This window comes from Arachis ipaensis, chromosome B1 (assembly GCF_059453495.1).
Source record: "Arachis ipaensis isolate K30076 ecotype BB chromosome B1, ASM5945349v1, whole genome shotgun sequence".
Lineage (NCBI taxonomy): Eukaryota > Viridiplantae > Streptophyta > Magnoliopsida > Fabales > Fabaceae > Arachis > Arachis ipaensis.
This window is the reverse complement of record NC_142436.1, coordinates 18387088-18495356: the sequence shown is the minus strand read 5'-3', so window position 1 is coordinate 18495356 and position 108269 is coordinate 18387088. Positions and strand designations below refer to the sequence as shown.

The 108269-nt window shown below is 37.1% G+C and overlaps 3 protein-coding genes and 1 pseudogene across 14 annotated transcripts; 1 reads left to right on the top strand and 3 right to left on the bottom strand.

Moving 5' to 3' along the window:
• Positions 1-23451: 23451 nt before the first annotated feature.
• LOC107647503 (protein FAR1-RELATED SEQUENCE 5-like) lies at positions 23452-27538 on the bottom strand (annotated as a pseudogene).
• An 18128-nt stretch (positions 27539-45666) lies between these two features.
• On the top strand, positions 45667-46724 carry LOC107626685 (putative calcium-binding protein CML32). The gene has a single exon (XM_088501184.1). It carries the CDS (start codon positions 45759-45761, stop codon positions 46299-46301), a length of 543 nt encoding a protein of 180 aa, XP_088357310.1. The 5' UTR covers positions 45667-45758; the 3' UTR covers positions 46302-46724.
• A 4088-nt stretch (positions 46725-50812) lies between these two features.
• Positions 50813-54134, bottom strand: LOC107647496 (B3 domain-containing protein Os01g0234100-like). Its single transcript, XM_021118385.2, has 7 exons — positions 53825-54134; positions 53231-53290; positions 52452-52483; positions 52209-52368; positions 51926-52132; positions 51752-51842; positions 50813-51669 (listed from the first exon to the last, which is right to left on the bottom strand). The coding sequence occupies exons 1-7, from the start codon at positions 53933-53935 to the stop codon at positions 50933-50935; spliced, it is 1398 nt and encodes a 465-aa protein (XP_020974044.1). The 5' UTR covers positions 53936-54134; the 3' UTR covers positions 50813-50932.
• A 9021-nt stretch (positions 54135-63155) lies between these two features.
• RBL (Noc2p family) lies at positions 63156-83784 on the bottom strand. Of its 12 annotated transcripts, none has more exons than XM_088501175.1 (16): positions 83323-83784; positions 82109-82156; positions 81250-81511; positions 80061-80192; positions 78141-78204; positions 76226-76334; positions 75946-76003; positions 75762-75856; positions 75253-75321; positions 72670-73197; positions 70987-71289; positions 70508-70834; positions 70166-70372; positions 69898-69987; positions 69724-69816; positions 63156-63784 (listed from the first exon to the last, which is right to left on the bottom strand). In XM_088501175.1, exons 4-16 carry the CDS (start codon positions 80167-80169, stop codon positions 63335-63337), a joined length of 2502 nt encoding a protein of 833 aa, XP_088357301.1. In that variant the 5' UTR covers positions 80170-80192; positions 81250-81511; positions 82109-82156; positions 83323-83784; the 3' UTR covers positions 63156-63334. The 12 variants fall into 12 exon arrangements, with proteins under 12 accessions (XP_088357301.1, XP_088357302.1, XP_088357307.1 ...); XM_088501180.1 differs by lacking the exon at positions 63156-63784 and adding an exon at positions 67659-67685; XM_016329544.3 differs by lacking the exon at positions 63156-63784 and adding an exon at positions 69056-69296.
• Between the last annotated feature and the right edge of the window lie 24485 nt (positions 83785-108269).

Genomic DNA, 108269 nt, shown 5'->3' with positions numbered 1-108269 from the left:
TTTCCTTTAGACTGCGAAGTGATTTTCCGCAAGTTTTCGACTCTTTTAATGAACAGAGTATTTGGAAGTATTTTTAATTATGCTCTTGAGTTCTGTGAGCTTTGTCTTGGGTCTGAGATATTCTTTTCTATAAACCTCATACTTCTTCGACTCAGCTGGAGTTTGTTTCAAACTGATGCGCTGGTTTTCTTCTTATTGATTCAATTGAATTTCTTTGATCTAAGGGTTATTTTTGGAGCCGTTAATCGATTTATTTCTAGCAAACTTCTTTGCTTGAGCACCCTTGTTTATCTGGAATTGGATACATTCTCTCAAATCTATGAGTACTATCTTTGACATTTGACTCTCCTTTCTAGAATCTTGTATCCTTCTGAGTAGACTCGAGAATTGTTTTGATATCACATGCGAACTTGTAGACATAGTAACGCGATGCGTTGGTTCTTTAAGACGTGATATCTATATATGGAAGTCGAAGCGGTAGGTGTACAACGTTATGAGATGTGGATGTTTTGTTCCTTGCGAACGGGCTTGCGATTGTCAGGCTTGTGATCGGTTATGAGGTTGTAAAGTGCTTGGTGGAGTTGGAAGGTTGAAGCTTGGAGGTTGACATGAGATTAGCGTGCGGATGTTAAGCACGTCGTTTTAACCCCAGCCTGTTTTATAGCCTTCGATGCCTTTCTTTTCTACCACATGTTGAACTATGTCACCTTTTACATTGAGCCTGTCTTGTAACGTTTGCTTTGCAATCACACTCCTACCTTCACATCCTTATGCTTATGACAATCAAAGTATTTGAAAATCGTATATATGATTATATTCTGAGATATTTTTGCTTCTTCCTTAAATGTGTTCAAGGGTGAACTGTTATGGAATTTCTTTCATTTTGTATCAATTTTCGAGGGCGAAAATTTTTATAAGGTGGGTAGAATGTAAGACCCAGAATCTTTGAAAAGTATTATCATGATCAAGTCTCAAATCATATAGTTATTTATAGCCTTAATTTCAGAAATTATTTTATTAAAGATAATTAAGGCAAGTTTTGATTTATTGGATTTGAGATAAGTTATGATTATTATCCAATTTTACAATTATTGGATTATTTTCTATATTTGAATCATATAGTTGATAGTTATGAAATAATAAGGATTTTATATAATTTGGATTAAATAATTAATATTTTAAATATTAATACTGCTACTTTGTAAAATAAAGGGTTTAATTATATTATTTCTAATTGTTTTGATTTGGGCATTTTATGGAAAATAATTTGTAAAATTGGTGAGCAAATAGTATTTTCTATATGCAATTAGTGTTGGATTTAATGCGGATTTCAATTACTATATTATCCACAATTTTATTAGAAATTACTAAAATGCCCCTAGCCCTAATTTTCTCAAAAACCCTAACCCACTGTCCGGTTTCCCTAAACCCAGCAGCAGTGACACACTTTCCCCTTCCTCCAATTCAATGCGCAGCAGCAGCAGCTGCTGTCATCAAATGAAACGGAAAGAAAGAAAAGGGTTAGGAGGAAGACGGGAAGGAGAGGGAAGAGGGGAGGTATGGCGCCGGCGAGGAGCTACTGCCGCCGTGCCACCAACGCTGTCGCGAATAAGAGGCGTCGAAGAGAGGGAGCTTCACCCGCACCGTCTTCCAACCGTCGTCCGGTCCGTCATCTTCGGCGTCTCACTGCCGTCGCTGGGGAAACCGCACGCCTTCGAGGTTCCTGCCGCCGCCTTGGAGTCTGTCGTTAGCGTCGCGGCCAGAGGGGAGATCTGAGAGAGAATGAAGAGGAGGCCGTGCTCCCGCCACCGTACGCCGCGTCGTGCCTGCGCCGTCGTTCACGCTCGTCGGCGCGAGCTTGTTGCTGTCGAGGAGGAGTTGGTGTCGCAGGTGAGAGGGAGAGACGCAGCGCGTGAGGAACAGAACGCGATGGAGGAGAGGAATCTTGTCACCGTCAGTCTATGGCTGCCACTGGGGATGGGTTGCTGAGAAACCACGCCGCCATCGCCGGAAGAACACTGCCGGTAAGGTCTTGTTAATGGATTCTGTTTCTTTTGAATTCCGAGAATACCATAGTAATGGCTTGTTGCTGCAGCGGTCATCTGAGTTGCGTGGAGGGAAAAAGAGCCACTGGGTGTCGCCGCACCTGGCCTCTGCCGCCTCTGTCACCGAAAACAGCCACCGAGTTCTCTGTTTGGGTAAGAATTTCTGAGTTGAAAGGCTTTTTGTCGCTGCTCTGTAAACTTATGCTGAGGCATCGCGGTGTTGTCCATCATAGGGTTGTGTATCGATGCTTGCGTGTCATGCTCGGAGTTCACGGCTGCTTTGTTTCGCTAGTTCAGTAAGTATTTATGTTTTAGAAAACCTCGCGTTAGTATTCTGTTGTGTTCGGTTAATGAATATGAGTTTTGATAACGTGGGGTCGAGTCCTGATTATTGTATGTTGCGATTAGTGTTGCTATGGTTATTGCGAACGTGACTGGGAGCTAAGGTTTTGGTTGCCGTCAGTCTGGGTTGAGGCGGAAAGGACCCTGTGAGGCATTTGGGTTATGGATTTGCGTTTTGAGGTAGGGGCGCTTTCCAAAAACTATAGTTTATTATTGGAATTATTACATATGGGTACTGATGTGAGATATTGTGTATTTGGTGATTGTATCTGCCTTATGTATTATTTGATTGACTCGAATGACTATGGATGTTGGTTTGGCCGAATTGTTGTGTGGCTTGTGAAATGTAATGTTTGAAGTTGATTCTTTAAAGATTTGAAATGAGTTTAATCCGTTGGGGATTGGTTTGAATTGAGTCAATTATTTTGATGATGTGGAAGATAGAATACTCTTGAAATTCAGCCTGGGTTGCTTTAATTGATTTGGTTTTGATAAATGATTTATTGCTGAACCGATTCTTTAAAGCTTTAGAAATGAGTTAAATCGGTTGATGTTGAGTTGATTTTTGAAATGGTTTTTCTTGAGATAAGCCACTGAGGCGACTGTTGGATTTAGCTTGCTTTTGAATTGATTTCTGTTTTTGAGCTGCTGAAAAGGAATGAGAAACGGTTTAGTTGGGACCCGAACCGGGTGGCTAAAGTCCAAGTTTTAGGGGAGGTGCTGCCAAAATTTCTATAGAATCCGAGTCCTTATTTGAAATGTTAATTGGGGAATTTTGAGTTTAATGCCTTTCCTATCTATTTTGAGGATTGTGACATTATGGCTTCTTTATTACCTTTACTTAGAACAATCAAGAAAGCAATGAAGTTATGCTTTGAAAGAATTATTGAAAAGAGAATCATGATTTATCCTTATTTTCCAAGAAGAACAGTATGTCTTTGGGTACAAGTCATTTGAAAGAGAATTTTGCTTTGAGGCTGTTTTAAAAGGTAAAACGGGTTTATGTTTTTCTCTATTAAACACAAAGATTGTCCCTTGGGAGAGTTTTCGTGATTTTAAAAGGAATTGGATTTCGATTGATGAGCCTCATTATTTTGACGTTTTAAATAAGATTCAAAGTATCTTTTGAACTCTAGTTTAACACAACAAAAATGATTCTCTTATCAGTTTGAAACGCTTCAGATTTAGTTATGGAATTGAAGCCGGTTTTGTTTAAGTAAAGGAAATGGTTTTGAAAGAAGTAAAGATTACGTGACTCGGTTTGGCTTAGATCCTATTTTCTTACTCAAATCAGAAAGCCAATGTTTTAATGATTTTAAATGAATTTGGTGAAATGAGATATGTTATTCTCCCCTAAAGACTTGGGACTCTGCCGAGAAACTTTTGTTATAAAATCCCATTGTTGGATGGGTGATTTTGAATATCTCAAAGAGGCTTTTAACTTGCCATGATTATGGAAGTTTTGGAAAGAGGATGCCGAGAGTGGCATTGTTTTGAAAGGAGAATTTACCTTGAGTAAAAGTGGCTTATGAGCCTGAGATGATTTGAGAAATGAGATCTTTAAAGCCAAGGCTGAAAAGAGTTGAAACTTGATTTCAAAGTGAAATGAGTCGAGAAAATGATTTATGGCTTAAATGCCGATTTCATGAATTTGATGATTTTGAATGTGGAAGTGTTGTTTTATTGAGAGCCGGAATGGCTGTGTATGTTTATACATATTGATTGGTTCTGGATTGAACCGTGAGCCGGAATGGCTGTGTATGATATGAATATTGGCTGGTTCTAGAATGAACCGTGAGCCGGATGGCTGAGATGGATGTTGATCCATGGATGAGATTGATTGCATGTTTATGCTGAATCATTGATAAATGTGAATGTTGCACTTCCACTATCTGAGATACGAGTTTCCCTGGGTAGTAGCAGTGGCTAGCCACCACGTGCTCCAGGTTGAGACTTGATACTCTGTTGACCCTATGTCGTAAGTGTGGCCGGGCACTGTGAAAGGCCCGGATGAGCTCGCCCCCATAAATATTCACCAGTGCGGGTGATGGATATGGATCATGATTATGATCAAGTTTATGATGAGTATAACTCGAGTTGGGGATGCACGACAGAGGGACAGTCCAATGGTTAGCTACCAGGACTTGTCGGGTTGGCTCTATAACCGACAGATGATATCATCAGCCACTAGGGACAGGCATGCATCATATGCATTTATGTGACATTGTTTGGGTGTGCATATTATACTTGGTTTGCCTATGTGATTAATTGCTAATTGTTCTACTTGTAATAACTGTTCGTTTGTGTTTGCATCTTCCTATTTGTGTTTGCTACTGGGACTCTGTTGGACTGTGGTGATTGGTTGATGGTTGGATTGTTTGGGCCTAGGGCCGTGGTTGGAATGAGATGAACCGATGGTTGATTTTGGTTTTGTGTTTCTGGTTTGGAATAAAATATGAAAGGCTATTTTGGTTCAGCATAGATAAACCGTTTTGAAAGGCTTTTGAGTTTTTGAGAATTGAACTGTTCCTCTTTCAGAAAAGATTTCCGATTTCCTCTTTTATTGTAAACCGTTGTTTTTGAAAAGAGGCATAAGACGGTTATTAATCACTGGTACAGTTTATCTTCATGTATCCTATTACAGTAATTCCCAAAAACCCTCTACTGAGAACCCTTTCGAGGATGATGTTCTCACCCCCCTACATTTTTCCCCTTTCAGGATATGGGCGCAGAAGTTATGAAGAGCTTATTTAATTGTTGTTGTGATGCTCTATATTGTTTTAGTTATGGTTTATTGTACCCTCGCCTTTATCTTGATATAATTTGTAAGAGGGATAGGAATTGTATTGGATTATGTTTGTAATATTATTTATATATATGTATGTATATATATGGATGTACTCTTTATGAGTTTTTGTAAGTTGTATGGTATTTATGGATGTACGTTATCGAACGAAAATATTTTTGGGAGCGGTATCACGGTTTAAAGTTTTAAACAGGCTCATATTTTAGTATTAAATAGTATAAGTGTCGTCGTAATGTCCGAGCTACCATAGTTACGCAGCCGGAAGCGTGAGCTTTGGTAGTTAGGGTGTTACAAATTATGTGTTTTCATAGTAAATCGATTTGAATTACTTGGATGCTATCTATGCTACTAAATCAAATGAAGGAGATTCAATTTACAATGAGATGGATTGCTACTACGTGAGTATAAATCGAACCTTATTGCTTCGATTTAGCATGGACCATATAAATCAAAATTTATAATTTCGATTTAGTAGGGGATGACATAATTCGAATTCTTTGAATTTAAATTACTTTCGAATCACCATGTCATGTAATTCATATCCTATAGTGGTGATTTACTACTTATTACCCTAATTCAAATTCAGTAAGTTAGATTTAGGGTAAATGGCAGTACTAAACCAGCTTGTATGATATTTTAGATGATTACGCCAAACGAAAAAATGAAACATGGATCAACCAAAAGCATGTGTTTATATAATTCGAATCAACCCCATTCGAACTAAAAAGTTTAGTAATTCGAATCAAACCTCTTCGAATTAGTGAGGGAGTTTGCAGTCTTAGTAGTTCGAATAAGACTGATTCAAATCATGCATGGGGAAGTTCGAATCAACCTGATTCGAATTATGCATAGCTAGTTCGAATCTAGTTGATTCGAATTAGTGCTTGAGGAATTCGAATTAAAGGTTATTAATTAAGTTAATTACATAATTATAAAGTTATGAAGAATTTCTTAAGTAATAATGAATTATAAGATCACTATTGTCACCTATTACAAAATTCCAGAAACAATATGGGGGATAGTAAATCAATTCTATATAGATTATACATTAATTCTGTCAAAAAAAATAAATAATCAATACATTGGATATTATTATTTATGTAGTACTATAATACATATATTATCGATTATTAAGTTTATAATTAATTTTTAATCTAATTTTTTTAACTAAAATTTAACTGATCATATTTATTAAATGCTGAATATTTTGCATCTAATTCATTTTATTGAAATTGAAAAAGAATGAATTGTTAATCAATTTTAAAATTAAATTTAAATTTGAGTAAGAAAATAAAAAAATATTTTAAATTTTATTTCACTAACCAGAATTAATTTGACGATAATAAATTACTTTGTACATCATATATTTTGCAAGATAGTGTGGTCATTTGTTATTTTTTAATGGTAAATATTGTCAAATAAAATGATATGAGAAATTAGAAGAAAATATATTTACAAGTTTAGGTTTTAAGAATATATTTTTCAATAGAATAAATTATATATCGAATAACAAAAGTTGTTATTGATTTCTCTTCACACTAACTAATACTGAACGATGGTGTTTTGGTACACCATATTACCAAGATAAAAGTTTATTAAAAAATAGATTAAAAATTGATGTATAAAAGAATAATATTATAATATAATGTCATGTCCTCTTTAGTAATTATCTGTCTAACAGCGAGTTTAACTAATGTTAGAAGAAACAATATTTACTTTATCAAAATAAATATTGGTATGGAGTTGCCAAACACAAAGCATGTTATCATATAGTGACTTCTACTCGAGATCAACATGAAAGAATCACTTTTATTCGCACTCCAGTTTGACAAACAACAATCCAAACACAGACTATGCTTCTGGGCTTACTCTGAGTGTCTATACATGCTAATTAGGATATCTGACTGATAAACGTGGACTGAATGCTCATGGGCATGTATTTGGAACTTTCAAACACTAGACTCGCGATATTGAGTCTGATCAATTTGATATCACTTGTTTGGTGTGAAAAGGAACAATGTCTGAAGGAACGACAACCGTCCGGATCCGAATTCAGAAGGGCAAACTAGTACCCAACCGGATGACTTAAGGTGCCCAAGATGCAACAAGTGCCATCCAAACAGACCATGCAGTTTACGATTATGCGTGTTAGAAGTGCAAAAAGTCAGGGCATGCATCTAGAATTTGTCCACACAAGATTGGCCGGGATGCACCCGAATCGGATTTTCAGACCCGAGGTAATTATGAAGCTGCAGTTGAATTTCTAACTTCGTCGCATACCATGAATGTGTAATATTCGTTCGTGCCGCATGACAAGTTTCAATAATAATAAAGTCCAAGTCAATGATTAGTCAAACACTATTAGTTGTTGAAACGGAGCGATACTTAGTTAACTTATATGAGCGGTTAAGCTCTTGAAGGTTTAGGATGAAGGTGCCACAGTAGAAGGAGGTTGGATTATATCTGAGGAATCAGGAGTGTTGAGAGCTACGCAAACTTATTGTTCAGGACCCAATGACAGTGAGCCACAAGGATGAGAAATAAGACGGACTCAACTTTTAATTGCTGGATGTTTAAGAGGCGAGTGAAGTGAAGACCAAGTCCCTATACGAGAGAACTTCCGGGATAGTTTCTGATAGCGTACCAGAATTTCTGTCTTAGAGAAAGTGAGTTTGCGGTAGATTTAGTGCCAGAGGCCAGATTAACTTTGATTGCACCATGATAAAAGGCACGTTATAATCAACAAGATTTTGAAGGCAGTTGAAGGAAGTTGCGGAAAAGAAAGCCATTCGGCCTAGTGTTTCCCTGTGGGAGGTACTGCTTATGTAAAGTGAAGAGGGAAGACAGCAACAGGAATCCCCCACGCGAGATGTAAGTAGAGTTGGTCATATTAGCCAATTGTCATCTTCAAATATTAGCTAAGACTTCTTTGACTCTATATGCCGTATTCTTCCTACCAAAGATCCTTGATTCGAACTCTTTTATAGAGATGCACCTAGGTTCCGAAACCCTTTACATTCCATTATTTTGGTAAAGCTCTGTTTGATCGTATACAAGATTTTCTTTCTGACTTCTCACAAACACCGTTCATACTGTTCATTTGTCTTTCGATCTTACTGCCTTTTTGGAAATCAGCTCGAGCTTATATTAATATCACGTATGAGTCCTAGCTGTAACCATCGAGACGTTGATGTCCATAGGGTGATACTTTTCGACACAGTTGATGAAGCATGTAAGTATGCGACACTAAGAGGAGTTGTGGAGCTTTGATTCCCTGCCGACCATAATACGTATGAGTCAGTTAACGCGCTAGAGTGCACCGTCTATATGGATGCATAAATGCAAAAAAGGTTGCTGCTCTTTCAGAATCTATGTGTTAAAGATGCACTTGGTACCCCGAGCATGCGAAGGGAGCTTCCGAAAGACAAATGAAGGATTAACCTCAGTGCCAGTAATCATGATAACCTAACTTAAATAACAACTAAGAATTATTGTGTTGCATTATCAAGGGGATTAGGATGTCCACAAATACAACACCATGAAGTGGTGACGGACGCCTGAACAGAAAATCTCTAAGTATTACTTAGATGATCAAAGGAAAAGAACTATTAAGTAAGTCAATGTCTTAACGTTAAGAAAGTGGATGCAGGTGTCAAACTGAATCCATTACAAATTACAAGAAATTATAAGGTCGAGAATTAAATTTGAATCAACTTAAAAATTAAAAATTTAGAATAAAATCATAGGTGAAAAAATAAAAAAAATAAAAAAGTGTTCGATTTTCTTGAGATTCCAGTTGGGCACTCACATCAGTTTGATTTACATCATTTTAGATTTTTAAACAAAATTAAATAAAAACTATTTTTCATTTTTATTAAATTATAACGACATTTTAGTGAAATTAGTGAGTTGATATTTATTTTATTTTCAAAAAATCTGATGTTGAGGTGGAAAATAAATTCTTCATCACTATATGTTATTTGTCTATAATTTTTTACGTATCGATACGTATAATTTATTAAATACGCATGTTATTAATAATATTTAAACCAATAATTTAGAGTAAGATACTCTGCGTAATGGATAGTGATTTTGTTGTCAAAGTAAATTATTTCATCTCATATATTCCACAAAAAAAATTCTAGTAACATGTTCAATTAGGAGACTTTAAAAATAGTTACTTATTTATTAACGTGCGATAGTACTCTTTTTTAGTATTTTTAGTAATAAGATTATTACTGAACGAATTATTGATCTTTGTTTTGGGCCAAAGATAGCACAAAAACTAGAGAACTATAATAATCATGGTAACGAAGGAGTATGTCGAGCGAACATCTCCATGTGCTAAGAATCTGTCTTTATTTTCAGTTAAAAATTTAGTATAACTTCATATAGAAATAGATATATACAATAATTTTTCACTAATCATATTGATTATATTATTGTTAAAACCAAATAACATTATCCCTTAAACATAACTATTATCACTCGTGCTTATGCAGCCGTATCTTTAAAATTATCCTTTAAGATTTCTTTTTAAAACCAAAAATTTATACACAACAAAAATTTCATGTTCGTAAAGTTCTCTTTAAAAATGCATTTCCGTCCGAAGATAATTTAAAAAATCATATCTCAGTAGGTGGAAAAACATAAAACTTATTTAAAATGTGGAAATAAAAATTGAATATTGACTTTAATGGAGACCATTTGATTTGACTCGTGCGGTCTTCAAAGAGTTACTCTGCATGAACAATGTTGCTTTGGGGTCACGCTTGTGCAGGAGTCACGTCAGTGTCACAAATATACATGAAAGATTTGACATGGACAGTAACCTAACGTAATGGGGCATCTAACTAGTCATTTTAGTGTGAGGGAGAAACAATTCCATGGTTACATTAAGTTTTGAGAGTGTGCCACCGAGGTTGGGGGCCCTAGCAAAGGAGTCACTACAAATTTCCTTTGCTCGAAAGTCACATAGAGAAGAGAAGTCTTTGCTGTGGTTTTCTTGTTCTTCTTGGTGGGTTAGGGAAGATGGGGTTCCCCTTTTATGCGGTTAAGGTTGGCAAAGTACTTGGTATTTACACTTCGTGGGTTCGTTGCAAGGCACAGGTCGACGGTGTTAGCAACGCTATTTTCAAGGGTTTCCGATCTCGCAAGGAAGCACTGAGATGGCTTCACACCCATGAAGAGATACTTGTGGAGACATTTGCCCCCGGGGGCAGTGATCGTGTGTTCAATCGGGTGACAGACTTCGTCACAGAGAGACAACTCTCTCCTCACGCATGTCCTGTCTCCTTTGGGGAGTCGTCACAGCCGGGGACATATGTTCAAAGGTAATATTTCTAATCATATGGGCTGGTTTGTGTGCGTGGTGTGAAATTTGAAGTTCCTGATCTGTGCGTTGTGCTTTGTCTTTGTATGAAGGGGTGCATGGCAGGCGGACGACTTCCTCTATGTTGAGAATATGGAAATGTTATTGGCACGAGTGTGTACTTCACTTGGTGTTGGACATCCCCTGTTTTATCAAAGAGAAACCAGTGCGCCGGACAAGGGTCCACTAGTGGGGTTCGCCGTGGTTCTTCCTGCAAATCCTCTAGGCTTGGTCATAACAGCTGAAGGTGAGCTAAGTACGTTTGAGGAGGATGCTCGGGAGAACGCTGCGTTTCGAGGGATTGAAGGGGTGTTAAACGCGACGGAAAAGAAGATACTAGACTATAACTACCGCGTGGTCATGCGTGTTCAGAGGCAGCTTCAGGACCTACGCCGTCAAAGCGCATACAGGGATCGTGACCGCATATATCAACTTGAGATGGAGAATGCAACTTTGAAGGCTCAGGTTGCCCTATTCAACATGTTAATATGAGAGCGTCTTCAAGTGTCATAGCTAAACTTGTATCTGCACGGACACTTTGTAGGTAGACTTATCGTGGCTTAACCGTAATATTTTATTTAATTGGTTACGTGAGGGTTTTGGACGGATAGTTACATCTGTTGCCAAGCATGTAAATTGGTTCTAGTGTATTGTCCCTGGATTCAGGCTCACATATTTTAATTTTTTAATTCAGTCTCAATCCTGTCAAATAGTTCTGCTTGGTTTTGCTCTTTTCATGGGGTTAGGGTCGAAGAAAAGTGTGTAAATTTAAAGTTTTCGTCACTGATCAAGGTCTTCAGCAGCATGGGCCCGGATGCTAGAGCTTTTTGGTTGGGAGTAGTCCAATTAATGTTAGGGTTAATTGTACTGTGCCACTCTACTTGGACGAAAAACTGATTGACCTTTAAAGTTGGTGTTAACGCGTTATGATCTGTGTTATTATTGCTGTCCAAAAAAAACTTATATAAAAAATTAACTACCGATAATCAACAACATTTAAGGAAAAATTACTCCAAATGTTACTTAGAGTTGATTTAACTATTAAATAGGATTTTTAATAGTTAAATATGGTTTAGGACGTTTAACTCTTTTTTTAAATATTTAAGACATTTAAAAAGGAAGGACCAATTCCTGTGATCACTATATCAGTAATTAATTTTTTATTTATTTTTCATATTTTTATGTTAATAAGTTTCATTTCATTCGAAGTATTGGTAATTTTCTTTATTTTTTATTATTTTGATTTACGTGATCTCTAACATGTTTTCTTCCGTTAATCCGATAAAAAAGGATGAAAGAACACGAAAATAAAACAACAAAAAAATTAACTAAATAACTAATGAAAATCATTAGAATTTTCAAAAAAATCAAAATTATTAACACAAAGAATACGAAAAAAATGGTTGAAAAAATATATGATAATTAACTTATCTATTTATAAAAAGATTTGGTCATTCTTCTGACGCGTTATAAATATGATAGTGAAAAATCAGTTCATCTTAATAATGTTGGTATTAAAAATTCGTTCCCATGAATAAATTTTTCTAGCCGTCTTTAAGAGTAATTTATCTAGAATATAACCAGTACAAAGTTGGAACCGAATACAATAACAAAATTAAGATTATTGACAGTATTTAAAAAAAGTACTAACAGGTAGTGTATGAACATGATATTTTTAACATCCCGAATAAATAATACTATGTATTTAAAAAGGCATACGTAAAAAGTTGTCGACCTTTACATTTTATTTTTAGTGTTATAAATATATATTAGTGTTCTATTTTTTCATATTGGAGTACTTACATCTAATAGTGATTTTCACTACTACTGTCCGAAAAACATTTATTTTATCAAAATAAGTTTGAGTACAAAATTGTCAAACATAAAATCAACTTGGTATAAACTCACTAATACCTCATATTAATTCCTACAAATTATCTTTTATTCCATCTCCGCTTTGACATGCCTCAACTGTGAACACATACATAGTTGGTAGTTATGTATCTGACATAAATCTCAAAAACAGGGTATGAAAGTTTAATGGGCCAGGGTTTGCGAAGGCCATGGCCCGAAAGGGTGTAACTGGACAAGTTAGACCTATAAAGGTTCAAGTCCCAAAAAAAAAGAAAGACCTATAAAGGTTGGTGCTGGTTATGCGTGTTCGACACCGCAATAAAGCCTTTCCCACCCACGTTAACGTAGCCTTTTCATAGTATCTTGATGGAGAAGCCAAAGGGTGGAAAGGGTGGAGCCGGATCTACTCCGAGCAAGACCTCGGAGAACGAAGCTGCGCGAGGTGCATCGGGGTTGGATAAGTACGTTCTCTATCAAAGTTGTAGCCACATTTTGATTCATGTATAGCATGAAACTATGTGACCTTATACTGAAGGCCACTGATTGTCTTGTTTTGTTTTTTGTTTTTTGTTTTTTAAATCTTCCTCTTTTTAGGGAGGTCCATACGGATGCTAGTGAGAATGTGACCTCGTCTGAGGATCGGGTTCTGCAACTGCTCAGGTCCATCCGTCAGGTACGACTACAAACCTATTATGCATCGTTGAATGTCATTAACATGGTAGAATCTGGTCCGGTGATGTTTCAAGTCTTTGTTTCCTTTTTTACAACATTTGGAAAGGGATGAAGCAACTCAGAGCGCATCGGTGCGGATTCAGAACGACCAAATACAGTCTCTGCACGAAGTTGTTGCCGGTCATGCCAAGGCTATTGAACTGCTTTTGCAGTCTATGCCGACGAGAGCGAAGAGCAAGCCAGCCGTTGAGATGAACGCCGGCGGTGACCCAGGATCGAAGACCGTCCGTGGACGAAAAGCGGCATCTGTGGCGCATAAGTGGGTTTCTTTACGGTCAACAACCAAGATTCCTTCTCAGGCCATTTCAAATCCAGGCCAAACTGTTCCCAACCTGAAGGTAATGAGGACAGAAGTTGGACATTTTGCACGCCATACAATTCCGGAACACTATTTTTTAACATTGTGGTTTTTTTTATTCATCTGATGCAAGCACCCATTTCTGCCACAGAGGAAGCTGGAGTTCAGTGATGATGATGGGTCTGATAGAATTGAAGACGTTCAGTAGAATAGGCCCGGAACACCCTTCACATACTACACGCACGTTGGCCATTACATGGATTACAGAGAGATCCCCAATTTAAGACATTCCGAAAGTCACTTCTACGCAATCAACGGGTGATGTACCGTAGTGACATTGTATAACTTTTTTTCCTTGTAACAGTGCATGGACATGTTGTTCCCACCTCCAGAAGGGATGAAATTTGGGAGCCTAAATCTTGCGGTAGCGGCGTACATTTTCGGTAAAGGCCTCCCAGCTAGGTTGGTCGGCACCGTTTTCAGTGATGAAAAATTAAAAATTTGTTTCCTGCATTGTGTCTACAGTTTTAGGCCTCACCTTGATGTGGCACCTGTTGCCTTTGGTTACCTGATTATGATGTTCCTTGTCTTCCATGCAGTGAGGTGCTCGTTCCTAATGAACACTGTCCCGTCACTAGAGGGTCTTTACATACACTGTGTCCCGGACAGCAAGTGATCGATGACGTAAAGGCCCCATGCAAGGTGATTACCCATTATATGTTGCTACTTGTATGACATGCGAATGTGTAACGGTCGCAGGTGCTCAGCTTGACCGCTGCGATGTGCACTAGGAGCATCACCGCGGAGTCGTCTTTGAAGCGTTGGTGGCTTCCTACTGGATTCTCGGTCAGTACCTGTAAATCTAATTTTCTTCTGTGATCTAAAGTATATTGTTATAGTTGTCTGGGTCTTGGAATACCAAATATTCGTCTCCGTCTTTCATGTCTTGATAGCAAATTGCACTGAGCCCCGGCCACCATTGTCCACAAACCCTGGAGTACATTAAGAAGAAGTTCATGGGGTTGGCGGACAACTTATTCAAGGTAGTTTCTTAACCGTATTCATGGAATCAAGAGTCGGATAAATAGTAATGGTTAATCATTCGTGAACCCGTGTTGTTTTTTTCCGGGCTACTCCAATAGGTGTACGCGCCGATGCACAAGGATAATCACTGGTACCTCATGATCATCGATCTCGTAAGCTCCGAACTTGTGTACTTAGACTCTCTAAAGGTTGGTATGGAGACAAAGGCCTGCAAGAATCAAATGCGATATGTGATACTGCATGGTTTCTTATTCCTTCATTGTGATAATCTGCCTTGCTAAACGAATGTAACATAAATACTTGTATCGGGTGCGTAGGCATTTTTCCTGGAGAATATGCTTACTGATCGTAGTTTCTACAATGATAAGGTCAACTGCATCTTTCCAAAGCCTTTTACCTTCGATGTCGTGGAACCTGAAATAGGCCAGCAAGATGAAAGATCGTGTGTTACAGCATCAAATTTAATTTTATCATGGCTGTCATTTACATGAGATATTTAACGTCACATTGTGTCTAAACGATTGCAGGAACGATTGCGGAGTCTGGGTGGCGCAGTGGATGATCCAGTACCATCTGTGGCGAAATTACAACATACAGGTAACGTAAGAAATGCACTTAATTTGACTTGTGCCCATGGCACAACAGTTCCAATTTGTAATAACTTGTCCTTGATCTGCCTCCACTGAAACCAGGTCGTCAACGCAACGACTCGAATGCGACTAGCTCTGGACCTTGTCATAGGGAGGCATAACGCACTACGAACGAATATAGGACACATGGCCGTTGATAACTGGGATGCAAAGTGTCGTCGATCAGAAAGAAAAGCAAGGAAGCACGTACGGGATTCGTCCGGCAAAACCGCACCGACCGAGTAGGCCGTGTCGGCGGAATAGAAACCAGTGACACACTCTTCGAATGGCTTTTGATGCTTTCCATTCGTCGCATTTTGTTCATCCTGGAGAGGTCAACCATTGACAACCATCTGCTGCACCTGTGGTTTGCTGATAAGAGCATACTGTGTTTTGTTGAACTGACAAGTTAAGTACTGGGTGCCTCTTTTGAATTAAGCAGATCATGCTCAGTAACCGTTCCCGCCGCTGATCATGTAGATCGTTAAGTTATAGTATTTTAGTTCGGGGACTTCCAGTTGATATTTTTTGGAAGTATTGGCTACATGTGCGTGCTTGTTGTTACGCACAGGAAAATAGTGACTCTGTTATGGCGTGGAATTTGATTTTGTAAGGTCCGTCATGTGTTTGTGTAAACAATATTATGAATGAACAAACTTTACTATTTGTGTCCACAGTTTGGGCTCGTAAGCCATTTTCACCATGTTTTATTGTGTGTCTGCTAAGTACTTTAACGCAAAAAACATTAGCTTATTGAGTTTCGGTAAATGCTTTAGCAGTTCACAGAATGGACTAACGCCCAAATATATTTATATGCAAGCTGAATAACAACAACATGTAGGAGTCTGATTTTAGATAACATCTTTGAACGAAAAGCCACAATTGGGGTATACCCAAAGGAAAAAAAATGAAACAAAATGACCAAGATAGCATTGGGAATTATAGCTGCATGGTATCTCCCTGTACCGTCGGACTTCCCTACCACTAAAGGCAAACAAAATGGTCTTGCACCTCAATCTTCGAGCATTTCGTTGAACATTTCCATACACTCCTTTAGTTCCTTGTTCCCCTGTTCCAACGCCCGTACATGCTTCGAAAGAGAGTCGACATCTATATTCTTCTCTTCCTCTATATGCAGCATCTTCCTGTAGTTGAAATCCAAAATCTCATACCCGGTGATAGCTAGAATCTTGTCCAACATCAGGGTGGATGCTTGTTGCCTGGCATCACGGTCTTCGTCACAGACAGGACCCTTGGCATGGACATTCATAAATCTAGCACATTTCGGCATGAACACAGAATACCAGAAGCGGACATCTCCAAGCGCGTTGTTAGCCTTTCTCAGAATGAAGGTCGAGGACCCTACGCGCAAATTTGCACACACCTTCAGGAGCATCAGCTCCATTTCCTCTTCGTAGATGAAGGTGGCGTCACCGGTTGGGAGTCCATCCGCGATAGTTACCCCTGCAAGAGGAGAGGAGAAAATGTGTGGAGGATGGACATGTAATAAGGGTGCATCGTGTACCCAGGGTTAATGCAATAAGGTGTTGGCTATAGTTACCGAGTTTCGTACCACTTATTTTCGTCAAGTGATCCCCATCACCTCCTGTCTGGAAACTTCTTGAACCTGCATCCATGGCACAATGTAACGAAGTGTTGTTTCTTTTCTTGGGATATCAATAGTAGTGAGATGTATATGTAGTTATAGAAATAACAAAGTCACAAGGATAAGGTGTAGATTTCCAGTTAGCCACGTGCTCTTCTGCAAACCCAACGCAGACCTAACTTTACCTACTCTGCATACATCTTTTTGGTGGCTCTCCCAGCAGGATTTTGGCTATAATCTCACTATTGATACGACGCTCGCCGTCTGATTTTGTAAAGATCGATGCACCTATGATGTCACTGGGTTGACTGTAACTCCATCCAAATAATAGTACTCCTGGGCTGTGAGAAAAAATTGCATTTCCAATGGAAGCATTGTTCCTTTTTTTGAGACACAAAAAGTGGCCCAGTTCAGGTTACTTGCTAGCAGGTCCATGCCTTATCCAAAAGATCACATTACCAATTCTTATTTAAAAGCTTTGAGTGGTTTCTATGGGTTACTGTTGAAAATATATTTCTTTTAGTTGTCGCATCATAGCTGTTGAAAAACGAATAATTTAATACATGAATTACCTGTTTAAGAGGTTCACCGTGATCGTGTTGGGTATAATGGTGTTGTATCCTTTTGTTTTTTCAAAAAGAATTCGCAGTTATGTAGATTAAAGAAAAAATTGTTGGTCTTTTGTAAATAAATTTTTATCCGTGTTGAATTAGATATGCCATATAAATTTTTAAGCTTTCTTATTAAAAGTGATATAACAATTGTGTAATATCAGCAGGTTCACTGAATTTACCGTGTGTAAATGGTGCTATTAATGTGAGTTAAACTTAAATTTCTTGTTGCGAACCGGTACAAGAAGGTCATGGCGTGATTCTTGATAAAGTATGGGCTTCGAGTTAATGAAACGATTGACGCCGGGGTAGCAGGTGCCCAAACGTTGGGGATGGATGGCAATGGGATGTGCTCGTTAGCCAAACGATGGGGATAAAACAGCCGGAGGTGCTACGATGGTAGGTTGTGGCCGGCCATGGAAACTAGGCATAACTTGCCGCCTCTTCATTGGGTCGGGATGATCAGGTGGGAACTAGGTCAGGCTTCCTGTGGTTTTCAGTTCGGGTCATCTTTGTTGGGCTAAGCTTAGCCAAACACCCAAAAGATAATTTAAAGCAAGAGCAGAAAGTTGCAAGCACCTGAGTAAAGGATACATAACCTAACCCTAATTCAGGACAAGCCGATTCAAAATTCTCGAACCCTTCGTCCTTACCAAACCCTCCGGTATCCATGGTAAGCCGTCACACCTATGTTCTCGGTTTCATATGTCTCACAAAGTGAAATATAAAGTTGATACTCTTTTTGCCTTGGTGTGATATAATAGACAGTCCAAACTTAGCTGAATTCGATGATGGGAATCGTCTTCGGCAACTTCATTGTGGCGGAGCTGCTATCGGGAAATCCGGATCGAGTATTCAAATTTCAAGGTTGGTACCTCCCCTTTCAATCATTCTTATTGTTGAACTTTTTACACTCTAACCCACTCTCTTTTCTTTCACATAGAAAATTTTTTTATGTCTTCTGACAAAGGTACACTGATACATCTAGAAAGGGCAATATTCTCAAGAAGACACACTATTAAGGGAGGAAAAGATATCAGCAGCTGGAGGGAGTGGGAAGAAGATTATTCCTGGTGAGAAAAAAACGTCTTTTCTCTGATCTATTCATTATTCTGCTATTCTCTCTTCTCCCCGGTCAGTGATTCAGTGTTGGTCATATTCCGTAATCCTTATACAGGTGATTGCATGCCTAGTTCTGTTCGTTTCTTCATTCCTTATTCTTTGCATGCATACCTTCTCGAATTTGTGAAAGAAACCCCAAACTATACCCCCTGCACCACTACTAATTCGTTCGTTTCTATTATTAGTTGCTCCCCTTTTGACCCTCTTATTTGTTGTTTGGTTGTTATTTTATTGTATGATATAATTGTTGTCACTAATTTGTTATTATTTTTCAATTTCAATTAGAGAACATACTCATAACCGCTGCTTGCTCTTACTGATAAATACAATGAAGACCAATTTGTTATTTGTTCTTTTGTTTTCTGGTTCTTATGCAATTTTTACTAAAAGATTTCTCCTGTTCCTCTTTCCAGTCTGAGCCTTCACCTTCTGTTATTTTATTATATTCTTGTTTTCTTTTATTTTTCTATTATACCTAGATTTGAAAAGGCCATCATTAAAGTGACATCTGAGAAAGCCATGAACTAAGTATCTGCGTAAGACTTTATATTACATTGTTAAATTAAATCAAAGTTAATGCAAAAATAATTATTAAGCTAAATCAAATTTCAATTGCAAACAAAAATATATATTTTAAAAAACTTCAAAGATAAAAATATATAATACCTCAAATAATAAAAAAAGTAATATCATGTTAACCCAAATCAATCAGATAACAGTGATTATTTTTTAAGAATAAAACAAAAAAATATGTTAGTATAATTATTAAAAATTACTGGAATAATTATAAAGGGAGAAGATGTTGAGTTTTCAATTAATTGATTTTTTTTCAAGCAAGAGAACAAAAATATCATGACTAAAATCAGCATGACTCTCTAACAGTTCCCTTTAGTGTTTATGAATTTGAGCTTGTTTTAGGAATACAAAAACTTTTGTTGAAAAAAAGTGAATACAAAATAATCGGTTGGGGTAAATTTATAAATATTTTTCGCAATTCCATTGAATGGAGCTCTAAACGAGAGTTCCATCAAATGCTTTGCCTTGTTACTATCTGTTTGAAGATTAAGTTTGTGACCCCATTTTCTTATCAACTTTCCGTTCTTGCGTTGCGGGTCTAATAGATGCATTTATCACTTGCCTTAACACCTCTGAATCCCATGATGCAACAAGAAAGGGAAGTTTTGCCAGATTTATAAATCACTCCTGGTATATCAATCAAACAGTATGGTAAAGTTAAATGAAACTACGTTGACTTGCAAATCATACTAGCCAGTAGTTACCCTCGTTATTTTCCATTCCCCAGGGTTCAACGTCAAGTTACTTCTTTTAAGTTTGCATTCAACCAAACTGTGAGACGGGATAATGGAATGTTTTGGGCAAAATAACTGTTGGAGTAGCTGCGAAACATGATATTCCTTTTGGTGCCGAAATGGCAGATGACTATAATTTCGAATGGTTTGGAGGCGCCAAGGTTTACTGCCTCTGCGATGCAGGTAGATGTTGTGGATTTCTTGGAGCAAAGTCTCGTTGTATCCAAGTAAGCTTTTTCTATTGGCCACCTTTTAAAACAGTTGATGAACTGAAAATTGTATTTGTTCCCGAGGTTCTAAAACAACGCCGTAGCCATGATTCATGTAATCACCATATTAAGTCACTAAATAACTTCTTTGGTGTACAACTGGACATTGCTCGTCGTATTTATGCCGTTAAAAACTCTGCCTGAGGCATAAAATTGTTTTGATCAAGGCTACGAGAAATGAACAGGTCAATGAACTGGTAAAGTGACTGGTTCACTCCGTCAATGGTTCGACCAAGGTTCAATGAACTATTAGGACTCTTGCATTTTGCCGAAAATTCATAAAAGATTAGGAAATAAAATAACATTTTAAGAGGAAATAAATACCTGAAAAAAATAGTTAGTCTCCACAAACCGGAGTCCCAAATGGCAGAACCTGAGCGATCTTAGTAACAAACCACATTCACAACAAAATAACAGAGGAGGTAAATATTTGTGTGTGCTTATATATTTTTTTAATAAATAAATCGTTTTTTTTTTAGTTCCAATCAATTAATCAGCAAGAAAAAGCTCAAACAGAGAGACGAAACTGCTTAATAAGACATAGAGGATCATCTCCAGATTTGTGGATGTAGCACCTGATTACCTCCTCCTCCATCATCGCGAAATCCGTGTCCGTGTTCCTTAGAAGGTAAAAGTTTTTAATAGAATGACAACATAGTACAAGATGCTACATAGATCCTTGATTCTATTTTCCTAAAAGAGTATTTGCTACAAATGTGGAGTGATCTTTATTTTCTTGTTCTCTGGAACTTTTGGATGCTTGATTTCACTCTCTGCATTCATGTGTCAAAAACTGTAACAGGTACTGGCATGAGTATAATAATTTTCAGTTTCAATTCACTTCCTGTTACGTTTGTCAGTAATATTTTTTCCAGCCTTAGTTGACCCACGTAATATCTACCATGGTCCATGGAAAAATTTATTCTAGCCAGTTCATTTGACATTGCTTTACGACTATGATTTGAATACCCACATATCATCTGTGTAATTCATTTTCTATTTTTAGTTAGACCATGTCTGTTTATTGATTTTATTTAAGGACTTTGATTTCTGAGCACTGAGCAAGAATAGTTAAATAATACTGATGGAGACAGATGCCATTTTGGCCAGGATTGAGGTTTCACAAGCACGTTTGGAGTTGTGGAACAAAACCAATGTCGTCCATCATGGATTCCCCATTTCACATGATGGAGAATTTGGGACAGACAACAATTTTTGACTTGGAAGGCTCCCTAAAATTCCAGTAAGAGGCGAGCATGTCCTATTTATTGTTTTAACTTGTCGTTGACTCGAAGGTGCATGGTCTTTGTGTCTTTGCCTGGGTTGCAAAGTCTTGAGTGTGATCCTTACATTTCAAGGCTGGTTGAATACGTAAGATGTAATGATAGTGGATTGTGCCACTGCTCTATATAGGACTTTGTTCTTCTCGGAAAGTGGGAGATTCCCGGGAGGCAAAGTGCACTTAGCAAAGTTCCTTAGGAGCCTCCAAATGATAGCGGATGAGGTAAAAATCGATGTAGCATGGAAAGTAGCAAACCCTATTTTTAATTTGATGAATTGAATTGTCCATGTCGCTTAGATTGCTGAACATATGACAATATGTACGACTTTTCTTGGCAAAACAGAACAAACTTGTCTGTGATTCAGACACAGCTAATAATTTTGTTTATGTACTTCTGCTGTAGTTTTCTGGCTGTCGTCACAACAAACTAGATAGCTTCACAAGTAGTCTTCGTTGGGCCTGAACTCACCCCTATTGGAGACTCATGTTATGGCTAATGCCACTAATTCAAGGTTCATAGACGAGAACAATGGGTGTTTTCACTTGTAATTCTGGCCTAGCTGGGTGCTTATGCAGCAAGTTTGGTCTTTAATTCAACGAAGAATAGCTCTTATGAAAGGAAGGAAAAACGAGCACTTGCGTAAATTGACACGTTCACCTTGTTTAGCTGAAGGTGAAGCCAGGTTTCAAAGATGTGGCGAAGGAGTCCCCGATGTTAAAGACTGACAAATTTTACCGTTTATTTGGGGAGGGGGGGTGTTCATATACATGGATATTTCGATGTCAAAGTTGGTGTCTCTTTTTGTCAAATATTTATAAAATTCATTGCTGTGTTGTGATGGTCATGAATACAGAAAGTTTGTTTGAATTGCATTGTAGGAATCGTAATCATCAATGTTAGTTAGAGTTGCCACTTTTCTGGATATAAAAATTGTAAATTAAACCCATTTCTGTCGCCTATTATGCATGCTGATGAACCAAATGCTGCCTTTAAATTCTGCAGTTTAAGGCAACTCCGATTCAAATATAAAATGAAAGCGACGAAAATTTGGAGGCATTTCATAGTTGGAACCAACTTAGAGTTTCCAATTTTCTAAATATCAATGATGACATTTACACTTGAAAAGAAAATAGGCTAAGAAACAAGAGGTAATGGGAAAATAAACACATCCAAAAAGAACGCATGATTTACCAGACCCATTGCTTTGACCAACCTTAGCAATTTTGTAGTACCTTCGATGTTTGCTTTGTTATACATCAAATCTATTTTATCACTGACATATGCTCCATCATTAACCTTTTGAAGCAGAATCCCCAAGCACTTGTGGTCAAGATCAATATCTTGTTTCACCCCCCCTTAGGTGCTAAATAATGCCAACTAAGATGTTGCATAGCGCAGATATAGAGGGAACCCGATTGGAAAATCCACAGTGCCAACAAATGCTCACTAAAATAATAGTGGCATCAGATTAAGTAGGAGAATCAAACGCTTCAAATGCAAATTCCACTTATTGTTAGAAATTAACATGAAACCAAATCTTATCATGATGACTAATAGACACACATCATACAACCCTATACAAAAAGAGGAAAAACTTAAACAGTAGGGATGGTATGCTCAGTTTAGCTTGGCATTCAACAACAGTGACTCAATAGTTGGATTCCAGTAGACTTCTATTCAGTTGTAAAAAAATTCATAAAGCAACAACTTTCAATGTTCCCAAACCAGTACACGACAATTAAACTCACTCAAATGCATCACAGCCAATAAGTAACATTTAACGACACCTATGTTATGTTGAGGTCTAATTCAGTCGATAACTACAGTTAATATTCAGCAAGTACATGCACACAAAAAAAAATGCATACACAGCCTGTTGCAACCAGTGTTTTAACTACCGAAACATTAATTCCGCCTGCAAACTATATGGTACACATAAAGGGCAACTCACTTCAATTTCCCTAGTCATAAGGCCTTTGCAAGAGATGCCACCATGTCCATCAGCTGTGGCATATATCACAGAAGGATGTGAATGAGAAAGGAACTACACAGTTTTACACAACCACCATTTGCGGATTGAGAAAATAAGACACATAAAGCATACCTTGCTTGTCTTGGCATCCTCCACATCAAGACCGCCGACAGTGCCCTCCCTCAAGCCTGAACCGTATGAACCGAGTTCGGCCTCCTCCACTCGTCTCGAAGTTGAGATCGTGCATGGGATGAGGATGACAAGAATGACTTGGATGTCCAACCTCTTCATTTGACCCAGTTACCTCATACTCAGTCACCTGCATGCAATAGCACCAACATAATTTATAACCACCCAAGGACCTCTAGAAATATATTAACTAGCATAAGACAACCACATATACAATAACCATAGTCTAAACATAAACTGTAACTAACATATATCCAATAATACTAGTTTAACCTTTGTGGTGTGCCCGCCGGTACATGCGGCACCAACGTGAACATCGCCAGCATCCATCCGCATGGTACGTGCCCTTTTTACCTTATTTTTTGTGCTGCGTACAGGACATGTTCGTTTGGTATGACCCGGCAACTTACATGCCGCACACTTCCTCCTGTTCTGGTTTTGTTTGCGCACCCTAGGTGCACCCTTGGTTCGCACAACATCAGGATCACGGAGTTCGGCGGCCGTGACGTCACCCTTACCGTCACCCTTTTTGGAGAACATCTCCTCCAGTTTAGCACGTAGCTCCTGTAGCCCCTTCATCACCTCCGTGAATAGACCGAATTGTTGTGCCCTAAGAAAAAATAACCAATGAGACGCGGAATACAATGCCCCATGACGAAGTAAAAACTCCCAGTCACCATCATCATATTTTTTTTCAACATACTCGCCAACATGTTTTGCATCTTTCGTCCATCGCTTCAACACTAAACGCTTCGGGACCTCCATCACATGCTCGTGCTTCATGACGAAGAACATATGCTTACATGGGTACCCGTGTGTGTCCCAGAAGTAACAGTCACACTACAACCTTCCCATATTCTTGTGACATAAGACCACAATAGGCCGGCCGGGATGCCCGAATTCATCTACTGTGTACACTTTGGTGGTAAGCGACCGCCGAACCCCCACAAAGTTAACAGAAGCAACAGCTTCGAGTTCCTTCTTCACGTCATTGAAAACTGTTCGGGTATACACTCTAGTGGCAAACCGTTCCAAGGAGTCCAATGAGGTCGTCAACACGGGGTCACCATAAATCGACCTGAATTGAGATAGTAACTCGTTATTCCTAAACTCCCGAAGAAGAAGCTCAAGGTTTTGGACAAGTTCCAGCATTGTGTGCTTTGATTGAAGAAACTTCTTCACCACGCTGTTAATGCCCTCACACCGCGATGTTGTCCGGAACCCGGCACAAAACATATCCCGCAAGTATGTGTTTGCCCACATCTCCCTCTTCCCGTACACCTGGTTCCCCCACAAGGTGTCATTCAATCCATACTTTGCCGATGCTCCGGCCCACTCGGTCTCAAACTCATCAACCCCCATGTCTGCATACAGCCACCTGTTGAATAGCTGCCGTAAAGCCACGTTCTTGACGTTAGATGTAACATTCTTCTCAATGTGTTATGCACAAAGCCGATGGGTTGCATCCGGAAAAACTTTTCGAACAGCCTCCCGGATTAAATCATCTTCATCAGTCACAACAACCGATGGCACCTTGTTGCACATGACCTCCAAAAAATTCTCCAACAGCCATGTATATGATGCGATGCTCTCATCTAACACCAACCCAAACCCAAATATACAAGTTTGCTTGTGGTTACTACCAGAAAAAATAACCAGCGGCCTGTCATACTTGTTCTTCTTATATGTTGAGTCGAATGCAAGAACATCGCCAAAGTACTGGTAGTCAAGCCTGCTACCACCGTCTGCCCAGAGTAAATTCGCTAGCATGTCATCCACGGTATCATTATACCGTGCCATAGACATCAGGTTAGCATCAACTTTTCCCTCCAGGTACATTATAGCCGAGTTCGCATCCCCATCGGCGATTCTAGCACGCCTACTCCTGTCGACGTAGTCATAGGCATCCTTCTTCAGGAAACCAACTAGAGAATACCCACCGGCCATGCCGGCCAGGTACTGCATCGTCTTCGAGGTCGAGATTCCACACCCTTGCATCCCATCTATTTGAGCTTTTTCCGCTTCTGTCATGGACCGAAAATTTGGAATTAGGTGGACCATGCCAGGATGTGTGAGCGCATGGTTGTGCTTCGTGATAACCTTCTTCACCCTCCAGATGTTATTGCTCCTGTCAAGGTATATGCACATCCTCGCCTCACAGTTTGTCCTTGTCTCCGGCTTGTGAGGCCTCCTCCTATCCACCCGATTGTAATGTTTTCTATGTCTGAGCCCTTCTCTATTGCAAAAAAATCTTCGCCTAATTAGGTTCCCACCTCCATCCTTAAACATATCCCCCTTACAAATTCCAAAACCATGAAACCTCCCAAACTTCTGATAGAAATCATATGCATCTTCTTCCGTTCGAAATACCTTTCTTAATATGTCATCGTCGGTGAGAGAAGCAACATCGCCGTAATTAACACCATCGTCATTCCGTGTGTACAATACATCTTCCAAGTTGACTGTTACCATCTACGTATTCATTAAGATCTCACATTATACAAACAACTTTCATGACTTAAGTTTGCATATTTTCAATAAACAATTGTAACCAATGTTATTTTTTATTTTACTATCATATGTACAAATAACTTATATTACAAAAGAATTTGTAAAGAATTAAGAAAATAAATAAATTCACTATTTATATTGAATTAGCTAGAGGCAGATGCATGTTTACCAAGAGAAACAGGATTGTTTATGATTCCACTGGTAATTGAATATGTGCCTCCAAAGGAAAAGTTAAATTCAGGGAACTTTGATGAGCTCAAATCTAGTAGCATATAATACAATCCATAGTTGAAGAGTTTAGCAATGAAAATATCCAAATATGCATTGAAAATGTACAAAATTTCAATAAATATTACTAAACAGATGCAAGAAAAAGCAACCATCATTCAGCAACAAACACTACAAAACAGCAAAAAGTAATCACACTATTACCAAATTCAAAAAGAATGAAAACCAGATAAACCCAATCATAAACACTATTACCGAATTAAATAAGAAGTCAACCAAAAATCACCTTACAAATCCAACTAAAAATAGCTTCTCACTTTGTACCCTAAACACCAATTAAATCACATGAACCAAAATTAATTTGAGGGAAAACAGGACAGTTCAATGCTTATGAGTTTAATGAGAAAAAAACGGCAACAGCAGCAGAACAAATCAGTTATCATTTATCACAAATTTCAGATTCAAAACACAAATCAATAATCAAGTAATCAGAGATATTCAAAATCACAAATCACTACTTCAGACTTCAGAGACATTCAAACTCAATAATCCAAGTACTTCAAACACATTCAAATTCTGCCTAAAGCCTTCAACAATATACAAATTTCCACCATTAGCTAAGTTTCTACCATTAGCAACCATACAGAGTAAATTCTGCCTAACAGAGTAAGTTTCCACCATTAGCAACCATGCACACAAATTTTCACAGAGTAACAGAGCATTCAGAACCATATAGGGGTGTTCGCGGTGCGGTTTAGTTCGGTTATTTAAGAAAAAGCCATCCAATCCGATCGTTTATTAAAACGGCGGTTCGGTTTGGTTCGATTTTTTATCAAGATCATCCGAACCAAACCAAACCAATTAAAATCGGTTTGGTTCGGTTCGGTTTGTTCGGGTTTTTTAATTAATTCAAACAAAAATAATGAACAATATGAGCACATAGTGATACAAAATTAAAAGAGGAAGAATCGTATAAAACTTAAAACATAAAAAAAACTTTAGGATCAAGAGTAGATGCAACTTCTATAAAACAAGGAACAATCATAACAAATAATATTTATAATTAAAAAGCTAGATTAATGAAAAAATGATTACAATATTACATATCCACCAATTCCACCTTCAGTTTCACTAATGTTATCCCTCATACTATGATCAAACTGCAAAAATATCACAGATACAACATTAAATATCAACACTAACAGTGAATCAAAACCAAAAATAGAATAACAATAAATCATTGAATCAATAACAAGTTAAAAGCAAAAAATAGCAGCAGCCACCAATCGCAATGAACTCTGAAGTCCATGAATCATGCCTTAAGTATAGTTATAGAAACCTTTCATTTGAGTGTCAAGAAATTTGCTAAGGTTTTGAAAAAGAAACAGCCTTGCCCATACATTTACTAGGAGACAATATGCCTATATCTATGTTGTGAGGGAAAGCCGACACATACCAATTACAAGATACATTGATATTACTTCTAATCAATAATTAGGAAGCCCATCTGAAATACATTTGATCAACAAAATGAATACTTTACAAGTGAAGTTTGTATTCCATGATTACTTTCAAGTTCAACAGGTTAATCTACTGAAACATTATCCTGGATACTCTTCTTATATATAGTGTCCCTTATATCATTAACTAGGTTATTTAAGCTACAGTGCTGTCTAAACACCACGAATTCACCATAAACTCTTCTCTCTTGCTTAGCAACAGAAATGAACTACAACAATTTCTACTAAATACGATAGATTCCATGACAAATAGATCTTACTACATGAACATGCAGAACCAAATAGATTCACTAAAATGACAAGCCTAAAACATCACCTGTGCTGCGAAAGCATCTCATCACGAGTTTCCTGCTTCTTTTCAGTTCCATTGTCTGAAATCACTTCTTCCTGCACCTGCTCCTCAATTTTTTAGCTATCCTCCATTGGACCAACTCTAAAACAAATAAATAGATATTAACCAAAAATCACCAAAATTATCTTACAGTTGTAAGAAATCATGTGCAAACATCAACAAGAAAACAATCGAAAGCAAACTAAGCATCGAAGTTAGAAAGGAAACAGTGAGGCTATACGCTATGCAACAAATTCTCAAAATTAGACAGTTAAACCTAGATCAACCAATGCCAAATTTTATTGAAAAAAAAAGAACCACGAAAAAATAAATGGAAGATGCAATGAGTTTAGAAAGCAACAACAGAACAAAGATAAAGGAGAAGGGGAAAATTGAAACCACTGCTTGCAGCCACCGATGGGGAGGAAGTAGAAGAACCAACCTGACTTAGGCTCCATTCTTGGTGCTGTCCAGAGGCAGGCCGGCAGCAATGGCGGAGGCGCGGAGCAGAGGGAGGACGAGGAAGGGAGAGGGAGAGCAAAAGGCGCTGAGAGTTGAGAGGATTGGAGGCAAAGAGGCAAGAAGAGTTAGGGGCTGAGAGGGGCTGCTGGGAGGGGCTGGGAGACACTGTTCGGCGGGGCTGGGAGGGGCTGGGAGCCTGGGAGGTGCTGCTGGGAGGGTTAGGGTAATGGGATTTCTTTGAGAGTTTTGGCTGCGTGGGGACGTGGGGGTGGGGCAATGGGGAAGCTAGGTTGTCTGATGGGGGTGGAAAGGTGGGCCGTGGGGTAATGGGCTGCCTAATGGGTTGGGTTAACTAAAGGATTTTTTAGGGTTTCTTTAGTTATCGGTTCGGTTAGGGTTTTTAGTGTCAGAACCGAAAACCGAACCGAACCACATAAAAAATAGCAAAACATGAATTTTTTGGTTTTTCGGTTTTCGGTTTATTCGGTTCTTAGTTTTTTTTATTCGGTTGATCGATTTTGTTCGGTCCAGATCGATTTTGAACACCCTTAGAACCATACATCCAAATTGGCAAATACAAGACAGAATCAAACTTCAAACCGAGACCGAAGACCAAAGAAGAAGAATTGAAGAACCAAACTTCAGAACCAACATGCAAAGCAAGACCGAAGCAGACTTGAAAAAAATGGAACAAAAATTTAAGAAGAAGACCAAACCCTCTGTGAAGATGAAGACGAGAAGCCACTAAGCTGGGTCCGTGCCGAGAAACCAGCGTAGATGAAGAGCCGAAGAGGATTTGCCGAGTTACTGGGTTAGGCGGTGACGCTGGAGAAGCTGGGTTAGGCGGCGACGATGGAAGAAGAAGCGGCGGTGCTAAGGACTTGCGACTGGCGGCGGCGCTGACGACCTGGGTTAGGCGGCGACGATGGAAGGGCTAGGCGGCTACGGATTCTTTGATTCTGCATTCTCCAGTACATGAATGAATGAATGATTGGGGGAAGGGGAGTTTGGGTCACAAGGGGGGGTTGGGAATGACTTGGATCTGTTTCTTTTTTTTTTTAACAAATTAAAAACCGGCATCGTTTTATCCGAACTGGCTAGTTACCGGTCCGGCCGAACCGCCCGGTTCTACGGTTTTCATCACCATGACTCTTACGCATCTTAAATTGTTCTTTGGTATTGGATCCGCATAATAACTTTCACTTGGGCTACTCTCTCATTTAAACAAAGGCCAACACAAAACAATCATTCACTCAACAATAAGGCCTAACTTGCATAGCCCAACACTGTCGAAAAATTTCATTGCCCCACCAACTATGTTCTCCCAAAAAATTGTTTAACATTATCCTTCCATTACCAATGATACTTAGCAACTAATTCTCTGCACCCCTTTATGACCCACATCTGAAAAGCCTCTCTCTTTCCATCTTGTGTCAGGAGCACTGATTGCCCAAATCTATCTAACACCACAAGTGTCGTCCAACGGATGCATGCACATGGCATCCACACCTCTAGATATTCCCTTCAATCCATACCATAGCCTTTGCCTTTATTTTTTCAAACACTTTTTCTTTTTGTAATTTGATTTCCCTTTTTATTCAAGCCATTTAAGTTCTATTGTTCATTTTGAATTTCTGCAAAGCTTGGTTCTTTTTTCTTCTTCATTGTCAAAGGCATAGATTTTGATGCAAATAAAACTGGTACCCACAAAAGAAGGATAGGTTTCGCTCCCAAACCATTAGAATTGAACCACCATCGATTTGCTAAAAATCGACAAAACACTTCTGTTTTGGAGTTCTTAAAAGATTTTCTTTCACATGGACATCCCAATTTCCGTGCCAAAGCTTGTTGTGCTCTTGGAAATATGTGTCTTCATAGCGCCTATTTTTTCAGTTCATCTGTAAGTATCATGAATAATAAGTAATATAGTATTGGTTTTTCTGTAGTCATAATGGACACAAGAGAAAAAACTTGTTTTCTATTCAAACAAAGAAAGTAATATTATTCTGTTTGATCAACACAAATTTCTGAATTTGTTATCATAAGAATAGTACTTTTCCAAATAATATATTGAATTGGAATTTCTAGGCAATGCACCAAATTGTTGGCCTCCTGATCGATAGGTGCTTTGATCCTGACAAAAGGACACGAAAGTTTGCTTGCTTTGCAGTAAGTTTTTATCAATATCTCCGGCAGTTACAATGCTCATGTTTTACGAATTTATTTTATTTGAGGTGAAGTATTTTGACTTACAATAATCTCTGTAATATGAATTAAGGAGCGATTCATCTTTGGCTTAATTCATAAAATCTGGAAATGCACCACAGAAAATAAAATAATTTTCTTTTTTTGGGTCTTGAGAAAATAAAGTGTGTTTGTGTATATTTTTTGTAAAAAATGGTATAAAAAACTCTAATAAGATGCATTTGCAAATTCCAATTTTTAATTGAGAAGCTACATAATAACTATATGCTACAAACTGGCATGATTTGTCAATGAACCTAGATAAGAATTTATTCAAAAGAGAAAGACAAAAGACAACAATGAAGAGCATGACATGACATGACTTGTAATTTCTAATTTCTACATTAGTCTTCATATAGCAGCAGCCAAATTTTTGTCATGATAAAATTGATCTATTTTTAAAAATAGGAGTTTTAGTAAAATGAAAGTTAGGACCATTTGTGGACTAGATAGCAAATAACCAACATCTAGCCTATTTTATTTCACCCCAAACCATGGAGGCTAACTCCAAAAACTAGTTCAACGAGTTAGCACAACACATCCAACATTCATAAAAGAATTGGTAAAAGGTTCCATAAGGAAATCAGAACAGAGAAATATATGAACAAATGTGAAACAATTTGGAGTAACTGAGTAAGCACCACATTACACACACTAGTATTAAGGGAAAGAAACTCATGCCCTTTGAAAAGTATACAGCATGTTAACAGTGTTAATTTTAGGTTGAATCAATATACAACTAATAAGTTAAAAAAATTGTGTATTGATATTCCATTTCCATTATATCATGCACATAGCTATAACTGTATTCAGCTACACTACGAATATTTAAAAATTAATCTTAATGCTTTTTGTGTACTGCTCAAAGTACTTTTTTCCTTGTTTCCTTAACTATAAATACAAGTTAATAATATAATAAAATATGATGTTATTTAGCTCTTATGCACTATAAGCAAATCATTAACTGTTTAACACCATAGAATGGTTAACAAAAGTATTAAGAAATGAGTTTTATTGGTCTGCATTCAAGTGCTATTATGTCTACTATTTTCATTAAAATGATTAGCATCTTGATGCATTTATTATTCATAATTTTATCCCTGTTAGGAGTATATTCTCATTAAGTGTTCTGCATTTTAAATGGACATTTGTTTTAAATTGATAATCAATCAATAAAATTTTTTTGCTGCCTCAATTCTCTCATAGTTGATGATAACTTGGGCAGGTTTCTTGGAGAAAAAAAGTACTTCTAATTGGAGAGAAGACAGATCCAGAAAGTGACAAAATTTCAGGTTCAACTTTGTGCCCTTTACATTCAATTGAAATAACAGTATTGATAAAAATTTTGTTCTTTGTAGGTTAGAGCGTCAAATAGTAGTACTATTTCACTACTATCGCCACCGCCGCCACCATTAATCTCTTTGGATGAGAACTATGGTGATGATAAGAATGACCTCAAGATTATAGCTGATAATTTTAGTATAGTTGAATAATATATTGAGAATTATAGTTGATATATCAATACACTTTGTTTATGTTTTGAATTATAATACTTTTTTTTTAGTTTGATAATACGATGAATTTATTTATTTTTTGAAATATTAAAAATATTTGAATATAAATTAGATAAAAATTTGTATTTATTAAATTTATATTTATATTGTATGAAAACAGGTTTATTTTGCAATGAAAAATTTTTTTAAAAAAAAATTCTATTTTACCTTACTGACGGATTTTGTATTTAGAGTTTGAAATGGTTTTTCAAGGCTCCAATTACCGATAGAAAATCCGTCAAAAAATCTGTCTCTAATTACCGACGGAAAATTCGTCAGAAAGTTTGACGTTCCAGGGAAATAGAGGGAAGAATTTACCGAGAAAAAATCTGTCGATAACTAGTAAAAATATGTCGGTAAATTACCGACGGAAAAAATCTGTCGGTAAATAATTTTCGACGAGACTTTTATAGAGGGACAAAATCTGTCGATAACCAAAAATTTCTCTGTAATAAAGACTAAATCTGTCTATAAATCTATCTGTATTAAGCAATTTTTTAGAACAAGGAAACTCCTCAAGCGTTGGAAATAAGAGGCCCCGAGTGTGATGCGTAGAGGAAAATATTTGTCCTGTTGCAGTGATTTCAGTAACCCACAGCAGCAACAAGTCTGGCAAGGAGCGACTGACTTTCAGTCTCCCTTCAATTCTGCTCTCACATGCGGTCCAAGTTGCGCTTCTATAGAGTCGCCGGAATGTGCAGAGCGAGCAACAACAGAGCTGTGGCTGGTCGGTCCCGAGCATATACACTGTGACAGCAGTGATAGGGATGAGAGAGCTCCAGGTTCAGTCTAGTGACATTGAGGGAGGAGTGTGAGAGTTTAGGGATCAAAACGGCATCGTTTGTGGAACAGGAAGTGAAAAAAAAAAAAAACATAATCCAGTGGATCATGTAAGTTAGTCGATTTGATCGGGTCTGATAACAATTGAATTTATTGTTATTATTATAAAAAACAGTTATGCTACACATACAAATCTTTTTGACTTACAAGTCTTACAAATTGGGACAAACCCAACAAAAGCTACGCTCACCCACAAAAGCGTGTTAACACGCACATCACGTTTCCAAAGCGCTCCTTCACCATTATGAACAAATCTTCTTCTTCTTCCTCAATGAAAATCACAACTGTTATTTTTTATTTGTGTTTCTCCTCCTCCTCTTCTTCCATCTTTTTTTCCTTCTTCTTTGTGTTTCTCCTCCCTTTTCTTTGCGTGTTTCATCTTCATCGTTGTGTTTCTTCTCCTTCTTCTTTTGATTTTGTAACATTATGTATTTTTTTCTTCTTTGTTTGATTTTTTTCTCCCAAAAAGAATTATGAGAATATGAAATAAGATGAAGAAGAAGAACCAGCAAAAGATGAGGAGGAGGAAGAGGAAGAGTTCTGAATTATGCAGAACTTATCAGAATAACAACACACCTAAATATCTTCGTTTTACACCCAAATTTACTGCAAATATAGAAATGAGTTATGTTACGTGTACACTAAAATCAACCACCAAAGTTAGACACCAGTATAAAATACATACTAGAATACAAATATACATTAAAAATAAATTAAACCACGCATGTATTTATACACAAATACATTGGTGGACGATTTTAATGGCTGATTTTAGTGTACAAATAGCATTTTTATACAGAAAAATGTTTCCTCTAAAGCTGCATTTTTTTTCTTCTTCTTTTCGTTATTTCTTTCTTTCTTTTAGTTAAATAAATGTAAGTTCATTTTCTTCCAAGTAATTTTGCAGCATTATGTGTTTCTTCTTCTTCTTTGCTTGATTTTTTTATTTTTATTCTTGTTAAGAGAGTAAAATAAGAAGAAACTTGAGAAGTTAAAACAAAAAGGAAAAGATGAATAAGAAAAAAAAGAAGAAGAAGATGGTGATAAAGATGAAAAAAAGAACCAACAGAAGATGAGGATCGGAGGAGGAAGAAGAAGAGTTCTGAATTATGCAGAACTTATCAGAATAAAAATGCATCCAAAACTCCTTAAAATACACCCAAATATCTTTGTGTTACACCCAAATATCTTCGTTTTACACCCAAATTTGCTACAAATACAGAAATGAGTTATGCTACGTGTACACTAAAATCAGCCACCAAAGTCAGCCACCAGTGTAAAATACATACTGGAATACAAATATACATTGAAAATAAATTAAACCACACATGTATTTATACACAAATACATTGGTGGCTGATTTTAGTGGTTAATTTTAGTATACAAATAGCATTTTTATACAAAAAAATATTTCCTCTAATGTTGTTTTTTTCTTCTTCTTTTCCTTATTTCTTTCTTTTAGTTAAATGAATGTAAGTTCATCATTTTCTAAGTAATTTTGGAGCATTATGTGTTTCTTCTTCTTCTTTGTTTTATTTTTTGTTTTTATTCTTATTAAGAGAGTAAAACAAGAAGAAACTTGAGAAGGTAAAATAAAAAGGAAAAGATGAATAAGAAAAAAAGAAGAAGAAGATGGTGATGATGATGAAAAAAAAAGCAGTAGAAGATGAGGAGGAGGAAGAGAAAGAGTTCTAAATTATGCAGAACTTATCATAATAAAAATACACCCAAAATTCCTTAAAATACACCCAAATATTTTCGTGTTACACCCAAATATCTTCGTTTTACACCCAAATTTGCTGCAAATACAAAAATAAGTTATGCTACGTGTACACTAAAATTAGCCACCAAAGTCAGCCACCAGTATAAAATACATACTGGAATACAAATATACATTGAAAATAAATTAAACCACACATGTATTTATACACAAATACATTGGTGGCTGATTTTAGTAGCTGATTTTAGTGTACAAATAGCATTTTTGTACAGAAAAATATTTTCTCTAATGCTACATTTTTTCTTCTGAATTGAACCACATCTCAGCCACTTGATTAGATTCAAAACAATAAAAAGAGGAGAAGACTTATAAATACTTGTATGAAAAAAATGCTTGTATGTGGAGAATAAACTGCTCATCAATACCATAGAGGGGCTGCAAAATATACCAAAAAATACACAATATTAAAACAAGCATAAACTATAGAATGCAAATAGAACTATAAAACCATCATTAAAAATAATAAAAATCAAATTCATTAATCATCATTAAATAGAAATTAAAATAATTCAACTAAAAGAATAAGACAATTCACCCTCAGTAAGATGAAAAGTCCTAAACTATAAATACACCCAAATTTTTCTAAAATACACCAAAATATTCTTGATTTACACCCAAACGTCTGATATAAAATGCATAAAATTCATCAGAACTAGTACATTAGATTCAATTCAAACAAGGAATAATGAATAACAAATTTTACAGGAAAAGTCCACGTATTATTCAGCTACACAATCATAAACTACTATCTGGATTCAAATTTAGATTCAGATTCAATTATTAACTGGAATTAAACTATACACCTCAGAAACTTCATTGAATTCAAATTCAAAATCCACTTTGCTCTGGTTCAGTTGACAATCTGAAATTGAATCATCCATTATCTTCAAAATGATTTCAGAGCGTGATTTCAGAAACAATGGAAAACGAGAAAATCGAAAAAAGAGAACAGAGAGAGAAACTTACGTAAACGGCAAAGGAGAAGACAGAGAGAAATGCACGAAAGAAATCGAAGAGAGAAAGCAAGAAAACGCAGAAGAAATTCGAAAAAGGAAACAAAATCCTTTTGAAAAAGGAAGTTATATATTCGCATGTTAATTGATTGAAAAATCTGTTACAGAGGCACATAAAATATATGTGCCATAAGAAGCACGTTTTAGGAATAAGGGATATTGAGAACTTATAAGACTTTTACAGTGAAAAGGCTTGTACGTAGAAATTAATTGTATAAAAAATTAGTTTTATTCTAATTTGTTAACTGGTTAATTAATACGTCCAATAAGTGTCTTTAAAAAAAAATGTTTACGCGTCTTTATAAAAGTATCCGCAAACTTTTTATTAGTCCTATTTAAATCAACAAAGACTTTCAATAGAGATAGATGGAGTACCCATACAAGCAATACTTTTTTTTTTTTTTTTACATTTTGAGAGTTTAAATCCAAAACTTCTTGTTAAAAAATTAAAGAATAGTATTTATTATCTACCTTAATTAATTTCGCATTACTTGTGAATCTGTTTTTTTCTTCGACGCTGAAAACAAAAAAGTTTCTAATATTCCCTCACGGTACATTATCTTCATCTAGTTTTCATTTTCTTATTTGGTGTTCGAACACTATAAATAAGTTGACATAGCAAAGTTGTTTCACTTGATCCTCATCGTGGATCTCTATTTCTTCCATAAACATTAGCAGCAAAAAGGCATGATACCAAATCTTCTAATGGATTTGAAACAGAAATTCACTGTTCTACTAAAGCGATTAAAAGAAGCTAGCAAGTGAACCTTGAACACGTGTCCATGGTAGATAAAAGATAGAAGGTGAACCATGCATGTTGCCAAATACGCGGCAAGTGAGATAAGATAAGCAATAAGCATTCATGAGCTTTATAAGTAGGGCATGGTGTCATGGTGGTGGATACACGTTTTCCCCAAAAGAGGATTTCATTATTGACCTCAAAGATACACACATTATTTTGTAAAGACTCGCATTATTATTGGACGTATTAATGAATCGGTTATTTTTTAATTTCTTAACAAATTAGAATAAAATCGATTTTTTTATAACAATAACAATAAATTCAATTTTTTTTAGGGATGTAATTATATTTTTAAATTTTTAGGGATTCAAATGTCTACAAAACAAAAAAGTTAGAGATATATTTATCTTTTTATCAAAAAATTTAAAGATATTCGATTTAGATTGTGTAATTCGATCAGATCAAACCGGGTCTAATAATTATAATGCAGACAATTGGATTTATTATTGTTGCTATAATAAACCGATTTTGTTCTAATTTATTAAAAAATAAATTATTAACCGATTTAATAAAGATGTCCAATAATAACATGACACGTATAAACATTTTAAAAAAAAAAATATTTTTAGTGTCTTTATTAGAGTGGTCTCCAATTATTTTTAATATAAAGATGAAGATGATATTTTAGTTGAATATCGATATTTAAAATTTATTGTGAATGTGCATAAAGAATGTTGTTACAATATGACATGTGTCTAACATGCATTTTACGTGTGGACCAGAATATAAATATTTGTCTAATATGAATTTTGTGTATTGTTAAAATGTTAACATGTGTCTAACATATATTCTACATATTGACTCTCCACTTATAAAATTTGCATACCTAATATACCAAATAATTTTATTTTCAACAAAAATACCAATATTTTTTTATATAAAAAAAATTAGCCTCAAAGATACTTCAACCAGACGATATCTTTTCCCCCACCATCTCTTCTTCAATGATTCCCACAAAACTCTTCTTCTCATTTTACCAATAACTGTAGTTTCTATTCTGTCAATAGGAGAAATCATATTTGAATGCGTTTTATTTTGGATTTTTTAAATAAATAAAATAAATATTTAATTTATAGATTAATATGCTGCAAAAAATTAAATTATGTTTTTGTGCATTATTACTCATTTCATTTATACCGTCACCGAAATAAGTATAATGAATAAAAAAACGTATATTTTATCACGTCTAAATCCATAAATTTATATTATTTTATTTATTAAAATTTTTTTATAGAAGTGTTTGTTTACTAATATTAGAGTGTGTTCTAATCTATTAATATTTAAATGACTAAAAATTTAAATATATGCTATTTTTTAAAATATCAAAAACATAAAAATTTTAAATTCTTTTATTTAGAAATTGAAAAAATAATTAAAAAATAAATTAGAATTCTTAATTAATTTTTTAAAATATTAAAATCAAATTTAAATTACTGACAGATAAAATTAATTAAAACAATAAATATAAATAATTTGATTTCTTAATTAGTGATCTTGAATTGAAGTTCGTGGCTAAAATAAAAAGTATCATTTTTGAGTAATTTTTACTTGTTTTGTTAAATATCAGTTGACTCTAATTAGACTGATGATAAGTCTATTAGTTTGAATTTTTATTTTCTATTTTTTTTAATTTGTTTATGTTCAAGATTTTGTGAATAAAAAAGATGAAATAATAAAAAACAATAAAATTTGATTTTTTGTTTTTTACCTTCTATTTTTACTTTTTTTTTTTAAGAAAATTATTGTAAAAGTAAAACACCGAAGATTCAAATAAAAGAAATGAATACACAATGTTATTCCATCTTTAATTCAATTAAAAATTACTAATGAGGGTGTTGACATATATAATAAGTATTAAATGTGACAAACTTCTAAAACATTACCATTATGAAGATAAACATAAAAAAAATAAAAATGGAAAAATAGAAAATTAACTCATAAAAGATTTAAGACCAAGTTTTTATTTCTATGTAAAACCAAGTTTATCTCTACCAAATTAAAAAAATTATATATTTTGGGAAGATATACAAGGTATAGTGTTTTTTTTTTTCGAGATTGAAGATGAACATTGAGTTATTTTTAAAATATTAGAAACACAAAGGACAGAAAAAAGTTAAGAATAATAATATTGGTATTTATCCTAAACGTTTAAAACAAAAATGATGCTTTACCTTAAAACAAAGATCGCAGATAAATTCTAAATAATTTTCTTAACTATTAGTTAGAAATTTGACAAGATTATAATTATAAAAATATTTTTTACGTTCTATGATATTATTCTAGCATAGACAAAAATATTAATGCCGTTGTTTTAAATTCTCAGCCTTCGGAGAGCATTACTTCTTATTAATGTACCACAATCTTCTTGATTTTTAATTTATTACTAGTGAATTTTAAATAGTTAAACATGACTCCGTTGAGCAAGCTAGTTTGTACAAATATTAATGGATATAATATTTGTTAATTAAAAATACTTCTGTTTTATTTGAATTTTTGTTCCATTGTTAACAACAAATAAATCAACAATTTTCGAGTTTTGTTTCACAATTTTAATTTAAGGAGCGGAAACGACTCCTTTTGTGGATATTTCAAGGTCTCAATTGTAGTTTCGAAAGTAAAATTAAAGATGAAAAGAAAACATACAAAGTGCCGGAGGCAAAGTAAAATGCAGAAATTAAAACAAACAGGAAATTAAAAAGAAGATGAAGGAAGAAACATGAACGTAAAAGAGAAAAAGACGTAAAAGTAGAGGAATTTTATTAATAAAAACGGGAAAAAAGCAAAGTACAAGTGTTTGTGTTCAGAGAAATTACTTAAGATTCCCAATTTTACTCTGTGATGCCAAGGGGCTGAGAGCGTTTTTTGGGTTTCTAAGCGTTTTTCAAGAAGAACTGAACTGATTACAATATTTTCCTAAAACTCTATTTATAGACTAGCCTAATATCAGCTAACAGTTACCATTTGTACACCACTTACAGAAAATTTGAATTTCTTGTAACTGTTCCCGCACTTCTTACTTGATGTTAATTTCAAAATTTAAATAAATAACCAACTATCAAATGATATAATTTAATTTAAAATAGATATAAATATTATATATAGGAACATTACCAAATAACTAATTATTTTTTTTTATAATTTTCTTATAAAAATTATATTTTGCCTAACAAGATGCCCCCAAGATTTCTCACTTGAAGATATGTAATGATTGAAACTGAGAAAACTTAGTTGTTTATTGACATTTTTCTTATTTTTGATATTAAGAGTCAATTGACATTTTAGACACATCCGCTTGACAGATTAAATGCCTACTAGTAATAGACTTAACAGAATTTCTAAGTCTATAAAATTTTTTACATTAATAGTTGAACTGTCAATGGGGTCTATTCTTTTGTATGAAATTTTTAAGTGTGTCAAATGATATCTGTTCTAATTTCGGCACATTAAATGTGTATCAATTGACCTTTGTTTTGATCTTTAATATTTCAATTAAGAGTTTTTTGACACACACTTTCATTGTTTTAATTGACACAATTTTCCTAACTTCAGAAGTAACAAAATCTTAATTTCGTGAAGTCGTTTCTTTCATATGTTAAACTCTATGTGTCAATTAAATTTGATAAAATTTCTAATCCTATAAAATCTCCACACTAATATTCTAATAGTTTTGACTCCAAGTGCTAAGAGACTCAACAGAATTTCTAAGTTAATTAGGCTTTTATATTTATGAAGTACATACCCAAATGTCAATGAGAGATTATTTTTGTCCAAGATTTTGAACTTGATGCATTTTTTTTTAAATAAAACCATTCATATCTATTTTACACATCTCAATACTTTTAGGATTAAATGACTTGGTGTCAACTGTCAGTGGCTTGACTCCAGGATTATACATCCTAAACTCCACATGCATCTCATCATAGTAACATGTACTATTATTAGCAGGAACTTCTTCCACTCCTCCATCTTCGTTCCAGAAAATCAATTTTTGATGTAGAGTGGATGGAATAGCACCCATTCCATGAATCCAATCACGTCTCAAAAGCAAGTTAAAACCAGCTTTAGAAGGAATAACAACAAGTAGAGTTGGCCTATTGACAGAACCAACCTCAATTGACAGCAGAACCACACCTCTAACAGAAGAAGTCCTTCCATTAAAATCTGTTACCTCAATGCTACTTTTAATCAGCTCTTTTTCAGTCTTTCCAAGCCTTCCCATCATTCTTTCAGGCATGAGATTGACAGCAGCTCCCCGTCAACTAAAATCTTATTAACTATCATTCCATCAACACGAGCCTTGATATGCAATGGACGCAAATGCTCCTTGTCATTTTCAGTAGGTTTCTCAAACAATCCTCCATCACACATATTGTCATCTAGTAACAAGCATTCACTTCCAGGAAAGACATCATAACAATCATCTTCTAATGACTCTAATTTCCGCATTTGACTATACTCCTCAGGTAGTATTGACACCACAGCTATAGGTTGCTTAACACCAAATATTACTTCTAAGTTGTCATCAAGACCAGTGTCAAAATTATCAGTAATTAAATCTTCATCCTTTTCTCCCTTGTGTTCAACCATTACTTTCTTTCCAGCAAGATTCTTCTTTGCATTTTTATTGTATTTAGGGTGATTAGAAGAATTGCCTGTTTCTGCAGACTTGGCCATGGTTGGCAAAGGAGGAAAATCTACTCTGTGTTCCTTGTATGGATCCAAAGGAACATACTCAGGTATATTCTCTTTCTTCTCAAAAGTTGTAAAAGGAGAATATTTTGGAATATTTTGACAATTTTGCCAAGGAGAATAATTAGGAACCTGCTGCATGTTAGGATTATAACAAGAATAAATTGGCTTTGAGGGAATAGGCACAATTTTTGGAATATATATACTACCTCCGTCTTGTGCATGATTCATGTTCCATAACTGAGACTTATAGTACCTGGGCTTAAAAGGTCTAGGCTTCACCCATTTGTTTTTTCCTCTTGCAAAAGCAGTAGGTCGATTCTGCACATTTTTCACATTCTGGACCCATTTATTGTTTGAAATTTTGGTGGGAGGAACTCTTGTCTTTTGAGAAAATCCATCAAGTTTTTCATCAATCATGACCACAGTCTTCATCTTCTGGTTGATGGGTTGTACCCCAGTGTTGTTGACGCACTTGTTCAAAGGAGTTTGACCGCCCAACTTTTGTTTTTCCTCGGCTATCTTCCGCTTTAGCTCGTTAGTTTCATTTTCTTTTTCAGCAATCTTCTTTCTCAACTCAGTCTTTTCTTTCTCTTTAACTTTGTACTTTTCAAACTCTTTTGCAGCTTCCTTGTCAAAAACAGCATTGCACTTTGGGCACATGGCGATGGTGCTATCAGATTCTTTAATTCTCAACAAAAAATCTAACAAATCCTCACCAGGACGAGGATAAATTGGCTTCTTGTCTTGCTCAAAGATCCTCAGGTCTTTATTTTCATCTTTAGCACTAACCATTGTGGCATCAACTTCTACCATGTTGATTGACAAGTTGAATGGCTCAACATAATTTGAGTCAGCAGTAAATGGTTCAGTGTCCACCTTCAAAGTAGTTTTATCTTCAAACTTCAACCTTCCCTCCTCAATTGCTTTTTGTATCAAATTCCTGAAACGGACGCAATTATTAGTGGTATGTGAGAACACCTGATGAAACTTACAAAAAATTTTATTCTTTATTTCATTAGCTGAAGGCATCTTTTCTCTTTCTGGTAAAATAAGCTGTTTATCTTTTAATAAAACTTCAAATATTTGATCTGTCTTAAAAATATCAAAAGAATAAGTCTTATTTTCAGTTTTGGAATATGAAGAAACCTTTTCTTTTCCTTTAACAGGCTTCAAAGATTTGCATACATAAGGAGGATCCCCACGCAATTCAGCAATATAAACCTCTTTCTTATCTGAATCACTACTATCGGAAAAACAATCCACGATATGCAACCTTTTTAGAATTTTTTTTTGAAATTTTCTTTTTCTTTTTTAATTTATTTTATTTGTCTTACTCTTTCAGCTAACTGGAAAAGATCTAAAATATATTAATTGACAAGTTTCTCCCTAACTCCAAATTCTAACCCATTAGTAGCTATTTTGACAACTTCAGCTTCTGGAATCGGGGTAAAATATTTATTCCTCATGTTTCTAAACCATGCCAAATAGGTGTCAATGGATCCTCTCTCTGCACGTTTGACAGAGAATAAATCTGTAAGACTAACTTTTAATTCACCTCGGAAAAATTGATCATGAAAATTTTTTTTCTAGTTGTGCCCAAGAATGAATAGAATTTGGTCTCAAGTTGGAGAACCATGTAAATGCATTTTTTGTTAAAGAAGAAGGAAAATATCTCATCTTGAGATATTCATTAGAAGCTGCTTCCCCAATTTCAACAGTATATCGAGCAATATGCTCTACTGTAGACTCATTTTTCTCTCCAGAAAATTTTGTAAGAGATTTTGAAATTTTCCAGCCTCTTGGAAGCTCTGCTTGTTGGACACATTCAAGAAAAGCAGACACAAAATATGATCTATTTAAACAACCCACATTAAATTCCAAACGGTTTAAAACTTGTTCGACATTTCTTGCTAGATTATAATGCCCCCTAAGTTGTTTTGCCTAAGTCTTTCTAACATATCATCAGCATTTTGACCATGTCTAGGCATATGAACATCATAATTAGGAATTGCTCCACCGTTCTGATTGACATTATCAAATCTTAAACCTTGGTTGTCATTTTCTTCTAAATTTACCACAGTAGCAATCCTATTAACTTGCCTATTTAATTGTTCAATTCTAGTGTTTGTGTTTTCTAAAAGAGGATTTAAAACTGTCACCATTTGATGAGTTAACATGTTTACTAGATCATGGTGGCTTTCATCCATCTGTTGCCTAATATTTGCTAAAGATCCCACGGTTTGACTAGGTTGATTAACAGGCATTGCTCTTGACATGTCGGGAAATACAGGTCTGGAATTTTCTACCCTAGTGACACTAGTGACAGTGGATGTAGTAGAATTAGATGTACTATTATTTCCTGTATTAATAGAACGTGAAAATTTTTGTTGTGATACGTGTGAACCTGACGCCCCAGAAACAGGTACATTTGACATGCCATATGGATTTTGATAAATAGGATTTTGAAAAGTTGAGTAGAGAGGCACAGGCAATCCTTGTGTCACCATGGAGGGAACATACCCCGGTGGCAAGCCATATGGCGGCCACCCCACGGTATTTATGTGAGTTGTATTTAACCCTGTATGGGCATGATCAACGCCATCATGCCTCACTGACATCAAGGTAGGCTCTACGTTTGAAACCACAGGAGAATTTCCGGATTCATTTCCTCTAATCTCATCACTAGAAGTAGAAGAAGATGCTGCAGAAGTATTTGACATGTCAACTGACGCTGATTTCCTTGGCTCTGGACGCACGAACTTACCACTGCACAACCACATGCAAATTCAAAAACTCTTGATTTTTCTTTTGACAAATTACAATCTATTGACAAGGTCCCACTGGGCGAGCCAATTTGTTTTACTTGAATTTTTGTTCCATTGTTAACAACAAATAAATCAACAATTTTCGAGTTTTGTTTCACAATCTTAATTTAAGGAGCGAAAACGACTCCTTTTGTGGATGTCTCAAGGTCTCAATTGTAGTTTCGAAAGTAAAATTAAAGATGAAAAGAAAACATGCAAGGTGCCGGAGACAAAGTAAAATGCAGAAATTAAAATAAACAGGAAATTAAAAAGAAGATGAAGGAAGAAACATGAACGTAAAAGAGAAAAAGACGTAAAAGTAGAGGAATTTTATTAATAAAAACGGGAAAAAAGCAAAGTACAAGTGTTTGTGTTCAGAGGAATTACTTAAGATTCCCAATTTTACTCTGTGATGCCAAGGGGCTGAGAGCGTTTTTTGGATTTCTAAACGTTTTCCAAGAAGAACTGAACTGATTACAATATTTCCTAAAGCTCTATTTATAGACTAGCCTAATATCAGCTAACAGTTACTATTTGTACACCACTTGCAAAAAATTTGAATTTCTTGTAACTGTTCCCGCACTTCTTGCTTGATGTTAATTTCAAAATTTAAATAAATAACCAACTATTAAATGATCTAATTTAATTTAAAATAGATATAAATATTATATATAGAAACATTACCAAATAACTAATTATTTCTTTTTATAATTTTCTTATAAAAATTATATTTTACCTAACCACTTCATATAAATAATCAAATTTATTTATAATATTTTAATAAAATTTTCTATGGAATATCAAATATATATTTTTATATAGGTAATTTTTTTTTTGTGACTTTTATATAGGTATTTTCTCTCATAGTCTCGTACATATTGCAAGCGTACCGATGGATCGGTCTTCTTTCTTTTCTTTGTAACGAATCCCTCTATATTTTATGCATTATTTTGCAATGAATCCCTCTTTTTCTTCTTTCTTTTTTTAATTAATTTCTGTTGTGCTAAATTATTAGAATAACTTGATTAAATTTAATTATTAAAATAACTTGATTTAGCATCGTGGTATTTTCATAAAGTGATTGGTAACTGATTGGCCACTATTTTTTATTTATATGCAGCATGAATGTTTATCAATAAAGTGTTTAATGAATTATAGTTCAAATGACATAATATCCTAATGCTCACTTAAGAGGTCGCGAATTCGAGTCTCCAATTTTTGATAAAATAAATAAATAAAAATAAAAATAAAGTGATTAGAAAGCAATCCTAAAGAGCCACCTCACACTGCGGAAGAATCACGATGAGACGTAGCCGTTCAAGATTCTCATTTTACTATACATTTCCACTAATTAAAAAGCTTATCTCAACGGAATCCGAAGTTTATATATATATTCAAGCCTTCACTTAGTAGCAGCATTCACAAAACCAAAAACTTCTTTATCTCTTAATTAGTATTTATATAGTCATAAGTCCTATATTATAGATAGATAATTATGTCAGATTTGAGTTTCCTTCAGTTTCAAAGCGATAGTTCTATAGAAAAATCTTGTTCTCCACCCAAAAATTCATCCTCCAATTCGAGTTTCCAGCCAAAGGAAGAGGAAATAAAATGGGTGTTCGACAAATTCGACGCAAACAAAGACGGCAAGATCTCCTTTGAAGAGTTCAAAGCCGCGATTATCACCGTGGGTTGGAATCTCGGTGATGCCGAGGCTTTGAACTCGTTCAAGGCCATCGACACCGATGAAGATTCTTTCATCGATTTCGACGAGTTCATGGGGATGTTTAAGGGGGAGGATAACGATGACGAGAACGTGAAGCAGATGGAGATGAAGAGCGCTTTCCAAGTGTTTGATTTGAATGGTGATGGGAAGATTAGTGCGGAGGAGTTGTCCCAAGTTCTCAAGAGGCTTGGCGAAAATTGTAACGTTAGTGATTGTAAGAAGATGGTGATGGGTGTGGATGGTAACGGTGATGGGTTTATTGACTTGAATGAGTTCATGACCATGATGATGAGTGGCAACAAACTGCCTTAATTAAGTGGAATAAAATGATATTGGTGTTTCAACTACTATTTTAGTCACTGCTAAAATGGTTAGAAGAACCACTATGCTGTTTACAATTCAATATCAGAGACTCAAATAGTGCAATTGGAATTTCAATAATCAATTTGTATGGAGGCTAATTATTTCATTATCATAGGATAAAGAATGATTTCTACTTGGTAGAATCCATATATACTTTATTCTATAATGATACGAACAGATGAATCATCTTATCAATTCTCTCAAGAGTTGGAAAGATTAGCCTCTTGATATGGACATCATGCTCAAATATTCGACATGTGTTCCGTTTCACTTTAGGTCTCATAATTTGTTTTAACGAATAATACAAGTGTATCAACGTGCTTTGTTGTTCCATAAGTTCAAATAACTAAATAACATTATTAGTACGTGAAATAGACACAACTGCAAATTTCTTATGGTATGCATTTTTCAAATTGAACTGTAAGCGGTTCTTTGCAAGGATTCAATTTCCATATATGCACGTGCACTTAATAAATTAAGAATATGTATATTGAAATATTAGTCATTCAAACTAATTAAAAGAACAATAATTGTGATTTATTTTCGAACTGAAATTGAGTCTGAACTGATTTTATAAACAACAGCAAGTAAATTTGGTTTCTTTGCCAATATTTGTTGGTGGTGTTACTATATCTCTTGGTGTTTATTAGATACCTAGAACATAAAATTTGAAATGGTTTATTCTTGTTTTGTAATCTATGATTAGCTTCAGGAACCATTTTATTGGATGTTGCTGAATTGCTATAACTAGCGAATAGATGTTTCTGTAGTTAGAATTACTACTTCGAATGTTGGTTTGATATGGTATTAATTGATGTGGGTTTCATATTGCATCATCAACTATGTTTTATTGAGAACTCTTCTGATATTGCCTATGATGTTTGTACAGCCACTAGAACAGCCAAGGGAGGGAAACAACGGAAGAAGACAGATGCCTAGGTAAGAAAAAATCAATATACATACCTTAGTCTATCCATGGCATCCTGATAGAGTTATAGGCGTTCATATACCCATTTGCCGACTTAGATTTGTTTCGTGTGAGCCTAACAAAGTCTGTTTCACAGCAGGTTCATGATTTCATGTTGCGGATTTTGTCAAGTTGATGGTGACAATCAAGACAAATCCTCTGCATGGATGGTGCTCATGCTAGGCATTATGATGTTTCTTTTCTTTGTAAATTGGATGGTTCTGAATTTATTTTTTGATCTATCATATTTTAGGCATTTGAACTTTATATACTTAATTGAGAAGTGAATTGCTCGTGTTTTGTTAGATACTCCTAAGCAGGTTTCGTATGTTAGGTATTTTAAGATTCTCAAGCAATTAGTTTTCAATCTATGGATATCAATAGTTCATTAAGAAATGCACTGCATATTTATACTATTTCGTCAACCCTGATCGGTGTACAGTACACATTTGTTCATGCCTATGCTTAAGTTGCAGTTCTTTCCATTCACTAAGCGTGGTGTTAACTAAAATGAGGCATTATTTATTTTTTTTTATCACTGTTTTCTATTGCTGAAATTGTGACGTTGATGGCAGTTTAAGCTTTGCACTGCCTTCGGTCATAATCAATCTACACAGCCGGTTCGTTTATGGTGGCACCGGTGAATTTAACCAGGATTTTAATAGGATATTGCTACTGATAGGCACACGGATGTTACTTTTCCTTGTAAGTTGGATGATTCTAAATCTGTTTTCTCAACTATAATATCTTAGTCATTTGAACTTGTGAGTCCTTCATTCAGAAGTGTGTGGCTCGTGTTTTGTTATATACTCCTCAGCAGGTTTCATATGTTAGGTATTTCAGGATCCTCAAACAGTTAGTTTTAATTATTGTGGATGTCACGAGTTCATTAATGAATGCATTGCATAATTATACTATTTCGTCAACTCTGGTCGGTGTATTTTAATTGGATGTTGCTACTGATAGGCACGCGGATGTTTCTTTTTCTTGTAAAATGGATGGTTTTGAATATGATTTCTTTGTTTCATGTGTTACGCATTAACGACAGCGTGCATTTCATTGAGATATGAATGGCTTTTATTTTTTTCTAAATGGCAAATTTCGGGCCGGATTTAATACATTTATTTTTTTGCGAACAAATAAGTGATACCTCATTTCTTTAAAACCATAGTAACCAAATATTGGGGAACAATAACAACATTTGTACTTTTGATTCTTTTAATGAATACTTCATAACAGGATAAATGAAAGTGACAAAACAGAAAAATGAAGAGTTTATTCAGTTGTGTCTAAAGGACCGAGAAATCTAGCTAAGAATGACAAATTACTCATGCCAAGAAACCTGACTATAAATGCCTAAAAGAGTTCAACAGATTCATGAATCTGCCACCATCTGATGAATTCCATATAGTAGAATCCTCAAATCTGTTGTCTACAGAACCTTGACGATCATTATCTATTTGAAGGTCAACAACATCCTACAAGATCCACAACACAAAGAGAACAACATATATGAATCAGGAACACCATTCCATATAAAAAATTTAACATAGACGTCACTTCTGACACATACCGGTTGTGATTTCCTCTTCCTTTTTTCCATTGACTTCTTGATTGACTTATCTGCTCCAAGTCTCTTACCCTTCGGCCGTCCTTTGGTTTTCACCCTTGAGGGTCCCTGTATGTCATGTAAAATAACATCGCATGTGCTCCGTGCATCGTATTCTGAGTCCCATCAAGAGTAGTGGAACGCATGCTGGCACAGTGATCAGTCAGCTTGAATTTCGCATCCGAAAGGGCAATATAAACTACCAATAATTTTGTCTTTTCTAACATAGATCTTACATTTCTTCTACACAACCCAATTAATTTCCATATCCACTATCTATGTCTATCTCTATTAGAATTTTTAGTATCAACGACATTAGTTAAGCATAGCCTTCTCCACAACCCAATGTATTCAATTGCAATCATACCTTATTAACATGTCCACTAGCAACGTCAACGTCAGTGTGCCACATTTTTTTCAAAGAAATAAATTTAAGAAACATCTAAAAAACATGGAAAAGAAACATTCACACTTCAGGTTCTCATATAACATCATGCAATTCAAGACTAACATATACAACATACAACATACCAAGGAACCCTCTTGATTAACAACGCCATCGTCATTCAATTCATCATTGCCTTCACTAGCATTGATCACTGTGCTATTCAGTTCCCCTTCCGGAAGTGAGTGTTCCATGGAGAATTTTTTTTCCCGAATATTTGCGCCGCGACGGCCACTTCTTCTTTTTAGAGTAAAAGCGGCACTCACCGAGGAAAAGCAAGGACGGAGCCCCGGTTTATATCATTTGATGTGGATGGTCTCAAGCAAGTGATGATGATCAACGTGACATGCATGCAAGGCATCCGGGGACGTGTTGCACCAACGGCGGCTTCTTAGTGAATGAAAAGCGACCCCCACGGTTGAAGAGTGACGACGGCGACACAGCTTGAGTAATTGGGTGAAGACGGTGGAGGAGTTAGGCGGCTATGCTTCTTGGGGGAGAGAAAAAGAATGACGGCGCTAGTTGGAAAGGGTAACCTAGGGCAGTGAAACTGAATGTTCAGCGCATCTGTTTCCGTGATTCTCTCCTATGACTATCGTATCTTCCCTCATGTTTTGTATGTTGTCAACAATAATTTAAAAAACAAATTAAATTATAAATTAATAAAATTAAATTAATTATAATTAACTATGTTGTTCCATTCTTGGCTGATTATTAGTTGGTTCTATATATTTTTTCTTTTTTTTATTATTGTTGGGTTGCAAAAGGAGGACCATTTATTAAAAAATTGTTATGATCTCTTAGAATCTGTTACAAAAATATTGTAGAAAGATTGTAATCATTCTAGATTGTCTTGCACAGTTAAAACTTAGAACGTTGAGTATTAAAGTTGAGACAAATTAGATCTAAGAGTATTTTAATTAGGGAATTAGCTTAATAAACGAACTAATTTTGAAGATAGACCATATAACTAAAAATAACTATGAGGCTAAGAACTTAGTTTCCAAACTAGAGCTAAAATCGAAGAAAATTGATTATTGATTTAACTTAACAGACAATATAAATTCTCTCATCTAATTTAATATTAAAGAATGGCCTAAATAAATTTTTAGGTCTTATATGTTACACTTCAGACTCTCTTTCACGTGAACATGTCATCATATGTCACCCATTGCATTGATACAATCATTACACGTAGCACTAACAGTTCATATTATCAGCCCACATTATTAGTATGTTATTAATGAAAAATGAGTCAAGGATTATCCTACATCACATTAACCAACATATTTTAGATATTTTTTGTGCAATTAAAATCTAGGAAACAATTTTAACGGGTACAATCAATGGCAAGGAGTATTTTAGTGTGTACTCATAAAAAATTAACGGGTACACTAAGTTGCGCTCACATTAGAGCATGTACTCACTATAATATAAAATTGAAGCATAATATAAGTTATAGATAGAATAAATTAACCAAGCCAAATAATGATGAGCCAACATCCCATTATATAAACAAGATTTACATTATTCTAGCACATAAAGAATGCAAGTTTGTTTCACCAAGGAGAAGCAACCTCTTTCTGAAACTTGTTTTGATGAGTTTCAGCTTTTTGCTTCAAACTCTTAATGTAAGCACTAAAATCCTTACAAGCTCCTTTCAAATCTTCCAGCTTGGACTCCATATTCTTTATTTCCGCATCTGCTCTTGAGTGTTGATTTTTATACTGGAAGTATCTCCTGGTTTCTAAGGCATCATCAGTCTCATATGCAATGCTCACCAATCGCCGCAACTTCACTCTCAAGAACTCAACATTCATGCCCATATGCTCAAAGGCAAGCAGGGTCTTGTCCCAATTCGAGAAGTCGAATCGTGGCGTAGCTAGCACGCTAACTTTGATGGCGTCCGCAATGTTTACAGTCTCGGTTATGATTCCAACAACTAGCTTATAGTTCAACCCCCTGGTGAGGTTATCATGAAGAAAAGCACGTTGGCTATAACATAGTTTGTAGTATTTGTTTCTAACCTCATTAGAGAACTCGGCATCTAATACCACACCATCCACTATGATGCTAAAGTTTTCAAATCCTTTGACATCTTTGAAGTCAAGCGTTCTAAACCCCTCAAATACTTCTGAGAGTGCTTCTTCGCTATCGTTTTCGGATTGCGCCGGTTGCACAGATTTATGCCCTGGCTTTGATGGCTTTTTCTTTTGGACGTCAATTGCGACAGATTTTCCGGGTTTTCTCTTTGTAATACTAGCATCTAAAGCATCATTCTCTGGGTTTTCTTTCTCTGAGAACACCAAGGAAGCAACTAAAGAATGTTAGCATACAATGTAAGAAGGCAAAGCATGGAGAAACAAAACAAGGCTTGCCTCTCTGCTTTTGTCTTGCATAACTGTCTAGATTCATAAGCGAAAGGGCCCCATCTACTTCCCTTAAATTATCTGCTCTTACTATATAAATCTGCAACAATAATTGTTTTAGTTTACAGAAATACACGCTCCATTTTGCTTTTAAGTAATAAAAAGAAAAATGAAAAGCATGACCTTAAACTTGGCAGGTTCAACTAACTGGAAGACCAAGACGTCACCCTCCTGCAACTTATGCACAGCAGAAAACTGTCTCCAACCAGCGCTCAATCCCGTTTTGCATGCGATGTACTTCATCTTGTATTCTTTGCCATATTCATCTTCCAAAGTCATCGTTGTATCCTTATCCGCCAAGTGCTTCTTACAGAATGCCACAGGCAGACCCTATATTCAAAATAACACATACACATTATTCCATGCCTCCAACATATTCTTAATTTATCCTCCAAACTTTGCTTACCATCCAGAAACAACTAGCAACATGTGATCTCACTAATGACTTCACAAAACTCGGGTATTCCGCTTGCAAACTCGATCGGATCTCTTCTGCTCGAATTACAGCAGATGACTTAGCCTCACCACGAGAGGATGTTGCTTCTGCTGTTGTACCCTTCATAGAGCTGGAACCCAAAATCAAATCTTAATTCGACAAACCAAAAACAAATGAAACAACTTGATAACTTAATTTGCATATAATATTAACCTTGCAAATTTTTGTGCCTCGCCATTTGTGACCTGTAGAAACATATTGACACAACTATCAATCACATGTATTATACATTGATGTAGAGTAAAAGCTGAAAATTAATGCATATATTCATTCTTACAAATTACAACAAGTTAGTGTTTGCTCAAATACAAAGAAAATATAAAGAAAAAATGTTGACCCTAAAAGGTACAGGGGATGTCAAGTTAGTCTTCCAAATAATTTGTGTATTATTTTTTCCCCATCAATTTAGTCCTCTCAGTGTAAAGCACTAATCAATTTATTGTGAAAGGTCCTAAAAACCCAAAAAAAAAAAAAAAAAAAAAAATAGAACTTCTATAAACTCTCTCTAAGGATGGTTTTCCAGAGTCAAGCTTCTTGTCTTGTCCAACAAGAAAGTAAGTTCATAATCCCTCTAAAAATCCTTGTGACGGCTTGTCTGTTCAGTATTATGATCTACTTGGGATGGGTAATTCCAAGTTTTTATCATCTCATAATTCCTCTAAATTTAACAAAATCACGAATCTTACAACTTTTTTTTGTAGCTAAACACTTATTAAATTTTGCATTGATGTTTCCTATATCTTAGAAAGACTAACTTGAGCCAATTCTTTTTTTTTTTTCCCCAAATAAAGAGTGCTTGCCTAGTAATTAGATATTCTTTATCATTTTGTTGTAATCTACATTGCTAGATACACAAATTAAACAAACTCATAGCAGGAAGATCTTCAAGTGTAACACATTAAATAACAACAATAAAAGGATAAAAATATTACGGGCTTTATATCCGAGTTTAAGACCTTGTTTTTGTTATCCGTGGCCTTGTTTTGTTTATCCTGAACAAAAAAAAAATTGCAATATATATCGGCTTCAAAGAAGGTATCAATATCACACTAGCATAGCAGGATCCTAGCATCAACTTGGTGAAAGAAATTATAAGACACCAAATAATAATAATAATGAGGCAAGAAAATTGGAAAAACTTACACCTTCAAAAACTTTTTAAATAATATTATTTTCGTCAATTCAACCTTTTGAATTGTAACAACATATCATATAGATTATTTGTACAAAATTTTGTTCAAAATAAAGAACATTAAGAATATAATTAGATAATAATTCATTTTTACATACATTTAAATATTACGTTGATTAGTCACCAAAAAAAAAAAAATATTACGTTGATTAAAAGTTTATCAAACAATGCTGCATTAATGCAAGATTTTATAGCTACGATTTATAACTAATAACTAATAATAATTGAAGATTCCTCTTATCCCAACAAATCCTATGCTATTCAACATCCAGAACATTAAACATGGCAATGAAAAACAAAATTTGAGAAAATAGAGATAGAGAAAAAGGAAAACCATCATGTTTATAGAAAACCTCCGTTGAGCTTGCTCATCTCCATAGAAACCCAGAGTCACAGTTTGTTCATCATGTTGTTCAACCTCCTTCTTCACCATCCTATCCACCATTTCCAAAATGCAAACTTAGAAAAAGGGCATACGGATTTTTGTGGTTTCTTCAATTGAATATAAGATCAACTGGCTACCGTTTTCATGTTTTCCAATGCAAGAAACAGAAACCGCAATGCAAAAAAGGATTGAGAGAGAGAGAGAGAGAGAGGGGCCAACAGGGCCCTGGTTCGTTTTGATCAAAAGAGAAATGCAAAGGTGTTATCGTTTGGTCCATTAACCATAACGTGCATGGCTATCATAATTTTGTTTCCTTATTGTTTCTTTTTTCTTTTCTTGTTTAGGTGTCTTTCGGTTTGCGGAAATCGTTGTTATTATAGCGGTTTTATACTTTTATTATCAATCCGCACTTTTTTAATTTAAAATGATGTTTTAATTTAAAACAAATTAAAATGTCAAATAAAATTGTGCTATTGAATTGGTTTTTAGCAGTGAGTAGTTATTCTTCCCTTTGTTTTTAATTAAGTGTCCATTTTTAATTGTTTATTTTGATAAGAAAAATTTGAAATGAATTGAATTTATAAGTTAAAAATTTAATGACAAAGTTGTTTATTCTTAATATCGATAACTATTCATTTTATACTACTTTACTGATGTGTTCTTTCTCACTAAAAAACTAATATTATATTTGATTTATCAAGAGGACAGTTATTTGTAAAAAAATAAAAGTTTAAAAGTGGATAACTAAATGAGAATAGGAGAGTAGGTGATTAAAAGAAACAATAAATGTTTGTTATCATTAAACAACAATTAAACCTGATCTCACTAAAAATGGTTGGCTACATATATTAAATAATATTATTGTACTCTATCATATATTATATTTAGATAGAGAAGGTTTACATATCTTTTTTGATTATCTCTTGTACAGTTTTTTTTTTAGTTTTTTTTTATTATTTATTAAGTGTCCTTTTATTTGATCTATTTTTTTTATTAAATAATCTATCGATCTTTTCCTCATATTTTTAAACCAACTGAGATAAAAATTTATCATTTTTGTTATATTCTTATTTCTTATTGTGTCCATCCGTATGATACTCATCCATTTAAATATCTTCATCTTTGTCATAGTAGACATATATTCATACTCATCTTTAATATTAGTTCCATAGTATCTTAGATTAAGTTTTAGAGGAAAGCTAGGGGGCCAAAAGTTTTGTGATTTGTAGCCATCAAATAGCCATCAATGATGGTTTTAATGGTGTGAGATGGATGTGAGATTTCATCCAATGGCTCACTTTTCTTTGCTGGTTACATGCTGGCCAGAATTTAACAAAGTTGCTGGCCCCCTAGACTTTTCCTAAGTTTTAATAAGGGTTAAATATTTTTTTCGTCCTTAAGGCTGCATTTGTTTCTGAGAATAAGACAGGACAAGACATTAAAAACAGGACAGGATAAGACACTGATGGACAAAAATACAAAATTCTATGTTCTTGTATTCTTTTTGGTGATAAAACTAGAACAAATTATGAAAATCCAATTTATTCTCATTCTTTTTATTCAAAAAATTTGAGATGAAAAATATAATAATAAAAAATATAATTATGAAAAATTAACAAGAATAAAAAAAATGAAAAATAAGTTGTGTCTCTCTTGTTAGTGTATCTGTGCCCTTCCTGTCAGGATGAACACAAAATACACTAATTCAGTGTCTCTGGACACATTGTCTCTGTCTATGTCTCTTCTGTCAAACACGATTTTGTGTCCCTGTCTCAGTGTCCTGTCTCTGTAAACAATCGCAGCTTGAGGTCTGAGGTAAAAATCAAAATCGTGGCCGACGTTTTTTTCTTATTAAAATGATCCTCAACGTTTCAAAACGTTATAAAATCATCTTTTTCTACTTTAATTTTATTATCTTGACCAAATTACCCTTAATAATTAATAAAAATAATATTAAAAAATAAAGACAAAACAACCCCCACCCCGTCCGCGTATCTCTTCACTTTCTTTCCTTCCATCCTCTTCTTCCTACCCCTCTCTTCGGAACTTCCCTCCCAACCATAACCCCAATTCTTCTTCTCTCTCTTTCCGCCATCGTACTATCTCTGCCCCCGCCTCCTTCTCCACCTTCTTCTCCCCGACGAGGTCCACAACCTCGCCGCCCAGTCCCACGTCGCCGTCTCCTTGGAGATCCCCGACTACACCGCCGATATCGTCACCACCGGAGCCCTCCGCCTTCTGGAGGTCGTGCACTCCCACATTTCCACCACCGGGCGATCGCACAAGATCACACGCAAAGGTGAGAATTTTGTGATGTGCAAGATCACGCGGGCCGTGGGCTGAATCAAGATCGACGTCGAGCTCCATCAACCAACAGCTGCCATAGTACCAGCAGCAGTAAATTCCGACACCGTCACTTCCTTCTTCCTCTTTTTATTTATTTTATTTTTTTTATTTTTGAAGAACATAAACATCATTTCTGTCTTTTTATTTATTTTTTTATTTCCGTTGCTGATTTTGGATCTGAAGTTGCGGCTGATGATTGTTGAATTGTTGTTAAATGTAAAATTTCTATTGATTTATTTTGTGGTTGTTATTGATGAAATTGCTGAATTTGTTGTAGTTGAATTTAGTTGTTACTGTTGTTGAATTTAGTTTGTGAGTGAAGAATTTTTTGTTGTTACGGTTGTTAATGGTAAGGGTGTGGAGAATTTTTGGTTTAAGGAGGGAAAAAAATTGGAGTTTTGGGGAAAGAGAACGGGATGGAGAGGGAACAGGAAAGAGATATCGGGTGGGGGTGGGAGTGGGGAAGGGAATAGGAAAGAGATATAAAGATAATTTGGTCAGAAAAATAAAATTGTGATAGAAAATGATGATTTTATAATGTTTTATAACGTTAAGGATAATTTTAATAAGAAAAAAAGGTCGGAAACGATTTTGATTTTCACCTCAAATCTTAGGGACCAAAAAAAGTACTTAACCCTTTTAATAATTAACAAATTTAAATATAATTTAATAATTTCATTATTTTCTATTTAACGTTTACTCAAATGTGTAATGTAGTAACAAATTTTTTTTTTAAAGTAATATAAGCAAACTAAATGAAATCGGTACCTAAGAAAGAGTAAAATAACCTCAAACAAAATCTAAGTAAACATATCATCTCAAAAGTAGTACATAAGTGAAAGCATTCTCAGAAACACCACCTGATACGTCACCTGTATCCTCGATCGCCCGGCATACTCGGCAGACAAACATTCCAGGCCGACGTTATATCAACCGCCCGATAAGCTCGGCACGTACGAGAATAAGTTCGGCCTCAGTCATTCGAAGAAATAGGAAACGTGCTCAACAAACTTAATCACTGAAACAGAATAATGTAACCAACCTACAAACTATGACTTATCCACTAACGGGTAAAAACAACTCCTATAAAACCGAGCTAATATCCTCGGTTAAGGTTCAAGTTCTATCACTCTCAATCTTCTACTCTTTGCTTTAAACTCATTTACTGAGGATCACTACTAACTTGAGCGTCGGAGTATCTTGTGCAGGTATTCCCGCCGCAGTGTTTGATCTTGGCCGACGCAAAGCTCTTCCCCTTTATTGGCGATCTACTCGGAAGCGCTTAAGCTCGGCCTCCCTAGTGTTCGGACGAACCACTTGGCGCCCACCGTGGGACCCGAATACATCTAACCCCACCTTTTCCTTTGTTTAGTCTTCTACTCTATTTTGCAGGATTCCCGATCCTCGAACATGGCTGACAAGGAAAGTCCACAACTTTCACAGGACGACTTCCTGGCTCGAATCACCGAGCTTCAGGCGGAAGTACGAAGGATAGCCGAACTGTCTACACAGAACAATGGAGAAACCTCCAAAAGCTCGGCTCAAGACACTACAGACCCTCTAAACATCATCCCGCCAAAGGAGAAGCTCACCCTCGACAACCCTTTCTCCGAGGAGATTGCAAATTACCAGATGCCAAAAAATTTTACGCTGCCCACAGCACTAGAGCCATACAAGGGTTTCGGCGACCCCCGAGCCCACGTGAAGAAGTTTCAATCAATGATGTTCTTCAACGGCCCTAACAATGAGCCCGTTCTCTGCCGAGCATTCCCCACCTACTTAGATGGAGCTGCGTTACTCTAGTTTTCTAAACTCTCTGCATGTTCAATCTCCTCCTTTGAAGATCTCGCTAAGTCGTTCATTGATTATTTTGCCGCATCAAGAATCTACGTGCACGGATCGGACTATCTCGGCACCATCAAACAAGGTCAGCACGAGAGCCTGAAGGACTACATGACCAGATTCGCTGACGCCACTATGGAGATCCAGGACTTGGACCCGGCCGTTCACCTGAACGCCCTCAAGGCCGGCCTTAGGCCCGGCAAATTCAGGGAGACCATTGCCATAACAAAGCCAAAGACCCTAGAGGAATTCCGAGAAAGGGCGGCAGGCCAAATGGAGATCGAAGAACTCCGAGAAGCCCAAAAATCGGACAAACAACCACATCGGAGAGACGAAGAAAGAACTTTCAGATCGCCAGGCAGTAGAGACATTAAGAAGCCTTCCAAGCCCGCATCAAAATACAACACATACACCAGATTCAATACCAGAAGAGAAAACATCATCAGAGAAATCCTGAACGCCAAAATCATAAAGCCACCAGCTCGAGCAAGAAACTACCAGGACCAAAGGTTCGTGGATAGGACAAAACATTGCGCCTTCCACCGGAAGTTCGGTCACACCACGGACGACTACATCGTCGCGAAGGACCTCCTGGAAAGGCTGGCACGCCAAGGGCTCTTGGACAAATATATCGAGAGCCGGAAGGGCAAAAGAGGAAACTCGGACAGAGTAGAAAGCAAACAAGCAGTGACAGACGACAGCAAAAAAGAGAGGACGACTCCTGATCCACCAAGGGGAGTCATTAACCACATATCAGGAGGATTCGCAGGCGGAGGTGAAACAAGCTCGGCCAGAAAGCGAAGCTACAGGACGATGTTAGCAATCGAGGGAAGCATACAACCAAAGAAGGACAAAGACCCAGACGTCACCATATTCTTCAACCAAACAGACTTCAGATCGTCAAGCCCTAACCTCGACAACCCTGTGGTAATTTCCATCCAGATCGGAGAACTATTGGTAAGAAAAACGTTACTGGACCCAGGTAGTAGTGCTGATATTTTATTTTATTCTACCTTTACAAAGATGAAGTTATCAGAAAAATTGATACAGCCCTCCTCGGGAGAACTAATTGGGTTCTCCGGAGAGAGAGTCCCCATCATGGGACACATATAGCTAAAGACCACAATGGGAGAAATCCCTATGTCAAAGTCAATTGATATTCAATACCTAATAGCGGACTGTTACAGCCCTTATAATATTATATTCGGGAGACCCGCACTGAATATATTCAGAGCGGTGGTGTCCACATTACACCTGTGTGTTAAGTTCCCAGTGTAGGAAAACAAGATAGCCACAGTGTACGCCGATCATCAAGAAGCTCGGCAGTGCTACAACGCTTGCCTAAAAACAGTTCCAACAAAACAAGAAGCTCGGCCCCAGGTTCAGGCAATCCACACTTCTGCCGACATAGCGACACTAGCTGACCTAGACCCAAGAGAAGATCTCAGCGAAAGACCTCGGCCAATGGACAACCTTCAACAAATAACACTGACAGCAGATGACAAGCAATACACATATATCGGAGAAGCATTAGAAGGGGAAGACCGAGCAAGACTCATTCACATACTGCGTAAGAACGCCGACCTTTTCGCATGGACACCAGATGATATGCCCGGAATAAACCCAGAAGTCATCTGCCACAAGCTAGCAATTGATAAAACAGTCCGACCAGTTGCACAGAAGAAAAGGAACCTCGGAGAGGAGAAAAAATGAGCAGCACTCGAGGAAACCCAGAAGCTCCTCAACGCAGGTTTCATCAGAGAAATTCGCTTCACCACATGGTTGTCCAACGTGGTAATGGTAAGGAAGAACTCAGGTAAATGGCGCATGTGCGTCGACTTTACAAACTTAAACAAAGCTTGTCCTAAAGATGCATATCCATTACCTTGCATTGATAAATTAGTTGATAACGCCTCTAGTTTCAAAGCTTTTGAGTTTTATGGATGCATACTCTAGCTATAACCAGATTCTAATGCACCCAGAAGACCAAAGCAAAACAGCTTTTATAACAGAACATGGGAACTTTTGTTACAAGATAATGCCTTTCGGCCTAAAGAATGCAGGTGCGACATATCAAAGGCTAATGGACAAAGTTTTCCAATAGCAGATAGGCCACAATATGGAGGTCTATGTAGACGATATGGTAGCAAAAACACCTATGCAGGGGTCACACTGTGACGACTTAGTAGAAATCTTCAAACAACTCCGAGCATATAACATGAGACTCAATCCAGACAAATGTGTGTTCGGAGTACAAGGAGGGAAGTTCCTTGGATTCATGTTAACGTCTCGAGGCATCGAGGCTAATCCAGAAAAATGCAAGGCCGTACTGAACATGACAAGCCCAAAAACGGTAAAAGAAGTCCAGCAACTCGCAGGGCGAATAGCTACCTTATCACGTTTCCTACCTGCAGTGGCAAACCGATCTTATCATTTTTTCCAGACATTCTCTAAAGGCAAGAAGTTCACCTGGATAGACGAATGTGAGAACTCTTTTACTGAACTTAAACAGCACCTAACATCGCCACCAATCCTCCAAAGACCAGAGACAGGTAAGCCACTGTGTTTATACCTATCAATTTCTAACCATGCTATAAGCTCGGTATTAGTAACAGAAACAGGAAGAAAGCAAAACCCAGTATACTTCATCAGTAGGGTGCTACAACCAACAGAAACAAGGTACCCGAAGATAGAACAATTGGCGCTAGCACTAATCACCACGGCAAGAAGACTGCGGCACTACTTCCAGAGCCACACAATCATAGTACGAACAGACCAACCGCTAAGGCAGATATTAACCAGACCCGAGCTCGCCGGCAGATTAATAAAATGGGCGATTGAGATCTCCGAGTTCGATATCCAGTACGAACCAAGGAAAACACTAAAGTCACAGGTGCTAGCCGACTTTATATCAGAGATGACTAATGACACACAAAATACAGAGGTCAGTTGGAGCATACATGTGGATGGAGCATCAAACAAAGAAGGAAGTGGAGCAGGGATACTACTAAAAGAAGGAGACAAAGTGGTGGCTGAGCAGTCACTGCAGTTCCGCTTCAACGCAAGCAACAATCAGGCAGAATATGAGGCCCTACTCGCTGGACTGAAGCTCGCCCGACAACTACAAATACCTCAAATAACAGCCTACTGCGACTCTTCATTAGTGGTACATCAAATAAAGGGCAAATTCCAGGTAAAAGATCCTCTGTTAGAGAAATATTGGCTCATAACAAAGGATCTGATTTCAAAGTTTAACAAATTTGACATTATTCACGTAAACCGAGAACAAAACACCAGGGCCGATGTGTTATCTAAGCTAGCCACAACTTGGCAAGCCAAAAATACATCGGCACTGTCCCAGCTAACACTTGACAAACCGAGTTTTGAGCAGGATACAATTCTGAGTATTATACAGGTCCCAGATTGGCGAACACCTTTCCTCAATTACATCACCACTGGGGCAGTACCAGATGATGAACCGAACTTGCCACTATTTTGAAGAAGAGCAAGCTTCTACACAGTGCTCGGAAACACCCTGTACAGACGAGGAAACTCCCAACCGCTCCTCAAATGCATTAGCAAGGAGGAGGCCGAGGATGTGATGGCAGAAACACACGAAGGGGTCTGTGGCAACCACATTGGCGGCCGAGCATTAGCGGCAAAGATTCTGCGAACAAGATACTATTGGCCTACGATAAAGAGGGACTGCATCTCGAAAGTCAAGGCATGTGATAATTGTCAAAAACACGCCACCCTCTTAGAGACCCCGGCCGAGGAGCTCCATACCCTAGAGGTAACCTGGCCTTTCGATAGGTGGGGATTGGATATCCTTGGACCTTTCCCGAAAGCGCCAGGCCAGGTAAAGTTCCTCTTGGTGTCAATAGATTATTTCTCTAAGTGGATAGAAGCACAACCACTAGCGCATATAACAGCAGAAAAAGTTCGATCTTTTTTATGGAAAAATATCATATGCAGATACGGTATCCCAAGAGAGATAATCTCGGATAACGGGAGGCAATTTACAGATCATAAGCTCGCTGCCTTTCTTACAAATTTTAACATCAAACATCACTTCAGCTCAGTAGAGCACCCGCAAACTAACGGACAAGTTGAATCAGCTAACAGAATTATCTTGCAGGGATTAAAGAAAAAGCTCGGCAAAGCTAAAGGAGAGTGGGCCAACCTCATTCCAGAAATTCTATGGAGTTACAATACCAGCATTCAATCTGCCACAGGAGAAACTCCTTTCAAGCTAGTATATGGCACAGAAGCACTCATCCCAGTAGAGGTCAGCGTCTCAACATTAAGAATCGAGCTCTATGATCAGTCCAACAATCTACAAGCTCGGACAGCCGAATTGGACCTTGTAGAAGAAGACAGAGACATTTTCGCCATAAAACAACGAGCCAGAAAACGATACCTAGAGAGAAGACACAGTAAAAGAGTAGTTCACAGGTCTTTCAACAATGGAGACCTCGTACTCAGACGAACAGAAGAAGCTCGGAAACCTCCAGCACATGGCAAACTAGCAGCCAATTGGGAAGGACCTTTCCGAGTTCTTCAAAATCTCGGAAAGGGGGCTTACAAACTAGAAACCCTTAAAGGAGATCAGCTTCCAGGAACATGGAATGTCTCCTCCCTAAGGGAATATCAGTCATAATGAGGTCTGTGAATTCGCGAATGATGGTACTCTTTTTCCCCTCCAAAGGTTTTCTCCCAAAACACATGGGTTTTACTCGGAGAGGGTTTTAATGAGGCCAGACGCCACAAATCATTACACCGATGTACCTTGTATTACAAACCAAGACATTTTTTACATTGGCCGTTACCATACATGAACATTTCAAAATTAATCCGAGCTTCATACTCGGAAACTAACATGCGCATCCCGAGCATAATACTCGGAGAAGTACAAACAAACACAAACAGTCACCAAGTTATTCAAGCGAAATCTTAAAGGCTCATCCAAACACAAGCCCTATGTTAGCGCTTCTGCTTTCCTTATTTACAATTCAATCAGACAAAGCATGGCTCCCACCATCTTCAATACACACATGCAATCGTTTTTCACATAACGATATACCATTATAACTTATCAAAAATATAAGATTTCATTAAGCAACATAAGTCATTTTTCAAACCGAGCTAAATGCTCGGAACCCAAAATGTCACTACCGAATACAATACTCAGAAACCATTCAAAAGGCAAAACAGCCATAAGTTACAATTCTACTACACCACATACAAAATAAACAGAACAAGTGCAAAAGCCTAATCTATCTTATCACCCATGCTAGATCCCTCGCTATCGCTTCCAGCAACACTCTCATCCTCCACAAGTTTGCCATTCACAACTACCTTCATAACATCAAGCTTTGAAGAATCAGCTTCCGGATACAACACCTTGACCTGAGAAACAGCACGGTCAAACCCTTGAGCAAAAGCCTCATAAATCCCGCCTTCCGACTCTTTGATCCGAGAAGAAAGCTGATCATTCTCAGATTCCACAACCTTCAATTTTTCAGACGAGGACTTTTGGAGTCTTTTCTCATCGGCCAACTCCAACTCCTTCTTCTCTATAGAAGCAACAAGCTCAGCAATTTTCTGATCTTTCTCCTGAATGATCCCAGACAGCTCTTCTACATGGGAAGCTTCAGTCTGCTCCCGATCCAGGGCAAGCTCCTGTGCTCGGCCAATGGCAACAATCCGGGCACCAATCACCTACGAAAATAAAATAAGTTAATAAGAGACATCAACAAAAAGCCACAACCTTAACAAAATAACCTATAACTGAAGAAACCGACTAACACCAGCTCGGCCAACTTCCTCAATCATTTTCATATCGTCCGGAAAGCAACACAGTTCGTCAGCCATAGTACTGAAAGGGTACAACTTCGCCCACAGAGACCTAGCATGCTCATTCTCATCATAACCATGAAGCCTTTTCTGCGACTCATATGCAGACTCAACCTTCTCCAAAATCATAGAAGACTCCTCCTTACCCTCCAAAACCTCGGCAAGGCTGCCCTGAGCTTGTCCCCTCTTCCTTTTATGTTTTGGCCCAGGACCATGTTGAATCAAGGCAGCTAAACCTTTCCCAGCATTTGAAGACACCTCTTTTTCACCTTTCTTACGCTGGTTGAAGTAAGACTTCAGACCGGCAGTAGTGATCGCAGGAGCTTTCTCGGCTGTAGAACGAAAATACACAAATCAAAACCAGGAAGAACACCTTACAAAAGAAGGAAAGAAACACGGCAAATTAAATTACCTATGTGATCATATACAGCCTGCCTATCAGTATCCCATTTCAACATCTCGGCTATCAACAACAACCCCTTCGGACCCAATGACTTAAATAAGAAGCTCATCATAGTATCGTCATCTGGATGCCTATCATCTACGTCTAACACCTGATAAGGCTCGGGACACCAAGACAAGGGAAACTTTTCGACCAAATGCTCGTTCAGATAGAAAGGAAACTCCTCGGGTACACTCCTCACCTTAACAAACATCGACTTAAAATCCTTAAACGAAGATTTATAAAGACCAAAGATAGCTCGACGAGGATAACTGCTAAGATTTACCCACAACCTACGTCCCACCCCCTTAGCCTGAAACAACGAGAAGAAAAGCCTCAATGAAGGGGGTGCTCCAGTAACTCCATCAATACCTCGAAAGCCCGTACAAAGCCCCAGGAATTAGGATGCAACTGAGTAGGGGCGCAGTTCAGCCAGTATAAAACCCCACACTCAAACTCAGTAAAAGGCAATCTGACCCCCAACTCAGTAAACAAACAACTGTACATATAAAAGAAAGACCAATCCTTCAATTGATCACAGACTCAGTCCTCTTTACCACAGGGCAACAACTCTATCCTAATGTTACTACCCTTCCTAACCCACAAATCTGACCCAAATAACTTTACTGACTCCTTATCATCAAACTGAGACGCATATCCCCTCACCCTGGCATCAACCCACCCACACGGATCAACAGCATCACAATTCTCCATACCAGACAAAGAAAGAATAAAGCATAAAAAGTAGAAGAAAACACAAATTCAGCACTGACCTTTGCTAGACATTCTCAGACAGGAAATCAAACCAACCTCCTTTTCTCCAGAAAACAGCAGCAAAAAGAAACTACACAAACCAAAGGTAATAGAGAAATAACTCTGGTAAACTAAACGGTTACACAAACCCTTGCATTAAATCCTCATCGTCAAAAAAAGAGAGGCATTTAATGGCCACGAAATCCAACGGGTAGGGGTGCCTAGGAATGCGGGGCACGTTTCACGTCAATCATGTCAAATGGCGCGGGAAACGAAGCAACTATTAAACACACAAGAAAACGTTTCAAAGTCCAAACAGAACCAAGCCGAGCTTGGGGGCTGCAAGGAAGGAACATAATAGACAAACTTGGCGACCGAGATATACGACATTAGTTTTGAAAGCTCGCCTTAGTCCTGTCCAAACCAAGGCAAGCTTGGGGGCTATGATACGTCACCTGTATCCTCGGTCGCCCGGCATACTCGGCAGACAAACATTCCAGGCCGACGTTATATCAACTGCCCGATAAGCTCGGCACGTACGAGGATAAGTTCGGCCTCAGTCATTCGAAGAAATAGGAAACGTGCTCAACAAACTTAATCACTGAAACAGAATAATGTAACCAACCTACGAACTAGGACTTATCCACTAACGGGTAAAAACAACTCCTATAAAACCGAGCTAATATCCTCGGTTAAGGTTCAAGTTCTATCACTCTCAATCTTCTACTCTTTGCTTTAAACTCATTTACTGAGGATCACTACTAACTTGAGCGTCGGAGTATCTTGTGCAGGTATTCCCGCCGCAGTGTTTGATCTTGGCCGACGCAAAGCTCTTCCCCTTTATTGGCGATCTACTCGGAAGCGCTTAAGCTCGGCCTCCCTAGTGTTCGGACGAACCACCACCTATATTCCATGTGCAATAAATGCTCACCTCATAAATATGTCAAAGTAAAACACGTGTTTTCGCACCAATGTTTGAAAATCAATGTTCAAAGTAACTTTTCTCTCATCTATTACAAGTATAGTATGAAGCTACTATAAAATTATAATATTTTTGTTAGAAAGGTTAGAAAAAAAGATTTATGTATATTTAAATTGTATGACATGATACAATATATAATGGTATTTATAAGTATAAAGATAATCAAAATAATAAAAATATAATATCTTATAATAAATATACAGAGATGTTAAATAATGCTCATTGATCCTAATATATTCTAATATCTTTTATCAAATTCAAATGACAACTTAAATTTAAAACTTATTAAAAATAACAGAATAAAAAAATGCAGTAACTGACAGAACAGATATAGACAAAACTGTTAAAATGAAGTGCAGATAAAACTGTCGAAAGAGTGATGAACTACCAAAAAAATTGGAGATCTATAAGAGAGATGGCAAACTACTAAAAAACTGCTGAATAGGTGGCAAATTATTAGAAAGATGATGAACTACCAAAAAACTGCAGAAATGGTAGCAAACTATCAAAGGGATGACGAATTGTTGGAAAGGTGATGAAGAGCCGAAAAGTATAATACAAACAGAATGGTTAAAAAGCAACTAGTTTCTCCATAAAAATTGTAAATATACATCAAAAATGTCAAAACAGCAAAATCAGGACAAAAATCGCAAAAACAGAGGACAAAATGAAAAAAAAAGACACCAAAAACCTTAAAAGGAGTCCACACAGAGATACACTTCAGCAAACACATCAACTACTATATCAATAGCATGGAAGCCACATGTTAACACCTAAGAGGACGTGTGAGACACGTTAATAGCTGACTTAGCCCTAGTCAACGCGCGGTCCACACAAAAGCAGGTCGGGTAGACATACGAGTTGCGTGTCGAGTCGGTTAGAGGGACAGGTCGCAATAACGGGTGCACAATCTTGACCGTTGAGATGGAAGCGAATCTAACGATGGAGATTGAATATGAAGATGTAAGTTTGAGGGTAGTGACAGCTACGGGTGGCAAACGGGACTAAACCCGCTAGCCCGGGTCACGTAACCCACCAAAAAGGCAGGTCGGACTGGAAAATTATGACCACCAAAGAGCAAAAGCCCGTCTAACCCGCATCGCTTAAACTGTGGGATTTGGCAGGCTTTGGTGGAGCGGGGCGAGCTTCTCCGCCGGGCTTAGTTTTTTTTTGTAATGGGGTATTTTTGTAATTTTTTGGCTAAAATACAACTTTTCCCAACCCAACTTACAATAGTATAAAGATGAAAATTTAGTGTTTTGGATTATGTTTATATTGCTTTGGAGACAATATTTATAATTATGTTTTGGATTATGTTTATTTTGTTTTGGATGAAAACTTAGTTTATAATTATGTTTATTAGATATTTATAATTATAAAGACTTTAATTTTTGTGAATATAAAAAATATAATTTTTTTATGCCTTTAGAAATTATAAATTAACCAACTTGGGTTGGTCGAGTGGTCAGCTCACTCGTCCACTTAAGCAAATGTCGGGGGTTCAAATCTCGCCTTGTGCATGCAGTAACCCATTAGCCAGCGGCAGACCCTTAAATGGAGCTCAGATCCGAGACGAATTAGTCATTGACCTATCGGGTTGGGGGATACCATGGGAAACAAAAAAAAAAATTATAAATTTATTAATATGGTTGTGACATTATATATATTATTTAATAGATAATAGTAAAAAAAGAAAGAAAGAAAGAAAGAAAGGCCCGCCAACCCGCAGTTAGGCGGGGCGGGGTGAAATTCTAGGACCGCCTCATTAGGCAGGGCGGACTTCCCCGCTTGCCACCCCTAGTGACAGCCGCTTTGGAAAGCGCGTGGCAACACGTGAAAGCTCCTGTGGTGGTGGGGTTTGGTCCATTTGACTCACAACAAAGAGAAAAACATCATGGTGTTGTCAGTTGTCCGCAGGAAAGATGACCAAAAAGGGTGAAAACATTGCGGGTGGAGATTAAGGTGGTGGTGGACAGCAGAAGCACCTTCAGTAGCACATGTCGGAGCATCCAGTAACGAAAGGTGAAATTTTGGTCGTCCACTCTAAATGATACATTGAAGAGAGTGGTAGGGTTTGTGATGAATGAAAACGTCAAAAACAAACTCAAAATGCGATTGAAAGAAACACGACTATTGGAGGTGGATAGGGAGCTTCTCGTGGCACGTTTGGCGACAAACAACAGTAGTATTTGGCATATTAGTCTTAGAAACACGAGACAGAAAGGATGTGCTAATCGATGAGATGAGAAAGTATCAAAACAATGACAACAACAAATAAAAAAGCAATTCCACTAGGTAGACAACAGAGATTATGAACAATGGGCTACATCTCGAACCCACTAAACATGAATAAATCTAATTAATTCAAAATTAAAATTTTAAAATTAAAATTAACCTTTTTTTAACCTATTGTTTATGTTGTTCAAAAAAAACATTGTTCCCATATACTTTCTTATAAATAAGGCATGGAAAAAAATATTTATGTGAAAATAATATAATAATTTCTCATCGAAAAGATAACCTATATCCTCTTCAAGAAGGATATCATGACTTTAACACCATATTAGAAGGGTTAGAGAGAGTGATAGATAAAAAAAACATTTATGTATACTCAAATTGTATGAGATGATACAATATACAAGAATATTTATAAGTACAAAAAGAATCGAAACAATAAGAACATAATATCCTAATATAAATATTAAGATACGCTAAATAATGCTAATTCATCCTAATATATTCTAACAATTTTAAAAAGAATACACAACTAGCGCAATATTTACTCCATGTTGGACATTTCAAAGAACTACATATATGCTATTGTTGGCTTTGTTACTATTGTTCTGTCTGTAAGTTCCATTTTATCTTAGTTTATAAGAGCTCGATTCATGTTAAAACCATTTCATTTTCATTTCCATGGTTAGACAGGCACTTTTTTGCCTCTAAGCACACAACAAACAGTTTCTTGGTATGTTGGGTAAAATGCAAAATTAAAACTCATGTACTATTATTTTTCTTCAGACTATATAACTTAACTTTAGAAACAATAATTCAAAACATTGATCGTTGAGCCGGAAAAAAAAAACCTTCATAACTCCTCAAGGTTGATATTTTGTTATTTTATTCTGATAATGATTGAACTTAAAGCTAAGGTGTACAAAAAATTCCGTAATGGAAGAAACTTCCATTTTCCTCAGACCCTGAAACATGAAGAAAACATTGATTCTTTCAGGTTTCATTGATGATCAAATCACCTCAAGCATTTCGACCATGCATTTTGCTTCGTCCATTGTGTTAAGACTTAGGAAACTGTCAAGAGCTTAACATAGAGAATTTCATTGTACATTAAAAATGTGGTCCATTGAAGATGAGAAAGTTAAAATCCCATTGCCGACCAAAGGAAAATAGTAGTTCAGCTTGTTCAAGGATGAGAAACCCTCATGTTCAGTTACAAACTACCTTCACAGAAGAGAATCCGAATCCAAATCCAAATCAGAACTCCTAGACTAATGCAGCATGAACAATTGTGGTGGAAGTCTCAGTGCATAACCCAAGGTATAAACAGCTGTGACGGAACCTAATCAAAATATAAATAAAGGAACAGAGGAGTAATTAAGCCAATCATACCTTTGTATTTGAAATCATTTTCCTGGTTACAGCCTTACTCATTATGCTTCTATAGTATTGCGTAAATGGAGTGTTACCACTACGTCTTTCAATCTGCCAAAGCAACAACTTAAGTATTACAGTTACAATGATGACTGAAACTCTAAAGTGAGAGAATAAAAGTGAGGGAGATACCTGAAGAAATGTTTCAACAGTCTGCTGATCCTTCGGAGAGAAAGGTGCCTCCTCTCTCTTCTTTTGCACAAAGTCAACGTTCATCTCCACCTGAAAAACAGCAACACGGCTATAGTTCAATGTCCACATTTAAAAAGGGTCACATAAAATAGTTTATTCGAAGTGACTATATTGCCAAATATTCATTTGAAAGCAAAAAGTCAAAATTGAACATAAATCCAGGGGAAGACAAAAGGAAAATAGAATTGCCTCGCACTAGGACTTGTACCTGATCAATGAAACGCTTGATAACCCGTCTAGAACTCTCAATAGAAGTTATCTCATAGAGCTTCTTGAGGTGGACAAGTGGAGCTGTTGCCAGCTCAGGAAAAGATATATGGTAGCTCCATTGTGCAAAATGCTCAGAAAGGAGCTCAATGGCAGATGAGATACACTCCACTTGGAAGTTGCGTGATTTTAACCAGTGCTTTGGAAGCTGCAATAGTTATGAAATGTCAGTTTCAACAAAAAAAAAAGTAGAGTGCAATCCAAAATTGTGTGTGTATTCAGTGGCCAAGACACACTGGACTCGAGAAATTATAAATAATTTACTGTGGTATCGATGTCCAACCTTTATGGTAGACTGTAGCTCAAAACCTTTGCCAGGCTTTCTACCACCATCCTTGGCAATTTTGTATGCTACAACATCCAACACCAATGATATAACAGGGATGAAAATCCCAGTAGAACCAGCAAGTTGATTAAGCCATTGGATACATCTTATCCTTAGTGGTAAGTATCTAGGACCAGGAAACAGTAGAGCAATTCCATTTATGATCTGTACAATCATGTATAGCAATGGATGAAGATCATATTCAGGTGCATTTGCTGATATAAATGCAACCCAGAGTTCAATACAATTAATGTACTGCCAACTGCAAATTTTTTTAACCACCTCCTGCCACAAATTAAAAAAAAAAAGCAGTTAAACAATTGTCAGACATTTCCCCAACAAGCAAAATATTATCAAATTCTTTAAATCTGAGACCATTTAAACATTTAACTTCCCTCGTCAAGAGTAACAAGGAAGATAAAATGCTTAAAGAATACCTTCTTCTTTGTCTGCCGCCCCTTCTGCAATATCTTAGCCAGGTGCAGCATACATTTCATTGCCATGTTAGATGATTTCTGCACATCTAAACTGCAGAGCTCCAGAAAGGAGTTCCTTAGAAAGTGTATATGCTCAAACAACCTTTGGTCAACATATTGAGCGTGATTAATGAATGCTTTATATGTTTTGACGAAGCAGGAATCAAACCAATTCAAGCCAAACATGGAAGATATATCTTTGATGATGAGAAAGGAATGTGATGACAAAGACTCATCACCTGTTGCCCAGAGATGAACAGAAATCTGCAATCAGTTTGAGTAAAGTGAGGATGAATTTGACATATCATAGATTGATGTAAAGGCAGCCCGATGCACAAGCATCCTGCGTTAACGCAGGGTCCGGGGAATTATGAAAGGTACAACATTGAACACAACCACTATAAGAATCTGATTGCCACAAGTCATCAACCAATATGGATGAAGTGTCAGCTATTATTAGCAAATACTGTCTTGTTAGTCTGCATTATGACTTGTACAGGTTGTACTACACTCAATTTACACATATAGGGAGCTCAATGTAGTGTATCTAGATACATTTTGATTACAGTTAGTTGAGAAAGCCAAACCATGTTAGACCCAATGGCTAGGAACGTTATGCAGTTAACTGATCATGGTAATGTTCTTATAGACCCAGGGTGTTAAATATAGAACCATTTATGTGCTTCTATCCAAAGGCTTAGTATTTTGGTTATCATAGTTCATGACAAGATATCGAACTTTATGACCAAAAAGGTCAATAGTTTGATACCTGTGGTCTGCATTTTTTGTAGAACAAAATTGAATTTCAATACAAGGTAAGATAGGTAATGCACTATCCACACTTCAAGCCTAAAAGTGGTTATCGCTTGAAGAAGCATGTTGGATAAATTATGAAACAATTCATATGCCTGTATTTCAAAACACTTTTGAGAGAGATGGTTCTTGACACAAGGTCATAGAGGGCACTGGTCGGTAAAGTGTGGTTAATCAATTGATTAATATACTCTACAAGGACAACAATTTAGGATGCTTCTCTGTTCATTTTAAAATATATACCCAAGGGATAGACAGCATGTTTTCTACAATGATCATAACCTTTGTCAAATAAAAGGTTTTACTTGTACAAATTGGGTCAGTTCTCGAGTAGATAAAAGATCTACTTCAGATTATTGTCCTTTTGTTAGTAGTAACTAGAAGTTGGGGAAAAACAAGAAACATGCGGTGACTCATGCAAGTATCATGCTATGGGTCAAACCATATACTTGCTTAATGATGCTACAGAACTCCTTAAAAATAGTCATGTGGTGCCTCATTCAAGCGTCACGCTCAAACTATATACTTGCTTAATGACTTTGGCTAGAGAACTCTTTACATTAGTCATGTCACTCATGCACAGGTTGAGGAGTGTAAGAAATAAAGATAATATCCTATGATATCTTTATCTTCTCTCATAATACCAAATAAGGAAATAATCATGAAATAATAGCAAATATCTAACAGAAATATAAGCTACTATCACTTATGGAAGCACCAAAACCTCTCATAAACCACCTATATGGGCCTCCTTTTTTATAAAAGATAGAAGCATACTATCATAACATATGAATTTCAAGAACTATTTATAGCAATTGAATTTGAGTATACCTTAAGAAGCTTGCGCAACAGAGTTGGAAATGCAACTAGGAAGATGATTGAAGTTCTTAGTCGACAAATTGTGAATGTCAATAACTCTGAGTCTGTAACCTGGTTCAGGAGAAACAGAGTACTCCTAAGGTATGATTTAATAAGCGGTTTCAGAGATAACCATTTTGATGTATTCTTTAGCTCCAAAACAGTTTCCTTCTTGCAATTCGAGCATGACAATCCCAGTAACTTCCTAAATATAGTATCAGCCTCATGTAGCATGAACATTAATATCTTGGAGAAAGTTTCACCACTCTGAATGTTGTGGGATAAGACAGAAATACTGGCACTAGGTGCTTTAGAATCACTGTGGCAGGCTGTGCAATAAGCATTTATGAGACAAGTAAGGGCTGCCATGTTATGATCTTTTTTAACCATATTACACAAAGAATCAACTTGTCCACTTGTTAAACATTTGGGTACATGAGAACGAACAGCATCTTCATTCATTGGATGCATCCCATCTAAACCACCTTCATCATCAGAACTCTAAACCACAGAAGAGCAGACAATTGTCATCAACACAAGTGCAAGTTATGCTAAAAGTTGAGTCCTACGTCAGATAAATAGACAATGACACCAATGTCAAAACACTATAATAAGTAAATAGACAGGAAATCAACAAGGTTATCATATTACCAAAAAACACTAACATTGTAAAAATAAATAAATAAATAAATAAGAAGCAGCTGCATCACTCAGGTAGCTTTTGGTTGCTGTCCATGTCTCTAAGACATGAGCACAGTGACACACGTCCTCAGTTTGGTTTAGTGAGACACAATTTTTAGTTGGGCACGGGAAGACACGGATAGACACGGAAACACTAAATTTGTGTATCTCCAACTAGTTGAGACACTAATATTTTACACTTTTACCCTTATTTAATTTTCAAAATTCCAAAATTTACCCATTCTCCCAAACCTATCTCCCTCCTGTTAGCATCTTCCACCTCCCTCCAACTCCTCATTCTATTTTCAGTGGCTCACCATTCCTTCCTCCCTCCTCCATCTTGCCACCACCACTGCCGCGTCCTCCCCTTCACTCTCCACCGCCCACCGCCGCCTTTCTCCCTCTTCCTCTTCACAGCGCCCACTGAGCCGCCCCTCTCCCTTTTCCTTCTTCTCGTCGCCCACTGCCGCCTCTCTCCCACTCTTCCTCTTCACCCATCGTGCTTCGATCACTCTCTTCTCGATGATTTCGTAGACTTGAGTGTGGGGTACTACGGGCGTCTGCCACTTGGGTGGCGGAGGATGGCGGAGACACGGTGGAGGCGGAGATGTATTTCGGGCACAGAGGGTTTGGGGAAGGACTATGGAAGAAGAAGGGTGAGGTGGTGCTGAAGGAGATCTGTTTCCCAGATCTGTTTCCATTTTTTTTCTTTTTTTTTAATAAAAAAATAAGAATTGTTGAATTGATTTTTGAAAGAGATCTTGTTGGTAATAATAATTTGGGTTGATGTTGATTTATTTTTGGTTATGAATGGTGGAGGAGAAAAATAGGTGGTGGTAGATGGAAAGTCCGAGTGGTGGTGGTGGTGAAGGTAGGAGATGAAGGTATTATGGACTATTTAGGGTTTTGTGTGTTTTGTGTATTTGCTTTGCCAAACATAAAACATGTATACATGTATTTTGTGCCTATGTCTTCTTGATCTATCTCTCAATGTCTACATCTCAGTGTCTATACTAACCAAACGGAGCCTTAATGTAGAGGTTTTGACTTTCACAAACAAGCTAAGGATAGGTGGCGATGGTCATTAATTGCAATCCTCCCATCCATTTTAGTTGAAAGGAATGCTACGACTTTAAAGAGAACTCTTCATGTTTAGACAACACCACTATATTTACTAACGTATATACTATTTTGTAATAAAATATGGTTACATAATAGCATAAACAAAAAATATATAAAAATAAATTATATACATTAAAATAAAAAGTAAGATTTTGATAAGTTTAATAATCAAATACTAAAATCTATACCTTCATATAATGTACCTTTTTGTAACTACCCAATGACAATTTATAACTCTCCTATTTGAATTCCACAAAGTTAAAAATTCCACATTAGATTTTTTTTAACAATCACCAACTCCTTACTCTCTCATAACTAAAGAAAGCTTCGGCAAAAGAAAAAAGGCAGTTTACACTGAATAACCAGCTTTGAAGAAATTAACAGAAATTACAACATATAAAAATTAAAAAAGGACGAGATGCTAGTAAAAACTAATAACTATAGAAAAGCATAATTTGTTTGATTTACAAATGTATTTGGCTAATAGGCTAATTGTAAAAATCATGTAGAATCACTATTTAAGAACTTATCGATATGCTTTACCTTTCTTCTTTTATTATATTATATAAATATCTAAAATAGGAAAGCTGTAATTTGTATAAATAAAAGAAACTACTTCTATCAAATATTATTTCTAAATAATGGGGTGGCAAGGGAGAGAAAGATTGAAAAACATTAGATGTATTAGCCAAAAGTTCCTAAATGTAAAATTCAAGAATGCTACAAAAAAAAAAAAAAGAAAAGAAGCCTCACAGTTTCATCATCTTTGGCTTGTTTAATGCTCACATCATAACGTTCCAGAAATCGTGCAAACTCTGGATCCTGAAGATTTCAAAGATAAGTTAAAGTTAGATATTGGAACAAGAAATGCAGAATGGCAACATCTGATCCCCATTATGACACCCTTTTCAACAACAAATATGTCATTTATTCCTATCAAGCATCGTGAAAAACATGAAAATAACATCTCAGAATCACATTGAAACTTTCCATACATGAGGCCAACATATTTGAAGAGGAAGAATGGTCATCTACTCTGCTTTTAAATAGTATGTTAGTCAATCAGTTTTGTGCGTGAGTGGTTTAAAAGTAACACAGGTTATTTAGTATTCTATCATTTGGTTCCTCTCTTGGGCTTCTACACTCAAACTTATACATAGTGTAGTTTTAGAACACATCTCACAGATAAAAAAAAGTTCTAAATAAAGAAAATAAGATCTGCTGTAAACCCAATACCTAACCATAGGATACAAGGAAACCACCTTTTCTTTTAATTTGTTCAACCTTTTTGCTTTCTTCACAAGTTCTGCACGAATATCTCTGTTATGAACCATTAAGGAACTACCTCCATTGCTGCCTGAAAATTAACTTGGATCAAAGTCTAACTAAACACATGCAGAGAGGTAATTAGAATTTAGCTTAAAATAATGCAAGAAATATCCTTACTATCAATATTATTTTCACTTTCACCATCACATTCCGTCAAATGTGCACAGCATGAGTCCTGGTTATATCAAACAAATTAATATGCCAAATATGCAAACAGGTAATCAGATAAATTTTGAAATTTGGAAATCACAAGAGCTTCAGTGAAAAATTATGACTCAACCTCAGCTTGAGTCTTGGGTATATCAAGAAATGAATATGCCAATTATGCAAACAGGTAATCAGATCAATGTTGAAATTTGGAAATAACAAGAGCTTCAGTGAAAAATTATAATCCAACCTCAGAAAGATATACATCACTGTCTGAATCCTCTCCAAGGCCCTCACTATCATCTTCACTGAATACATCATCAAGGGAAACATCTTCAATTTCTTCAGTCATTGCTTTTCTGAAAAAACAAATAAAATATAATAAAAAAATTTAACTTAATTTATTTGGCAAAGGGCATCCAAAGCCTTAAACCATTAAGTCATATTGTGAACCATGCTGGTAGACAAGCTATTTAAATGTAGAAATACAGCATCAACAGCAACAAAACCTTGTACCACTAGGTGGGATCAACTATATGAATCAAACGATGTCATTGTGACCAGTTGTGAATCATAACTGCACTCAGCCTATTCACTCTTAAATCTCTTCCAATCACCTCATTCAGACTCTTCGTAGGTCTCCCTCTGCCCCTATTTCCTATCTAGTGAATCATCTCCCATCTTATCTACCTTTCTAACCAAGTATTCCTCCCATCCTCCGGTCTTCTCTTAACAGTTTCACATTTGTTCCATGGCTGTCTCCTTGTGGAATATTTTGGTATTTCTGGCGGGTCATGGATGTGCTCTAGTTCCTTGGATCAGTCATGGTTGATTAGGTTTGCGAATTTTGGGAGCAGGAAACAGGCAATACCTTTATGGTCCTGTAGTATATGCCAATATATGCCACTATCTGGAGTATTTGGCTAGAGCGAAATTCACACACCTTTAATGAAGGATTTTCTTATGAACAAATCCATGGGATAGAATTAGAATTAGATTGTGTAAAGCTCTTAATCACTCAACATTTAATCACAAACCGTAAACCATCAGTGTGCTTTCCAAAGTATATAATCGGAAGTGACTTGAATAAAAATTGGAATCTTTTGTTTTGGACTTTTAAAATAAAGGAAATGACTTAATTTTTAACCCATTAGAATAGAGTAGTGTTTTTCTTAAATTCGAAAACTTTTTAAAGGATTTGTCTGGAAATGGTTTGATTTGGTGTTCAAATCTATCAAAAGAAAATACTACCCTTTCAACTATTAATATTTACATGAATCTAAATAGATAAATAGAGAGAATATTGAACTTAGTTGCAGCACTTCATTCATCATCCACGAAATTGCATTATTTGTATTAAATGTCACAGTAAAATTGGAATTCCGAAATCAAATCCACCACACCTATCTATCCGACACAATATGACCCCAATTGAAGATTCAAAATTCATAGTTTGCAACTTTTTCTATTTTGTCAGCTTCAAAACGAAAAGCACCTTCATCTCTAATCTTTCTATCTCAAATGTTTATAGACCTTTAACTAATTCCTCCAACACTTTATCTATGGCGACTAACTTCCCGAAATGACTCCTAACTCACTCACTAATGGGATCATAACAGCAGGCAATTGTAATAAAGTTGCATGCCCTTTCATTCGTGCATGCAATTTCTTGATGTGTGTGTGAGAGAGAGAGCAAAACTAAATCAAATCAATCTTAATTTTAGTGTCCCAGACATTAGTTAATTTATAAATCAATTCATATCCTATTTTTATAATTTATTCAATACACAATAAATGATTTATAAATCAAATCATTCATTTCTATTCATTAAATAAAATCATCTTTATATTCTTTTCCTTTCTAAAACACCCTATAGAAAGTAACGACTGAAATGTGCAATGACATATGACAAGCTTTTCTCATAATTAAATTAAACAAAACAAATGATATGGGTCTAACGGAATATCAAAATCATGTATAATTTAGTTTTTCATTTATTCTAGAGGACAGCTTCTGTACAGAAGGCCATCACTGTTCAAAACTCATCAGCAAAAACAACAGAAAAGATAGTTTAAAAATAATGACATCAAAATCACTAAAGCACTAAGAAAGCAGGGATATATCTTAAGAGGTGTGAAAAAATGAAGTCAGGTTATCATTTTACCTTTCCGTAGATAGATTTGTTGTGTCCCTCTCTTGGTTTTCTTCAACATCTTGACCTCCCGTTGCTGTCAAAAATTACAAATCATTAAAATTTCAAATTCACCTGGAGCCAAAGACACTCAATATATTCATTTAAAAGAATAACCTGCACTGGGTGTATATATGGCTAATTACACTGTCGATAGTCTTATGCTCAATGAATTTCATCAATCTGACCGTTGAATTCCAACATCTTACTATACAGATCAATCTAATAAACTTTTATAAAACTTGCAATTGATTTGAAAATATATTGTTAAACAGTTGGATTTACGAAATTCATAATGCATAGAAATTATTCAACAATGTACTATGTAAGTCAGCAAGACTTCATTACTTATTGGATTAGGATTAGGTTCCTTACAATTATGAATAGTAATAATAGGTGGTTGTCTCTCTTAAAATAACAACATAATCATATTAGCTGTGTCTTTCATATTTATAGCCTTTATGTTTCTCTATATCTCCTTGCCTATCTAATTTTCCATAATTTCAACATGGTATCAAAACAATACCATCCTCCATGACCTATGTGTTCACCATTTGTTTGCTGTCTCCATCATATCCCATAATATAAGGTAATATCTTGTAGGATCAACTTTGATATTTATTATTATTTTAGGATCATTTTCCTTATCTGATTAGGATTAGGTTTGCCTATTATTATAAATAATGTGTTTGTCTCTTGTAACACATAATCATATCGGTGTCCATATTATTCAGGGCCTTTATCTTTCTCTCTTTCTCCTTCCCTATCTAAGCCCTAGAATATCAACATTCTTTTCCTATCATTCACTTAAATTTGAGATTGTGATAGTTCTGGCAAATATTATTCGCTAGGATAAGTTCCAATCAAGTTTATTCTTAATGGTATAAGTTGTTCAGGGTGTTAATATATGCAACATAAGAAGCTCCAATCATCAGCAAGCATGCTCAAGTCACCATCATCAGGTGGAATTGCACCCAAGTAATTACAGGTTATTAGGAGTAACTATGACTTGGACTACAATAATTGGGATGCTAATGTTACCACCCATGCTACTCATTCTAGCCCCTAGAAGTTCATTTCTCAAGTTTATACTAACTTTTTGCATTCTTTGCATGTAGATAACAGTTCTAGTTTAAATTTTGGGAAGATCATTGGGTAGGAGACGCATCTCTTAATTTAGCCTTTTATCACCTATCTTTCTCACATAAATCACTTATTTAGGTTTTCTGTAATGTACAGGATTCTTATTTTTCTAGGGAGATTCACTTTTTTATTAATATAAATAATAGAGAGAGGCCTTTGAATTAATACTACTTTTGGATCTCCCTGATATGCTTCTTTCTTTGTCTTCTAACCCCGATAAAAGAGTACGGTCTTTTGATCATTTGTTATGTTTAGCTGTAAATCTTATTTCTAGTTACTAATCCATTCCTCAAATACAACTCCTTCCAACTTGATGAACCTATAGGGAAAGCTACATAGAAAAGAATTAATACCAATGACATTTTGTAGGATCGAAGGCGACATAAGGCTATATCTCATGAGGACTGTCTTAATCTATCAATGGCAGTTGGTACAACAATGAATAAAGTACTCAAAGTAGTATACTATTGCAAGTTCCAACTTGGTGAACATTTCATTAATAACATGTACAGGAAGAGTCTCACAACAGTTGAGGGGAGAGAGGTTTACATCTCAAAATATTTCAACACCAACTTATCAATCTACTTTATATGCAAATCAGGTTTTTTTTGTTTTATAGACAATATGAATCAATAAAACAAATATATTACAATCACAATCTTGGCAAATGTCATTAGCATGTGAAGACATCAGGAAAGCATGTTCTATAGTAAACACAAGTAACTGCATTGTAATTGGTAAAATCCTTACTTTTTGAAGCTTTCCTTTTGAATTTGGATTTTAACTTCCTTTTGTTCCTCAAAACTGACTGCAGATTCTTTCTTGCGAATTTTCTTGCCTTCTTCCCTAGCTTTCCCATTTGGTAACAATATCAACAGAGACCTAGACACGTTGACACAATCATGTAAAAACTACTTAGATTAATCAATTGATGATCTAAATTCTAAACCAAGGTTCTGAAAACTGGAGGACAACAAATCGATCAAGCTATCAGGAACAGAGGTTCACAGGTCCAACCAATTTAACCAAGAAAAATTTCTAAGTGTCCTTTATAATAACAAAATGCAAAATGACTTAGATTGATGTCTATTCATTATACTTAGGATAAAGAAAGAATATCGAAAAATAAATTCTGAGGTTTATTTTTATATATCTTGCAGCTAAGAGACAAGATGATTAAGCAAATTATATTCTCACTTTCTATATCCACCGTCAACACATCTATCACCACATTTGATAACATTCCATTTTCAGAGTCTCCCTTTTTAAAACTAAAACCATGTTCTCTTATAAATAGGGATGGCAATGGGACGGATAGGAGCAGATTTTTACGCTACCCGACCCCACCCTGCCCTGCCCTACCAAACCCTACATAGAATGCGCCCGGCTACTTACGCAGGTAGCAAACTTCTGTACCCTAATTCTACCCACGGGGCACATTTCAGCCAAAATACAGCATGCAAAATAAACATATACAAAGTTAATACACATTTCAGCCACAAAAATATGCAACAATAAATATTGCATCCAGAACCCATAGTCATTTCATCAAGTTAATTTTCTCAACATCTAAAAGACTGTTCAACTACTAATATATTTTGCACGGGCAATCCTTGTTGCTGCTGCTGGGGGTTTTGATTATTCTGATAGGATGCTCATGTTTGGAGAAAGTAATGATGATCATAGAAGAAAGTTTCCATTAAATTAAATGAAGAAGAGCAAGTATTGATAAAAAAATTAAGATCACACAGTAACTAATCAAAGAAAATATACCTAGAGTGATGAGTGCAATACAAAAAAAATATCAGTAGCTGCCTGTGATGAAATATTTATACAAATATTACACATTTATGAAGATTGAAGAACAAGAGTAGATAAGCGGATGATTTACATGAATGCCCAAAATTGAAATTGAAAAGTTAAAATAACAGAAACTCACCAAGGAGGAGCGGAGGCGTGGAGTCTGGAGATTCTGGCCGCGAAGGAGGTGAAGGAGATGAGGCTGGGCGCTGGCGGAGGACGTGAGGCAGAAAAATGGTGACCGGTGAGGCAAGGACGGCGACGGCGGCAAGGAGAAGCTGAGGCTGAAGCCTGGAGGCAGGGTGGCGCCTGCAGCTGCTAGCAATTATTGTTGAGTCTGGCACTCTGCAAGGAAGAAGAAGACAGTCTGGTCTCTCCGGTGGTGATTGGTGAAAGTGGCGCTGTATCATAGAATAGTAGAATCAGTGTAGGCGGGATGCAGCAAAAAGAAAACCCTAATCATCAGATGAATTTTTAAAAAAATATATTAATTTTTTATTTATTTTTAATAAAAAGAGTGAAAACTCAAATGAAATTAATTTTATGTGAAGTTTATAGTTGAGAGTTATGAATTAATTTGACAGGTTTGATTAAATTATCATTTAACAACTCTTAACTATTAATTTTACATGAAGTTAACTGCATCTGAATTTCTATCTAAAAGGGGTAATATCAAGGTTCTGAAAACCGAACCGGTCATCGAACTGTTTTAGTTACTGGTTCACTAGTACATTGGTTCAACCATAGTTCAACTGGAAAAACCGATTTATAATAAACGCCTGATTCTATAAAAATTCAATGAATAAAGCAACTGGATCTAAACACTCTTCTACTGTGTTTTTTTACTTCAAAAGGGGAGCATAAACAACTAGTTCTATGAATAAACAAACTACAATGATATGCAATGCCAAAAATAGGCCAATGATGAAATAATAAAGGGCTTCTCTCTTCAATTCTATGTTCAAGCTTGTAGCAGACCAGAATAAACAGAATAATACCGTTGAAATAGTCTTTCTTCTTAATTCTTATATACCTCAAAAAATTTCCTGCAAAATGAAAATTGAACACAATACACAGCTTTAAAACAAAAACAAAACAACACTCAGAAATCAATCACCTCTTCCAAACACAACCTTAAAACAAAACAAAACAACATTCAGAGTATGAGCATTGATCACAAAAAATTGATTTCTGAAACAAAACAAAAACAGCAAAACAACATTCAGAGTTTGAGCATTGATCACAAAATATTGATTTATGAAACAAAACAAAAACAGAAGAACAACATTCAGAGTTTGGGCATTGATAACAAAAAATTGATTTCTGAAACAAAACAAACACAGCAAAACCAGCAGAACAGCATTTAGAGTTTGAGCATTGATCACAAAAAATTGATTTCTGAAACAAAACAAACAATCAACAAAACAATGAAAACAGAATTTTTTTTCCCTTCAGAAGAAGAAAACAATGAAAACATGAAGCATATAATAAATCAATGATCACCAATATCCAGCAAGAATCTCAAAGACAACAATAAATACACAACAACAATTTAGCAAATAAACAAGAACAAGACCTTAATAGAAAATCCAACAAATTATATCGTAGAAACCTAACAGTTTAGCAAATTAAACAACAGCAGCCCAACAATTTAGCAAATTATCAACTTAACAAGTTCAAGAACAGAGAATCACAACAAAAACAAAAAAAAAATAAAATAACAGAAGAACAACAGAACAACAACACGAACAATTAGCAAATTAACAAGTTCACACTACAGTTAAAATTTACCAGAAGAACACTAATGCAAGTGGAATCATCATGCTAATATGTTTTCTACAAAGATGCTATTTGTGCAGCTAAAATTTCCTAATTACTAAGATCCAAATATTCTAATTTCACATGCAATCAACTTACTAAGTTTCTAAAAGCTAGAAATGATAAACCAACCCGAAATATGGTTAAAGCATTTCATCAAACATGTTGAGTGCGGTAAACTTAAAACGAAATAAGAGAATTCAAAGCTTAATTTCAATGTGATAGAGAAGAGAACATAACTATTGTATACTTTAATTCAGTCTATGAAAAAAATCCAAACCACTACCAAATCAAATAGTTACTTATTGTAATAGAAATAAGAAGTTGCAGAGTTTGAAGCAGCGTATTGGTGTTGTGTGAGTGGATTGTCTGGTGGCGGGTTTAGGGAACTCACAGCGGCGACAAAAGAGAGCAGTTCGACGGCTAGGTGGAGCGCGCGGGTTGGGCAGAGTTTGAAGCAGAGCAACGTGGCTTCCAGACGAACGCGAATGCGAACCCGAACGGTGAACGGCGAGTGAATGCGAACGGTGAACGCCGAGCAAACTTGAACGGCGAAGAACGCGAACGAAGACGCGAACGTGAACGGCAAACAAACGGCGGCGGAAGCGCGGCTGGGCAGACAAAGACGACGGACGCCGAGCTCGAGGAAGCAGCTGCGATCGGTGACAGTGAACAGGGGTTGAAGACTTGGACCACGAGGGAAGCTAGATAGAAGGACGGACGGCGGCAGTATGCCACTCCTTGCGGCGGTGTAGGCTTACAGTGCTAGGGTTTTTTGGCTGAGTTTCTGCGAATGAAATAAAGGGAGGGAGATAGGGAGAAAGAAACGAAGGAGCTTCAGAACCAAGAGGGAAATAAGCCAAATTTTCCAAAAAACGACCCCGTTTCTTTTAAACCGGTCGGTTCACTGTTCCGTAATTCTTCTCCGGTTTTTTGAGAAACGGTTTCAGGGAGCAACCCGGACCACGATTACTGCCGGTTCACAGTTAGCCGGTCCGGTCCAATTTTCAAAACATTGGGTAATATCGAGTTTAGTTGCAATATTATTATGGTGAATGTTATAGTGCCTAAAAAGTGGTGCCTATTTACTAAAAAGGGTTAAAAGTTATTATTTAATTTAAAAGATATAAGAATAAATAATTTTTAAAAAATCAAAACTTACTACAAAAAGTAAGTTAGGCAAAGTTTAGACAAAAACTCATAGACACTATAGAATTGGCCTATTATTATTTACTATTGAACTTATGCATTAGTTTTAATTTACTCCTTAAATTATTTTAATTGTCTCTGTTTAGTCTCCAAATTATACAAACATGATTTACATTAGTTTTTGAGATAATTTTCTACACACAAACATTAATGAACTACTGATATACAGTCAGATGTCACATTGAACCTTAAAATGATGCAGTTGGTTTGGACACTCAATAGTTCAAAAACCATATTCTATACTTATTTTGGGAGAAAAAGTTTTAATAAACACTATTACGATGTTGTTTTTGAGCTATTTAAGTGTCAAAACTAAATTGACATCATTTTATAGAGTCTAGCATGGTATTCGACTGTCTACGTTAGCATTCTGTTAACTAAGTGGCAAAAATTATTTTATGGACTAACATTAGTTACGTTTGTCAAATTTAAAAATTAAATAGAGACAATTAAAATTTTAGAGATTAAATTGAGATTCGCATACAAGTTTAGGATCACACAATATTCATTTTCATATCATATCCTATACAATTCTTCTAAAAAATAGTCTGCAATTAGTGGAGTTCATCGCTGTCATGATGCCACTATTTATGCATCCTCACCAGTCATTGCCTCCCCATGCCATGCAACGATTCATAGTTTCATACATATATGATTAGCTTAATTAATTTATCTTTTTTACGTGAGACTTTGTCTTTTTCATTTGTCAATACATATTTGGTTTATTCCTTCGGATGAAATGTCATATTTGGTCCCTGAATTTTTAATCGTGCTTCAATTATACTCTTGACTTTAAAAAATTACCAAATAAGTTTCCAAAATTACAAAATATTATTCCTCGTTAGTCCTTTAGTAAACTGACATTAATGAGATGCTGATGTGGGATGTTAACTGCCATACTGGCTGCCTAATAAGTAGTTTGACGTAGACACTACAACATGTAAAAATGGTGTTCTAAATTAATTGTTTGTGCTCAAATCAATCCCATCATGAAATTTAAAACCTTAAATCCCTAAATTTGAGATCATCTTCGTTCTTTTCTTCTCTTTGTCTAAGAGATCTCGAATCTGAAAATCATCTTCGCATGGTTGTTGAATAATGATGGATGGTGGAGATACAAGTCAAGGAAGCTCAGATAGAAACTACTCAAGTGGGAGGAAAGGCATTCGACCCAGAGTTGCTGCCAAGAATGCAGTATTTTGCAACTACGGTTTGCGAGCAATAATCAAGTTTTTGAAAACACCAAAAAATCCAAGAAGACCATGTCATGGCTATCATAATTATGAGGTTTGTAGTTTGTCCAAGAAATTTCATGTTTCATACATTGAGGAAAGCTGATTTTAGCATTTATTTCTTCTCTTTCAGCATTTATTTCTTTTCTTTGTAGTATGGAAGCCATTGTAATTTTTTTCGTTAGGCTGATGGATACGATGGACAACAAGGTGTTGGTCAATTTCAGCAAGAAGTGGTGAATGAGTTTAAGTGGAGGCTAAAAAATTTGAAGAATGATATTAGGTCACTAAAGATGATGATGATGGTTATAGTGTTTTTGGCAGTGACTATCACTACTGGTCTTGTTGCTTGTTTGGTTAGCTTTTTAGTAAACAAACAATAGATAATAGAACTTTAGGATCCTGAATTTTGTTATGTATAAGCTAATATAAGATACTGTGTTATGCAATCATGAAATTAAAATGCAATATTGAAACAAGAACTTTCATTCATTTTGAGTTTGTGTATTTCTTAGCACCAAACATAATTTTGCCACATACATTATTAACAACATTAACATGATAAAAGATAGATATTTCCAAACCCAGCAATCCTAAATTCAGATTTCAAACAGTAATTATATAACATAACATAAAGGGTTAAGTTCAATTTTGGTCCCTAACGTAGGGGTCAAAAATTTGTTTCGTCCCTAAGTTTTTTTTTAAAACAAAATCATCCCCGAAGTTGACAGTTGTATTAAAATGGTCCTTTCGCACCAAAAATAAAATTTAATGACAACTCTGCCCTTTGCGGTTTCTCTCCCTTAATGTTCATTCCCGCGAAGTGCACACCTCCTCATGAAGCAACGCATAAACTTCCTTGAAACACTTGAGAACTGAAACATTGCTGCGAAACCCTCAGACGTAGGTGCGAACAGAAAGCATTGTCGCCATTGGGGAGGTTGAGAATCGGTGTGCTGAGACATTGGTGAGTGATCGTCATCGCTGCAGCAGCTGATTGTTCAGGTACGATTACTTTCCATCCCTCAAGCAATCACGTCAACTATTCACAACATGTTGTGGGTTTGGTTTTGATCACGATGTTGCTTTGTCCGAGCATTTAGGGGTTGAATGCAGGCTTTTGAGTCTGCTGCTATAGCTAGAGTTTGTGAGTAATGTATTCTACTGTATATGTGTTTGTGAGTAATGTATTCTGCTGTATTGCAGGGTTGACTGAGCAGAAGATGGTGTATATGAACGTGAGGGTGCATCATGGGGTGCATTCGGTTATGAGGAGGGGGTTTTTAAGTACCTAAAGGGTCAAAGTACCATCATCGAGGACATTGACAGCGATCGTTGGTCTTTGTTTGAGGCCTATGAAGAACTAAGGCAGTTTGGGTACTTGCAGGCCAACATTGTTACGTTGTGGTATAAAGATCCAAGCTTTGATGATTTGGAGACTTCCCGGAAGATGCTGAAGGGTGACGCAGAAGCAATCGAGATGTGCAACATTGCTGGGTTACGGGGCTTGGTAGAGTTGTATGTGGTCCACGATGTTGGCGATGCCGAGCCATTTCCAAAAGTAGGTTACGTCGACGTTGGGGGAGTTGCAGAAGAAGGAACAGATGATGGGCTGGGCTTGGTTGTTTTCGAAGGGCACGGGGCTGAGGAAGCAGGGGCCAGTGCCGAACCTAATAAGGCAACCGAGGGTGGAGATGTGGGGGATGATTTTCAGGTAGATGGAAGTGAGTCCAATGACGAAGACAGTGAGGACCCTGAGTACATGCCATCTGATGAGGAGGGAGACAGTGTAGGAGAGGTGCACTTCACTGATAGTGATGAGGATTTTGAGGGTGATAGTGGATTTGATGATGGTAATTCTATGCCGGAAGAAGCTACTGCTGGGAAGGAAAAGGGTAAAGGTATAAATCAGTTTAGTGATGAGAATGGAGCAGATAGTGATGAGTTGGAGATGGACCACATGATTGGTGGGTATGAGGGGGATGAGGACGAAGCTGAGAATGATGGTGATGATATATCAGATCGAGTGGGTCAAAGGTTTCCAGTTCATAAACCTTTGAAGGATATGAGCAGCTATAGGTAGGAGGTAGGGACACTTTATGCATCCAGACAAGAGTTTAAGGAGACTGTGCTGGCATATGTAGTTCATACGGCTAGGAGCATCAAATTTAAGAAGTGTGATTTGGTCATGGTTAGAGCTGTGTGCAGAAGGACTGTCCATTCTGGCTCTATGCTCATAAGGTTAGGGATGAATCCACATGGCAGTTAAGAAGCTTGAACCTCCAACACACCTGCATGCAAATACACAGAGTTGGGATTTTGCACACTAAGTGGCTTGGAGCGCAGTTTAAAAAGAAGGTAGAGTCTAATCCCAGGATTAAAATAAGGGAGTTACTAGCAAAGGCACACAAGAAATGGAATGTTACTATGACCAAGTCCATGGCAGCCAAGTCTAAGCAGGAGGCACTAAGTCAAATCCAGGGTGCATTTAGGGAGCAGTATAGAAGGATTAATGATTATTGTGCAGAGATTCTAAGGGCCAATCCAGGTTCATCTGTCAGCTTAAAAGTGAGTAGGAGCCCAGACTTTGCCCAGGAGGTCCAGAACCCTGAATTGATGAACTATTGTGTGTTCCAGAGATTGTATGTCTGCTTCAATGCATGCAAAAAGAGCTTCCAACATGTCAGACCTTTTATCAATTTGGACGGGTGTTTCTTAAAGACTCCTCAGGGTGGTCAGTTACTCACTGCAATAGGAAGAGATCCTAATGACCAGATCCTTCCCATTGCTTATGCGGTGGTTGAAGCTGAGACCAAGGATTCCTGGGTTTGGTTTCTACGACACTTATCTGATGACCTGGGTGCTGATAAAATTGGAAGGTGTACATTCATGTCGGATCAACAGAAGGTAATCATTAATTTGAAATTGTTTGGGCATTTTATAACTTAAACTGAATGCTATACTAATTAGTTGGGTTACCTTTTTGATGCAGGGCTTGTTACCAGCTCTTGAGGAAGTCATCCCTGGGGTGGACAATCGCTACTGTGTGAGGCATCTGTATAACAACTTCAGGAAGAAGTTTCCTGGATTGGAGTTGAAGAATCAAATGTGGAGATGTGTGAAGTCTACACTCTGGAAAGACTGGGAGAAGGAGATGAAGACAATGAGAGTCAAGAGTGAGGATACATTTCGGCACTTAAACAGCATTTCACCCAGGTTCTGGTCCCGTTCTCGCTTTTCATTTTATTCAAAGTGTGACTCCCTTGTTAACAACATGAGTGAGAGTTTTAATGCTGTGATAGTTGAGGCTAGAGAAAAACCCATTGTCACTATGTTAGAGGACATTAGGGTGTATATTATGACTAGGTGGGCTGCCAATAGAGCTAGGATTCAAGTTTACCAGGGTAACATTATGCCAATGATATTGAAGAAGCTAGAGAAAAGGGTAAAGCATTCTAGAGACTGGAGGCCATTTTGGTCAGCTGCTAGTAAGTATGAGGCCATGTGTGGGTTAGACAAATTTGTTGTAGATCTGGCTGCTTGTGAGTGTTCATATAGGAGGTGGCAGATGAGCGGGCTACCCTATCCTCATGCCATTAGCTGCATAACATTCAAAGGTTTGGACTTGGAGTCGTTTGTAGATGACCATTACAAGAAGGATGCTTACCTGAGGTGCTACCAGGAAGTGATACATCCTCTGAATAGGCCAGATCTGTGGGAGAGATCCCAGTATGATGATGTCATGCCACCACCATATCGGAAGCCAAGTCACCGGCCAGTCAAGAAGAGGAAGAGAGGACCTGGGGATGATGATAACAGAAGCCAAACTCACCTCTCCCGTAGGGGCCAAACACAGAGGTGTTCTAATTGTGGTGCTCTAGGTCACAAGAAATCAGGTTGCACAAAGCCTAAGAAGAAGGTATCTTCCATTCCATTCTGCTATAGTGTTCAGGTTGGGTTATATTTACTTGTGCTAGAAAATGTTTCTTATTTTTTTTATTTCTGTCACAGGTCCAACCTGCATCTCAGCAAGCTGCCAAGGGCCAAAGAAGAGGTACTAAAGTTGCAATCTCACAACCCCCTGGCCAAACAGTGCAAAGAAGGAGATTTAGCAAGAAATCATGCTCTCAACCCAGCCCTGTAACAACTCATTGCAACACAGCAACTACTCAGCCCAGCAAACCAGTAACTAGGCCCAGGAAAATGGCAGCTAGGCCCACTGATAATTCAACCCAGCCCAAGATTCAGACCAAAAAAGTAGTCGGGCCTGCACCACCTCAGTCCAATCCTATAGCTCCTTCATCCCAACCTTTGCCTCAAAAGAGCAGTGCAGCAGCTTCCTCCACTAGCAAGAAGCTATCACACAGTCAACCAATTCAAAGGAAGAGGCGTTTCTCTGTTATCCAGACTGGTGCACCTCATATCCCAATGCAGAAACTCAAGCTAATGGCAAAATTGCCTCCTAGTGCATGGGGCAATCTTTAAAGAGGATTAGTTATGTGTTTTGGCTGTTAGGCTGTTTCATTAGGTCTGAAACAATGTTATGTTGGTATTTTGTTATTTTGTTTATGAACTATGCTGGTCTGTGTTTTTTCTGTTTAAGTGCTAACTACAACTCTGTAATTGGCCATTTTGGCTTATAGATGATGTTGTGAACTTTTATTGTCAGTGTTTTAAGAATCATTGCTTAATGTTTTATCCTGGTGCACATAAGTGTTCTTTACATGTTTTTAACACATTTTCACTACCTCATGGTTGGAAATTTGCACAACACATTTTCACTGCTTCAAAACTTTTATTCATTCATTCAAACATCTTAACAAGGGATACATCACATTACATCATTATAGCAATAAAAGTAACAGCATCCCTAAACCAAAACAACACACAAAAGTCCTACAAATGATGTTCTAATCATCTCCTGATTAGATGCATTCCATATGGTTGCCTCCAACTGTTTGGATTATGCAGCAACAAATAGAGAAACCCAATCCACCCAACTATCCCTAAAGCAGCTACAATCCTCAACTTCCATTCGACATCCTTCAACCTTGTCTTCAACGTTGTAATCTTTTTCCTGCATCTTGCAATCTCAGAATCCCGCAGCACTCCTCCAGCTTCTGGGTCTGCCCACCTAAAGAAATCACAGCCATCCTGAACCTATCACCACCCAGATCTCATAAGATGAAGGAAACCCAAATGAAAAAGCTCAATCTCAGAAATTACAGGCCAACAAAATACCTCATAGTAGACACAACCCCAAAATTGTCACCCTGGGTTGTCCTTCGTCATTGAGGTTCGCAGAATCGGCTTCTCCCCATGCCCACATACCATCTCCTTCATAGGTGTTCGAATTCTGCCCGATCTTAAACCCTGGGAAGCCATCCAATCGGCGTCTCTGTCCCCGTCCTCCACTTCGTCGAACCCTAGCGCAGCTTTCTTCCTCACAGCCTTCGACCCAACATCTTCTCCTCCCTCTCCCACATCGTTCTCTTTTATTATTAATATTATGATTATTAATATTATTATTATTATTAATTATCAAACAGTTAAGGAGAGTAACGAACTCAGGGGCATAATTGTCCGTCGGACCATTTTAATACAACTGTCAACTTCGGGGACGATTTTGTTTAAAAAAAAAAACTTAGGGACGAAACAAATTTTTTACCCCTATATTAAGGACCAAAATTGAACTTAACCCTAACATAAATGTTATATGTGCTAAAGCACACAACATAAAGATAAGCATCAAAATATAGTATTCAAACAAGACACCTAAATAGAAGAGTTCCAAGTAGCTAGGCAATAACAATGACAAAACAAGGACAGATCAATTTACAATAACATGGTTAACCCAAAAAAAAATCCCCAATGCCTAGTTTGGTCTAACTTCTATAACTTTAAATATTATGTGTTCTTTCGAGGTGGCTTAAACCCAGGAGTTGGTACAAACTTCATCAGTCTTGCCATTTTTCAGTAGTTGCAGCACTTTCTCCTGGAATTGTCTCCAATAAAACTGAATTTGGTGGTGAAGCATCCGATGCAGCATCCTCGTTGTGCTTTAACAATTGGTAATTTGTTCCTTCTACGAAGTTGCCATTTTGGTTATTCATTCATTGTACGGAACTATGTTTCCACAAAATCAAATTTTATCAATATACATAATACAAGTCAAACTAGTTATAATTTAGATTTTTAGATTAGTAGAGGTTACCTCTTTATTAGTTTGATCCTAAGAGAAGTCTTATGACTTAGTGACATTTTGGGAGAGTTCAACCTCATCAGGCCCTTCTTGGTTGCCTAAATCATTGCCTTGGTTTTCCTCAGTTGTAGCACTTTCTTAATCACCAGTAGCATTATCTTCATTAGCATTATCTTCCTGTTGAGCAGTTACTGTTGCTTTTTCTGCCTTCAGCCTCTTTGTTAGAGCACAATTTCTTGTGGTGTGACCAACATCCTCACAAGTTCCACATATAAATTTACCATATGTCCTCTTCAGTTTGGTGCTTTCTTCTCTTGGCTTCCTCTAAAGGTGCCTTCACTTGAATCTTTTCTCTTTTTATAAATTTTAGGTCTTCCATGTGGTTTTCTTGTTAAGGAAGGCAAGTAGGGTGTCCCTTCTGCCATCTCCCACATCTCTTCACCCCTTCAATGGGTTGATGTAATATTCATAGGTCTTATTGTATTTGTAGGAACCCATGGTGACCCATGCATGGACATAGTTCTCTAGTCTTCTGTTCATGGCTGCAATGGCTGCTATAGCATGGCAACAAGGTACCCTATAAAAAAATCAATAACTTAGTTAATCGATAATTAGTTATTAAACAAGTAATAAGATCTTTAGGTTCAGAATACTCATGTTATACCTGAGAGCTGCCACCCTTTGCATGTAAATCTCGTAAAATTAATAAATAATTAGTCAATAAATTAATTTTTAATAAAATAAATTAGAAATGTAAATTTATAATTTAATAAGATAGAGCTAATTAAAATAAGAATTTTGACACTAATTTTAAAAATTTGGCCCAAAATTGGACCGAATAGACCAAACCGGTCAAATCAAATCCAAACTGGACTCGTGGGCCTAACCAACCCATCAAATTAAATGAGCTTCAGCTCATTCTTCTTCCCTTGCATGCAAAGAATGCAGAATGCTCAGCCAAGGAGGAAGAACATTCCCAACTTTCACAAACCCTTGGATTTCATTCAAATCCCCATATTTTCTCGCTCCGAGCTCCGATCGTCGCACCGTTTCCGGTCACGCGTCTGCAGTGACGAGCTCTATAAAGCTCAGTACATTATAAGGTGAGAAAATCACATTCCTAGTTCCTATTCTCTCTTCTTTAGTTTGAAAATATCATGGTTTTGGGGTATTGAGATTTCGGTTAATTTGACGTTTTAGGATCAAATTGACTTCAGATATTAGTGGACTTTTGTTAAATTGAGGTACATACAAGGTAAGGATCATCAATCCTAGTCAATTCCTTGTTTATATGTGTTTGGGTATTGAAATTTGGTATATAAATATAGTAATGTGAATTAGGTGATATATGTATAAGAATTGGAGCATATTTGTGGAAATTGGAGGTTTGAAATTGGTATTGGTTGCTGGATTTTGGGTGTTGGAGGCTTGTGAGCTTGCTTAATTGTGTTGCCTAGGGTTATACGAGGAAATCGGCCAAGGTATGGCTTTGGTTTCTCGTATATAATATGTACGATGTCGTGAAAACTTAGGCTAGACGACATAGGATAAGTTGAATTGTATGTTTGATACATGTTTAGTGACTTTGGTTAATACAATGTGTGTTGAGTATTGGTTGTGGATAATAGGGTGTTGGCTAATGATATAAGTGCGGCGGATAGTTGATGAGATGAATTGAATGAATGATAGTAATATATTAATGTTTGGATATAAGATTTTGTTGATCATTGAAGTTAAGCTTGATAGATTTGTATGTGATTATTGAGAAATTGAGGTATGATTAGTAGAGGTAAGATGTAGGGCTGTGTTGCTGTGATTTTGGTATGTTTTGGTGTAGGGTATTGTTGAGTGGATATGGTTAATGAATTATATTTTGTGAAAATAGAGGTTTGGAAGATTTTGTGAAAAACTGGTTTTTTGGACGAACTTCGGCGAGTCATAACTCGGCTTCTGGTCCCCCAATTTCAAACTTGTTTCATATGAAAATGGGTCCGTGAAGTTTACGTCATTCGAAGAACGGATGAAAAATGTTTTAAAATGAAAAAGTTATGCGCGTCGAAAGTTCGAAGTGCAAAGCTGAAATTCTGCAGTATTCAGCATTTTTGCCACTCTACATATCTTGTGTACGCGACCAACCCTTTCGGGTTGGGCACCTCGCGTACACGTGACCCACGCGTACGCGTGACCTCTGTTTTCAGCAAAGTGGACTTTATGTTTTTAAAACCTAATTTTGAACCTCTAAACCTCTATTTTTGCTCTTTTATCCCCTAAAAAACATTAGTTGTGTGATGATTGATGAGAAGAAGTTAGGAGGGGTGGTAACTTGGAGATGAAGGAAGCTTGAGAAGTGATGAATTAGGTGTGAGGAGATAGGGTGCATATATATATATATACTACTTAACTTATGAAACGGATTAAAGAAAGGAATAAATGTTACATCTGAGCACTCTTTCTTGAAAGTACGACCCCATGAGATGGTAGAAGGTGAGGATCCCTTTCCTTGTTCCTCCTGGTATTGTAAAATCGCCCCAACGAGATGGTGGGAGGTTAGGATCCCCTCCTTTATTTTTCCTGGGCATATGAGAACATACCTCTTGGGTAGACGCAAGAGTTGTTGTTTCACCCCACTTGCTCTAGTTTGGTCAGTATAAAGGCTCTCTGGGTAGATGCAAGGGTGTGGTTCGCCCCCACTTGCTCCGGGTTATAATGAATTATGTATAGAAGTGCAAATATATAATGTATAAGTGATGTTATGGCTATAATGAATGGTTATGAAATAATTATGAATGAAATGAGGCTTATGCACTTATGTTATCTGAGCTACAAGTCTCCCTGGGTAAAAAGTAGTGGCTTGCCACCATGTGCTCCAGGTTGAGACTCGATACTGTTGACCCTACGATGTAAGGGTGACCGGGCACGTATAAATTTCCAGGAAGGATATCCCCAATGAGCAAAATTTATATATATGGATGAGAAAAAGATATGCATAGACTCTTGGGGATGCGCGTCGAGGGACAGTCCAAGGTTTAGCAGCTGGACTTGTCGAGTTGGCTTGATAACCAACAGATGAGACTTGTTAGTCATAGGACAGGCATGCATCATATGCATATGTTTAAATTGCTTGATCGTGCTCTAATTGGGAGTGCCTATGTGGTTTTAATATGCTTAATTGTCATACATGCTATCTGCATTACTTGTATCATAATTGTGTTTGCCATTGTCTGCTTGCTTGTCTGTATAATTCCACCAGAGATGGAGGTTTTGGAGGAAAGTGGATGATGGAGGGTTAGGTTAAAGTTTTGGTTAAGTTTAGGAAGCCTTAAAAAACCACCTTAATTTATGGTTTCTGTTTTAGTTTTTTAGGTGTTATTATCTGAGTGTCAGAATTCTAGGATTGTCTCTGGTTTTTCTGGGACCTTATATCTTATGTATGTAGCACATTTACCATGCTGAGAACACCCAGTTCTCATTCCATACGAATATTTGTATTTTTCAGATGCATGTCGAGAGGCACCTCGCTAGGCGTCTGGAGTTCTTTGCAACGAAGTGGGCTTTTGGGATTGATATTTTGTTCCATTTTGTTATATCTTTATGTATAGACTCTCCCTATGTATATATGCTTTACTGTTGCACCTCATAGAGGTTTATGGATAATTAGGGTTACTTTTATATATTTTGGGTTATGGTTCCTTATATATATATATATATATATATATATATATAACTATTCTCTCGCCAGCCTTAGTTTCGCAGGCTGAGTTCGGAACTTGATATTTTGTACTCTTGACCCTCTACTCTTGCTTTTATATATATACGTTTAAGAACCTTAGCTTTTTTCGTACACAAGTAATCCTTATTCTTGAGCGTTGCACTTTTAATTTTGCGATTTTGTTTTACCTATCCTTCAAGGCTCCTCGTATATTATATTCTTTCAAGTATTATACATACATACATATATATATATATATATATATATATATATATATAAATATTATTTTAGAAGTCGTAATACCACACCACCTCTGTTTTATGACTTAAGCGTAAATTTCTTTATGGTAGGGTGTTACATTATGGTATCAGAGCAATTCGTTCTCGCAGAATCTGGAGAATGGACTGACTACGCTTCTGGGCATATTCTGGGTGTCTGTACATGCTAATTAGGATATCTAACCGATATATATGGCATGAATATTCATGAGCATGCATTTGGGACTTTGAAGTACTAGACTTGCAATATTGAGACTGATCACCTTGATATCACTTGTTTAGTATGATCAGGAGCCAAATGGCGTCTCCTGGGCGCGGTCGTGGGCGTAATCGAGGTCAGAGACGGAGAGGTAACAAGGTAACCATACCGGTAGGTAGTTTGACCGATTTCGTGACGGCGATGACAACTGCTACTGTTGCCATTGGTGCTATTGCTGCTGTGACCAGCCAAGCGATGGGTATGATGGAACAACAAGCAAGAGTTGGCAACGATGGTGGTGATGAAAATGATGGCAGAAATAATGTTCCGAGTACAGTGGCACCAGTGGGTTATCTGGAGCAAATTTACACGGGTCAAGTAATGGGAGAAAGCTTAAGAAGGACTGTGGTGGCAAGGAGTGACCGCCGGGAATCTTTCACAAAGAAAAAGGGAAAGAAGATTACACCTAGGAGCCAAAGTTTCAAAAAGGATCGTTATGTCACTTCACATTCTCAGCGCCAGAACAATGACCGAAGGAATGATAACCGTTGGGGACAGGATTCAAAAGAGCAGACTAGTACTCAACCAGAAGACTTAAAGTGTCCGAGATGCAAAAGGTATCATCCAAACAGACCATACAAGGCCGGACTAGGCGTATGTTACCAGTGCGGGAAGCCAGGGCACATATCTCGGGATTGTTCACATAGGAGGAGCCAGGATACAGTCAAGTTTGATTCTCAGACCCGAGGTAATAGTAAACTAGTCGTTGAATTTTTTTAACTGCCTTGCATGATATTAGTATATCGCATTCTACTGTAACACGCAGTATGTTGTGATAATCAAGGTTTCTGAACGAATGATCGACCGATGACTTTCAGTTATTGAGACGGAGCGATATTTAGTTAAACTTAAAATAGTGGCAGAGTTTTTGAAGGTTAAGAATCAGAGTGACGCAGCGGAAGCAGATTAGATTATTTCTAAGGAATCGGAAGTGTTGAAAGCTACGTGGAGTTATTGTTTGAAATCCAGTGACGGTAAACTGCGAGGAAGAGGAATAGAGCGGATTCAATCTTTAGCTACAAATTGTTTAAGAGGCGAGTGAAGATGAGGCCAAATCCCTATTGTGAGAAAGTCTTGGGGTAATTCTTGAAGGTATACCAGAATATCTATCTCTGAGAGAAAGTGAGTTTGCGATAGACTTAGTGCTGGAAGTCGGATTAACTTCGATTGCATCATGATAGAAGACACCATGATAATCAACAGAATTTAGGAGGCAGTTGAAGGAAGTAGCAGAAAAAAAAAACCATTCGACCAAGTGTTTCCCTGTGGGAGGTACTGGTTATGTCAAGTGAAGAGGAAAGACAACAACAGGAAGCTCTACGCGAGAGAGAGGGTGCACCAACTAATCTCCGTGACTTGATCTAACCTTTCTTTTATAGATTACATTGAAAACTCTATCTTGAATTTCTTCTTGAAAAACCAAATTCATCGTTCTTCTAATCCTATTCCTTATCCACATAAAGCTTGTCTCTTTCGGAATAAGCCTGAACTTTTCCTAGTATAATCACGTAATCCTTGAATCCTAGGAACTTGCTGTGAGTGGAGTTGCTCTCATTCGAAAACCGTATTCTTCAAAATCAGTTGAGGTTTCCTTGACTCTATATGCTTTGTTCTTTCTATCAAGGGTTCTTGATTTGCACTCTTTTCTTGAGATGCACCTTAGTTCTTCTTCTTGTGCATTTCATCATTTCCATACAACTCTGTCTGACCATATACAAAAATTTCCTCTAATTTCTTGTAACACCGTATGTGTTGTTCATTCGTCTTTGAGCTTAATAATTCCTTGGAAATCAATTCGAGCTTAGTTAGACTATTGTACGATTTCTAGATATACCCATCAAGACAATAGTCTCTTAAAGCAAGATTTCTGAATGCGAAATATGAAGCGTGTAGGAATGTGATACCAAGGAGAATTCTGGAGCCTTAATTCTTGCCCAACATATTACATACGATTAAGTTAACTCGATGTGATGCACCGTGTGTGTGGACACCTAAATATGATGAAAGTTTTCAAACCATCAGAGAAAAGATTAACTTCAGTGCCAGTATTTAGGATACCCGAACCTAAAAGGCTATTCGGAGTTACTACGATGCGTCGTTGGCTGACTTAAAACGTGTGCTGATGCAACATCGTGAGGTAGGAGTGGACGCCCTGAGTAAGAAATTTCGAAGGAATACTTGGACGTTAATCCCAGAGGAGGAATTCTAGATGAGTTGAATCTCTAAGTTGGATATTGAGAGTGTGGTTGGAGGTGTCGGACTAAATCTATTGCAATTTTAAAACATGGTAAAGATGAGATACTAGAAGCATAACAAAACAATAGAGAGCTACCAAGAATGTCGAAGTCTGGTAAAGAAAAGGGAATTAAGAAGAGATCGAAAAAAACAAAGAATAAAAATTGGAGGAATGAAGAAACGGATTCGAAAGTACAAGAAGAGATTTGTATGCCTAATGCAGAAAGTGGAGACGTAAACCATTGTTTGAAGCCATCAAGAACGGATTTCAATCCAACCAAGGATTACTAAGATGTATCACAATTTTGATAAGATAGAGTTGAGTGGCCCGAAACAATGGATAACATGGTGACGCGTGTGATTGAATATCTGACATATTTAAAGATGAGGAGCGAGTACCAAGAGTCATTCTAGATGTGGCAACCATGGAAGGTTTCACAATGAAATTAAAAAGGGACTGATTATGAAAGGGGTTATCGAGGACTAGGGCAAGAAGTAATGCTGTTAGGTAATCGCAGATCAATTAACCAAGTCCATTTCTGTCCATCGGAGCAAACCATTTATCAGAGGTATTGATGAGACTATACATCAGAAAGAAGGTGAGGTTTCACGGTGCACTTAAAGCCTTTGTGTTGATATGAAATTGGAGCATTAAACATCTTAGTATTAGTTCCCGAATTTAATAGTCGATACCTGGTGCACGAAAATTACTTCACACTATGTAATTCCGCACAACTAACCAGCAAGTGCACTGGGTCGTCCAAGTAATACCTTACGTGAGTAAGGGTCGATCCCACGGAGATTGTTGGTTTGAAGAAAGCTATGGTTATCTTGTAACTCTTAGTCAGGATATTAATTTGTGGTTATCAATTGACTTGCAAATGAACAAGAGAGCATGAATTAAAGGTTACTTGTTATGCAGTAAATGAGAATATGTTGGAGTTTTGGAGATGCTTTGTCTTTTGAATTTCTGCTTTCTCCCTATCTTCTTCTTCACGCACGCACGTCCCTCCTATGGCAAGCTGTGTGTTGGTGGATCACCGTTGTCAATGGCTACCATCCTTCCTCTCAGTGAAAATGGTCCAGGTACGCTGTCACCGCATGGCTAATCATCTGTAGGTTCTCGATCATACCGGAATAGGATTTTCTATCCTTTTGCGTCTGTCACTACGCCCAGAACTCGCGAGTTTGAAGCTCGTCATAGTCATCCAATCCCAGAATCCTACTCGGAATACCACAGACAAGGTTTAGACCTTCCGTATTTTCAAGGATGCTGCCGATGAATTCTAGCTTATACCATGGAGATTCCGATTACGGAATCTAAGAGATAATCATTCAATCTAATGTAGAACGGAAGTGGTTGTCAGGCACACTTTCATAGGTTGAAAATGGTGATGAGAATCACAGATCATCACATTCATCATAATGAGGCGCGAATAAACATCTTAGATAGGATCAAGCGTGATTGAATAGAAAACAGAAATACTTGCATTAATTCATCGAGACACAGCAGAGCTCCTCACCCCCAACAATGGAGTTTAGAGACTCATGCCGTCAAAGAGTACAAAGTTCAGATCTAAAATGTCATGAGATACAAAATAAATCTCTAGAAGTTGTTTAAATACTAAACTAGTAACCTAGGTTTATAGAAAATGAGTAAACTATGATAGATAGTGCAGAAATCCACTTCTGGGGCCCATTTGGTGTGTGCTGGGGCTGAGACTAAAGCTTCTCATGTGTCTGGGCTGTTTTGGGTGTTCAACGCCAGGTAGTAACCTGTTTCTGGCGTTGAACTCCAACTTGTAACCTGTTTCTGGCGCTGGACGCCAGACTGCAACATGGAACTAGCGTTGAACGCCAGTTTACATCGTCTATCCTTGAGCAAAGCATGGACTATTATATATTGCTGAAAAGCCCTGGATGTCTAATTTTCAACGCAATTAGAAGCACATCAATTGGACTTCTGTAGCTCCAGAAATTCCATTCCGAGTGCAGAGAGGTCAGGATCCAACAGCATCAGCAGTCCTTTTTCAGCCTGAATCAGATTTTTGCTCAGCTCCCTCAATTTCAGCCAGAAAATACCTGAAATTACAGAAAAACACACAAACTCGTAGTAAAGTCCAGAAATATGAATTTTGCCTAGAAACTAATGAAAATAAACTAAAAACTAACAAAAACATACTAAAAACTATATGAAATTAACCCCAAAAAGCGTATAAAATATCCGCTCATCACAACACCAAACTTAAACTGTTGCTTGTCCCCAAGAAACTAGACAAATAAAATAGAATACAAATAAGTCATGAAGCAATAATATCTCAGAGTTTTTGAGTGAAGTTCAGATTCTAATTAGATGAGCGGGACTAGTAGCTTTTTGCTTCTAAACAGTTTTGGCATCTCACTTTATCCATTGAAGCTCAGAATGATTGGCATCTATAGGAACTTAGAATTCAGATAGTGTTATTGATTCTCCTAGTTCAGTATGTTTATTCTTGAACACAGCTACTTTATGAGTATTGGCCGTGGCCCTAAGCACTTTGTTTTCCAGTATTACCACCGGATACATAAATGCCACAGAGACATAATTGGGTGAACCTTTCCAGATTGTGACTCAGCTTTGCTAAAGTCCCCAATTAAAGGTGTCCAGGGTTCTTAAGCATACTCTTCTTTTTGCTTTGGACCTTGACTTTAACCGCTCAGTCTCAAGTTTTCACTTGACACCTTCACGCCACAAGCACATGGTTAGGGACAGCTTGGTTTAGCCGCTTAGACCAGGATTTGGTTTCCTCAGGCCCTCCTATCCACTGATGCTCAAAGCCTTGGATCCTTTTTATTACCCTTGCCTTTTGGTTTTAAGGGCTATTGGCTTTTTCTGCTTGCTTTTTTTTTGCAAGCTTTGTATTCAGTGCTTTTTCTTGCTTCAAGAATCATTTTTATGATTTTTCAGATTACCAATAACATGTCTCATGTTCATCATTCTTTCAAGAGCCAACATATTTAACATTCAAGAACATCAAATTCCAAAGACATATACACTGTTCAAGCATTCATTCAGAAGGCAGAAAGCATTGCCACCACATGTAAACAATTAGAATTTGTTTTATTAAAAACTCGAAAAATATTGCCTCCTTATTCTAAAGAAAATCTTCTATTTTATTCATGTTTAATGATGATGAGAAAAATAAATTATAGCTTAATTGGAGATAAAATCACTACTAATTACTACTATAACTTTTAAAGTAAAACTCAAATAAGAACAATTATCACAGAGTTAAGGCTAAGATTAGAACTCAACAACCTTGAGTTTGGGATGTGGATGTTCCTCTAGTCTGTGGGGTGCTTGGTCCTTCCAGAGATAACTTCTGATGCTTCAGTTCTTTTAAGTCACGCCCTTGCTCTTCTTGTTCCCTGAGCAGTTTGCAAAGCATACTGTTTTAATTTTGCTGTTCTTTCTTTATTTGGTCCATAGATTCATGCAACTTGGTAACAGATGCTTCAAGTTGTTCCCAATATTCAATTTGAGGGACTTCCGGGAGAAATTCTTGCGCCCTCCTCTTGATGGGGTCATCCTGTATTTGTTGTTTTTCCATTGTGGTTTTAGTGATTGGTTGTTCCACTGAGATATACTCCGTTATTCCCATCCTTACTCCAGCATCTTTGCAGAGCATAGAGATTAGGCTTGGATAAGCCAACCTGGCATCTTTGGAGTTCTTGTTTGTAAGTATGTAAAATTCAGATGGAATCAGTTGATAAACTTCCACTTCTTTTCCCAACATAATGCAATGGATCATCACTGCTCTTTTGACGGTGACTTCAGAACGGTTGCTAGTGGGCAATATAGAATGCCCAATGAAGTCCAGCCATCCTCTGGCGACTGGTTTGAGATCTTCTCTCTTGAGTTGATTTGGGACACCCTTGCTGCTGGTGGTCCACCTGGCTCCAGGGATGCATATATCCTCTAGAATCTTATCCAGGCCCTTGTTTGTTCTCATCATTCTCCTATTGAAGGAGTCTGGGTCATCTTTCAGCTGAGGTAGCTTAAAGATCTCCCTGATTTTGTCAGGGTGGATGTGAACAATCTTTCCTCTGACCATAGTCCGATAGTCATAGAGGGCAGTTCCAGATATTCTCTACCTGTCGGTTTGCCACAGATTAGCGTAGAATTCCTGAACAATATTCCTTCCCACTTTCTTTTCAGGATTAGCTAGGACTTCCCAGTTCCTGTTTCAAATCTGCTCTTGGATCTCCGGATATTCATCTTCTTTTAGATCGAACTTGACTTCTGGGATCACTGATCTTAGACCCATTATTTTGTAGTAATGGTCTGAATGTTCTTTGGTTAAGAACCTCCCTTGATTCCAAAGTGGTTTTGGAATACTCTCTTTCTTGCCTCTTGGAGTGGGTTGTTTTCCTTTAGGAGCCATGATCTTAGTGGGTATGGTTTAGTGATCACGAATAAACACACCAAACTTAGAGGTTTGTTTGTCCTCAAGCAAAAGAAAAGAAAAGAAAGGAGATGGGTAGAAGGAGAGCTTGTGTCGAATGGTGGATGAGAGGAGGGAGGCCGAATGTGGTTTTAAAAGGGAGGGGGGGTGGGATTTTCGAAAATATTAAAAAGATAAGATAGAAGATATGATTTAAAAAAGTATGATATGAAAAGATGTGAATTAAGATTGAAAAGATAAGAAAGATATTTGAAAAAGATAAATTTGGATTTTGAAAAAGATAATGTGGAGATTTGAAAAAGATTTTAGAAGGAAAAGAGATAGATTTGTTTTGGAAAATTTGAAAAAGAGTTGGATTGGATTGAAAAAAGAATTTGTGTTTATGGATTAAGATACATTTGATATTTTTAAAGTAGGGTTTTTAGAAATTAGGGATTTTAGAAATCAGGGTTTGTAACATGTTTATGCAAGAAATCATGAATTGAAACATGAAAATTGAAATTAAAATTAAAAATATGAGGTAAAAACGAATTTACCTCATCCCCACCATCCTGGCGTTAAACGCCCAAATGCTGCTTCTCCTGGGCATTCAACGCCCAGCTGTTGCTTCTTTCTGGCGTTGAATGCCAGGAACTCCTTTGTCACTGGGCGTTTTTCTGAACGCCCAGGACACTGTAAATCTGGCGTTAAACGCCCAGAAGGAGCTTCTTTCTGGCGTTCAATGCCCAGAAGATGCTTCTTTCTGGCGTTTAACGCCCAGATGGCTATCCTTACTGGCGTTCAACGCCCAGTGGATGCTTCTTTTGGGCGTTGAACGCCCAAAACAGCCTTTTACCGGCGTTTTCTTGCCAGTGAGCTCCTTCTCTCTGTTTTGTGTGTTGAATCCTTCTGTAACCCTGTGAACTTATGCAATTGACTCTTTACCTTAGTAGCAATGAACTTTATATAAACAAATAAAATCAAGAATAGGGCAGAAAAGGTTTTCCCCATGGCTGGGTTACCTCCCAGCAAGCGCTTCTTTATTGTCTTTAGCTGGACCTTGCTGAGCTTTTAATCTAGCCTCAGCCTTGAGCATTCTTGCTCAACATTGCCTTCAAGATAGTGTTTGATTCTCTGTCCAATAACAATGAACTTCTTATCAGAATCAATATCTTGAAGCTCCACATAACCATATGGTGATACACTTGTAATCACATATGGTCCCCTTCACCGGGACTTCAGTTTCCCTGGGAATAGCCTGAGCCTAGAGTTAAACAACAGAACCTTTTGTCCCGGTTCAAAGATTCTAGATGACAGCTTTCTGTCATGCCACCTTTTAGATTTCTCTTTATAAAGCTTGGCATTTTCGAAAGTAGTGAATCTGAATTCCTCTAGCTCATTCAGCTGGAGCAATCTTTTTTCTCCAGCTAATTTGGCATCAAAGTTTAGGAATCTGGTTGCCCAGTAGGCCTTATGTTCCAGTTCCACGGGCAGGTGACAAGCCTTACCATACACAAGTTGGTACGGAGAGGTCCCTATAGGAGTCTTGAATGCTGTTCTGTAAGACCACAGAGCATCATCCAAGCTTCGTGCCCAATCCTTTCTACGGGTACTTACAGTCCATTCCAGGATTCTTTTTAGTTCTCTGTTAGAAACTTCAGCTTGCCCATTTGTCTGTGGATGATATAGAGTCGCCACCTTGTGGCGAATCCCATACCGGACCATGGCAGAGTAAAGTTGTTTGTTGCAAAAGTGAGTGCCCCCATCACTAATTAGTACCTTAGGGACACCAAACCTGCTGAATATATATTTCTGGAGGAACTTCAGCACTGTTTTAGTATCATTGGTGGGTGTGGCAATGGCCTCTACCCATTTTGATACATAGTCAACTGCCACCAGAATATAAGTGTTTGAGTATGATGGTGGGAAAGGCCCCATGAAATCAATTCCCCATACATCAAACAACTCAATCTCCAAGATTCTTTGTTGAGGCATGGCATGACTATGAGGCAAACTACCAGCTCTCTGGTAACTGTCACAGGTACGTACAAACTCTCGGAATCTCTGTAGAGTGTAGGCCAGTAGAAACCACATTGGAGGACCTTGGTGGCTGTTCGCTCACCTTCGAAATGACCTCCATATTGTGACCCATGGCAATACCATAAGATGCTCTGTGCTTCTTCTCTAGGTACACACCTACGGATTATTCCATCTGCATATCTCTTAAAGAGATAGGGTTCATCCCACAAGTAGTACTTTGCATCAGAAATTAATTTTTTCTTTTGTTGCCTGCTGTACGCCTTGGGTATGAACCTTGCAGCTTTATAGTTTGCAATGTCTGCAAACCATGGTGTTTCCTGAATGGCGAACAAATGCTCATCCGGAAAGGTTTCAGAGATCTCAATAGAGGGAGAGGGCGCCCCTTCTACTGGCTGTATTCGGGACAGATGATCAGCCACTTGGTTTTCCGTCCCTTTTCTGTCTCTTATTTCTATATCAAACTCTTGCAGAAGCAATACCCATCTTATAAGCCTGGGTTTTGAATCCTGCTTTGTAAGTAGATATTTAAGAGCAGCATGGTCAGTGTACACAATCACTTTTGATCCTACTAAGTATGATCTAAACTTGTCAATGGCATAGACCACTGCAAGCAATTCCTTTTCTGTGGTTGTGTAATTTTTCTGGGCATCATTTAAAACATGGCTAGCATAATAAATGACATGCAGAAGTTTGTCATGCCTCTGCCCCAGTACTGCACCAATGGCGTGATCACTGGCATCACACATTAATTCGAATGGTAATGTCCAGTCTGGTGCAGAGATAACTGGTGCTGTGACCAGCTTAGCTTTCAGAGTTTCAAACGCCTGCAGGCACTCTGTGTCAAACACAAATGGCATGTCAGCAGCTAGCAGGTTGCTTAGAGGTTTTGCAATTTTTGAAAAATCTTTTATAAACCTCCTATAAAATTCTGCATGCCCCAAAAAGCTTCTGATTGCCTTAACATTGGCAGGTGGTGGTAATTTTTCAATTACCTCTATTTTAGCTTGATCCACCTCTATTCCCTTGTTTGAAATTTTATGCCCAAGGACAATCCCTTCAGTCACCATAAAGTGACATTTTTCCCAGTTTAAAACCAGGTTGGTCTCTTGGCATCTTTTCAGAACCAGTGTTAGGTGATCAAGGCAGGAGCCGAATAATTCTCCATATACTGAGAAGTCATCCATGAACACTTCCAGAAATTTTTCCACCATATCAAAGAAAATAGAGAGCATGCATCTCTGAAAGGTTGCAGGCGCATTACACAGCCCAAATGGCATCCTTCTGTAAGCAAACACTCCAGATGGACATGTGAATGCTGTTTTCTCTTGATCCTGGGGATCTACTGCAATTTGATTGTAGCATGAATAACCATCCAAAAAACAGTAATAATCATGACCTGTTAGTCTTTCTAGCATCTGGTCTATGAATGGTAAAGGAAAATAATCCTTTCTGGTGGCTGTATTGAGCCTTCTGTAGTCAATACACATGCGCCACCCTGTAACTGTTCTTGTAGGAACCAGTTCATTTTTTTCATTATGAACCACTGTCATGCCTCCCTTTTTGGGGACAACTTGGACAGGGCTTACCCAGGGGCTATCAGAAATAGGATAAATAATCCCAGTCTCCAGTAATTTGGTGACCTCTTTCTGCACCACTTCCTTTATGGCTAGATTTAGCCGCCTTTGTGGTTGAACCACTGGCTTAGCATTATCCTCCAATAAGATCTTGTGCATGCATCTAGCTGAGCTTATGCCCTTAAGGTCACCTATGGACCACCCAAGAGCTGTCTTGTGTGTCCTTAGTACTTGAATTAGTGCTTCCTCTTCCTGTGGATTTAAAGCAGAGCTTATAATCACTGAAAAAGTGTCACCTTCTCCCAGAAATGTATATTTCAGGGATGGTGGTAATGGTTTGAGCTCGGGTTTAGGAGATTTTTTCTCTTCCTGAGGAAATTTCAGAGGCTCTTTTAATTCCTCTGAATCCTCTAGATCAGGCGGAACATCTTTAAAGATGTCTTCCAGCTCTGATTCGAGACTCTCAGCCATGTTGATCTCCTCCACCAGAGAGTCAATAAGATCAACTTTCATGCAGTCTTTTGGTGTGTCTGGATGCTGCATGGCCTTGACAGCATTCAACTTAAACTCATCCTCATTGACTCTCAGGGTTATTTCCCCTTGTTGGACATCAATGAGAGTTCGTCCAGTTGCTAGGAAGGGTCTTCCTAGAATGAGAGTAGCACTCTTGTGCTCCTCCATCTCCAGCACTACGAAGTCAGTGGGAAAGGCGAATGGCCCAACCCTGACAATCATGTCCTCAATCACGCCTGATGGGTATTTAATGGAGCCATCAGCAAGTTGGAGACATATCCGGGTTGGTTTAACTTCTTCAGTTAAACCAAGCTTTCTGATAGTGGATGCAGGTATTAGGTTGATGCTTGCCCCAAGATCACATAAGGCTGTCTTGGTGCAATTACCCTCTAATATGCATGGTATCAGAAAGCTTCCGGGATCCTTAAGCTTTTCAGGGAAGCTTTTCAGAATGACTGCACTGCATTCTTCAATGAGGAGAATTTTTTCAGTTTCTCTCCAATCCTTCTTATGACTTAAGATCTCTTTCATGAACTTGGCATAAGAAGGTATTTGCTCAAGTGCTTCTGCAAACGGAATCTTTATTTCAAGAGTCCTGAGATAATCTACAAAGCGAGCAAATTGCTTATCCTGCTCCTCTTGGCGGAGTTTTTGAGGATAAGGTATCTTGGCTTTATATTCCTCAACTTTGGTTGCTGCAGGTTTATTTCCTACAGAAGTAGTTGAAGAAGCCCTTTTAGAGGGGTTGTCATCAGCACTTGTGTGTGTTTGATCCCTCACTGGCAATTGAGTGCCAGGGTTGGAAGCTGGAGTGACGTTAGATGCCAACTCCTCAGCTGTTCCTGGCATCTGAACGCCAGAACTGTGCTTCCTTTGGGCGTTCAACGCCAGTTCCTTGCTTGTTTCTGGCATTGAACGCCAGTCCTGAGCATGGTTTGGGCGTTCAGCGCCAGCCTTCCACCCAATTTCTGGCGTTTTAGTGCTAGAATTATTTTTTCCTGGGCTCTTACTGTCCTCAGATGGAAATTGGGAAGTTTGCTCATTTCTTGGCTTTCTGCTGCCTTGAGGTGGGGTATTTAATGTTTTCCCACTTCTTAATTGAACTGCTTGGCATTCTTCTGTTATTTGTTTTGATAGCTGCTGCTTTGTTTGCTTTAATTGTTCTTCCATATTTATATTAGCCATCCTTGTCTCTTGTAGTCTCTCCTTGAATTCGGCTAACTGTTTTGTTAGAAAATCCAATTGTTGATTGAATTCAGTAGCATGTTCAGCAGGACTGAGTTCAGTAGTCACTGTTTTAGCCTCTTCTTTCATGGAAGGTTCGCTGCTTAAGTACAGATGCTGATTCTGGCAACTGTATTAATGAGATCTTGAGCTTCTTCAATTGTCTTCCTCATGTGGATAGATCCACCAGCTGAGTAGTCTAGAGACATCTGAGCTCTTTCTGTAAGCCCATAATATAAGATGTCTAGCTGAACCCACTCTGAAAACATTTCAGAGGGGCATTTTCTTAGCATCTCTCTGTATCTCTCCCAGGCATCATAAAGAGATTCATTATCTCCTTGTTTAAAGCCTTGGATGTCCAACCTTAGCTGTGTCATCTGTTTTGGAAGAAAGTATTGATTCAGGAATTTTTCTGTCAGCTGTTTCCATGTCTTTATGCTAG

What these genes read in the sequence shown, in the direction of transcription:
- LOC107647496 (XM_021118385.2), bottom strand. Translation starts at nt 53,935, where the DNA reads ATGGTGGATAGGATGGTGAAGAAGGAGGTTGAACAACATGATGAACAA. An exon ending in GAGGCACAAAAATTTGCAAG is followed by an intron (nt 52,369 to 52,451) that starts GTTAATATTATA and finishes TTTGGGTTCCAG; the next exon opens with CTCTATGAAGGGTACAACAG. An exon ending in TGCAAGACAAAAGCAGAGAG is followed by an intron (nt 51,670 to 51,751) that starts GCAAGCCTTGTT and finishes TGGTGTTCTCAG; the next exon opens with AGAAAGAAAACCCAGAGAAT.
- LOC107626685 (XM_088501184.1), top strand. Translation starts at nt 45,759, where the DNA reads ATGTCAGATTTGAGTTTCCTTCAGTTTCAAAGCGATAGTTCTATAGAA.
- RBL (XM_088501175.1), bottom strand. Translation starts at nt 80,169, where the DNA reads ATGGGAAAGCTAGGGAAGAAGGCAAGAAAATTCGCAAGAAAGAATCTG. An exon ending in CAAAAGGAAAGCTTCAAAAA is followed by an intron (nt 78,205 to 80,060) that starts GTAAGGATTTTA and finishes AATTTTTGACAG; the next exon opens with CAACGGGAGGTCAAGATGTT. An exon ending in AAGTGAAAATAATATTGATA is followed by an intron (nt 75,857 to 75,945) that starts GTAAGGATATTT and finishes GTTAATTTTCAG; the next exon opens with GCAGCAATGGAGGTAGTTCC.